Source organism: Heloderma suspectum, chromosome 7 (genome assembly GCF_057233095.1).
Source record: "Heloderma suspectum isolate Gila_16-S chromosome 7, 16-S_ref, whole genome shotgun sequence".
NCBI classification, from domain to species: Eukaryota; Metazoa; Chordata; class Lepidosauria; order Squamata; family Helodermatidae; genus Heloderma; species Heloderma suspectum.
In genome coordinates this window covers 31672137-31797802 of record NC_139464.1, presented here as the reverse complement: position 1 = coordinate 31797802, position 125666 = coordinate 31672137, and the positions used below count along the sequence as shown (strand labels likewise).

At 44.5% G+C, this 125666-nt stretch overlaps 2 protein-coding genes across 4 annotated transcripts; both read right to left on the bottom strand.

The window, feature by feature from the left end:
- Positions 1-9795: 9795 nt before the first annotated feature.
- BRAF (B-Raf proto-oncogene, serine/threonine kinase) lies at positions 9796-79293 on the bottom strand. Of its 2 annotated transcripts, XM_084809494.1 has the most exons (20): positions 78954-79181; positions 67112-67213; positions 59922-60185; positions 51284-51387; positions 50376-50478; positions 47538-47686; positions 45637-45756; positions 32066-32225; positions 30106-30142; positions 27853-27972; positions 24055-24191; positions 23662-23779; positions 22514-22598; positions 21152-21328; positions 18425-18471; positions 17580-17698; positions 16893-17024; positions 14898-15032; positions 14311-14464; positions 9796-9914 (listed from the first exon to the last, which is right to left on the bottom strand). In XM_084809494.1, exons 1-20 carry the CDS (start codon positions 79092-79094, stop codon positions 9892-9894), a joined length of 2427 nt encoding a protein of 808 aa, XP_084665620.1. In that variant the 5' UTR covers positions 79095-79181; the 3' UTR covers positions 9796-9891. The 2 variants fall into 2 exon arrangements, with proteins under 2 accessions (XP_084665620.1, XP_084665619.1); XM_084809493.1 differs by lacking the exon at positions 27853-27972 and having other exon boundaries at positions 78954-79293.
- Positions 79294-89814: 10521 nt separating this feature from the next.
- Positions 89815-102967, bottom strand: MRPS33 (mitochondrial ribosomal protein S33). 2 transcript variants are annotated; one of them, XM_084809485.1, is made up of 3 exons: positions 102897-102967; positions 100580-100867; positions 89815-91350 (listed from the first exon to the last, which is right to left on the bottom strand). In XM_084809485.1, exons 2-3 carry the CDS (start codon positions 100849-100851, stop codon positions 91245-91247), a joined length of 378 nt encoding a protein of 125 aa, XP_084665611.1. In that variant the 5' UTR covers positions 100852-100867; positions 102897-102967; the 3' UTR covers positions 89815-91244. The 2 variants fall into 2 exon arrangements, with proteins under 2 accessions (XP_084665611.1, XP_084665610.1); XM_084809484.1 differs by having other exon boundaries at positions 100580-100843; positions 102901-102967.
- Between the last annotated feature and the right edge of the window lie 22699 nt (positions 102968-125666).

Sequence of the window (125666 nt, the reverse complement as noted above, 5' to 3'; positions counted from 1 at the left end):
GGCACTGGGGAACATTTTGGGACAAGCCCACTTGATCCACTTGAACCAAAATGGAGCCAGACTGCTGGTGCTTAACACAAAAAAAGGTGGCAGAACAGCTCTTAAACTGAACTCTGGGGCAAAGCTGATGGGAGCCTGGAAGCATCCAGTTCAGGCTGAATCATCCCTAGGGGATGAAGACGAAAATGCTTCCGATTGCCCAAATGGGGACAGGAAAGGAATAGGCCAGGAGCATATGATGAAACATGATAGCCAAAGAGGCCTAAGGGCCATAGCAGAAGCTGCATACATAAGAGACATCTGGGGAGGGATACAGTGTATACGTGTTTCTATGCTAATGTAAGAAGCCTCCAAGCCAAAATGGGAGAGTTGGGATGCCTGGTTTTAAAGGAGAACTTAGATATAGTGGGCATAATGGAAATCTGGTGAAACCGAGAGAACCAGTGGGCTATGATCCTGTCTGGATATAAACTCTACAGGGAGGACAGGGAAGGGCATACAGGCTGAGGTGTTGCTCTGTACATCAAAGAAGTATAGTGTCAAGCAGACTAGAAAACCTAAAAGGGGCAGACTCCTTTACAGAAGCACTGTGGGTGACAACACTGGGCTACAAAAGTAATTTAGTACTAGAGGCATTCTATCGTCCCCGAGACCAGAATGCTCAGGGTGGTCTTGAGATGGAAAATGAAATCAGGGAGACATCCAAATGAGGAAGATCTGTAATAATGGGTGACTTCAATTACCCCACATTGACTGGATAAATTCATGTTCCAGTCATAACAAAGCAATTAAATATCTCAATGCCCAAATAACTGTGCCCTAGAACAGTTGATCATGAGGTGACCCTGGATTTAATCTTAAGTGATGCCACCCAGGACATCATAGAAGATGTCAAACTAATTGGAAACAGTGACCAAAGTGCTATCAGATTTAATATAGATTTAAGTGGGAAATAGCCAAGCAAGTCCAACACAGGCACATTTGAGTTCAAAAGTGGAAACTTCTCTAAAATGAGGGAACTGGTAAAAGAAGTTGAAAGGGAAAGTCAAGGGCTTCCCTCCTTCAAAATGCTTGTAGGTTACTCAAAACCACAATAATAGATGCTCAGCTAGAATGTATACTACAGACAAGGAAAGGTAGCACCAAGTCCAAGAGGTCACCAGGATGGTTAACGAGCAGCATCAAGGAAGCTATTAGAGAAAAGGCGTCTTCCTTTAGAAAATGGAAGTCTTGCCCAAATGAGAACAAAAGGGAGCACAAACTTGTGCAAAGGAGATGCAAACAGACAATATGAGATGCAAAAAAGCACTTTGAGGAGCATATCACTAGGAACATGAAGGCCAATAATAAAGAATTATTTAAATATATCAGAAGCAGGAAACCAGCTAGGGAGTCAGTTGGGCTGCTGGATGACAGCAAAGTTAAAGGAGGATAGGGAGATTGCAGAGAAGTTAAATTAATTCTTTTCATCTGTCTCACTGAAGAAGATGTAGGGCAGATACTGTGCCTGAACTGCTATTTTCAGGAAGGGAGTCTGAGGAACTGAGACAAATAGTGGTGACAAAAGATAATGTACTTGACCTCGATGACAAACTGAAAGTTAATAAATCACTGAGCTCAGATGCTATCCATCCTAGAGTTCTAAAAAACAACAACACTCAAATGTGAAATTACTTATCTTCTAACAAAAATATGTAGCATGTCCCTAAGATCAGCCTGTGTGCCACAGGACTGGAGAATGGCCAATGTAATGCCAATTTTTAAAAAGGAATCCGGGGGGGATGCAGGAAATTATAGGCTGATTAGCTTAACGTCTGTTCCAGGCAAATTGGTTGAAAGCATGATTAAAGATTCAATATGCATACAGAAAGCATATAGAAAGACAAGCCCTACTGAAAAAGAATAAACATGGCTTCCAGAAAGGTAAGTGATGTCTCACAGAGAATTCTTTGAGAGTGTCATAAACATGTGGATAGGGGTGTCAGGAAGACATCGTTTACATGGACTTCTGAAAGGCTATTGACAAAGCCCCTCATCAGAGACTCCTTGAGCAAACTTAGCAATCATGGAATAAGAGAAGAGGTCCTCATGGATCAGTAACTGGTTAAAGAACAGAAAGGAGAGACTAAGACTAAATTGTAACTCCTCACGATACAGGGCTGTAAACAGTGCAGTCCCACAGGGTTCTGTACTGGGACCAATGCTTTAAAACTTGTACAGAAAATATCTGTAATTAGGAGGTAGCCAAGTCTGCAGATGACATCAAATTATTTAGGCTGGTTATAACAAAAAGGGATTGTGAAGAGCTCCGAAACGATCTCTCCAAACTGGGAGAATGAGCATCAAAATCCCAAATTCGCATATAAGCTAATGGAATCTGAGTTAGGAGTGACTGACCAAGAAAGAGATTGTGGGGATGTGGTGGAAAACTCAAATCAATGAAAATGTTGACCCAGTGTGTAGCTGCTGTGAATAAGGCGAATTCCATATTAGGCATAATTAGGAAAAGAATCAAAAGTAAAATTACCAATATTATTTGGAATACTGGGTACAATTCTGGTCACTGCACCTAAAAATGATATTGTAGAGCTGGAAAAAAAATGCAGAAAAGAGCAACTAAAATGATCAAGAGGCTGGAGCAGCTTCCCTAGAGGAACGTTTATAACATCTGGGACTGTTTAGCTTAGAAAAAAGGCAAGTGAGGGGAGACATGATAGCGGTGTACAAAATTATGCATGGCGTGGAGAAAGAGGACAGGGAGATATTCTTCTTGCTTATAATACTAGAACCCAGGGTCAGCCCATGGTGGGAGATTCAGGACAGATAAAAGGACATAATTCTTCAAACAGCACATAATTAAACAATGGAATTTGCTACCACAAGATGTAGTGATGGCCACCAACTTGGATGGCTTTAAAAAGGGCTTGCACATGTTAATGGACGTTAAGACGATCAATGGCTGCTAGTCCTAATGGCTATATGCTACCTCCTGTATGGGCACAATCTACTTCGAACATTCCCAGAAAAAGCCCCACTGAGATCAATGACAATTATGCTGGAAATTCAGTGCCATTCATTTCACTGAGGTTTGTCCTGGAGATCCTACTCTGTGGATGGCTCCCTATGTTTCCACCCAAGTTTGAAAATGTAGTGTGTATTGGAGTCAAAGCAAAGCCACTGTTCCAGTTACTTAAGCACCTAGGTATGTTTAGGAGTTTTCTTTTTCTTTTAAGGCACAGGTCATTTAGCAAATTGCAAAGGAAATGTTTTAGGGAGCATACATTTCCAGTTTAAATGTGAAGGATTGATAATGTATGCACTAGGCTCTCCCTAACTTTGTATGCTCACCATCTCCCCTCTCTTGTGTGTCAGCACAGACAGGCTCATACCATGGTGCCAAAATAAGCTCGAAGGCAGGCAAAATGTTTTGCTCACTGCCTCTTTCTCTGAGTAATTTCACAGATGAAGCCTACCGGAGAGACCAAGAGGATCATTTTATAGGAGGAATACGTACCCACATTTAGAAAGCTGAATCAACCCTAAAAAAAACTAGTCTGTCCCACTACCCCACACTCCTCATGGAAGTGGTACGAACCACTTGGTGGCTCTATGGGTGGTTTCTTTCTTTCTTTCTTTCTTTCTTTCTTTCTTTCTTTCTTTCTTTCTTTCGCTAGCCAACATTTATTTTGTGTAGGTTTACATTACAGTGACATACAATGTGTGAGTAAGGTTTGCTGCTGGATGTGGGTGGGCAGGACAATGACATCCCAGAGCATGAAGGGCTACAGTTAGGCTGGCTTGGTGTAGCTTAACTGGAAAGCTCTGGTGCCTTTCCCCTCCACTTGCAAACAGTGAGTTATACCTAACCTAGGTGAAATGCTTTCTGAAGATGGAAGGGCGGACACCACTGAATAATTAATTCTAACATGTTCGTATCCAAGCTAATATAGCTGAAGTGGATTCAGACTGAATCCAGAATGTATTCGGGCAAATCCCCCCCCCTTCTCTTTGCCAATGGACGGAAAGTACTACAGTATTATGAACTGTTTGTGCTACATATGCTGCACTTATGTATGGTATAAAAAGTGATAGAATACACCTGCAAAATATGCTCCATACCTGAATTTTCACTAAGCCCTCTTCTACAAAAAAAAAAACAAGAAGTCTGAAACTGCCCCAATCCCCCCCAAAAGCAATCAATGATCAAAACATAATGAAGTTTCACAGTGGAAATTACAGTACAAGAATGTGAAGGGAAATGTCTTCCATAAACCGTACCAGGTACTTAGAGCAGGTGTGGGCAAGATGGACAGCAGACTAGTTTTGGGTGAAGTGCTGCCTATACTGGCCCCCAGCACTGGAAAATCCTTCCACCAAGGCCAACAGCGAAGCAACACAGCACCGGCAACATCTATGCATAAGCATCCCCCGAAGCTAATGAAAGGATGGTGTCAACACTGCGTGTGCATCATGCCAACACAAAGATGAGGCATATGTATGCACATCACCACCACATTTGCTGAGGAATTCTCAACAGGGAAGGCCTCTAGTGGTGGAAGCAGTGCATCTGGGACCATTGGGCAGTGTGCCCACCCCGACATACCATATTAGGAAAAAAATAATTTCTGGCAATAGGTAGCCATCCATTTGTGTTTTTACTCAATCACAGGAATATTTGCATAAAGACAAGAGTACTATAAAGAGCAGACACCTTCCCTTTGAGTTCCTAAGGGTGCAATCCTATGCACATTTAGGCAGAAAAAGACAGACACGTTCCAGCATTGGGAGTTGTAGGACTTCTCTTCCATCTAAACATGCACAGGACTGTACCAAAAGAGGCTAAAAAATGCCTTACAATAGTCCTCCCAACAGTTTCTTTTTTTTTACAAAATGGAAGCCACATTTATTTTCAAAATTTGTTTTTCCCCTGTCTTCACATGAGAGCCCAAGGTGGATTTCCTAAATTTAAAATTTAATTGCCCTATGGTGCAATCCTATACATGTCTACTCAGACTAAGTCTCATTATTTTCTTACTTCCCACATAAGACATTATACAAACAGCAGCCTTAAGGTCAATTTCAAGCAGGAAAGAGCACAAGATTAAAATGATCTGCAAAATGTTTTACGAATAAGGGCAGATTATGGTGAGTATCTCCACACCCAGTACTTAACCAAAGGAGTAACTGTCTTACTGGATGCAATATTCAGAGGGGATTGCAATTGTTCATCTGAAAAAAAAACCATATTGTGTAAGGAGACAACCAAAATTCTCTGACTTGAGTAAATCTTTCCCATCAGACACAGCTTTGTATAAGTATTTAATTTACAAGCTTTACTAAAGTTGCTCTATTTGTGAAGGAGGTTTTTTTGTAATGAAGAAACCTCCCCACATCCAACCTCATTTTGTCCAACCAGGAAAAGATCTTTGGGACTCAGGCGATGACAGCAGGAAAGAGGGGGAAAAGTGGAAAGTAATGAAGATTAACAGAAATGTCCAATTGAAACAGCAGCCAAATTACCTGCACTATGCTTAGGTGGAAGAAAGGAAACCAAAACATATGTTGCTCATGATAAAGTGCTTTGTGTGAACAAGAAGCTTTTCCTAGTGCTTTACCTACAGATTAAAACAAAACATACTTGCAGATTAATGAATAATGAAGCCTGCCTAATACAATTGAACCAGGATACAAATTCCTCATTCTTGTTAGTCTTAACAGAACTATACTATAAAGAAAACATGGATTTTCATTTAGTATTTCAAATGACCTAGACAGATAAGAATAGGGAACAGTGGAATTTGCTCTGAGTACATTCAACCCCCCTCCCCCCCCCCCCGATAGAAGCAGTGCTGGCCGTAGCATGGGTACACCCGAGAAGGGTGGCCTGTTTGGAGAATAGCAAAGGGGCTTTTTTCTTCCTCACCATGTTTTAGGGCACTTCCTGCTGACGTTCAGGAACAGCAATGGTGAAGGAAGAATTGGGGATCTGATACCGCAAGACATGCTGAGGTAACAAAGGTTCCAAATAGCAGCAGGAAGGGGTGGACCATCTGTGAGGTGCAGCGGAGCGACCCTCAGCAATCAGTACTCAAGAGCTAAGAGGTCATTCAGAAGGGCAAAGGGGAGGGACAGCTCAGAGACACCAAAGGAGTGGCTGGTTGCTGCTGCAGTAAAAGAGGTCACATGCTCAACAAGTTATCAGGCTAGGCAGGATGGGCAATGGCAGGCTGCAAGATCGTGAGAGGGTGCCAGTGGCGGAGGACGTTGCCTCGGCCAGGGCTGGAGTATTTCCACTCCCAAGCAGCAGCATCAAGAAGCCCAACTGAGCAGATGCCTGGGAGTTTTCCAACCCTGATCTAGGCTGCTTGTACACTGGTGGCAACAGAGAGTTATGCACAACGACCCAGCAGCTACTGCTCGTTTAGATGGCAACCTACATCCATCCCACATCCCAATACCTCTAAATGGGCCATTCTTCCATGATGAAGCTTGCCAGCACTCAAACCGTTCAAACCCAAATTATGCTTGTCTAATGAAGAAAAATTCTACAGCCAAAAGTATGTGGATTCAAGCCCTAGGCAGACATTCACTGTACGTGTACGTATGCCGAGTGTGATTGTGCCAGCTGGCCCCACCACTTGATGGCCACACACGGATCACAATGTCTGGTCAGGGGTTCTATGTATGTAGGCACAGCAATTTTGCCGTCTATGCATCAAATAATTGGAGCCTATGTGCACTGGGACATATGTGTGGGGCTCCTCCAATGTGTGGATGCTGGGTGTGCAGAACAGGCAGGGCCAGTCAGCAGAATCATTATTTCCCTGGGTACAGTGAATGTCTGCACAGGGCTTATGTCAGTTCCTAAAAACCTTCCTGCCCATTAGAATCTGTTTTCAAAAAGCCCAGTCTCCAGTGCTGGATTTGCAGACTATTGGGTAGAATCTCTGAAACCAACTACATAGAATCAAAGGTGAGGAGGACCAGAAAATCCAGAGCTTAGTTTCTTGGAACTAGTATTGTATCAAAATTAGAATTTTTACAAATTGCATATTAGCTCTATCAACAGACATAATCTGTATCTCTGCTGTTTTTAATTATGTCAATAACAGATAACAGCCCCTCTAACCCAACCCAATGGTTCGTAAACTGTGGGGTGGCATGGCACCTAGAGAAAGGAAGGGATGAATCCTGAAGCAGGTGGCACCTTCCTTCCATCTCCACCCCAGTCAGGATGCAGGTGGACTGAATACTCCCTGGCAGAGGATCCACACTGATCCTCTGGGGTTTAATGAGGATCCTTGGGCTTAATGAGGGTGATTGCACCCTCATTACTTTATCATCCCATAGTGACTTGAGAAAAAATGCTTTGTTTTTATAATTCCCTTGCATGGTTTTAAAAAAGTATCTGAGACCCCCTGCTCCCATCTTCATTTAATGCCAGCGTTGGGCGTAGTAGCCCAATCCATAAGCCTCTATGCATCACAGCACACTGAATGCATCTGAGCAAATGTGAAGATTTCCATATGCTCACCTCTGGAACAGATTACTGTTGCTGGGTTTCAGGGTGGTGGTGATGGTGTTAAGAAGACAGTGTAACTTTGGAAAGAGGGCCCATGTTCAGAAAGTTTAAGGAACACCGCTTTGGCCAAATCTGTGGACTACCATCAAGAATAGCAAGAGAAAGTTGTGCTTTTCTGGTTTAGATTTATAATGCATCTAGCACACTCTTTGTGTGCCAACACAAATTGCTTTGCTCTCATTACTGTGTGCAAATCCACTGGATTTTCTCCAAAGCAGTCCATCACCAAAGTGAAGAACTATCCAAGAATGCACCCAAAACTTTGCACATCTATTCATTTCAGTGGCATTTATGTAGAGAATACTCCTCCCATTAATTGTGTCCAACAACTTCACCACTAGTGGTACCCTGCTAATGCTTGAATATGCAGTATTTCAATTACATATCTTGCTCCAATTTCTGTAAGTACCCTGGTTCTATGACAAATATTTCAACTACATTTAACAATTCTTGTAAAATATACAATGAAGCATATATGATTTTAGAAAACATGGTCCATGGCAAGTTATGCTTCCTTTCCATTAAAAAAAACCCTTTTTTTTGCTAGAAAGACATCTCTTTTCCCTTAGCTCTCCTAGCAACAGAACTGCTGTATTTATCAACAACACTATGTAAACTTTGAATTCTGGCTGTCTCTCTTACTAGGTGACCTGTTCTTATCCTCTAGAAGCTGCTAGTGAAGGGGTGGGTTTTTCTAGCCTCAAAGGTAACAGAGCAGGGTAGAAATGCACTAAACCTCAAGGCTTCTGTGGACACCGAGTTTCCTTCCAGTAACATCTAACCTGCCTCTTTCCAAAAAGAAAACAAATCCATGTTATATTAGTCACCACAGTGGAGAGTTCTGCTGATAACATTATGATTCCACTAGAGCTAACCTATTTTTGTTCTGCTTTACTTTGACTGCGTAAAAATAAGAACTGGCAACCATTTTGTAAATTAGGATTATGGGCAAGGCAAAAAGAGAAAGCAAAATGCAATCACCACCATCTTTAAGCCACGAATACAAAGTATAGGGCAAGAAAAGGAGTTACATGGAAAAAGTTGAGGACAGGAAAATGGTGAGAAGAAACCAGTGTTGATCCAGCAAGTACCATTTCTTAACAAAAAACAAAAGCCAGTAAATTGCCACTTAAGACAAGTTACTGTGCACGCGCGCGCGCGCACACACACACGCGCACACACACACACGCTGAGTTAACATGATTAAAAGTTCTTTTTTAAAAAGTACCAAAGCACATTTTTGGAATGTCTAATTCTTAGCGGGGTTGTGGCTGGGTTTTCTTTTTAAAACATATTCAATTCAACCTGAGAGCTTCTGTTTATGAAACATTAGGTACCTGACATTATCTTGCACCTTTTAAAACAGGTACACTTGTTATTCATAGTCTGCATTAGACTTTCTGGGCATCCCCAAAAAGTTCACACACAAAACACACAGAATCAAATGATATCAACATAAAATGAAAAGAAGCCACACACTGAGAATTTTGCTACAATTTCATAAAAATGTTTGTCTTTTGCTGGACCGACGAAGAGAGCCTCCCAACCCTTTTGGAAAAGTGTACAAAAAAGGAAAGATGGGGGAAAGGGTGGCTCTGAAGAGGAAATAAAAAGTAATTCTGGAAAGAGAAGGTGCAGCATCCCCTTTTCCTTCAAACCCTTTTTCTCAAATTCCCTCTTCTAACTATCCTCAAATTTGGTCAAGGTTTTTCTTAACATTGAAAGAGCTGATGCTCACATTCAGTTGAAAAGGAGATACTGCATTTATCCCATTGATCAGTAAGCACACCAGGAAAAATACACACATACGCACATACACACAAAATAAAATCAGACCAGAGGATGATTGTTTTGATTAGCTCTGTCTCATCAGATGTTCAGCCTCTGATGATTCGTTGTTAGAGGGAGAAAGCCGACCAGCAGACCATCCCAAGCCTATGATGCAGCGGGAGTTCCAATTTCATCATGCCAGAGCACCAGAAAGTCAAAGCGTGGGCCCTCCTCTCTCCTGGGAATGATGCCAACGGAACAGGCAGCCACTGGGGGTCTCCGAATGCACATGGCGTTAAGGGTGGAGGTGAGCACACAGGCAGCAGAGAGATTCTGGTTCCTAACAAGAGACTTTTTCCTCCCACCAAAAGTTGGATTGGGAGCTCCATTCTGCTCTGCTCTTTTAAGTGTACATATCTCTTTTCTCTAAATTGCTTTGTTTGGAGGGACAGAACAGAGTCTGGATGTTATAAAAAGAAACTGTAGGAACACAAGACTTTAAAAATAAGAGAGTGGATTTGCTGCCAATGTTGCTGTGGCTACTTGAACGCTGCAAATTCGCCTGTAGAGGGAGGACAAGAGCCGAGTTTAAAAAGCTGGGTTTTATTCATCAGAAAGACAGAAACGTTATCCAGTATAAACTGGATGCTATATATGGGATGCAGAAGATGTTAGGGGAAAATGTATTTGTTAATGATTATAAATGTACAGAAAAATCTTTTTGGTGGAGACAGAACGCAAAGTTACTAACACAAAATCTCTTGCTAAACTAAGAGTTTTTAAAAAAGGAAACTTGGCCCATCTTGCAGAATATTAAGACTCCTCAGGAAGAAAAAATTTCCTATGAGGAGCTTGCAAATACAAAGTTTTATTATCATTTACATTTCTAAGATTTCTACTCACATGTATTTAGCTTACAAAGATTTAACACAATAGTAGCTGCTGCCTGAAGAGCTCAGGGTCAGATATTTACGAAGAGGCGAGCAGTAGGGGCTTCTTGTTATGTTTGTGTACTCTGCAAACCATCAACATTTCAGTTGTTGATTTAGGAGGCAGGGAATGGGTGAAGCCTTCCCATTTACTGTCCGCGATGAAGTTAGTAGAGTTTATCATGTGCCTGATCATCATGTGCCTGATCTTGTCTGATCTTGGAAGCTAAGCAAAGTTAGCCCTGGTTAGTACCTGGATGGGAGACCTCCTGGGAATCAGGCTTCCTGCATTGAGCAGGGTTTGGACTCGATGGTCTTGTAGGCCCCTTTCAACCCTATGATTCTATGGTTCTATGATCTAAAGAGGCTACATCCATGAAAGCCTAGAAGATACACTTCCCGGTGGCATAACTGTAAATGGTTTACTATGTTAATATCTTATTAAACATACTGATAAACGGAGCTTGTGTGAGGTAACAAGAATGTTTTACCCTGGCCTCTACTTTCTCCAGCAACACAGATCTCTGTTCTCCTTTATCTTAGCAAATCCTTACGTAAACTAACAGTATCACAAATTAAAGCTTTGGGGCAAATGTTAAAACATTCATGTTCTCCCACCCCTTTCAAAACATGTTCTTTGGTTACCTTCAGTCCCTTTACACAGACTGTTGGTTAAAGATTAATCTGTATCTAAGAAACTGCTCACCCATCTGGTTGTCTAGTCTTACTGTTTCTGCTAATTGTTCAAAGTGTTAATTGCATGAAGGGATTGTGAAGACAGAAATATATCAACATGGAGAAATGTAGGCAGGAAATTCCACTAAATATTTCATCTGGCCATGTTTAAGACAGGTCATATATGAAAAGCATTGTATGCAAGAAGAGCACTGCATTCAGCCCCCCCCCCCCCCCCAGCTTTGCAATGCATAAGGAGGCAGCAATCAGCAGCCCATCTTAAGTCTTGTTAGTGTTCAGAGCTGTCCTGGTCTTCGGTTCAAAGCTGGAACATTGGAAAGTTGAAGGGGATGTTAGTAAAACCCCCCAACAAACCAGAACCACTGTATTCTGAAATTTCCTGAGCGACACAAAAAGCCATTACTTGGAAGGACCTCTGAGAACACAGTACCTCCACAGAGCCACACTGCAAAAGTGACAAAACCTAATAATGTGACCACTGAGGTTCTTTGCATAGCAGCCTGCTATTAATAAGGAGGAAGAAACTGTCTCAGATTGACATCAGCGGCCCACTCAAAACTGCTAGCTATGGATAAGCCATGAGCATGCAGTGCTGAGACAGCGCCCCCTGTGCCTCGGCTGCCAACTCACAAAATCCTCCAGTAAGAGTGCCAGGCTCCCTCCCCTTAATGACTGCTCAGCACAGCTGCCTTTCACCGCCACACACACCTTCATTGCCCAAAACACCCAGAGGTAGAAGCGGACCCCTTTAGAGTGCGCAGTTGTAGGGTCTCCGCCTTAACTCCTGAGCTCCGCCTTAACTCCTATCATCCAGCTTTTATAAACTAGTCTGTCCTAATAAGGACGTGGGGCACTGATGCAACCCCAGCTGCCTCAGGCAGGTCGAGGTGTGGGCCTCCTCAGCACACAGGGTTTTTTCCCAGCCTCAAGCAATGGTTCAGCTTTTTCACCAAACCAAGCTTATACAAAAGGCAGCACATGCTCAGAAAGGAGTTTACAACTTCCACCCAGGCCAAAGGATGGCTGCACTGGACTGCCTTCAGCTGGCTCCAGACCTAAGAGGTTCTTGGCACAGGGCCCTCTGGTGGCCCCCTCCTATGCCAGTGCCCCCGCCCCAACCCCCAGCAAGCCTATCCAGTGGTGGTGCTACTTCAATCGGCATCAAGTGCCTGCTGTCTAAATCTCCCACAAAGTCCCAGATCAAAGCTACGCAAGGTGCACTGTGGGAAATTTAAATGGTGGCCACCTGGTGCTGAGCCCTGGAAACAAAAAATAAAGGGAGGGGCCAGGGTAGGATATGGACCCCTGGCAGCTGCTAATACTGGGCCTGACTTCCACTGCCATCCTACCAAGGGCTCACTGCCTCCTCAATGAGGCCTGATTTACTGTTCAAGAACCAGCTGGTTTATCTGCCGATCACTACTTTCAAAGGATGTGTGGTCACAAGATCAAACACTCCAATCTGTCAGTTTTGCACCAGCTTCTAGCAGAACTTTGCTACTTGCATGTATTTGACAACAAAATATAGCTACTACAGTTTTGCAAACTTCTTCATACAATAAGAAACAGTTAGGGTAGATATGACACACTGGCCATAGTGAATAGCTTATAATTGATCAGGAATCACAAAATAAGCAAAATCATAATGACAGAGGCAAAAATGTTTGACACTGCAGATACTGACGAAGGTTACTATTTAAATTCCTGTCACGAGAGGTCAATGTTATATGAAGCAATGAAGGCAACACTATAATTTACCTGCTCAAGGTAGGTACTCCATTAAACAACAAGAAATGGGGGTGGGGGGTGGAAAGAGTCGATTCTATCAGGGGCCCTGACGACCAGATTTCTTTACTAGAGATCTTTGCACCTAACTGGATAAATTCCATGCAAAAGCATAAAACATTTTCTCCACAGAAAGGAGACTTCAGAGAAGAAACATTAACCCACATAACATTGAGCAACAACAACATGCCACTGACTTTTGAAAAAGAATAGGTGGTGAAACTTTCATTTTCCACCTTTAAACAACTTTTAAAGTTTACCACTCTGCTTTTACAAGACTATTTCCCCCCATTATGGGCATCATTGTTTTAATGCATGGCAGCCATTTTAATGCATGGCCACACAGACAAAAGCAAGATTCACCTGTGTTTTTTTAAGGTCCTTTCTAGCCTATTTGGTCTAGTGATGCTCACTGACATGCCTAAGCTGGTCTAGTGCAAAGTATCCAGCAAGGATAATTCAAACAGATGAAGGAGATGTTAAGCAGATGGACCAGAATAGAGGCATTAACAAGAAATGACCCAACCCCCACCCTCAAAGAACAAAAACACAAAATAAAAGCCTTCTTCTAGTTCCAAGTAAACGATTTCCAGTGAGCAGGAAGTTCAAAAAAAAAGCTACTCCCTGCCAAAGTCTTTGGTCTGGCTCGCATGACTGCTGCAGCCCACTGTGCTTTATTTGGGTTTCGGGGCATGCCTGATGGGTTGCGTTGCATGCTGGAGGCCATTTTGAATATTCAAGCTGCTGCAGGTGGGGGCCGCAGCTTATCATATGTGTGAACCTGGTGAAGGTTGGTTGTTGCTGTGGTTGACAAACCACCCACAACCCATGGGCTGTTTCTGGGCTGGGGGTGGTTCGTTAACTGTGGTAACAACCCACTCTGTGCCAGGTTCAGACATCACAATCAGCTGCACTGACTGCCCGCTGCAGCTTGAATATTCACAATGGCCACTGGCACACACTGCAGCCCACTGTGGTTTAAATAAGCCACAGTGGGCTGTGGTGATTGTGCAAACCAGACCACTGTTTTGTGAAGCTTGCTGAGCTTTGCTCATTAAAATAAGTGTGGATGCAGCTGGCCTTTAATCTTTTCCTTTACCTTTAGGCATCATCAGCAATGTTGCTGACTTGAGAATCTAAAGTTATTGCTACTGCATAACAAAGACCAAAGGAACAAAAGCAGTTTAAGATGCAAATGTAAAACTCGATCAGCCACCTATAAACTAACTTATACAGCGAAGATGGCACAAAAAAGAAACTTGACCTATGACCCAAACATAAATGGGTACGTTAGCTTCTAACAACTTTTCCCTTTTCTACTGAGCAGCCTTTCATGAACCTTTTTGTGGTGGCAATTCCCAGGCTATCCATTGCCAGCAACAGATGCCATTCTGGGAATATAGGAGGCTCAGTGTTAGATAAGTCCTTATTCAGTCAAGCAATAAAAACAATAGCTTGCTGGAATTTAAGACACATGTGAACACATGGGCACACACCAAACACATGAGCACATGCTTTCAGCTCCTTTTCAGTTTACAGAAAACCCACCGTATCCCCCTGCCTGGATTGGTGTTTTTGGAGAAGCGCAAGCATACAGACTAAAATCCTCTGTCTGGAAACCAGCCCGGTTCAAGGAGGGCTCAGATGCACTGCGGTGAATTTTTGGCAACGACCGGGCCAGAAGCTCAATAGAGGCAAGGATCTGAAAACAAAGAGAAAACAAGAGAAAGCCTAATGTTGCAGAGTGGAAACAACGAAACCATCACAAACTGGAACAAATTAATTCTCAGCAAGATGCGATTCTGACACCATGCTGTCTGCAATGTTCTTTGAGAAACCTAGTAAATGAAGAAGAAGCTGCCATTTACGAATTAAAGGTACCCCTCAACAATTCTGGTGAAAGAGACAACGTGGCAGCTTGCTTTAGCTCTCCCTGTTTGTGAGGCAGCATCAAAATTAAAGGCTTTAGGAATGGCTTATTGCTTAAAGCACTATTGGAACACTACAAAGGGAAACTGCAATTCAAGCACTGGAATGATGATTTAAAAGTAAATTCAGAACAGCCATGAAGTTGTAATTGCTCATGGTGTTTTGTACCCCCCATCTTCTTACAAGGTTTTGGGAATGTTTCTTACCTGTGGGAAGAGGGGTCGTTCATCCCTCTTTTTCTTCAAGCATTCTGCCATTAGCCTCTTCATGGCTTTGGGACAATTACTCCGCACTTTGCTGAGATCTGGAGAGAGGTACCCTCGCCCCACCATAAAAATGATCTTTGTTTGGAGTGGGGAGGGAAGGAAGAGTAGAAAACAGAAAATTCAACAAAATTTCTACGTATTGCATATTAAATTCGGGGAGGGGAAGTATTCGGCTAAAAGAAAAGCTGGAAGTTGCAGGAAATACATCATCTGCACAGAATTTCAATTACGCTCATATTTCAAAGCTGACTGAGGTTTTTTTCTGCACTGGAAGGTAAAAATTTCACAGTAAGATGTGTGCAACGCACCTACCAATTGTAGTTTGTCATCCATTATATTGATATTTCCAATGTGGCATCAGCAATTGAATAAATTATGCAAGCTATAAGTTGACCTAAAGCAGCCTTCCCCAATCTGGCATCCTCCAGATATTATAGACTCCAATTTCCAACAGCCCCAGCCTGCATGGCCATTGTTCAGGGAAGATGGGAGTTGTAGTCTAAAGCAGCCAGAGGGCACCAGGTTGGGGAAGACTGACCAAAAGCCTCGATAACTCTAGAGAAGCAAAGAAGGCCACCAAATTTACCCCTGCTCTGCCCCCTGGCAAGTATATCAAGCAACAAATATTACACTATTAAGTACATATCTAAGTTAGTGCTACTGAACTTTAACAGGCATTTTAACCAAGTAGTCTGCCAGTCTCTTGGATGCTGTCACACAAAAGGAGCACATTATTCTGTAGCAATGGCCGGGATCCAAAGAGCCACTTTAGGTATGCCCATAGGGCTCAGCACACCCAGTGAGATTTCTGCATCTTTCTTAAAAAGTTGACTATGTGCCCACATCAAACTACTTTTGTAAGTCTTCCCAGTTTCAAAAGCTGTTTACCATCTGGCACAGGGTTGAGGCTGCTGTTCGAGAAAACTGCCCCCCACTCCACCCTACCCCTCGGGGGGCACTGAAGTAGGGATGCTTCCAGATGGTGGGTTCCTAGCAGTACCAATGAGAAGACATTGTGCAGGTATTTCATCTTTTCTTCCTTTTTCTTGTAAATAAAACAAATGGAAGAAGCAGTGGGAACACAGGAGGGATACAAATTGAAGAAGTTGTCATCTCAACCCCCATCTCAACTTTCCATGAATGAGGCAGGGCAATTGCACAATAAAAGCCTCCTCTGCATGCAGTGCACCCTAGTTGTGCTGCTCACTGAATCCCAACCACTATGTTGCTCATTTGCCAGTTGTTCAGAGAAAAGGGATCTCTAACTGTGAATGCCCAGATTTCAAAGATGACACAACTATCTCAAGTACTGAAACACTCAAGCATGAGGCAAGGATCAGAGAAAAGTTAATTAAGTGGTGGGCATTCCATCTTCTGGTTTCTTTTCCTAGACCATTTCCCTAAGCTAACATCATCTCAAAGTGGTATTTATTGACTGCATCTGTCTCCCACCCTTCCTCCAAGGAGTTCAGATCAACATACATGAGGGTTACCCCATTTTATCCTCACAGCCTTGCCAGATAGGCAAGGCTGAGAATGTAAGACTAAGCCCAAGGTCAGAGGGATTCAAATTTGGGTCCCTCTGGGCTACAGTCAACACTATCAACTAAGTAACACTAAGTCACAAGTGAGGGGTGGAAAGCAAGACAGCACAAATGCATGTTTAAAAGAAGGATCATCCAGTGGAGCGAGTATTACGGTCTCTTACATTATTCTATAAGTGAGAACAAACTTTTTAGTCCCCTGATATACAACCCAAAAGGTAGTAACTTTTTTAAAGGTTTCGACACAAAGCAGAATATGAAAATTATACCATATATATAAGAACATATTACAGATTTATATCACTCATTTATGCCACAGGTTGAAAACACAATAGCACAAACTAAACGTCATTAGAAAATCCAAGCCTCCCCAGTGCCATGCTTGCCTTACCTGGTCCCTGTTGTTGATGTTAGAATACGGTAGCTGCCCAGTCATCAGCTCATAAAGAACAATCCCAAATGCATACACGTCTGACTGAAAGCTATATGGGTTTTTATCCTGCATCCTAATTACCTCTGATGCCTGCGATGTAGAAGAGAAGACAATTGCTTTTATTCTGTTGCAATGACAGGATATTTTCTTATACCTTACATCACCAAACCTGAAGCCTGTTTCTGAAAAGGCAACATAAAAGATCCCAGTCTATAACAGCCGATCACCTATTTAGCCCACATTTCGAATACTCATCAATACATAGTACATAATCATTTCCCCACTTATTGAGATTGACAAACTGTTTTAAGTTGAGATATCGCTTTTGAGTTATTACACTAGTTGAGGGAGTTCTACCAGGCCAATATTTAGGATAAACACCAAGTCGATTGTAAGAGAGCTCATATGGGACGAGACACAAGGACTCTACACTGGGATAGCATGGAGATCTCCAGGAAGAGGAGAAAGGAGTACCACAGAAAAGCAAGAGAGACACTATTCTGTTAAGTTGAATGATAAGAGTTAGGGCTCAGCTAAACCAAAACTGTATCTCCATCCTAGAGAGGTGATGGAGATGTGTCTGCATAGGAGATGATGCTGCCCAGGTACAGTAAAAACAGTTTGGTGAATACCCCCTCTACTTACCATCCAGAGAATTGATCCAGACAACTGTTCAAACTGATGGGACCCGCTCCATCGTGATTTCACTGTTGCTAGACCAAAGTCACCTATTTTTACTGTGAGGTCTTCATGAAGAAATATATCTGAACAGGAGATGTAAAGAACAAGGAACAGAAAAAGTGGAACTCCCAATTTCCCATAAGAGTATGTATTGTGGCCACTCAACAGCTGTAAAAGCCCACATCATCAGTCCATATTATAACCCAATCTGACCTCAAGCTGACATCTGAACAGTGTTCCTATCTTCTGATAGTAAGCACAATGAATAAACTGAGGTAGAGTGGCTACAACTGGGATGTTTGTACGAAGTCTTCAAAATTAGAAAAAGCTAGGAGATGTTTCAGATGTTTATGAGAGGGAGCTGACATACTTCCAAGGTGACATACAATGAAGTACATGTGCATGACAGTTCTGCAATCAAGTCCTGATCTATTTTTGCTTAATTGTTGCCACTGCACTCCAAAGGACAATTCACCAAAGGAGATCCATGTGCATATCACTTGCTGGATTAGGAATCAAAAGCATAAACCAAAACCAGCATCAGAATGCAGAAGCTGTTTATTCATGTTTCATTGAGGTATGACTTTGGATTCATATCCCCAGTTATGTTCTGATGCAACTAAAGGCCTTTAGTTTTCTTTACAACTAAAGTTGAACCGGGGCAAATAAATGACTGTTAATCTTCTTGCACTGAGATCATCAACTGATTCCAGCTAACCGTACTTCTCCATCTCATGTTTTCAAAGGAGATACTTACTTTGAGCAACGAGGAAGAGCGATAAAGGTCAGGCTTTTTAGAAAAAGGATACTATTACTCTTGAGGTCTCTGTGGATGATAGACTTGGCATGCAAATAACTGGAAAGCAACAAAACATAAGACAAGTGAGTTGACTGTACATATTGCTTATGATATGATCAAGAGGTCATGTGAAACTGAATGGTCTTAAAGATGTTAAAGACATGGTGGGAGGCATTGTACAACCCTCTTAAGTTGTATAGGGTCCAGGCCATTTCGAGCTTGCTGCGTCAAAATGTCAGCATTTTCGTGCCCCAGCATTTTTAGACACTTGAGCTGAAATCCTATGCACATGTACGATGCACATATCTGCAGCTCCTTCTGCCCACTTCCCTCTGGAATGAAGAGCCTGGAATAAGAACTGTCACCAACTGCCAGGGCCCAAACAGACTGCCACAAACACCTCCACATTTCTCTAACATACTGTACCTTTTAATTGTGAAATGGAGGATTTTATGTGTAAGCTGCTTTTGGGTGTCAATCTTAGCTGAAAAGAAGGGTAAAAACACATACAACCAAACAACATAGCTAGGAAGTAAATTACCTAGAAAACTATGTAATTGACAGTTGAGTAGACATGCTTAGGATGGGGTTACTAGCCTGAACTGCAGTCACACCAGCTTTAATGAAGCTTCATATTTATTAGCTTAAATGGCATTTATGTATCCAGCATATTTTAATTTATTTAAAATTATTTTTAAACTGTCTTTAAGGGAAGAACCCTCCCAAGGTGGTGCATAAGTTACACAAACAATACAAGAGAAAAAATAAATACAAAACAATAAAATTAAATAAAAGCAGTGCTTATAAAATAAAACCAGCTGCCCAGAAATGTTAAAAACTGAAAAGAGGTGAGTCTTCAGAGTTTTCCTCAAGGTCTGCAAAGATAGGGCCTGACGAATCCCCTGGAAGCACATTCTAGTCGTGTGGGGCCATTACTGAAAAGGCCCTCACTCACCAACCGAACTGCCTTTGGTGATGGCTGATGACCTTGAGTATGGGCAGGCTGGTACAGGTGAAGGCAGTCCTTCGAGTAACTTGGGCCCAAACTGTTTCAGGCTTTAGAGAAGAGGTGGGCAACATGTGGCCCACAGGCTGCATGCTGGCCTTACCACCTCCCTGGTGCGGTTCCTTGCCACTCCTCGCAACTGACATCTGTGGAGGCGGCAAGCAATTGCCAGTTTGCTGGTAAACTAAGATATCATTGCTGGCAAACTGGCAGGGATTTTTTCTGACACCCCACAAGGGGGGGAGGGGGAAAATGGACCCCAGGCCCCCCAAAGTTGCCCACCCCTACTCTAGAGGATAAATCTGCATATCCTATCCTGTTTTCAGCATGATGCACTGCAGCTGAACCACAATTTCTTGCACAACCACTTCAAATGTTTCAGAAGAGAGAACATGAGAATTCTTTAAGTCAGAACACTGCAGACAACCACACAAATACTATTGTCATGACTGTGGACTGCTAATCACGTTGATGTTATAATTATAAAAATCTGTAGCAGGGCTTGACTCAGGGAACAGTACAGATTATGCAGGCCATATGCAGGCTGGAGGATGTCTGATGGGGATGCATCTCTATGACTTGTGTCAGGAGGTGGCACTAGAAGAATTGTGAATTTCCCTCTATGTCTTTCTGTCCCCATTTGTCTGTGTTATATTTATCAGGAATGGGAACTAAAACACTAAAACCTATCACTACTTTTACTTTCAGAAAAAAAATGGTTTGGGTCTAAACTCTCCTAGCATTGTTACAAGAGGTTTACAAAGCATAAATAAGGCTATATAAAAATGCTTTTGATTTTGTAAAGAGTGCCGTTGCTATTATAGTCACCCAAATACAGCTACTGATCAGTCATTTAAGCTAGTCATGTTTTTATTACAAGATGTTGGATGGCTTGGTGCCAGTCCTTGTAAAACATCATGATCTACTATTGGCTGGAGAAAGAAGATAAGAATAGGTTTTATTCTAGTTGTCTTCAATAAAAAGTAAAAGTGATGTGGATCTTTGAACAAAATAATGTGCAAAGTTTGAAAAAACCCTAGTAAGGAAAACAAATGCTTGCTCTGGGAAAGAAGCAAGCCTATTAAGAAAGGTTCTTAGAGGAGTTATTGATCACACCTAGCACATTTTAGTGGAAGGTTCCAAGAGGTTTGCATGGACTTCTCCATTAAGGATGAAAATTAAAAACACTGAAGATACGGAATTTTTCCACTTTGCCTGAAGGCTCCTGCAACCCAGGGCTGCAGAGGGCAGGAACTGCCTGGTCCTTTGGGATCTCGGGGTAAATGACAGGAGCTGGAAAAAGTGTAGACACCTTTGCTGCCTCAAGAGCTAAAACTGAACTGTTAAAGAGGTGCTTGAGGCTTCTGAGTTACTGTTTGGCCACCCCTGTTAAATGAAGATGCTGTTGTCCTTGTTTCTTGACTGAAAACAGGCTTACACTATTTAATGGATAATTTCCCAAGTTGCTGATTGTTTTGCTAGAAGCAAATGTTTTAAAAAAGTTTTTATCTATCAATTTTCTTAAACTGAACAACAAATTGTCAACAGCCTACAAATCAAAATTGCTATTTCCTTTTTCAAAAGTTCAAAGTTGAACAGACATCTTCTCCACTGACTGAGGCTTCCTATGAAGCTGCTGAGTTAATCCCATATGTGGTGGAAAACTCAATGTGTGGACAACCATCATGGTTTCCCCACTCCATTCTAATCAGCAAGCGATACTATACTTACTCCATTCCTTGCGCTGTCTGCCGTGCAATATCAATCAGCTTGATCATTTCAAATTTGGTCTCAATGATGTGTAGATGGTGGTAAAGGCTGGAGCCCTCGCACCACTGTGTAACTATAGCCAGCTGTGGCTTTGTTGAATAGCCCATGAAAAGTAATATATTCACATGTCGTGTTTTCCTGTAGAAACAAACAGATGCTTAAAATCACTGGAAGAATTTGATGATCACATGCAGTCTTAGAGGTGAAGAGTTCTACTATGCCTTATTTACATAAGATGAGCCTTGCTGGATCAGACCAAAAGTTTATGTAATGCAGCATCCTGTTTCTCATTATGGTCAACCAGATCCCTCCAGGAAGCCCACAAGAAGGCAACAGCCCTCTCCAGCTGTTGCTCTCAAGGTACGGTATTCACCAGCAGGCTGTCTCTGAACATGGAGGTTCTATAAAGCCATCATGGATATTAGCCATGGAGAGATGCATCTTATTGAATTGGTCTAATCCCCTTTTAAAGTAATCTTAAATTAATGGCCATCCTTTGGCAGATAATTCAATAAATTAATTATGTGTTATGTGAAGCAAGTAGTTCCTTCTGCCTGCCCTGAATCTCTTGCCAGTTTCACTGAATGACCCAAGTTCTGGTATTCTGAAAGAGGGGGTAAAACTTATCACTATCCATTGTGCCAGACACTGGTATAATCCCTGCTTAGGCAGCTCACAATTTGTATTAGAGAAGACAAGCGGAACATGCAATGCTGCAGTATATCCTCGCCTCCAGGACATGCCACCCCATCTCCCCGCTCCCATGGTTTGCCTTTTTTCTTTTCCAACTAACACTCAACATTCCGTGCCTACTGAGCATGCTCATTACTCATTGGGCTGGGTTTTTTCTTGGGATTTTAAAAAAAATCATATATTTCTGGAAACCTGATACTTCCCCTGTTGTTTCTCTGTGGCTCCATTTTGACTACATAGCTGTTGGCACTCACCACTTGCGTTATCAGAGAAAGCAATGGAGCTGAAGGGCAAGGTAAATGAATAGCGAGGGCAGGGCAGGGGAGAATCAGGGAAGGCAAAGGCACAGGCAAGGTAAAGGTAGTGCAGAAAAGGCTCTGCTTTTACTCTGTCAAAAGACACTGCTTGACAAAATGGAGTTATCTAATGCTCTGTCATTGTGTGAGATTAAAAAAAAACCCAGACAGGAACTTCAGCAGAGAGCAAACTATATCAGGAAAACATGAACTGCTTTTCAGTAGAATGACTGGGAGAAGCACAGTGTTCTGGACAAACAGCTCAAGATCACTAGCTTCTCTAGGTCAATTTGCGCCAGTTATTATCATCAAAATATAATTCACACAATCTTACCTGAGCACTCCTACTTCATTTTTAAAGGCCTGTAACTGCTGAGGGGTGGGGGCTGTAACATTCAACATTTTCACTGCAACATCACCTTGAAAAGCAATTTTTAAACATCAGCAGTATACACGCTGCTTAAGAAGGAATGGAAACTCAAAGCTCAACTACTGACATGTACTCCACCCATAAAATGGTTATGCCATTCTGTTCATATACAGAGTAACATCATGTGCCCCATAAAGTCTCATTATGCAAAATGCACTAGCCAAGGTCCAGAGAATCTGGGAATGCCCAGTGGGATGCTGACTTCTTTTTTTTTACTAGCATTCGTGTGCCATATCACAAACTGTTTTTTGACGTCTCCTTCATTTCAAAAGTGATTTCCTGTGCAGCTTAATTTATTTAAAGTATTTTTATCCCACTTCTCAACCAAAAAGGCTCCCAGAGCAATTTACATAGAATCAGTAAAACAAGACAGTTCCTGGCCGCAGGCTTACAGTCTAAAAAAGACATGACACACAAAAAAGGGAGGGGGAGGAAAGAATTGATTAATCTTTCAGCAGGGCTGGTGGGATGGCCCTGTTTCCCCTTGCTTGCATAGAAAATTGCTACACACAAGACCGAAGTCCCAGTATTTATTTATTTATTTATTTATTACATTTATATCCCACCTTTTTTCCTCCTTAAGGAACCCAAGGCAGCGTACATAATCATCCTCCTCCTCTCCATTTTATACTCACAACAACAACCCTGTGAGGTAGGTTGGGCTGAGAGTCTGTGACTGGCCCAAAGTTACCCAGTGAGCTTCATGGCTGAGTGGGGAGTAGAACCCGGGTCTCTCGACTCCTAGTCCAACGCTCTAGCCACCACACTACACCAGACCCAGTAGGCACACAGAACTTTTTGCAGTGTCTTTGGTTCCTGACCGGTGCATTTTACTGTGAAAGGTGCTCTATCACTGTGATATGCACACACTTTTACAATAGCTTTTACATTACTAAAGGCCTCAAAGTCACTAGCAACAGAGATATCTTCTAAATTTTCAATATCACACACTTTGTCTATACTTCCATTTAAAAATGAAAAAAAGTTTTTAACTCTTAAATAGCCCTTCTCATACTTAGGGTGAAAAGCAGTGTGGTGCAGTAGTTACATACCATGCCACTTTCCCTTAAAGACTGTCCCAAATGATCCAGAGCCTATTCTTTGTCCAACTGTGATCTGGCCATCTGGTATCTCCCAGTCATCACTTGAGTCTCGTCGACCAAGAGTTTTCTGCATGAAAAGCAACCACAGTAATATATCCATAAGTGCCATCTTTTCTTAACAAGGTGTGTGTGTGTGTGTGTGTGTACTGGCATTTTTGCTAGCCATGATTAGTTCCAACCCACAGTTTGCAACCATGGTGAGAGAAGAAAGAAGTACTGAAGCCTGTGCAATGTTCCTGATCTTCTAACCATGATTAGGAGATCAGGCAGCATTACATCCACACTGGCACTCTAATATGGTAAAGAGTGGACACCAATTCAATAAACTAATTTTGACCTCACCATTCTGGTCCGATCTTCTGAAGATGACGAGGACTTCCTCTCTCGCTGAGGCCCTGGGGATTTCTGTAATGCTTTCACATTGGTGAGGGACCCAGGTAAGGAGGCAGGTGGTGTGGCAGACAAACCCGTGGTTGAGCCTATATTTGAGATTAAAAGTCAGAAAATACTTCTGGGTTTTTAAAGCCTTAAATATGCCCAGGTGGATTTACTTCACACAATAGTAAGTGCAGAAATTGTGCTTAAGATGCAATATTTCCAAACATAAAAGGCATTTAAATGTAAGTGTCAAGACTTACAAAACAAGTGCATTTAACACACACATTTCAGGGTGCAGTCTTAGCTTACTTAATTCAACTGTGAAACATCTACTGATTTCTGTGGGATTAGAATTGTGATTTAAATTTACAAGAGGAAAAAGGAAAGAGCAAGCTTGATCAACAGCAATCACTGCACCCTACAAAATTTATTAGTTGCTGAATTGCTAAAAAGAAATTGGGCACAGTATAAAAAGGAGTTAAGTGGGCTCAAGCCCCACTGAAATCAATGAACCTGAAGCACACTTAAGATATGTATGGATTGTACCCACTGTCTCTTTAAGCAGGAAAAATGCTAATCAAAACAAATGCACGGCATTCGAGTTTGCCTATTAAAAAAAAAAGAAGGAAAATTCAGACTATTTTATATAATTTAGCTGGCTTTCCAGGCTTGCTGCCACTAACCCTTTAGCAATCTGACAACAGCTCGGCATGCAACCAACTTGGACTCAAATGGAAAGAAGATTAAAACTGAGGCCAGGACCCAAAGAACTGTAAAGCTAGGTCGGTGAGCCTTCCCCAAAACAGTAGCTTCTCAATGCTGCATGGCAAACAGCTCTTGAAGCTGAAGGGAAATATCATGAATGTATCATTCATGTAAACAGATGAACACAAACAGCCCGGAATCTACCTAGCTCTACAATGCTACTTAAAGCTGCTGATTTTTTTTTTTTTTAAACCTATCCTATAACTAACTGGGCAAAGAATTGTATTGATAATATTAAAAGGACATGGAACTAAACCGACTACACACACTGCTGTATTTTGGGCTGAGGCCTCTAGGTATTTCAGAGATTCTGTGCACTGCCATGGAGACAAGATCACGGTGCTTTTTGCTCCTTTGAAGGACTTCTGTCAAAGTAGTAGTATCCAAGCAGAAGATGCCTTCTGCTGCATTACCTCATTTACCTTACCCAGCCAGAAAAGTCAGAGTTAAATAGGAGTACTATTTACATAACACTAACATAAGACTATAGGAGTAAACATTTAATTGGGTACTAGAATAACAGAAGCCTAGACAGTGTGTGTGTGTGTGTGTGTGATCAACTATAGTACAATTTGAGCTTACAACCGTTTATTTGTTTTCCCAAATAGACCCACTTATAGCACAATCCTGTGCAAGTTTACTTGGAAATAAATCTGACTGTGTTCAGTGAGGCTTACTAAGCATGTTTGGGATTATCAACTTAGAAGGCTAAAGGCTTTTCATCTCTCCCATAGCCTGTGGAAGGATAGGGGACCCTTAGAGCTTTGTCCCTAGCCCCTCTACTTTTCTTGCTTTACCCAAGCCTTGTGTCCATTTATTTCTTCAAAGTGTTTCTAAGTCACTTTTTAGGGCCATGCACTCACAAAGCAACGTACAAAGAGGAATTGTACAAGATCAGATAGGTGCACAGTTACTAAGAACTGTTGTGAATCATACAAGTCACTCACAGTTTCAAGGAAAGGCTGCAGGGAAGAGAGCCTTTTCAAGGTCTTCTTAAAAACCTGTACTGAAGGGGCTAAGCTGGAAGGGAGTTCTGTAACTCCAGAGCCATCAATGAGAAGGTTCTGTCTCTTATGCTAGCCAACCTAATTCCATCTCTCCCACTGTCTGACAGTTCCTTACAGATGTCCTCCATCTGGCTCTGACTGAGCAGCTCTTCATTTCTGTAATGATGCCCTTGCCTTCCCTCCTTTGTGCCACATACAAGTCTGTCCTCCCAAGCTCCATGCAACAAAGAAGCTTCTTCCTTTTCAGTATTTTGAGAACACATTGCTTTCATTCAACATCTATTGGGGCTTCCAACATTATAGGAAGAGCTCTATGTGAAAAAGAAATGAATGTGTATAACCACCATTGGAAAGATGTAGCTTATACAAACTAGGCTGAAAACTTGTCTAATGAGGGCTAGCTTTTCCTCTTAAAATTTTAATTATTTCTTCCTCCTTTCCAAATCACCCAGGCGATATTTAGTAGGGTAAACATAGTTTCCCTAAGCTGCCATCTTGGCTCTTCCAGGGGGAAATGATGAACTAAATTACAGAAGATTATACCAGGCCATCAACACAATGCTAATGCTACAAAAATAGGATGACTATGGCACTGGAGGGGGCTGCTCTTATCAATTTGTTAGAAGTTATGTTTTATAAATTGTCACAGTTTAAACCTGAATCTTTTCACTCTGAAAACTTGCCCTCACTATAACAAAGAATGAAACTATATTTAAATATTTTTTTATTCTCGTTTAGTTGATGAAGTTACTTTGTTCTAAAGGTGATTTATTTTCAGAATTATTTAACTGATGAGGTGAAATGCCCTTTGCTGGGGAATAAAAGCCTTCAGAGCAGCCAAAATGGAAGCACTGAAATTCACAAGGCTATCCATTTTTGTACAAGTTGTACTGTGGTGCATCACCATATCAGCATTTCATACTCCAGTTCAATACCTGGGCCACAATCTAGTTGAGAAAAAAATGTGTCTAAGTATGTCCAATTCTGTGCTGGATTGCAGCCCTGTTTTTGCCTAGGATTCTTTTTTTGTAGTAAACCAGCCACAAATCTAAATGAAAATTTCTTATGTTTAGTAAAAAAGAAACTGTTCATGACTTCAGTTGATGTCTGCAGTGTACTGCATCACGTTCCATTAGTATCCAGATTAGTCACAGCCTCAATGTACCATTGAGATAAACCATAGACCAGAGAATTAATTAAGTTGTCAGCAGAAGTGTTAGTATTTTGCAACAGTATTCTGAAAGACAGTGTTAAATAAAGAGATCTATCTCAGGCATTAGATTAAACCTGACAGTGAAGGAAATTATGATTATCTATCTACTTCTTAATCCTGCAAAGCCTTAAAACCATGCACAACAGAATAGTTCTGTAGGAATCCAGGGTAGGGCTGTCAACTTTTGTACAGACTTTCACTCCTGAGACTAACAGCAGGTTGATCTGCTGGCCCCGCAACAGGATATCATGCTTATCTCCATGCCAGGAAAAGTTTCACCTGCTGTTTTTGGCAGATCAGCCTACTGTTAAATGTACAGGAGCCGGCCAGACTATCCCCCCACCCCCACCCCATCGGTTGGCAGCCATAATCAGGGAAATCCCTTGGAACACCTAATGTTCTGCACAGATGTTAAGTATATGCAGGACTTGTCCTATCCTTAGTTACACAGTAAGTGGAGACCCTTGCAACAGGCAACACTTTTCTTATGGCAGCATGGAAACCTCATCTCTACAATGTATTGCTCTAGTAGCCTTATGTCAGATGCCCAATACAGAGTAATTTGTGAGTTTAATAAGGGTGAGTGAAAATGGGAGAAAAAGCACATTCAAAGCATTCCAGCCAGGCCAAGCCAAAAAGAAAAAAAAGGGAAAAAAATACAGTGTTTTGATAAACTCACACACTTACATACACACGCTGTGAGGGTGAGGCACAAACAGCATCTGTGGTTTTATTTAGTTTGATTTGGGTGAAAACGAGAAAGAAGAGCCCAACTACCTCTGAACACTGGGCCAGGCTCAAAATCAAACACTATCTCACTGGGGACAGAATGGAGGAGGGGACTGGGAGTCCGGGATTGGTATTTCCGAAGGCAGCGCATCAGCTGGTTCATAGGGGCTGTTAGAGAGAAAGAGACGGGCAGGCAGAGACAGGAAGACAGACACACAGAAGAAATGAAAGTCATGGGACATAACTAAGGTGCTTTGACTCCTAGGCATAGATCGTTTATGACTTTGCAGGGGAGAACCCCCATTTCCACTTTAAAAGAAAATGAACAGCATGCTTTCAAAAGATTGGGAATTGCCACATATTATCAGATGCCCAGCAGAGAGCTGATTGATCAGAGTTTTAAACATAATAGTACATAACAGTACACAACATTTAACTGTTGGACAGAATGGGCAAAACTGTTCAAAAGCCACAGCTATCCGAACATACACGATAGTCAAAATGGGCAATGTATTCATTGGCAGGGTTCATGGTTTTAGGTCACACCTTTGATCTCAAATTTGCAAAGTAGTAGCCAGCTTTGTTAGATGTAACCGAGTGAAGTGAGAGGAAACAAACTCCTAACTGAAACATGGTTTGTCTTAAATACTGAAGTGAAGTCACAGGTTGCAAATGGGTTAAAAAGGAAACACAAAACAAAGGAAGCCATGGAAAGCAAAAAAGGCCAGCTGATTAAGGACACATGCTTTCCCGCATTACATGGCAAAGCTCAAATGATGAAGAGCCATGTCAAAGCTTTAATTAAGCCTGCCAGCCAGTGAGCATTTGGAGCTCTACTCTAAACACGTGTTGCAGCAGTAGTAGCATCCACCAAAGGCATCTATGTCTCTTGGTAGAAAAAATATACGTATTTACAGTACTGGCTTTTGCTACTGAAGCTTCTCTCTGCTAAGAGCTAGACCCAGGCACAAGAAGTCAATTCAAATTTGCTTTACATTTTCACTGCATGGGAGCATCCTACTACACATCACATGTTACAACTATCACCTGATTAAAGACATCTTAGTCAATTAACTGATTAACCATTCAATTATATCTGTACAAATTTGCATGAGAGAACAAAACCAACCACCCTTTTTAGACAAAATCATACTTCACTTTTAAGAGATGCACACATACATGGCAAAAGGCACAGACCCAGTTCACATGATCAACACAGTGGCCTGCATTGCATGCCGGGCAGGATCTGAATATCCAACACCCGGCCGCAGCTTGTCATGTCATGCGAACTTGGGCCGTGGGGGTTGTGCGAGGGTTAAACAACCCTCGCATAAATCATGGTCTGTTGTTGGGTTATGTTAGGGTTGTTTAACCTTCGCACAACCCCCACCACTCGGGTTCGCATGACATGATAAGCCATGGCTGGGCATTCAATATTCAAAATCGCTGCCTGCAAGCACCAGCACACACTGTAGTCCAAGCCACGGTGGGCTGATAGTACGAACTGGCCCGCAGTCTTAGAAGAGTCTTTCCCCACTCCTTCTCTCACACGAGTGCAGGAGGAAAAGCCTCTTCTGAGATGGCACTTGTCACCTGCAATGTTTGTAAGTTCTTGCATCAAAAATGTACTTTTTAAAAAATTAAAGTTTGCTGCCCTATTCAGTGGGGAGCATCTTTTAAAAGCTGATCAAAATGTTTTAACTGATTAATCTGACTGATGAGTTGACTCCCCTATTACTATCAAGAAAGTTATGGATGCGCCAAGGATCTGTGAGTGGCAGGGCAGTACCCATTTCTTTCTTAGCATTAATGCATACGAACCCTATATCTCATGTTTATGAAGACCAGAGGGATTTTCCTAAGACACTGCCATGGTTTAAAAACAGCGAAGAATGACCTTCAGTAGTCCGCTCACAAACTGTGCTGGCTGACAGGCCCCTAAAAGGGATCCTTCTTGTGAATCAAGATAGGAGAATAATAAGTTTGGGTTTTTTAGGGCAAAAGGAAGGCCAAGGAGGATAAATTAAAGGTCTGACCTCCTAGAATCATATTTGATTATCTATGAAAAAACCACTGGCTACCACTTTGCATGTTATTCTCCCCTCCCCTTCACCCACGATGAAATGTGAACCACTGAAACTTTTATCAGACAAATGCTAAATGTCATGGACAAGCAAGTGCAGCTAAATTTCATTGCTCTGTTCACATTTCTCTCTGTGTCTGTATTTTGCAAAAGGAGGTAGCATAAAGGTGAGGAGGCAAAGCAATGCATTTTGTATGCAAGAGAACAAAGTCACTTACCTCCCTCTCCTCGCAACCCTTGATCTCTAATCAAGTCCTACAAACCAAAAACAAAACTGTATGCACCTTATTCATACATTACTTACATTGCTTGTCACTATGAGGACAGGGGATATAGCACAAATATGATTTTGTTTAGCTTAGAAATGCATACTGACAGCAGCTGCACAGATAGAGCATACTTTACTACCAACCCAAAAAATGGCCACTTGCCTGCCAATACCTGTGCACCCACAATAAGGTTGCTTGAGCTTTGTTGGGTCTGGCAAGCTAATTGTCAAGAAGCAGCTTGGAGAATGATGCCAGGATCATGATCTGCTCTAATAGATACTCTTAAAGCATTGTTCTAAAGAGCAAGGAGGAAAAATAAAGACTACTGACTGGAGGTGCAGGGAAACAATGATCATCAATTAGCAGTGTTAAATAGGCAAGGTGTTAGCTTATGGACCAACTTCCATTAATGGACAGGTAGCAAGCTTCTGAGTAACACAGAACTATTAGGCAAAATAGAAATGACACACTTAGTTAACTCTGTTTTGGGGGATGCTGTAGGAGTAACATCTGATAATGCCAATCTACTGCTGGTCCCTGTATTCACACTTAAAACGAAGACAGTAATTTTTAGCTTCTGGGGACTACACACAATGGTTCTCACTAGCTACTTTGGACTTTGCATTAGAGAAACTGCAATAATGAGGTAGAAAATGCTGAAGTCAAAAACATGTTCATGTTATGGGCTTGCATACAGCAGGTCTAATGTATCAAAATACATTCTCCTGTTTCATTAAGTACACTTGCAGTCACCAAGCATACAATCAGTGAATGAAATAGCCGGAATCACCACATTATCATTACTTTCACTCAACCATGGCAGCCAAGCTGGGAGAGGACTAGTCTTTCTTCATGTATCTCTCCCCTTTCCGAAGGGTCTAAAGGTAAAGGTGTCCCCAACCAGTTGTGTCCGACTCTAGGGTGTGGTGCTCATCTCCATTTCTAAGCCGAAGAGCCAGCGCTGTCCAAGGACGCTTCCGTGGTCATGTGGCCAGCATGACTGAACACCGAGGTGCACGGAACGCTGTTACCTTTCCCGCCGAAGCGGTACCTATTTATCTACTTGCAATTTCTTGCTTTCGAACTGTCTAAGTAGGTAGCAAGCCTTACTTAGTCATGGTGACCATCTGCCAGCCTATCACAGGGCTGGCTATAACTTAAAACAGAATATGTGAACTTGCACTTAAGCACCAATTTCTGATTTTATACACAGGTGCTGAATACTCTGGTAGCATGATCTATTAAGATCAGGGATAGATAAATTTGCAGGGATGGATACAGCCAAATTTGCTGTACAGCAGCCCCAAAGAGCTGATTTTTCCTTAAGTTAAGGAAAATGTTGCTTGTTTGCCACCAATATTCAGCGGCACTGTGGCAAAAAAGGGAAAAATCGGCACTTCTTTGTTGCTGCACCACTGCTGAATTTCAGTGGCAAATTTGGCAGGCTGTGCAGGGGTGTAGACCCTGGTGGGTTCTAGGATGGAAATGAGCCCCTGGATGTTGCCCGCCCCTGATTAAAATCAACACTGCATATGTGAGTTTGCCCATAGGCAACGCATGGCCCAGAAACAGCATCCGGTCGGTGTAACACATATCCTTCTCTTCCTCCAACGAGCTCAGAATGGTTATATACAGTTTCCAAGATGGTCTCAGGCCATGGTAGCTTATAGGACCACATCTGTTAGGTTCAGCATCAGAGCAGACTCCTATGCCTTCAGGCCATTCCCTGGACGAGATACGTCTCGCTCCAGCCTCTCACACCAGCTACCCCGCCACCTTTGAAGGAATGGGAATCAGGAAAGCCAAGTAGGCTCTTGCTGCCCATTTGTTGCCTACCCCTGCCTTGACTGGCAAAGGAAAAGAAAGCAGACATTTCAGTTACAAAGACAAAGGTTGGACTGGAACTTACATCAATGTTGACAGGCTCTATTGTATTGATGTGCACATTGGGGGCAGATGAGGAACGATCTCGTTGACCAAACTGATTCCGATGGTCTTCGTCTGCTGGTCGGAAAGGCTGGGGTATTGGAATGGATTTTGAAGGAGAAGGACTAGGGAGAATTGGTGGGCTGAGGAAGTCAAGGCATAAAAAAAGGGGATTAAGGTTTATCTGCAGGAGACTCTAGTTAGTCTACAGAAGATACAACAAGGACCATCACCACTCACATGAATTGCCTGTCCACTGAGATCAGCTGGAGAGGTCCTTGTGTGCATCCTGCTACCTTCTGAGCAGGACTGGCATCAGCCCCCAGCATCCTCAAGCAGCTGCCAAGGTCCCCCAGGTGCTGACACCGGTGTTAGATTGAGCCACCCGTCCACCAGTTCTCCCCACTCTGTTTGGTGGGAGGTTACAAGGCACTGACATGCTCCACAATCCCCCAGAGTGACCCTACACCAAAGCATTGTGGGAAATTTAAAATGGTAAGTGAAATGCTTTCACCGCTGATAAACCCACTGAGCTCCCGCCAACTGACAGATGATGAGCAGCAAATGGAATTCTCCCCAAGAGTCCTCAAAACTGGAGGAAAAAGGAAAGCTGCCTTCCGCCAAGTCAGTTCATTGGTCCGTCTAGCTTAGTACTGTCTGCACTGACTGGCAGTGGCTCCCCAGTGTTTCAGACGGGAATCATTCCTCCCTGGAGATGACAGGGATTGAACCTGAGACCTTTGGAATGCAAGGCATGTGCTCTACCACTGAGGTATGGCCCTTTGCCAAACAGGAACTAACCCTCTGCTGCAGTATGATTGATGGGAACATGTGAAGGGCCTTTTCTGTTGCAGCAACAAGAATGTGGAACTCCCTGCCTTTGGAAGTTTGGCTGGCTCCCTCTTTACTGGTTCTTCACCATCAGCTGAACACCCGGGTGTTTCAACAGGCCTTCAGCCTGTTTGCTGTTTGAATTTCTTAGCTCACAATGCTTTTAAGTGTTTTAGTAGCTGCTTCTGTTTTGTTGTTGGTTTTCATGCTTCAGTATTTTTATTGATTTACTGAGTATTGACATGAACCACTTTGAACGCTTCCTTGGAACTGGAAAGGCAGGATAGACGTTTCCCCACACATAAAAAATAAAAAATACCCTGTTGTTGAAAATGATCTTAAGAGTTTTCATATAATGACTTAATGAAGCACAAGACAGCATTTGGCATCAATGTCCTGCATCCCAAATATGGCACTAATTGAGGTACACAGAATGGTAAGATTACTGTGCAGTAAAGACACAGTGCAGTGAGCAGTGATTTGAAACAACAACTGTAGCTGGAATTACTGCTCTCTTAATGCCAATATTATGTTTTTTACTGCAAAGCTCTCTCCCACACCAAGTGCTGTATAAATAATCATGATGGTACACAAGCAACAAAAGGATGACAGATCATCTTGTGCTTCAAAATGCAAATATTGAAAACAGTTTAATTAAAAAGACAAAAAAGCACAAGAGTTGTGAAGCTATGTTGATTACAGTACTGTTTACTGTACCAAATTAGAAGAGTCAGTAAAGATTTAGGCCACAATACAAGGTTGCATTTTCATGCACAGGGGACAGAACTACATGTGGAACTGAACACTTGCTTGCCATTTCTGCAGCAGCAATACCTCTGCCACTGAAGAGTCAAGCCATTTTTAAAATGGAATAGCTCCTTGTTTCATTGGTACTTGAAATTGCTGCATTATAGACAGCAAGCAAATGAATCTCCAGCTGCACATGGTTCTTGCCCCACATGTGTACATTTCTTTGTATTAGGGTTGGGGCTCAACCTTGAGATAGATATCTCTCTGTAAGGCAAGCCTGTAAATAGCCACTTGCCTACTCATCTAATGATAAAGGCCTGGTCTACAAGTGTGGCAGAATGAGGTTCCAGAATGGACTGTCCCCGGTTCAGATTGCGGGGGGGGGGGGGGGGGTGTCACACGTTTGAATACTCCACACATTTTAAAAAACCCTCCTGCAAGTTTAAGAAAACAAAAACTATAGCATATGGGGGAAAGATTCTAGCCCAGCACACTCCCTTCATTCCTACTTTCCACCTGTAGAGAGGAGTTTTTTTTTGTTTAAAATAAGGAGCATTAAAAAATGTGATCCCAAGAAGCAACCTGAAATAGTCCAGTCCATTCTACTACCTCATCCGGCACATGCATAGTCTGGGCCTAAAACTCGCCTCCAAACAAGAAGGTACGGTAGTTTTTGTCAAGTGGATAAAAGGGGATTCCCCCCACTCATCAAGATTAAGACATGCCATAAGCCTGAGGACAAGGACTGTCTTGTTATTGATCTCAGGTAAACTGTTCTGAGAACCTTTGAAAGATGCAGAGGAAAAATGCTTTAAGAAAAACAAACCAATAAATAAATGCGCCACAAAACTACTTCCACTGGCATGCATGACCAGGTTGGCTAGTAACTTTTGTGGATTTATGTGCAAGGCTGGTAGATGTGTGCGCACTGCCCCCCCCCCCCCCCCGTCCCTTAATGGGTATCCTAGTTGTGGCAAAATTTATTTGGGAGTATTTCACTGTGTAACTCCCACCAATCTTGTTCCATGCACTGGGTTATTTTAACACCAAGTATAAAGTGCAACACTGGCGTGACTGCACAAATGTTCCTTGCACTGCATCAAGTGTGTGGGGCTGGAAACACACTTTGACCCGTTTCACATGTAACAACCACCTATGGTTGGTCGGGCCCCTGCAGGAGTGAGCTGCTTGCCACTTCTGCTTTGAATCCTGCGGTGGAGGAAGTTGGAGCCGCTAGAGATGTAGTGCTGGGCAGAGGATGTTATGGCAGTGGAAGGCGATGACACCGAGTGAGGGGAAGGCAGTTGAGAAATCTGTATGCTTTATCGCCTTCCAGTTCACCTTCCAACCTCAGTAATTTTGGTGACTTGCCTGGAATCCCTTCTAGCCTGAAGGTGCTGCGGATGAATGCCAGGTCAGCTAATGGGAAAGGCTGCACCATCGCAGGCTTGATAGCTGAAGAGCGTGCCAACCTGGCCTGTGTCACCAAAACCTAGTTGGATGATGGGGGAGGGGTTATCCTCTCCCAAATGTGTCCATCAGGGTTTTTTGTGCAGTACCAAGCTCGACTGGAAGGGTGGAGAGGAGGTAGCCTTGGTCTATAGGGATTCCATCTCCCTGGTCAGATACCTCATCCAATTGTCAGCCAGCTTTGAGTGTCTGCACCTAGTGTTAGACACCGAGACATGATTGGGATTCTGTTGGTGTACTGCCCACCCTGCAGCCTAACAGTCTCCCTGCCCGAGCTGACTGAGGTGGTCTTGAGTGTAGTATTGAGAACCTGAAGACCTGTGATCTTGGGGGATTTTAATACGCATGCTGAGACTACCTTGTCAGGAGCCGTGCAAGATTTCATGGCTGTCATGTCAGCCATGGGCCTGACTCAGATAACATCTGGTCTAACACATGTCATAGAATCATAGAATAGTAGGGTTGGAAGGGGCCTATAAGACCACTGAGTCCAACCCCCTGCTCAATGCAGGACTCTAAGTCAAAGCATCCCTGACAGATGGCTGTCCAGCCTCCTCTTGAATGCCTCCAGTGTGGGAGAGCCCACCACCTCCTTAGGTAATTGGTTCCACTGACGTGTTGCTCTAACACTCAGGATGTTTTTCCTAATGTTCAGCTGAAATCCGACTTCCTGTAACTTGAGCCCATTATTCCATGTCCTGCACTCTGGGATGATCGAGAAGAGATCCTGGCCTTCCTGTCTGTGACAACCTTTCAAGGACTTGAAGAGCGCAATCATATCTCCCCTCAGTCTTCTCTTCTCAAGGCTAAATATGCCCAGTTCCTTCAGTCTCTCCTCATAGGGCTTTGTTTCCAGTCCCCTGATCATCTTTGCTGCCCTCCTCTGAACCCTCTCCAGTTTGTCTGCATCCTTCTTAATGTGTGGCGCCCAGAACTGGACACAGTATTCAAGATGAGGCCTGATCAGTGCTGAGTAGAGAGGAACTAGCACTTCATGGGATTTGGAAGCTTCTATGAATGCAGCCCAAAATAGCATTGGCCTTTTTTGCAGCCACATCACATTGTTGGCTCATATTCAGCTTGTGATGGACAACAATTCCAAGATCCTTCTCACTTGTAGTATTTTTGAGGCAAGTATCGCCCATCTTGTAACTGTGCATTTCGTTTCTTTTTCCTAGGTGCAGAACTTGGCATTTCTCCCTATGAAATGTCATACTGTTGTTTTCTGCCCAGCGCTCCAGTCTATCCAGGTCACTTTGAATTTTGTTTCTGTCTTCCAAAGTATTACCTATCCCGCCCAATTTTGTGTCATCTGCAAATTTGATCAGCATTCCCTGCACCTCCTCCTCCAAGACATTAATAAAAATGTTGAAGAGCACTGGGCCCAGGACTGAGCCCTGCAGTACCCCACTCGTTACCTCTCCCCAGTTTGAGAAGATCCCATTGATAAGCACTCTTTGAGTCCAATCCTGTAGCCAACTGTGGATCCACCGGATTGTTGTTTCATCTAGCCCACTTTGAGCTGGTTTGCTAGTCAGGATATCACAGGGCACTTTGTCGAAAGCTTTGCTGAAGGTGAGGTATATTATGTCCACAGCATTCCCACAGTCCACAAGGGAGGTGACCTGATCCAAAAATGAGATCAGATTAGTCTGGCAGGATTTGTTCTTGACAAATCCATTTTGGCTTCGAGTAATCACTGCATTGTTTTCAAGGTGCTTACAGATGGATTGCTTTATCATCTGCTCCCAGAATTTTCCCAGTTCCTCCTTTTAGCCCTTTTTGAAGATATGGACAACATCAGCCCCCCTGCAGTCATCAGGCACTTCACCCGTCCGCCCTGATTTCTCAAAGATAATAGACAGTGGTTCTGAGAGTTCTTCTGCCAGTTCCTTTATTACTCTAGGATGCAGTTCATCTGGCCCTGGAGATTTGAACTCATTCAAAGTAATTAGGTGTTCCTTGACCATATGCCTATCGATCTCAAGCTGCAATCCTGCCCCTTCAGCCCGTACTTTGCCTTTGCCGGGGGGGGGGGGGGGTGTCATAGCCCCTCTTTTGGGAGAAGACTGAGCCAAAGTAGGAATTGAGCACCTCTGCCTTTTCTTTGTCATCTGTTATCATTTTGCCATCCTTATTTAATAGCTGAACCACCATTTTTTTCCTCTGTCTTTTACTATGCACGTAGCTGAAGAAAGCCTTTTTGTTGCTTTTTGCATCCCTTGCTAACCTCAGCTCGTTCTCAGCTTTAGCCTTCCTGACGCCACCCCTGCAATTCTGTGCTACCTGCCTGTACTCTTCCTTTGTAGCTTGGCCTTCCTTCCACTTCCTATATGTGTGCTTTTTTGTTTTCAGGTCATCTCTAAGCTTTTTGTGAAGCCACACTGGCTTCTTCTGTTGTGTTCCACCTTTTTTTCTTGTTGGAATTGTTTGTGATTGTGCCTTGAGAATTTCCTTTTTTAAAAACTCCCACCCATCTTGGACTCCTTTTCTCATTAGAATCGCTTGCCATGGGACCTTACTGATCATTGTTCTGAGTTTATTAAAATCAGCTTTCCTAAAATCCAGGGTACGCGTTTGGGTACACTCAGCGTTGCTTCCTTTAGAAGCAAGAACTCAAGTATAACATGGTCACTTTCCCCCAGAGTTCCCATAACTGCTACTTTATCCACTAAGTCATCCCTGTTGGTTAGGATGAAGTCAAGGATAGCCAATCCTCTAGTTCCTTCCTCCACTTTCTGTAGGAGGAAGTTATCAGCAACACAAGGCAGGAATCTCTTGGAGAGGTCATGTTTTGCAGAACAAATATCAGGGAAATTGAAGTCCCTCATTACTACTACATCTTGCTTCCTTGAAACGTTGGAAATTTGCTTTTCAAAAGTTTCATCCTCGTCTTCTCTTTGATTGGGTGGCCGGTAGTAGACTCTGACCACCATGTTCCTTTTATTCTCTGCTCCATTTATTTTAACCCAGATGCTCTCAATGGGCCTACTAAGCTCATCCTCCTGTATTTCTGTGGAGAGATATGTATTTTTAACATATAGTGCAACTCCACCTTCTTTTCTGTTCTTCCTGTTCTTTTTGAACAAATTATATCCTTCAATTGCTGTCACGGGAGTCATCCCACCAAGTTTCAGTTACACCTATCAAGCCATAATTTCCCTCCTGTACTAAGAGTTCAAGTTCATTCTGTTTGTTTCCCATACTCTGGGCATTAGTGTAAAGACATTGAAGACCATGTGCTTTATAGTCTGGCTTTCTTCCTACATGTGTCTGAAGACTATTATTGGGTGCTATTAGAGCTGTTCTCTCTGTTGTGGTACATGAGCCTTCATCCGTTGTTACCCCCAATTTTACGTCTCCCTCCCCAGTAGGCTTCAGTTTAAAGCCCCCCTGACAAAGTTCTTCATGCTGTGGTCAAACACATTCCTCCCAGCCTTTGTGAGGTGCAACCCATCCCTTGCCAACAGTCCATCTTCCAGGAAGTATAGCCCGTGGTCCCAGAATCCAAATCTCTCATGCAAGCACTATCTTTGTAGCTAGTTGTTCACTTGGAGTATTTTTCTTTCCCTTTCTGTCCCTCTTCTAAATACTTGAAGGATGGATGAGAAAACTATCTGGGCCCCAAAATTCTTGAGTTTCCTTCCCAAAGCTTCAAAGTGTGATGTGATTTCATCGTAGCTCTGCTTGGTGGTATCTTTTGTATGCACATGGATGAGAAGAAAGGGATACCTGTCAGTGGGTTTTATGAGTGTAGACAACCCTTCAGTCAAGTCTCTAATCCATCCTGCCAGGAGACAGCATACCTGGTGAGTCCATGGGTCTTCATGACATACTTGGGTTTCGATCCCACGCAGCAAGGGATCTCCCACTACTACTACTCTTCTCTTCTTGTGGTTGTAGGCCTTGGTTTCATCGCCTCTGCTTGACTGACCTACATCCTCTTGCTTGCTCTCATGCAAGAATTCCCCTGTAATTCTTCCTCTGCAGGCTGCCCTCCAGTCTCATCTTCAAGTACCTGGAAATGGTTCCCTAGTTCCACTGCTTCCACTGGTGCAGAGTGGCTTCTAGCTCTTCTGCTCCTAACTGTCACCCTTTTCCAAGGAGTATCCTCTACTTTTTTCCTCACCTCAGCATTTTCCTCTTCTGCCTCAGCTTGCTCTTCTAGCTTCTGTTCTTCACTTTGCTGCTGTAGTTGCACCATTCTGTCCAAGAACTCTTTGTGTTCTCTTATTCCCTGGAGAATAACACTCACCGCTCCAGTCCTCTTACTTTTTCTTCCAACAGCATCTTCAACTTGCACTTGTTGCACATGTAGGCCATGTTGATCTCAGGCAAGAAAACAATCATGGAACAGACATTGCAGGTCACCACCACTAGTCTTTTCCTTCCATAGTCTCTATTCCCTTTATGTTTCTAGCTTTCTGATTGTACTGTGCTTTGTCTCTATTCACTGGAGGTTAAAAACACCAGCCCACTGGTATGGAAGTGTGTGTTACAAGAAAAAGAAATTTGAGAAAAATGAAAAAACAAACGAAAACAAAGAAAATGGAAAAAAAAACATATTAGGGGCCTCCGCCTTGACCTCCCCTGCCGAACTCCCCTGGCCAACTCCTGTTTGCTCTCCCTGTTCACTCTCTATAGTCCCTAGACCAGCTGGAGCAGCTTCCTCTGCTCTGCTCAGCTGGGAGGTGGGAAACAGACTGAATATAGCAGGACATACTTTAGACCTGGTTTTCTCTGCTGGATTGGGAGAAAATGATCTGTGGATGGGGGAGCCAGTAGTGACTCCACTGACATGGACAGATCATGATCTGAACAGTGTTGGCCTTCAGGTTACCTGTAACCTCTGCAAAGGTGGGGGACCAAGTTTGATTATCTGCCCCCAAGGGGCTGATGAATCCAGATGGATTTCTGAGGTCTCTTGGGGATTTTCCTGCAGGCTTAGCTGGTGGTCCTGCCAAGATCCTAATCACCACTTGGAATGAGGAGATGAACCGGGCTATTGATACAATTGCTCCCAAATGTTGTTGAGCCAATTGTAGAACTGTGTCAGCTCCTCGGTATTCTGAAGAGCTGCAGGGAATGAAATGACTGTGTTGATGATTACAGCGCAAATGACAGAAGACTCGTAATGAATACGATCAAACAGGAATCCATTTGTGATCTTATTCTTTGGTGATGATGGCAGCGAAGAAATCTTACTTCACCACAATCAGTGCATCTGCTCAGTGTTGTCTAGCGGAGCTCGTTTGGGTGGTTAAAGGCCTCTTGGGTGTAGGCTCTAACACACAACAACTCAAACCCTCAAAGGCCCACTGTGAGCAATCTGCTAGACATTTTTGCAGCTAAAGTTGCTCATATTCATGCTGACTTGGATGCCATTGTTTTGACAGTCTGAGATGGACTGGGCTAGTGCACCACCTAGTCATGTTACCATACCTTTTGGCTTGTGCAACCTGAGGATGTGGACAAACTGCTTGGAGGCCTGAGGCCTGCTACTTGCTCTTTAGATCCTTGTCCATCCTGGCTTGAGAAATCTGCCCAAGGTAGGCTGGGTCCCTGGACCTCAGAGGTGGTTAATGCGTCCTTGAGGGGCGGTGAGGTTCCCGCAGGTTTGAAAGAAGCAGTCTTGAGGGCCTTGTTGAAGAAATAAAATCTAGATCCTATGGCTTCAGATAACTACCGCCTTGTGTCAAATTTGCCATTCTTGGGCAAGGTGCTAGAGCGTGTTGCAGTCTTACAACTCCAACCAGTGTTGGATGATACTGATTATTTAGATCCATTCCAATCAGGTTTCAGACCTGGTTATGGGATGGAAACAGCTTTGGCCATCCTGGTTGATGTCTTATACCAGGGAATGGATGGGGGAATATAACCCTGCTGGTTCTTCTGGACCTCTCAGTGGTTTTCGATACCATCGATCATGGTTTCCTTCGGGATCATTTATCTGGGTTGGGAGGCATGGTCCTGGAGGAGTGGTCTCAGAAGGTGATGCTAGGGGACTTTTGTTTCACTCCATGGTCATTAGCCTGTGGGGTGCACAAAGGTTCCATCCTGTCCCCCAAGCTTTTTAACATCTACATGAAACCACTGGGAAAAGTCATCAGGAGGTTTGGGCTAAAGTGTCATCAGTATGCGGATGATACTCAGCTCTACCTCTCATTTCCATCTACACATCCCAAGGAGGCTGTGGAACTCATGAACCAGTGTCTGGAGGCTGTTTTGGGGTGGATGAGGGTAAACAAGCTGAAACTTAATCCAGATATGATGGTGGAACTGTGAGCTGGGAAATCAGCTACTCTGGATGGAGGTTTACAATTGGTCTTAGATGGCGCTGCACCCCCCGCTAAAAGACCAAGTGTTCATTCTGGGAGTCCTCCTGTACTCTGCGCTAACTGGGGAAGCTCAGGTCTCTGCTGTGTCTAGGAATGTGTTTTACAAGCTTAGGCTGTTACGCCAGTTGCAGCCCTGTCTGGAGGGGATGGACCTTGCCTCAGTTATCCATGCACTAGTGACATCCAGGACTACTGTAATGCATTGTACTTGGGGCTGCCTTTGAAAATGGTCTGAACACTTCAGCTGTTGGTTTGGCTGAGGTGATTAGATTATATAACACCTATACTGCACCAGCTGTACTGGTTACTGGTGTGCTTCCAAGCTTAATTTAAAGTGCTGGTTTTGATCTTTAAAGCCATAAATGGTTTGGGACCAAATTACTTGAAGGAGCTCCTTCACCCATATCACCCTGTCTGTACTTTAAGATCAGCAAGAGAAGCCCTTCTCATTTGCCCACCTGTGAGGGCACTTAGGTGGATGACTACACAAGAGACTATCTTTTCTACAGTGGCCCTACACCTCTGGAATATGCTGCCATTAGGGGTCTGCCAGACCCCGTCATTGCAGGCTTTTAGAAAGGCCCTGAAAACTTATTACTTTACTCTTGCTTTTCCCTGATTATCTTTTATCTGATGGACTTGTAGCTGCAGTTGTATGGTGTAGGTTTTGTTTTATGCTTCTGTTTGTTGTTTTTTAGAATGTTTGCTGTTGTTGCTGTTTTATTGTTATTATTACTGCATCAGTTTTTATTATGTGAATTTTATTGTCCTATGCTGCCTTGGGAGGGCTCCTGCCCTGAAAGCAGGCCAAGAAATATTTTAGATATAGTAAATAAAGCAGCTTGAAAGCTACATAGCCAATCCAATTCACTTGGAAACATATTTCACTGAAGTCAAGAGAGACACATTTCAAGCAAATGCCTGCAGGACCAGAAGTACTTCTCTAAATGGGGAAGCTTTTCTCTCATTGGGACTTCAGAAGGTTTTATACTATCCTGACTGCAGAAGTTCACTAGAAGGGAGGGGGAAAACTCTTAACTTTGCTTTGCGTTGTTTTATGTCACTTAATAGGATTTTTAAAAGCATTTGTATGTGGTTTGTTTTACTATTGGGCAGGTATGTCTCTTAGTCCAATAGTCTAAATCAACATACGTTTTATATAAGTATTTATATCCTGCCCTTCTAATGGTTACACACCACTCAGAGTAGCTTACAACAATTCAAACCAATTCTAAAATAAGATAACATTCCATAGAAACAACAACATGATAAAACAAGGACAGGTTCAGCAGGGAAGCAAAGACATTGGACAGGAACATTTTCTAACTGGTTAAACAAAGTCCTGCTGGAAAAAGAAGTTTTTACCATCCAGCAGAACACAGCAAGAGAGGCAGCCAACCAGACCTGATGGGTCAAAAAATTACATAATTTGGGTATGATCGCTGAGAAGGCTCTTTCAGTTGTTCCCATCAACCAAGCTTCCATCATAGTCAGGACATAGAGAAGGCCCTTTCTGCCAGATTTTAGGGCATGGGCAGGCTGGTACAGGAGTTGGTGATCCCTAAGGTATCTTAGACCTAAGCCATTCAGGGCCTTAAAAGGTAATCACAGTACTCAATCATACCTCAACACTATGGACTGTGGTGAGAAACAGCCTGGTAACCAGTGCTGCTGTTACAGGTCAGGTGTGATATGAGCACATGAGCAAATGCCTGGTCACATCCTCACTGCTGCATTCTGGACCACTTGAGGTTTCCAAAGACTCTTCAGGAAGGTTTCTCCACATTGAGTGCATTGCAATAATCCAGTCTAGATATAACTAAGGCAAGCGCCGCAGCGGTTATGGCTGACATCAGCAGAAATGGATGCAGCTGGTGCAGCCTAATCTGGGCAAAGGTGCTCCTGGGTACAGCCACCACCTGAGCATTCAGGTGCAAAGCTGAATCCAGCAGCATCTCCAAACCTCTATAAAATGGTTCCTCTCAAATCCACCTTTGCTAGGTGGTCCAGAAGGATACCATGGCCGATGGTATTAAACACTGCTGAGAAGTCCAGCAGAACCAACAGGGATGTATGTATTCCTTGTCTAATTCCTGGTGTAAACTGTCAATCAATCTCTTTAGTAAGTTCCCACTAGGTCTGGTATAAGGCAAGATGTTAATGAGGAATGTCTGAATGGCAGGGCAAGGCTTAAGTTGACCTTCCCCAACCCCCAACACAAGGAAAATAGTTATATGCAATGGAAACCCATTATATGAATTGGAACAAATTCAATTTCCCATAATTTCTTCTGACTAATCTTTGTGTTTGCATATTGGGAAGATCTCGAAGCTGTCTGAATCAACACAGACCAATGGGAGCATCACATATTGGTGGCTGCAGCTTAGAATCCTGAGGGGAGGTGGTGGAGGGAACAGGACAAAGGCGTACAGTCCAAGTTGTGATGCATCACTTGATCCTAGTACAACCTCAAAACACACCGGATCACAGCAGGTGGCAGATACTGGATTTTCGATGTATTCACGGCATGTTCTGGAACTACATCAATGTGGCTGCCAAATTTCAAGTATAACAGCTGCTCTTAAGCCTTGACAGCTATAGTTAAGTCTATCTACACGCTTCTGTTTGTGCAAGATGAAGGGTGCCTTTGCTGGCACAAGGGGGACACCTAATTGTTACTCAGACTAGTCTGCACAGGATATTTCCTTCTCAGCATTTAACAAATGTTTCCCTGTTTTCTGGGCTAAGGGTAAGACCAGCTGGCCCAGTCTCTGCTGCTGTGTGATGGCTGTTGCAATTGTTTTTGTACTGGTGAATGCTACATGGAATAGACTCTGGAAGAGCCCAACTTTTAAAAGATGCCACAGTTTTATCAACAATTATCCCAGCTTGCTGAAAAACACAGCGACTCAGAGTTCAATGTATGCTGTACCGGACCTTGCCAGGCAATTTCAGGGAGTTCCCACCAAGTAGCGAATGTTGAAACCTACTAAACAGCAGGAAGAAACTGGGTCATATCTGAATCCACACCCAACATCAAACTGCCTGTGTGTGGAGGGGGGTGGGGAGAAGCTGGCACAGTCCTAATGAGAAGGAAGCAAGTTAACCCTTTGTACTGCTTCTTAGCAGAGGTGATTCTACTCTGTATCTTACAATTCTTAGAAATAATTTCCATCCAAGAACAAATTCAATGTGTCAAGGAGGCAATCATCCTACAAACAAGACTTAGGAAACAAGTCTTCACATTGGGCCAAATGTGGAATACTACAAAAATGATGTGGAATACTACAAAAGTCCAAACTTTTCATTTCAAAACAGGCTCCCTTTAAAGAAAGGGAGGTTTCCTCTGCCAAAGCTGAGCATGGTCAAGTCACTTAGCAGCGTCTAGCATAAGTGGTAAGCAACAGTAGCACTACAGTAACTGAGTCCAGAGCAGACAGATTAGGAAGGATGGGCAGATGTTCTACAAATGTTATATAGTAGAACAATTCCAGGTCTTTTTTTTTTGGCCTGAAAAGCATACTGGGCAGATTCCAGTGGTGACTGGCTACACATGACTGGTCCAACTGTGGTGTGCAAATGGCCCCATTACTTGTGCAATGGCGATTTAGCACTTCCTGGGGCAACCCGAAATGCGTGGAAATGCTCGTTTCTGGAAGGGGGCAGGTCGGCAGAGCTCACGTAAGGGAGCTCTGCCGACATGCCCCCTTCCAGAAAAAGGTGTTACTGGTTGTTTGGGGGCTTGCCTCTGGAAGCGCTAAACTGCCATTTTGCAAGCAGTGGGGGTCATGTGCGCAATGGGTGGGGCTGGCTACTCATAAAACAAAAATGATGGTGGGCCCCATGCGCAGACAGGCAGTATCAGATACTGCTAACTATTAAAAAAAACCCCTCATCCTGCACCCCCTTTTTAAAGCACTTTTAATTTTTAGAAAATCAACCTCCATTAAGGAACACATGCACCCAATTCCCCCCTCCCTTCCCCCTCAGCAAACCCCCAAATCTATGCTCCAGTTCTGCATCAGTTATGGAGAGGCCAAAAAAGTTTCAGTAACAAACCACAGCTCAGCCAGACCAAGCTGTAAAGCGTTATTTTGAGCCACCAAGGCAACCTCTAATTTTAAAAAATACAATGTTATCAGAACAGCAGGATTTAAGAGCATACCCAGGTGAATCTGAAGGGGCCACTGAAGGGTATGATCCAGATGCTGTGGTTGTCTCGCCTAAGGAGGCTTCCTCCTGTGGTATTGGGTGGTGTTCAAAGAACTTGGAAACAAACAGCAAACTGTAAGGCAAGAACAAAAAGAAACCTAATTTGGGCAAAACCCAGAAGTTTCCTATCATAATACTTAGAGGAAGAAAAAAGCAGAAGACAAATAGCATTGTCTCAAAAAGAAAAAGCTCTGGAAGATGACACCGTAGTTTTGGTCTCAGTTAACTGGGAGAGGTAAATGTCAGTGGCTTGGATCAGTTATCCAAATAAAGGCTTTTTGTACTTTGGTCAAAGTGGTACAGCTCTGGTTTCTGCTGGGGCTAAGTGGTGGTCTGCTTTTCTAGGTACTAGGAGAGAAATTAAACTGTTACAGCTGCGATGGGGCTACTGCCAAAAACAGGTAGCCTTTCACACTTTCCCCACAGCATTTAGGCTAGCATGGCTGACTTGGGGATGCTGGGAGTTACAGTCCAACACACCTGGAAGACACCAAATTGGGGAAGGCTGATTTAGGCCCATTTACCCATGTCATGATGTTAAGTTGAGTGTTTTCCCACCTGCTCTCCCCAATATTGGCTGTTACTGGCAGAGGACACACAGCATGACATCACTATAATCTGGCTAAGTATTCCAGAACACTATTGGGAGTGGTTGGTGATGGGCACGCTCAACACAGGGTTGCCATTTTTGGCAGAAGCCTCATGTCAAGAATGACATGGATGTTCCACGTTAAAATACAGCCAATTATTTGAAAGGCTGTTGGGAAAGGAATGTTTTTTAAAAGCAGCTTCTAAATGCAGACAAGCAATTTGGAAGTCATTTTTAAAATAGAAACAAAAAGTAATCTGTTTGGAAATTGTACATTTTGAAAGTTCTCTTCCCTACATAAGTAAGTCTTTAAAATGGTTTCAGCTGAAGTAGAACAGGGCTAGAATACATAGGAATTGCCTCTGGACAATAACAACCATGAGACGACATGAAGGAAAATATTATGGACTCAGCCCATCGAGGTATTCTGCCATATGCTTATACTTATTAAGGCACAGAAAAGCTATCAGTGAGAGTTTGTTTTCCTACGCTACAGCTTTCAGCTAAAAACATCTACCTGAGAAAAGGATGGTTCTTTGATGAACTTAATTTGATTGAGTTTTCCATTTCTGAGTATGAGACAGCTACATAGGAACATGAGGCACTATCCTTCTCCTAATAAGGAACCTTTGGGACCAAAATGTGGCAACTGAACTGGTTTTCAATGCTGCTATTAAAATACATATTTTTAATTTAAAAAAACCAGCTGTGTCTCACACAACAGCTTAACTATTTTTACTTCCTTAGAGTCCTTCCCTGCAATTTAGAAACACTTTTGTCAATATAATCCTAGTTTACACAGAGAGCCTCTAAAGTCAACTGAGGGGCCAATCCTAGTGTGCCAACAAACAAATGCATTAGATAGGATGCAAAGACTTGTGGGTTTGTCATACCACCACATAACTTGGTGGTGTTGTATGTGAAGCATAGGCACAAAGTACTACACAGTGTGGCAGTAGCCACCATGATCAGATGGGGGGTGGGGGAGGTCATGCATAAAGCTTTCCTGTGGTACCAAGAGGCAGAGATGGGCTCCCTTGACCACCAATGCATATCAGCTACATTTGTGCAACGCTGTACACTTCATATACTGCTGGTACCTGTCCTTATGAGGGAGGCAGCATAGGAGGACCGACTTCCCCCTTTGCATTGCAGAGGATAATACCATAGCTGTCTCAGTGCATGATGTTCACTGTGCTATGGCAGCTGCAAACATCTGCATCTTCAGGTTCACAGTATTTAAATGCAGAGTTTTGGTTACTTACTCAAGCTGATCATAATTCACACACATCAGTGGCACCTCCGTACTACAACGCTGGTGAAATTTGTACCCACAAGTCTGACAACGGAATCCCTGGAAAAGCAGCTTTCGACAGAAGTCGCAGAATGCTAAAGTGAAGAATGTTTTCCGTACCTATGTAATAAAAAAAGAAGTCATGAGAAACCAAGGCCTCTTGTGCCCTCACCTTCCTAGAGGAGATGTTTCGAGCTCCTTCTAGTTACAATTAAACCAAAAATATTTCTCTAAAAACAATGTGACTGTTAAGATTACAGCTTTCTTTTAAACATTTAGAGGTGCAGAAGAACACCTCACTGTGCTATTGTGGGTAATAAGAATTTAGTGTAAGTGCCTAAATACACACATATGTTGACGAAGCAGCAACTCAATTTTCAACCACCTCAGGAGAATTAAGATCTCTTAACCCTCTAGTTGGGCGCCTGCCTTCAGGCACTTAGGCTAACAACTTCACGTCTCAAGTTTCAATTAGGATCGTCTCAAGTTTCAATTAGGATCATACTTCATGAAAGAAAATCGCTTCAGGCCTTAGAAACAAACAACAACCACACATAAAAGGTAGCCCAGTTAGAAAAAATTTCAAGGGCAGTTAAGCCCTACATTGGCATTAAAGCACTCATGTGAAGAGCGGAATTTGAGGACATGCTTATAGGCCCTGCCCCTTAGTCATACCCCTATGCCTGGCTCTACCACCCTCCACATGTTGGATGGTGGGTGTCTGCAGTGGAAGAGTCTGCTTTATGCATACAGGATCCCTTGTGGGATTAAGAACCCTGTACTCCCCTCATGCAATTCTAGTAGTCTAATGGCTTTAACACCTGAATAGGGCTTTATTTCATAAAGGTTAAGGTCTATAAGACAGAAAGATCAAAGACATTTAAGCTGCGATCTTAGACATATTTGTTCAGAATTAAACTGTAATCCTGAAGTCAATGGGACTTACTTCTCAGTGAGCATAGTGAGAATGGGGTTGTTAGAAACTTAACTCTCCAAATACATCTGAATAGTTTGAGAAGATGGCCCTGATGCAGCAAGGTATGACCTCAACACATATACAAGCAGAGCTTCCCTAATTCTGGCTACATAAGGAAAAAAGGAGCTCCATGGTCTTGCAGAGTTCCACTGGCTATGGCTAGCAATGAAGACCTTGCAGACATGGAGTTCTGGACTGTAATCAATTTCAGCCTAAGCTTTGGGCCCTGGGCCATTCATTTTTACAAAGAACAAACTGTTCACTCAATAATGTGTCTCTTTCATTAATCAGTATAGCTGAAGAACTCAAACAGTAATTCAGCACAACTTTTAAGTTATGGCTAAATACATTAGAAGAGTTAAATCAAAGGTTGAGAGATTTTCAAATTTATTTAGCAGAATCTGAGAAGATTTAACATTTGTAGAAGGTGAAAGCAAAAGTCTTATCATTTTTGTTTGTCAAAGATACAGGGAAAGGGAGGAAAATGATCATGCAGTCAGACAGAGTCATCTGCTTTATATCTAAAACATGGTTCCAAGCTAGGAGGCTAAATGTTATGTAGGCAGGGTCTCCTAAAACAAATAGTCAAATGTTTAAAAAGACACAGCCCAGAGACTGAAGGTTTATTTTTATGAGACTATTCTCAAGTTCCTGTAAATACAGCAAACATGAAGAAGCTAAGTTGAACATAGAGGCTATATTTTAGAAGTCTTCTCCATATGAGTCACAGAATATGGGGTAAAAACCATCCAGATAATTTGCCTCCACCAGATTCCACTTACATTGTGCTTTCTTGGGTCAGGTTGTATCTGAGTGCAAGGATCACTGATGCCACCAACACAACTTTGGACAAAGGGCTTATTAGTTACCTGCTGCTGCACAGCCAGCAGGAGACCATCAACCACATCCTTTTATAACACAGCAACATATAACAAGTGAATTATCTTTGCCCTGTCATGTAACGGTATAGTTAACAATCTCATACACATAGGCATTTTATTAAATTCCCCAGGAGAATGTTGCTATTTCTAAAGAGGTAGACTTTAATGACAAGCAAATTGCTCTCAATCATGGACAATTCACATAATTCTTCGTGCAATTATGGCTTCAGCCTTGAGATTACAATAATGTAAAAGCAGACTACATGACTGCAACAAGCACGCAAAAGGCACTGAAGATCATCTAGTCCAGCTCCTTAAAACAGGATTCTAAACACATCTGGCCTACTGATAACCCCCATATCAACCAGATTACACTAATAGTTCCAATTGTTATTCGTCTATAGGTAAAACCTCCACTTAACAACAAGTACAATGTTGTTGGTCATAATGTATCCCCATCAAGCATCTCACAATGTGGCTTAACCAGACTTGTAAGCAGTCCCTTGCCTGCTTCCTTATGGTGAGCAAGAATTGTCTGCAGGTGAACAGGAAGACAAGCATATGGGAAAACAGTCTTTTTTTCAAATAGCCTGTTGATGTGCAACGTGAGATTATTGCGCACGCACACATGCACGCACACACACACGTGTGTGTGTGTGTGTGTGTAGGAATGGATATAAGTGTACCCAGGTGGCTTATTAGTTTTTGTGCGCTTACTTGCAAGGCTGTGCTTAACACATACTTGGGCCCCACGGGCTGACAGGCAACAAGGCTAAGACTCCATGCCTGTGGCTGCTGTGGCAGACAGGTTTCATTCAGAACATATATATTCTGCTCAAAAGTCCACCGCTGTCTGCATCCAAGGTACAGCTGCCAATTTGTTCAATGAAAAAGTTTCAAAAGCTACAAAGGCAGATGAGACACCAGCAGGCATTATAAAAAATATACGTACAAAGTTGTGTGTGGTAAGAGGCACGTTCTCCAAAACTTCCACATGCAGCTCTTCTCCCGTCAGCCAAGAAATGTCAGTGTCCCAGCCAATCGGCTTCTTCTCCCTACGGAGCAAATAAGCTCTTGGTGGTTAAATGCAGTTGCCAAACCCAGGCAGGTTCTTAATGGTGAAGATATTAAAGAAGCAGTTACTAGGGAGACATTGGTACTGAGTGGAGGCTTCCTTCCCAGCCTAACACTTTTAGGGTGCAATCCTATGCGTGTTCAGACAGAAAAAAGTCCTACAAATCCCAGGAATCCCTAGCCCACATGGCTGTTAGGGGAATGATGGAAGCTGTAGGACTTTGTTCTGTCTAAACACGCATAGAACTGCACCTTTAGCAGCTTAAAATGGCAAGATATTAGCATGGACTGAGCTGTCTTGTGAAATTCAGCTGCAGCAAACATCTACAGCAGTGAAGAAGGGATGGCTCTTGGGGTCCAAAAACCAGAGGAAGCTTCATTCCACTGAAAGGAAAAGAATATTTCTCAACTATTTGCCTCCGAAATTAAACTCTGACTAGTTTAGTGTCAGAGCAGTTTTCAATGAAAGATGGGAACAATTTGGAAGCCGCTACTGCATAGTACACATCAGAGATCACTCTGGGCCTCGCTCTAGAAAATCTATTAGCAGGGCAAGGGCGAGGAATCTCTCCCATCCTCCACCCTCCTGCAATGCCACAGCCACTGCTAAAAGGCACCTCGTGAGGTTTTGCCTGTTGCTCTGCTCTGAAAAATAATTTATTTAAAACATGAGGAGATTCATTTTTATCTTCACCGAAGGCTCACACTCTTAAACACCTGGAAATAACCCCTCTAGCAATCTTTCTCCCATTCCCTTCCCCAAACCATACTTCATACAAACCATACCCATCCTGTATTCGGTAAACAGCACAACACTCCGGGATAAGACCTCGCATCATCAAAGCTTTCTTTAAACTCTCCCGGACTGTTACCCCACATCTTGCTGGAACCTGCAAAACCAAAAAACAAACCAACCCCAAAGGGCTTAAATTTCAGCTTAATGTTATTGGGGCGGGGGGGGGCGCATTTCCCTACCAACCTGCCCAGTCACTGAGGTCATCAGAGGGCATGTTCCTGGTGGTTCCGCAAGGACCTATGGCCTGGTTGGAGTCCACCAGGAGAAGAGCCTTCAGTGTGGTGGCCCCCTTCCTGTGGAATTCCCTGCCTTTAGAGGTCAGGCAGGCGCCAACATTGTGTTCCTTCCGGTGCCTCCTGAAGACGTTGTTCTTTCAAGAGGCCTTCCTTGCATGACTAGCCATGGGATGTTGAATTCCACTTCGTTGGGATTTGTCTTTTTAAAAATGTTTTAACTTTTTAAACTCTTTTAACCATTGTTTTATTCTTATCATGTTGTTCACTGCCCCTAATCTTCTGATGAGGAGCGGTATATAAATATTGTAAATAAATTAAATAAATAAATAAACCAGGGGTGCAGACTCTTTCAGCCCGAGAGCCGAATTCCATTTCAGGGAACCTCTCGGGGGCCTCATTCCAGTGGTGAGAGGGGGGCGAAGACAAAAGGGATGGGCCCAAAAATTCAGCATATTTTTGCTGAAAGCTCTTACTGACAGTAAATAAGCTTAAGGAATTTCAAGCTTTTAGAATGCGGAAAAAATTGCACAAAACCAAGGAAACTGCCAGACAATCTTTGGCTGGGGGAGGGGGGGTGGGGCAAAGAGAAGGTGGCATGGCCTTCTGAGGAAGCCTGGAAGGCTGGCCTTGGACCCCCAGAGGACCAGATTTGCCCTGCTGGGCCTGAGGTTTTGCACTCCCATTGTAAGCCCTTAAAAAGCAGGATGCTGTCTCAAACTTGACACATTTGTGTCTTCATAGAACTTAACGGCCTGGCTGAATCAGACCATACTGCCTGTGAACATGGAGGTTCCATCTAGCTATCATGGCTAATTGATAAGAGTCTCCACGCATTCGTTTAAACCAGCCTTCTCCAACCTGGTGCCTTCTGAATAGACAACAATTCCCAGCATTCCTGCCCATTGGCCTTACTGTCTTGGACTAACAGGACACGAAGTCCAAAATATCTGCAGGGCACCAGGTTAGAGAAAGCTGGTCTAAACCCCTTCAAAGCCATTTAAGGCCGTAGCCATCAGCACATTCTGTAGGAGTGCATTCCATGTGTTATGTAATTTGTGAAGTAATACTGTGCGTGCGCACGGAATCTACCTGCTGCTTGAAAACTGCCAACAAGAGAAAGCAGCTTCCATCACGGATTGAGCAAGTTCCAGCTGCTCATGTCGCAGAGGTTCTTGATTTGAGCTGCTCTCTGGGACAACACCAAGGAAGACCAGACGATAGCAACAGGCAATGCTACCTGAAAAATCTTGGCTCCATATGTCACCATGTAATTTCTGTTCCTGTACTAGATCTGAGTGCAATTTTATTTTGAGAAACTTTTGAAAGCTGCTTTGAGGCTATAAAGCAGGATATAAAGTATCCTAAATAAAATGCCAATCAATTGTAATGCCAATCAATCAAATGCCAATTAATCAAATTTTCCAAAGTTTTTTGCATTTCCTGCCACACATACAATTAGGGAAGTTAGAGTGACACTTAAAACTAATCAATATTAAAATTGCTGAGGTGCCCCCTCCTTTTCTTTCTATTGAGATGTGAACAACTTAAAAAAAACCTCACACTGCCCTCCCTTTTTCTTAAGTCATGGTGGGATGGAAAAACAGTTTATAACGGAACATTGGCATTAACGCAGGCTTGTTGCTCAGAGTGCCCAGTCATCATGATAACTAGAAACTGTCCCAAGGTAACCAGAACCTCTGATTTGTATCATATTCCCCAGAAGCACACATTTAACTTTTTTTTTTTTTTTAAACAGCTAAACACAGTTAGCTCAGCATAGACTGAACTCTCTTCAATCTGAGTTGGTACCCTCTGCCTCAGAAGCCTCATGTAAAGCTTTTGGCAAAAGAGCACTGTTGTTTGTACCCTTTTCATGCCTAAGAAAGATGCAATAAATTAAAGACAGAGCCAGCAGATTGCACTTTGCACATGCATCTCTGGAAGGAGCTATCTCTTTCTGTTTATATTTTCCTTTCCCCGAGATTGAATCATAGCAAAAGGTGTGAAATGAACTCTAACTGGATAGTTGCATTTGCTGAAGCTGGGGCCTGACTCTGAAGCTAGCTTAGTAAGAGAAAACAAGCCCGGCAACTGACTCTGGACGGAGTCTGAGGACTATGCAAGACGGCTTATACTTACTCCATGAGAAAAAGAGGAACTCTACTAAAACTCATTGACTGTCTATTACTCCGCATATTCTTGGGCTTTTGGCCCAAGTTCTAGAAAATCCTGGCTCAAAATAAAGGAAGGAGGGAAGAGGTATGTTCACTTGCAAAGCTCTGCACAGCTTTGCTGCAAACAGGTCTTGGCCGGTTTAGGCAAAAAGAAAATTTGTTTTGTCTCTGGTCAATTAAAATCTGTGAACAGGATACGAGCAAGGAAAAACTACTATGCAGCTGTGGCAATGCTTTTTCTATGGGCCAGTGTGCACAATCAAACAGCTCACCACAGCTTATTTAAGCCATGGTGGGCTGTAGTGTGGGTGGCCATTCTGAATATTCAAACCACTTGCTGTCTGAACCCAGCGGAGGTGGGTTATGTGAGGGTTAAATCACCCTTGCATAACGCAAGGCCTGTTTTAGGGTTAGGACGACACAGGTTTGAACAACACGACAAGCCGTGGTTGAGGTTTGAATATTTAAAAACTGCCTGTCATGTGCCGCAACCCAACATCACTTAATTATGTTCCTTGGCACTCCTTCAAAAAGTTACATGATTTTTTAAAATTGCCAAATATTTTCCCCTCCATTCATGTTTTTTTAATGTTATTTTATATTCCCAGAACAGGTGTTTTTCTGTTTGTTTAAACACAGAAATATATTTTCTAATGTCCGAGGCTAGTTTCCCCCTCACCAAAATGGTTTTAAAACTTTAATATGGCAGGATAGCAAACTGCAAACTTATTTGCAAGGCTGACTTAACATCATCATGCCATTCATATGCTATGAATAACCAAGCATAGTTATGTGTGGGCATAGAATATGGATCAACTTTGACTCAAGTTCTGGTGCAAGGTTCTTTTCTGCTTTCTCTGGTAGGAGGGGCTCACTGTTACAACCTCCTATGAGAACGCAGAATAAAAATCCATGAGCAACATGACTTCCTCTCCCAGCCATCTCACATGTGGTGAAAGGCCTTCTTCAGCCATGGGCAAATTGCCAAGATCATGGGGAGAAGTTCCTGGGCTGCAAATTCAGTAGTCAGAGCAGATCTTCTAATTAAGGCAGCAGCCCTATGCATACTTACGAGGGAGTAAGCCCCACTGAAATTAGTGGAACTTTCTTCGAAGCAAATGAGTACAGGAAGGGGCTGCAGGTTCATTTAAGATACACACTGAGAGTTCAAGACAGCATAAAATAGGCATAAAAATGCTTTCCTATGCTGCCTATACATCTGGAAATTCTCAACTGACTAAAACAGCTTTTTACTCACATATCCTATCTGAAGGAAAGCAGTCTTTAATTCCAAAACTGGGGTATAAAGATTTCCTATTCAACCACGTGTGCTTAGCACAGGGAGGGCAGGGAGCTTTCGGTAGACCAACCAGTTCCTAGGCAGTAGAGCTGGGGTTCCCAATTACAAGGGTCCAATGTAAAAGGAATTTCTTCACTGCCGGGAGGGTTTCAAAAATCAACCTCTGGGAGGGGACTTTATGTATACAGGGCAAAGCAAGTGAAGGGCAGGGCACATGTCGCACACATCACTTCTACCTGATCTTTAAGCAGTGCTAGACAGGTCAGTTAACAGATACAAAGGAACCAAAGGGAGGTGGGTGGAGAGAAGGTGGAAGTCTTCCACATTGCTGTGAAAATTTCAGCCACTTGAGTCAGACAAGACGTTCTCTCTGCAGCTGTTTTGGCTATTTACATCCCAGACCCTTTGACTATACAAGTCCAAATCAGGTCCTTATGGAGCCAGAAAGGCCCTTTATTTTAAGTCAACTAAGGAGCCAAAAATGGGTTATTAAAGAGATTCTTGTATCAAAACAGGACTTCTCTTCACAGGCTTGTAAACATTATCGTGGGCTCATAAATTCTGTGGAATCAGTTGCAAGGACTACTCAGAGGCTTATCTATAATACATTTATACTGTTCCACTTGCATTGTTCTTACCAACTGCCCTGAAAATTCAAGGTTCTGCTGCTACCACCACTGCCGGCTAGACTTCCTTGTGGGGGCGGGGAGAAGGGAAAGAATCCTGGCTTGGGACCAGCAGCAGTAAAGCTACATGCACAATGTTAAAGAGAGTAGCAATATAGGCAAAGCTGCATGTGTGCTTTTCCTGTTCCTGATGCTGAATTGTATTCCCAAAAGTATTTTTTATGCTGGCACAGTGCGATTACACAACAAGCTGAGCTTATCACATGTATCCAGTTGTAATTCCTTCGGGCATGTGTGTGGTTAAATTAAAATTAAGTAGGAGGCGGCCAGTTTCCTCCATGGCCTTAATTTTTTCTCTCTTCCAGTTATAAGAGCATGCTTCAGAACCCACCGAGAAGCATCTAGAATTAGAATTTCGGGTGGGGTGGGGGACAGACTTAAACCATAAGAAACAGACATGAAGTTACAAAGAACTGAGGAGGGCTGGAATAATATTTCAGATTCTCAGGCAGTGACATAGCACTTTGGGGAGCTGCCATGGCCAGGAGTTCTAAAGCTGCCAGGGGAATCTCATCTTTCATTTGTAAGAAGCAAGATGACAGCTCTTAAGGCATGGGTGGGGAACCCCCAGCCCACAGGACAGATTCTACCCATGAGGCCTCCCCACAGTCTGCCTGGCCCACAGAGGCCCCTCCCCCTCCTTGAAGTCACTTCAGGCTTCAAATGACAGAATTTGAGGCATGGGGGGAGATGCCTGGTCAAATCTCAGAAGTCAGGAAGATCTGGGCAGGATTCCCAGGGACTGGAGAACAAGACTTCAGTTCCTTGTATAGCCCTTGGCCACTTCCCATGACAAGCAAAATACATTACGCTACTCATGCAGGATAAGAAGAACCACACAGGCTCTTTGGGTGTGTAAATTCACTTCTGCAAACAAATCTTTGTACAGCTGTATGCATCCCTCCATATTAATGCACTAGGTGCTTAGCATTTTCCAACAGTCCATCTTTAAATGCAGGTTAGGTTATTAAGAAAGCCCCCAAACACCTTTGCCATAAAATTTGGGGTTGCAGTAATAACCTAACTTCCCCATTGTGTGTGGGGGGAGCAGCATGCAGGGGAATCTCCCATTATCTCCAACTGCTAACATGCATCCCTCTCTCCACTAGCTTCCAGGGGGCGGGGGCTTGGGGAACCTCTGCAGGCTGGATTAGGCCCATGGGCTGCAGGTACTCCATCCCTGCCATAAAGTATCTATTCAAAAATGAAACCTGAAAAGAAAAAAACTGAGCATACTGCTACCAAGGACAGTGAGCACCTACCTAATTTAAATGAGAAATATTTATTAAAACCTAATATATAGGATTACACAATTGATATTAAACCCAACAGGTGGAAATCTAGTCAAAATGAAGTTGCGATCCTATACACGGCTCAGGACCAAAATTCTTGATGGAGTGCCTCTCCCAGCATGAACCGAACCGAATACTATGCTTAACATCTAAGGCTCTCCTCCAGGTGCCTCCTCTAAGGGAGGCTTGGAACGTGGCAACAAGGGGGGCTGTCTTGGTGGTGCCCCCCTGATTATGGAACAATCTCCTCAGCAAGGCCTGCCTGGTGCCAACATTGTTGTCTTTTCAGCACCAGCTTAAGACCTTCCTCTACTCTCAGGCATTTGGCAGCATATGATAAGGTTTTTAATCGGGTCCTGGAACTTCTTATTGTTGATGGTTAAAATTGTTTGTGTGTGTGTGCATGCGCGTGCGTGCATGCTGTCTGTTTATATGTTTGTATATAAATGTTTTTAATATTCTGTACAATATTGTATTTTTAAGGTTTTTAATCTTTGTAAACTGTCCAGAAAGCTTTGGCTATTAGGCAGCATAGAAATGTAATAAATTTATTTATTTATTTATTGCATTTATACCCCGCCTTTCTCCCTCTCGCAAGGAACTCAAGGCGGCTTACATTATCCTCCTCCTCACCATTGTATCCTCACAACAACAACCCTGTGAGGTAGGTTGGGCTGAGTCTGTGACTGGCCCAAAGTCACCCAGTGAGCTTCCATGGCCAAGTGGGGACTAGAACCCGGAAATGAAATAATGCCATACCTGGGAGTAAGTCCCATTGAACTCAAGGAGCTTACTTCTCAGCTGACACTGTTAAGCATTGCTAACTTGCACTGAGAGAGTTAAGTACATTCTTAAATCTCTCCAACTGAAATCAACCAAAAGTAAAAATCCTTCACTTTCACTGGATTTTGTCCTATATCTGAAATTCAAACTCTTAACTGCCTTTCCATTTAATTCCTTTGACAATCTCCCTTTTATTTAGTTCTCTCATGCTCAATCTGTGTCCTCCCTAAAACAGCACTGTTTCCCCCCTGATCTATCTTTGCAACTGGAAATTCCAGTTTCAGCTTCTGTCATCTCATATCTTTTATGCAGCCCAACCCCACCCTCCACAACCCCCAAAGAGAGCACATTCTCTCACTCTTCTCCCTTGTTCCTAGCCTTCATGGTCTCCTTGGCAACAATAAGCCTTAAATGTGTGCTAGAAATTGCTAGAAAGTGGGATGGATTACCAATGTACATTCTGCCATCCCTGTGTACCAAAAGCAGATCCCAGTACATAGTTTCAGAGATTTCATTTTTAAAAAAATGAAAAATACATTTTGATTGTCTCGCAGCCCCCCCAAAGATATCATCCCGCTCAATTCGTTTTATTATACCCTTCTCACTCGCCTGCTCTTTGTTTTACCTACTCCCTTGTACCAGTCTGTGCTCTGTATCTAAAGCAGACTCCCCCACCCCACTCTATACAGCAAGTCATCTCCTCCGAACTTTCAATCCCATCCTCAAAATCTCTGATGACAGTGAGCCCTCCCCGATCCAGTTCTTACTGCTGTTTTATCAAGCCCCTTTCTATGCCCCATCTCCATTTGACTCTCTTGGATTATTTCGGGAGAAGCAGAGAATGCAAAGCTGTTCTCTGTTTGCAGAGGGCAAGGCACAGAGGTTCCATGTGCTGGCGAGAGGGAGGAGCTGGGCTAGCATTCTCCTCTTTCCTCATCGCTTGCTTGCCATTCAGCAATGACTTATTTCACCTCCTGGCAGGCACAGCACACATGGGCTGGGACACTTCATGATCTTATGTAGGGATGAGAAGCCTCATAAGGCCTGCATGTGGTTTCCCAGGCAGTCCAGCAGCTTCCGCCCCAGGCCCCGACCACTCTGCCGCAGAGCAAAAAGCTCTTATCGCTGATCAGTTTTTGATGGGAGATAAAAGCTTTTTGCTCTGTGGCAGAGGAGTCAGGAGGAAGCTGCTAAGTGAGTCAATCCTGCTTCCTTCTAAGCCTTGTCCTGCAAGGGCTTATCCTGCTTACTTCTGAGTAGACATGCACAGGCCTGGAGTTTGGAGTGCTATCTGAAAGTGCTGCTGAGTCTCTCTCTCTTACTTCTTCCTGAGTAGACACGCAGAAACTTGTCTTGCTAACCTGTGAGTAGTATGCTTCCTACTATAAATTGGTAAAAATTGAATTGGGAGTGGGAGGGTGGGATTTTAAGCTCCACCCACTTTTGCCTTTGGCTCCACTCACCACTGGAAGTTTCTCCAAAATAGAATTCAGCCCCGGGGCCGAAAAAGGTTCTCCAGTCCTCCTCTAATGGGAGGAGCAGACAGCCTCAGGTTGTTCTGATGTGGTGTACTGCTGCGCACCCAGCATGGCCAGGTCCCAGTTATCTAGACCTTTGTATACAGACAGCAGGATCCCAAGTTATTTCTGCATTCTGTACAGCATGTGGCACAAAGCTAATGCTAAAAAAAACCTGAACAGGAGTAACTTAATTTCTACTCTCACCAAAAAACCCTACTCTCACAAAAATTTGCAAAAACATATGTTGCACTCCTTTCATCACATTCTAGATCAGCACAGTATTCTACATTTCTCAAGGACATCACTTTGCTTACTCCACTATCCAAGGGAGACACTGTAGCTCAGTGGTAGAGCACCTGCTTTGCATGCAGAAGGTCCCAGATTCAATCCTTGGCATCTCCAGGTAGGGCTAGGAAAGAATCCCACCTGAAACCCTGGAGAGCTGCTGCCTGTCAGTGTCAACAATACTAGACTAGACGGACCCATGGTCTGACTTGGTATAAGGTAGTTCCCTATGTTCCAATGTATCATACAGTGACAAAGTACAAGAATTACACCATATCTGTTCTTTGACTTTGCATTGCATTGAATCAACATGCTTCTTTGGCAAGGAGACAAAAAAATGTACAGGCCTTACCACTGTCCTCTGTTTGTTGGGTAGGAAGACTCTAACAGTAGGCTTCTGTGGAGATTTAGGGTTATTCCGTGACAAATCTGAAGGGTTCTGATAAACTGAGAGGGATGAAGGTGCAACAGAGATACTAGAAGATGATGATGATGTAACCGTGTCAGTTGAAGCAGAACTGGAGACAGAGAAATCAGTTCCATTCCCCATGGATTCCAATAACTGCTGCTCCCTCTGCTGCAGTGCATCTAACTTGCTGGTGTATTCCTCATAGGCCTGTAGGAGGGAAAAGGTTATTTTAAAAAGTTATTTAATACTGGATGTACACTTCTGAGATACGTATAGCCTCTTAAGCACTCTGAGCTGCAATCACTGGAACAGTCCCTGCAATGGAAGGAATTCAGGCATGACTTATAATAAAGCAGGAAATGATGGCGTCCAAGTAATTAATTCAATGGCCCTCTTAGCCATTCTAGTTTTAAACCTGTACCCTTATACAGTTCACACACATGCCACAATAACACCTCAAGAGCATTTCAACCCAGATGGACTGTTCTCCTTTGGGGAAGACCTACATGTTACACAACATCATAAAACTAATTCAGGGGTGGGGGAGGATTTGCAAGGGAGAATTGACAGCTTAATCCTTCCCTATCTGCCAAGTCTTCCTTACATCCCATACTCCCTTGCCCAGTTCCCCACTCTCATGCCTGCAATGGCCTCTGAGACTGGAAATTGGCCAGCTGAAGAAATAAGAATCTGGGGGAGAATCAGTGGTAGGGGAAGGGTTAAAGCAATCCCCTCTCCCACCTGCTGATTTTCCCCTGCAAACTGTATTAGCATTACCTGGGAAATACATATATATATACAGTAAGTGTACATTATGTTAGAATTCAAGCATACAAGCCATAGCAGAAATAGTTACAATTTGGTTTTTGCCTCCTATTAAATAAGAACTTCTCCATCAGTGTTGGTTTTGTAGAACCCGAGCCACCCACTCCAACTGTATGGTACAGTGTTTTCAGCTTTCTGGGAAATCACTGGCAGATACAGGGACTGCTCAGATGTAATGCCATGATTTGGGCATTACAACAAGCCTCAGACTTGCATGCTCTGCCCTCTCTTTGGACACCCAGATTGGTAACTTCTGTTCTCAGCTTGACATTTTGTTCAAATCCAGAAACTATGGTGTGCACAACCTGTAATTTGCCAGGGCCAGACAAAATGGCAAGTTATAGTTTGGAAGCTTCCAATCTTTGTTTGCAGCAATCTTGGTGCATAAGTGGAAGAGACAGCATGCAAGCCCAAGGATCATGCCTGCTCATAATGCCAACAGCCCCATATACATGAAGTCTACCAAAATGGCACAGCCAGGATCAAGATGTTAATGTGCAACCTAGAGAAGAACCATATATGCCCGGAAAACTGCTCTGAACTTCAGTGCTAAATATAGAATCTAGAAGCATGGGGAAAATGGATAACATGTATAACACTCCAACAAATAAAATAAAAGCAAGAACATAGAAATCTAAGACAGACATTTTTGTGAACTGCCCAGAGAGCTTCAGCTATTGGGCAGTATAGAAAAAAAGAAAGAAAGAAAGAAAGAAAGAAAGAAAGAAAGAAAGAAAGAAAGAAAGAAGATAGAGTTGCTTACATTCAGATTAGCCCAAGGCAGTATTTGACTTTGCATGTACATTTTAAACACAGTATTTTAAATCCCCCATGTGGGGATTCTCTTCCCATTCTTCTTTTATGAAAATGCTGGCTGTCATCCTGAACCTAGGTATGCATCCTCAAATTTCTGAAATAGATACAACCTAAGAATGCATAAGCAAGTACAGAACTGAAGCAATAATTAAACAAGACAACTACATCAGAAGGAGAGTGGCAAGCTCTTGTGGCAATCTCCCCTTTTTGCATTCTTCCTTCCTTTTCCTAAAAGGTAGCTCAATATATATTTTTGCAAGATTTATGCACAATGTCTCTTTAATCTTCTTCATTAAGTTCCAAGATCAAGTTAGATACTTTCTACGATACTCAAATTCTAAAAATTGGAGGGGCCATTTCTGTGGGCTGGCACATTTACTGTCAGCCAGCCTGAGTCCATATGCAGCTCCTTCTATTTCTTCCCTCTGGTGTGAAGAGCCTGGAACCTGGACTATGTCACCAACTGTCAAGAACCAAAAGAGACTGTCATAAACAAAAGGGATATGTGGAGATGTTTATGGCAGTCTCTTCTGGTCCCTGGCAGTTGATTATTACTGCAAACCCCATGGCTTATGTAGAATACAGGTGGGACAGGCATAAAGAGTTGTAAACCTATTCTGATTTAGAGAAGAAAACAATCTAGCTTTCATGGGAGTATAATGTTAGACAACATGAGAACACAAAAGCAACATCTCAGACAGAAATGCAAAAAAAAGTGCATGCCTGAATTTCATATAATGGAATTGTTGAACTAAGCATAGAGGTTTTCATCCTATTTTTCTAACAGATGAAGCGTCAAACAAATTTTAAGTATTGCTTGTGCAGACAAACCAACATTTAAAAGTTGAATGAATAAATGAATGACAGTTTCCAACATCCTGCAACTTGACATTGCAATGGCTCAAGTCAGACTATCCTCCAAGCCATGCTTTGAAGGATCACAAATGAGCCACTGACTTGCATGCACCCTTTCCTACATAATGTCACTCCCTTTTGGCTTTTCAAAATTAGCCATAGTTTGCTGGAATGTCCATAACAGTAAACTTGTCCTCAAAGCCAGAATCAGAAACCATGGTTTGGGAAGCAAGTGCTAACCATAGTTTGCAGATTCAGATCTCAGGGCAAACTATGGCTAGCACAAAATGGAACACTCAGAAGAGCAAAACCACACATGAATGGGTAGGAGAGAACATGCAGCTCATTTCCAATCTTTCAAACCACAATTTGGAAGACTGTCTGGATGGAGTACGTATACTATTAGCTCCTTCAAGTTCTTCCCTTCTGGAAATATGATCCAATTGGATCTGTTTTCTTTCATGATTGGAAAGTAAGAAAATTAACATTATTTGAAATGCTTTCATCAATTCTAAACAACAGAAATTTAAGTTGCTACTGTGGCCTGACCGACTGCTATGAATAACTCAGTTCTGTATCTAGTTAAGAACTCTTCTCCATTGACATGGCAGATAGTGCTGTATAGTTGGCTACTGTAGACATAAAATATAGAATAGTCTAGCAGATAGGTGGAACAATTGTGCCTTTGATGATAAAAGATGAAATTTGGCACACTTTTAGACCATACCATAATGAATATTTTTTGCTATAAGGCCATCTCAGATTTGCCTTGCAACAAAATTGGCAGCCATTTTGAAATATGGCCACCAATTGCATTATGATTTCTCATTTTGGGGAGAATCATGCATATTTTAGGGTTTATGAGAGCTGATTTATTTGCATTATAACTTCAGAAGTATACAAAAAGCCAAATGGGAGTTAACAAAAAAAATCTTAAGGTTCTGTAATAGAATATAGAACTATGTTGTTACTTTTTCCATGCCTAGCTTTAAAAACAACTTAAAAAAGAACAGAATGATTGCTGTTTATTTCATGTAAATACAACATTGCCATTACTAGGTCTACCACACTAAATTATTATTTTTAAGTCAAATACACTTCGATACTGTTGGAAACCCCCCCTCCATCTTATTAGTCAGTACAAAGCGTGCCACAAAGACAAATAGCAGTACAATGTAGAGCAGCCTTGTGACACTTGCAATATACTCTACAGTCTTTCTTGCAGCCACATCATATAAGTTCCCTACAAGCTCGTGTAGCCTCTGGTAGGTTTGTCCAGCATATTTCCCATCCACCCCCATCCTTCTTCTTCCACCCCCAATTACTCGGCGAGGGAAGTTGTGGTGCTGCGATCATCATTTGGGCCCAGCATTGACCAGCCTGGTAGACAGCCCTTTTGATATGCTGAATGAGCGCATCCTGTGTAGGAGGTAGACCATCGACTGCTCTACCTTTCTGCATGAACAGCTGCTTCCTTCCATCATTATCATGCTTTTTGCTGCTGGCACGGTCATAAAAACGTGCATTAAAAACGTGGTTGTTCAGGCAGGCATTTGGGGTGGGTTAGGGTATTTTAGAAAAAGTTTTTATTGTAGAATTTTATTGTTTTAAACTGTTTTATTGTATGCTGTACATCACCCAGAGTGGCTGGGTGACCAGCCAGATGGGCGATTAATAAATTTAATAAATAATAAATAATAAATAAAGCAAAGCTACAAATCTCTCCAGGGGCTTCAGCCATTATTCTACTGCCTGCTGTTTTGGCCTATCAGCCAAGGTATAGAACGCTGAGGTAACATCTCCGTATGCATTCCAGGTGTCCTGTGCAGTCCTTTTGCACCTACCTCCAAAAAAGGACACAGCCTCACCCAGTAATTGCATGGAACACTGGCAAAGTGATACACTGATCAGGACCCAGAGCTTTTGCTAACTCATGAGCAGCAAGGAACTGGAAGTTCTTCCCAACTCCAAATGCCACCTGTAGTTCATTAATGTTCAGGCACTGTGCCAATGTTATGGCCAGAACTACAATGCCGGTGTCAACATTGTACATTAGGGTTTTATGATACCCTTGCTGCACAGCATCACTTAAGTGGAGTAGGATGAAAGTGTATGCCTCTTCATGTGAGCATAGAGCCAGTCCCAAGACATCTTGATGATTTACATAAAGCACATTGGTCTTGTTTGTAGTAATCACCTGTTTGTTAGTGTCAGTACCTGCTAGCATCATTGCCCAGAAGGAGAACTCAGTCTTGTTGTCATCAACGTGGAGTAACTCTTGCCAGGTTTTTGGGACTGGACTTGACAGCTCGACACATTTCCAAACACCTTTTCCCCTTCTGCTGCATGTGTCACTCTTCAAGCGCTCAGGCCTATACACATCCTAGATGATGTCTAATCTTGCTACTTACTGAAGCTGTGATTTGATATAGGGAAGGAAAACATCAGTGGCATAATCCCAGAATGTTTTTGCAAGCCCTAGTCACAGCATGTTGACGATGGCAGCACCATCAAGAGTGGTCTATATGGCACTATAGGATTGGAGAAATTTTCTTTCACAGGTGTGAGCTTGTCCAAACAGTGCAACAAATCAGACATGTTCCTGTTCTCAGACTCCCCATCTTTGACAGTGCTGGGGGATAGGCTTGATTCTCGTGGCAAAAGAAGTCATCTAGATCACCACTGCATATCTGGGATACAATGTAAAGTCTAGAGAAGAACAAGCAGTCATTCTTTAGGAATATCAGTTGCAGCTATTTATGTGACTTTTCTCTGACTGGGGGATAGCTGAAGATATGGAGGTTGTTCCATTTGATAGGATTCGTGATAGGTTTGTCTTGGTTGACAAGCTTCTCACTGACATATGTTTTATATTGGGCAACTCCAAGTTTCTCAATCCTGAGTAGTGTGTCTGCCAGTGCTGGATCTACAATGTTTCTACTGTCAAGTACAATAAGATCACAGCTGTTTTCACTAAATGGGTTTCCCATATCTTCTATAGCTTGAGTGAGAGACTTAACAGATTTTGCAAATGCCATCTGTGAATGCTTTTTGGCCTCATGGTGATGCTTATCTGTGTCCCATCTCTTATTACTTGAATTCTCAAATTCTTCAGTTAAGCAGGCCATCTCAGGATGAGATATCATCCACTGACCCAGAGCTGCTGGGTTTTCTGTTAGGCCAACAGCCCCACCATCACCGTTTACAGATGCATTATTCTGCTCGTAGGTCTGGTCAATGGCAATAGCAGAGAAGGCACGTTTTGACTTTTTTGTGACAAATTTCCCTTTCATGAATTCTTCATAGATGTTACAATGGCGCTCTTTAAGTGAAACCGTATCACCTAAATGGACAGGGATCCATCTTGAATAGTGGGTATGGTCCAAAGCAAAGAACCAGGGAATCATCTTGGACAGGGCCTCAATATAGAGCTGGATGTCTTCCTCTCGGATCGCTCTCACATAAGTCATCAAAACAAGCTCCAAATGTGGAATGATGTACCAGAATTGGAACTGGGGACATACACTACTTCTTTCATTACACCAGTCTTTTAGCGACAAGAGGCTTCTAAGTCTTGGTTGTCCTTATTATAGGCCTGCTGTAGAAGTACACAGAGACTCTTGGCTGTGATTTGATGAGCCCTACGGGTGTGTGTCACATGGGACACCTGTATATATGAATCAGCTTTTCCTGCTGTGATAACACCAGCCTGAACAAATGCTCCAGTCCATCCACTTTCATCCAGAAGATCTCCAAGTACCCTGAGAATTGTCATCTCAATATGAAACCCGCCAAACATTACAAATTATAAGCAATTATTTCTAATGTTATAATAACATTATAAATAAGGTTATACTTATTTTTCTTAACTTCATTTTGCACGTAAGTGTGTGTGGTCCTATGCATGAGTGTGTATGGCAGATGTCTGCACATGTATTTGCACACCAAATTCAAGCAAAATCGCATTCATTTTGACCCACAGAGCATCAAACATACAATACAGCAGACTGAAAATGTTTCTTAGGAGGCCATTTTGAAAAACATCCACCACTGCTGTTAGGGGGGAAATCTGCGATGGCCCTATAGCCTAAAATCTTCCTGAAAATATGTCCTACCTGTGCCAGAAATCTCATGCTTTTATCATCAAAGCACATTTGGCCAAATATTGCACCTATCTGCTGGACTAGAACAGGCTTTTGGATGTTTAAACAGATTAAGTGTACTTCTTCACCCTTGTCAGCTTTCGTTGTCACTTGCTTAAAGGAGGTAATCTGATTTGTTAAGCATGACCTCCCCTTTACAAAGCTAGGCTAACTGCTTTTGACCAGACAGTGCCTGTACAACGGTGTTCTTCAGATACAACCCAAAATGTTAAATGTGACAATGGGTTTAATTTTTATACCTCCGCCACCCATGATGTTCTTACAGCAATGTTTGGCTATTTCTTATAGAGCAGTTTAATGTTACCCTTGTTTACATCAAAAACGATACTCTGACTTTTAAGATACCAGCTTACATTTTCAACTCCAGGGCATTATGAAACTAGAGGCATTTCGTACTCCCTTAACCAACAGGCACATTATTTTATACTCACACAAGACATGGAAAGTATTAGTCATCTGCAACTCAACACTTACCTCCAAGTATATGGATGGTGGATTGTGCTCTCCCCCAAACTTGTCCAGCAGGGCCTCTATGTGTTCTTGTGTTAACTTAATCATTTGTTTGATATTCCATACCTAAAAATAAGCATTCATATGTTTTAATAGGCGTGATCAAGTGTATTATAAAGTTTTAAACTCATAAATTATGGGTGGGCAACCTGTGGCCCAAGAGCCATATGCTGTCCATATGCTTCATTTCAAGAGTGCTCTGCCTGTGATTGCCTCAGACCTCTGGCAAGAGCGATCTGTCCCTTCCCTGGCAGCCTGCTGGGCAGGAAAGAAGAGGGAGGGAGAGAGAGAAGGGGGTGGCAGCAAGAGAGATAAAAGGGGTGACCTTTTGGTTCTGGCTCTTGCCCACTGCCAACATGTGACCCCTGACGGATTACCCACGAGGGAATGTGGCCCTTGACAAAAAAAAAGGTTGCTCACCCCTGCCATAGATGATATACTTCAGGCATATACTGACAGCTAATTCACCTTCTGAAACATTCAGCAGTCACCTCTGTGTGCATGGGTGCATTTCCACCTGTCATTTGATGTACAAAACATCACACACACACCCAATTCACAGAATCTTTGAAGCCTTGGGGTGGCTTGCACAATGAATCCAGCAAATATCTACAGGCAGTGGGGCAAGGGCCCATGCACACCCACCATAGAGCACACAATGTAAAGAGTGATGCAGGCTACCATCTGCATGCAGGTCATTGCTGCATTCACCTGTATGTAAATCAGTTCAAAGAATGCATGAATCTGTGAACATATCCCAGATATTTCCAGAAGAAAAAATGTTAAAGAGTTTCTATCATACCTACTTCTATCCCCCTGTCAATGCCAGTATGATAGCTACTCTGGTACTCAGCATAACACTATTTAAAGAAAACATACAAGAAGAACAGTAACAATTAACCAAAGAACAACACCTAAGAGTTTAAATACTTCCTCCTGTTAAAAATCTGCAGCACATTTAATGTTCAGGCTATCGCCGCGGAGACTCAGCCATCTGTCAAACTATGGAGAACAGAGCTAGTCAGCTTCACCCAGGAACTAGCATAGTTTTTTGAAAATATTATTTCCCCCATTCACCTATAACCAATTAACAAATGTTGTTGTTTTGTAAACTTCTACATTGAGTTTACATTACTAAATTCAATGAAATTATGAAGACCTAGGTTCTTTAGTAAGAGCATTAAGGAACCCCCCTAATCACTGTCCTCACAAATCAGATGATCCAAAGTGAGCTCAGCTACTTTCACCTCTCAAGCTACAATTCAAAAATATCTAGATCTTTATACTGCACACTGCCATACATTCATTACTGAACTTCATGGTGAAAATGTTGGCAAGACGTAAGGGAGGCTCAATAAAATAGTGCTAAAACTACAGCAGGATTGGGGAACCAGTGCCCCCCCAGGTGTTGTTGAATTCCTATCAGCCCCAGCCAGCATGGCCAATGGTCAGGGATGATGGGAGCTGTAGTCTGACAACATCTGGAGGGGCACATATTCCCCACCCCTGAGCCATAGAAATAAGTGTCTTTTAAAATACTCACATCAAAGAGGTAAAATTAAAATCTATACAGAAAACAATAACCTGCGCTAACAGGCATTTTGTTAAAGACCAAACACTACAGCAAATTTTACAAAGTGGGGCCTGTTTAATTCCAGTGGATCTCTCCATACAGCTTGAAAATCAAACATCTACCTTTTATCTCAGGAACTAGTGTTGCTCAATTCTGTTACAGGATTTGAGATATATCAGCCTACCAGAGCTTTCTTAATAGGTAGTTATTAGCAATTACTTATGTCAAATAAATGAAGGTTTCGGTTACAAGGAACTGTGTGCATTTGGGAAAAGGGGGAGCAAATATTATGGGAAAAGAAAATTATTTGAGCCATCAGTGATGTTAGACAAGACAACTTGCTCATCATGGTTCACATGTAGTTTTGATTACTTTTTTCAGATGCTGATGTCTACGCAATTAAGGAAGCAAGGAATCACTAAACAGAGCTGCATAAATATGGTACAAATGATTTGGTCAGAAATCCAACATTTTTAGGTGAATTGCACTTATTTCAAACTGGTGCAACTGATTCCAATATCAGTCTTATATTATTTTCTAAGCATATTTCTGTGAATTTAGCTTGAGTTCTATCTTAACCTTCACTCTAATTCATTTACATTAGAAAGCATTTAAAGAAAAGCCAGAATTGATTTCCCCTATGATAGTTAAAGCATTCACTAGCCACTTAGGGTGCAATCCTATGTGTGTTTAGACAGAAAAAAGTCCTACAACTCTCAGCAGTCCCCAGCCAGCTGGCTGGGGAATGCTGGGAGTTGTAGGGCTTTTTTCTGTCTAAACACACATAGGATTGCACCCTTCGTGACTTCATGTTATTTACTCCAGAGATGAATTCTCAAACCTGGATGTTTAGTTCAACTAGAAGCAGGAGAATAAAACCTTGGATCTGAGGTAGATGCAAATGTATTGCCTCCATCTTAATCATCATCTTGAGCTAAGGGTCCTTTTCAATATATAAAGAATAAAGAAAGAAAAGTTTTGTGGTACCTTAAAGTCTAAAGATATTTTGTGGCACAAGACTGGCTTTGTTCAACAAACTAATACAGCTACCTCTCAAGAACTGGAAATACAGGTTGAATGTTCCTAAAAGGTGATGGGACTATTTCTCCACTTTAAAGAACCAGACTCTTGGATCCAGTAGTTCAGGATTTAAAGCCATCTCCATGATTAATCTGAATCTGCTGTGAAATAACTAGTTGCAGAGGTAATTGGACAATGAGCAATTTACACTGCACTCTTCACTAAGATCAGTACCATGTGTTATTTTCAAGAAACAAGATCGCTCAACTGCTGTGTATCAATTTTTCCTCAGTAAAAACTCTCCAATGCCTACAGCACTTTGTATTTTTTTAAAGTGCTCTCTTTGAATTTTTGATAGACCACACCAGTCATTGGTATTTTACATCTCATCAGATCTGTGAACTATGGTCAGAATCACATCTGGCTTTTTTCACAGGGGAACAGCACATGCACACACACAAATACACCCTTCTACCACATACCTAAATGTCAGATGTGAGAAGAGGCCTCCATACAATGTGCCAGACTCACATGTTACTTTAGGTCACCAGTAGGCAATCCAATGCCCTCCAGATGTTTTGAACAACTCCCGTAATCTCTGATCATTGGTCATGCTGGCTTGGGCTGATGGAAGTTGTAGTCCAAAACATCTGGAGGGCATCAAGTTACACAGCACATGGAGGGGGCATCCACTCCTCCTCCATGTAAAGCTGAATATTGGCCAAGTAAATGTATGAAAAGGTCCTAAGTCTGCTGCAAACTGAGAAATGTCAGCACCACCTCGATAAGTTCTCAGTCTAAAATTACTTGGGCAATGAGATGTGTCAATGAACATATCTGGATCTTATGCTAGCTGCTCCATATTATTGTTTAAAATGTATAGTTTCCACTAGCCAAAAGGTGAGGATACATTTCAATATTTTGTTTCAGGTCCCACTAAACTAATCCCTCTTCCCTTCCCCACAAACAGGTCTTATAATGGTTCTGGGAGATGCTCAAATTCACAACCTCCAAAGTGAGGGAACAGCCACAAAGAATGAGCCTCTACGCATCCTTGCTCTTTGAACCTGGCATAAGGAGGGGTCTTTGCACGGACCTCAGAAATCATGACAGGGCATCACTTATAGCTTTGTGGGTCAAACCCAGCAACCTAAAATATGCTTGGAACACAACAGGGAGCCAATAGAGATGTTTGACCACCAGCACAATGTTTTCCCAGCAAGTCAACCTGCATTAGGATACAGACCATCACTGTTCGTCACCAGCTCAAGCTTTCAAAGAGTGTTCAAGGAAAAATGGCAAGCTGGGCATACAAGTACTCATGCACGTGGTGGAGTTGCCTGCAGGAGCTGTGTCCTTTTGGTCAAAATTAAACTGGTACTCTTTCAACTATTTGTGTATACACATTTACAGTTCACCCTTGAAAGTCATAGCTGGCTTTGTCTTTATTAAAATATTTATATCCCACCTTTCCATCTTGTTTCAGAGATGACTAAGGCAGTTAATATCAAAACTTTACAAAAGTCAGGGGAATAAAAATCAGGACCAGAAAGCCCTCAAGCCTTTCAGAACAAAGAAGTCCCCACTTGTTATCAAAACAGTATTAGGAAAGTCGCCAGATGGATCCCCCAGGACAGAAAGTTTCATAACCTGGGTACTACCACAGAGAAAGCCCTTTCCCAGTGTTCCTGCCAGCCATATCTCTCACAGTGGTGAGATACAGAACAAGGTCTCCCCAGGCCAGAACACCCAAACAGGCATGTTCATATGGGAAGAGACAGTCCTTTAACTGTCCTGGTTCTAAGCCATTCAGAACCTTAAATGTGGTAATTGGATAAGGACTAACAAACTGAAGCTCAATCCCAACAAGACAGAGATGCTGTTTGACTGGTGGTTCATCTTGTGAGGGAAGTTGTATTCAACCTATTCTGGATGAGACTGTGTACCCCCTAAGAGACCAAGCTCACAGTGTGGGGCTGCTCACTGATCTAGTGTTGTCACTGGAGGTTCAAGTGGTCTTGGTGGCATGGAGTGCCTTTTATCAGCTGAGGCTGGTGGTCCAGCTGTGACCCTGCCTGGATAGAGATAACCTGGCCACAGTTATCCATGCTGGGGTAACCTTCAGATTAGACTACCACGATGCACCATATGTGTGGCTGCTTTTGAAGACTGCTCGGAAACTGAGGTTAGTTCAAAATACAGCCACTAAGTTGCTAGCTGGGGCCAGTCATTAGGAATGCATCTCATCAGTGCATAAAGCAGAGATTTCCAAACTGTGTGCCGCGACACATTAGTGTGTTGGCGGCAGCATGTAGGTGTGTCGCTCAAAATGCAGAAAACTGTACGGAAGGGCACCGCGGAGCTCCCTTACTCATGTTTGCTTCCCTTGGCCCCTCCCCAGGAACTCCCTAAAGCAGCTAATGTTAAAGCAGCTAAGGCTTTAGGATCATGTGGTGTCTTGACGTAGGACACACGTGATTGGCGGTGTTGGAGCAGTACAGCGAGGTAGAGGCACGGGGCGAAGAGAGGGGACGGGAGGCACCACCCTGGGAGCAGAGCTTGGCCGAAGCCAGCACGGAGAAGTGGCAGCGGCCAGCCCTGAGATGCACCCTTCGCGGACTTCTGCACCGTGCTGCTGCGTGGCCAGGCCAGAGTAGCGCGCGGGTGGAAATGCCACCTGGGACTGCACCAAGCGGGCCGTCCGCCATCTTAGCCAGTCGGAACAGAGCTCAGTGGAGGCCAGAAGCCTCAGAATCAGCGTGCTCCCAATCACCCGGGCGAGCACAGCTGCAGGCTGTCACCCAGTCAACCCACCTGCTGCTGGCTGAAGGGAGGCCACCCCCCCAAACCCAATGTGCAAACAGCAAGCCACCCACCACGTGGCACTTATGATTTGATTTCTGCCATTTATTTTTATTTTTACTCTGCTGTAACTGTGGATTAACCACCCACCGGCAGTGTACCACCGGAGAGTGCTGGAACTGGACTCTGGACATAGGCATTGCAAATATTTACAGCAATATAGCCTTGTAGTGAGACATATATATTTACACCATTTTTGTTAGACTTTTGCTTCTCTACTTCATGTGTTTTTGCAGCTGAGCTCCTACCTGGGCCTATGTGTTCTAATATGTATTGTAAATACTTTAGTTAATTTTGTTTATTTTTCACATTTTCTTGCACATATTTACATACTGTTACTCATAAATGACAACAATGTATGTTATTACCTTACAAATCATCTATTTTTAAAAATATAAATGAAAGGTTTTCATGAGATATGTTCTATCCCCATACAGTTCGTTATTACAATTTATGTATGTGTCCGTATCTCTTATAACGGGTTAGTTTAACCTCTGGTTTGCTAGTAAAACTGAATTACCGTGTCACGAAATGATGCATGTCTAAAAAGTGTCACCAACATGAAAAGTTTGGAAAGCTCTGGCTTAAAGAGCTCCCCTGGTTTCTGGTCAATTTCAAGCACATTCTGGTCCATTTTCCAAGCACAATTCAGTGACCCATAATGGTTCCCACCATTAAGGCCTTGCACAGCTTGGAAATCTGTGACACAAATCTCAGAGGGAATGTCTTCTCCCACACCAATCTGCCCATGCTTCAGAAGCCCTCCTCAGGGTGCCTTCAACATCTGAGGTGAGGTGGGTGGTGATTGGAGAGGATTCTCTCTCAGTTGTGGCACCTCGCTTGTGGAATATGCTCCCCTGAGAGGCTTGCCTGGTGCCAACACTGTTATCTTGTAGGGACCAAGTGAAGACCTGATTACTTTCCCAAGCTTTTAAATCACTGCTTTGTCTCTGCTGGATTGTTTTTCATGCTGCCTGTAATTTCCTGGTTTTAATTCTATGATGTCCCTGTTGTTATTTTATTCTGCTGTAGTACTGAGCCCTGAGAAGTTCTTTTTAACTGAGGGACCGTATATAGAAACCTTTTAAATAAAGAAAGAACCAGCACTTTGAACTGAGCCCAGAAATGGACCTGAAGCCAGTGGTATTGGCACAGTCAGTCACTGAGTCACAAGCTTCAGAAAACCAGCTCCAGTCAGAATTTTCTGCCTGCTGTGTTTTGTACCAGCTGAAGTTTTTGAACAATTTTCAAAAACAGTCCCTTGTAGAAGATGAGTGTGACCATGCCAGGGCCACCCTTTCTAGGAAGGGGCACAGTTGGCACAACAGCATAAGCTGCACAAAGGCACTCCTGGCCATTGCTGCCACCTAGTCGTGCAGGAGCACCTAACTTTTCAAAGGGAGCAAAACCTCTTTGAAAAGCAGGCTAAACTCCTTTCCCTGGATCAGCAGTTCTTCTGCTCAAGAGCTCTTCTGTCTTATCTGGATTAAGTCTCAATTCAGTTATAATCCTTCTAGTTTGACAACTACCTAAATGTTACTAACAATACTTTTTGTACAACAAATTATTGCTCATTCAAGCAAAGTAAGAGCTATAAATGATGAATACAAGTATTTCAAGTACAATAATTGGACCGGGGGGGGGGGGGGGAGTCCCAGAGAAAGCTACCATAAAAATGTAAATATTTCTTATAGTATTTCCTTACAGGATTATAATAGTATTCACTTTCAAGAGATCTGTTAGACAATCTGAAAGGGACCAAAAGCGTTTGTACTTATTTTTTGTTCTATATCTTGTTGAGAATTAAAATGCCTGGCCAGTAAGTGAAACATCTCATTTATTTTCTATTGCTGTGAGCTAGGTTATTTTTAATTGACAAAACTGTTTTCAATCCTGGACAAAATTCAATTGTTTAGAGTCTGCAAACAGAGAGAGAGAGAGAGAGAGAGACTGACTTGAATTGTGTATTAAGTACTGTCCATTTATTTTAATGGAAAATATCCATTATGGTTGCATAAACTGTACATAACAGTACAACTGCAGTAGAAAAGTTGCTATAATACGGGGAAAAAACCAGGGACCTCTTTTCCCCATAATCTACCTGGCTTGCCTGCCAGGTTGATTATGAAACAGTCACCTTGCATTTCTTCCCTGAAGAATCCTACATTATCTCTTTCAAGCTAAGTTGGCAAACTATGTCATGTACAATTAACAACACTACTAGAGTGCTCAGACATTCTTCAGGTTGTGTCAACTGCAGGGAATTCTTTCTAGTAGAGAGTTTACCAAGCACTCTTGGCCCCTTTACAGCTGCCTCTCTACACCCACAACTTCATTTCAGGTATGCTTTTTTTAGGAATCAAAAGTGACTGCAACACCAATAGGAGGCCTATGGAATTTATAACCCACCAAGCCAAATGCAGCCCCACTAGTCATGTTCAACAGCCTACTGGGGGATTGCTAAACCTCCTGATTTTGCTGCCAACTTGGGGCTACAGAATGAGGGGGTTGTCTACCACCAGGCAGGTCACATTACATGGCTGGTGCAGTCAGCCTGGAGGGTCATTCGTTACGCAGGTTTGTTGTAGGACACACAAAAAGTATTCTTGACCTTTATAGGCCTCAACCAAGACACCAGATTAAAATTATACATTTCATGTTGTCCAGTGCTAGTCACCCTATTGATTAAGCAAGCCAAATACCAGACACATAACATAACCCTTAATTTGCAGTGAGAGAACAAAATTGACTGGAATCATATGCATGATGAAAATCAAGGCGCTGCATCCCTCTCCACTGTCCAAACAATCCTCCCACAGCTTCACAACGAAAGCTTAGCTGAACTTTCTTGAAAGCAAAAAAAGGAGAGAGAACTCAATGATCCTTAACTCAGAACTTCAAAAGAACAAAAAATGTTAGCTGCAGCTAGACTACAACAGATATATACAAAGCTATTTTCTTGATGCCTGCTAACAGCAAAATGCACAAGACTGAGGCAGATAGCAACAAAAGTCAAAAGCGCTAGTCGTACACTGCAGTTGAAAGGATGGAGGCACAAAGTTAATTTCTGGACACAAAGACCCAGTTCGCACATTACAACAACCCAGGGTTTTTTAAAAAGCAGTTAAACAACCCAGGGACACTCTGTCCCTAGCTTGTTTAGCATGACATGTGAACCAGGAACCCTAGCTTTGTCTGGGGAGAGACAAGCCAGAGTTGGAAAATAACACAACAGAAGCCAAGGAAATTTCAATGGATATTGAATTGCCATCCCCACCAAAGATACTCATAGTTCACTGTCCAAACCCCAAAAGGTATCCTGTTCACTATGGTTCTCCTTGCTTGTCTTGGGTTCAAACACCAAAAGAAAATTATGAACAATGTGGAGAGAACAGAGAGAGAAAAATTATCTCAAAACACTAGAATTCAGTCTCATCCAATAAAACTGATTTGTGGTAGATCCAGGACAAACGGAAGTATATATTCATGAAATGCATAATTTAAAGGATTCACACAGGTTGAGGCAGTGAACTTCAGCTTACACAGCTTTTAAAAAAAGGATTAGACAAATTCATAGAAGATGCCATGCGGACAGACATCATTATGTCCATTAACAATGACAGCAAACCCTGATTTTCAGAGGCAGTATACCTGATTGCCCCAAGATCTGGCAAACAACTGGGTCCTGTTTATGAGATTCCCACAGCATCTGGGTGGCCACTGTCAGAGAGAGAACATTACTGGACTAGAAGGCCCTTTGATCTGATCTAATTCTACATAGAGTGCCCATTACTTAAACAGCAGTGGCAGAGCATCTGTCCCTCAGCATGAATACATTGCTGTGGTCAAGTGCTTGCTTGCATACATGCATACTTTAAATCACAGATTACTGTGTCTACTCTTGAGGAGCCAGTCACCTGTTTTCAGTCTAGAATATAGGAAACTCTCTTATACCAAATGAGACCATTAATTAATCCAGCTCACTATTGTCTATACTGCCTGGCAGCAGCTCTCTAGGGTTTCAAACGGAAGTCTTTCCCAACACTACTTGGTGATGCCAGGGATTGAACCTGGGCCTTTTTGTATATAAAGCATGTGCTCTATGACTGAGCCACAGCTCTTCCCTTTGGAAGGCCTGCCTAGCTTCAGATCTCTTTCCATAGCCTAGTAAACAAATAATAATACTAGGCATTTAAATAGTATTTCAGAATTTAAAGCATTTCTCATGCATTATCTTGTTGTAATCCTTACAAATAACAGTGAAAGTTAAGTCATCATTATTACTACCATACTGCAGCAGAGTAGGGAGATTCAGGCTGAGAGATAGGGGCTAGCCTAATGCAGAAGCAAGATTCAAATGGGAGATCCTAATGCATAGCTCTGTCACTTAGTCACTCCACTACACGATCTTTTCCTATCCTATCTGAAGGCAGATTCAGATGTTGCTTAGAAATACACTGCAATCAATGATAGAAAAAGGTTCGGAAAACGCAGTACTAATTACAGTCTATTGATATGGTGGTCAACTGGAGAAATGTTGATGGCTGCTATCATAAATCAACTTACCAGGGAATGTCTCATTGAACATAGCAAGTCCTGTACCTGTCATGAGAAGATGCACTTTCTAAATGCAAGGTGTATGGGCAACTTCCCTAAGCAACACTCCTTAAAATAATGTAATATATGACAAAACTGCAAACTGTAGCAATACCTAACAAACTGTACTATGTCTAAGGAAATATTATGTTGTCCTATAGCATCATATTGGGTATTTCTGTTTTGTTTTTTAATTTAAGGGAGTGAGTTTATAGCTATAATAGGTGTGGAGAAATAATAATCCATGCAAACTCGTACTTAACCCATATTTCTTCCCAACATTCTACATGTAACACAGAAGCTACGCTGGCCCTCCCTAGAGGGCTTTCAATCTGCAACACAACACAAAAATACCTGATGCCGCTCTGAACATGGAAATTCACACTAAGTAGCTATGGAAAAAGCAGGTAGTACCTAGGGATCATTCACCAAGCCATGTTTGCATGTCTCTCCTAATCATGTGTTCCTAACAAATATATCCCTCCCCCATCCCTGCCCCTGTAAGCTATTTTAGGAGTACTTACTTATGGAAGACAGTCACATGAATAAGGCCTTTAAACTCTGTTTAAGAAAGGCAACATCATAGAGCAATGCATTTTTCTGTACTGGCGTCTGAATTGGCTTCTGAAAATTATATGCTGCCTCCTCCCCCAGTAAGGAGCCAAATGCCAAGAGGCTAGCAAAGCCCACAGGGCATACCCTATTCGTGCCAAGGTACTGTTCCCAGAGCACATGTGATCATGTTTGTTTTTAATAATATTGATGCAATCTACTGGGAGCTTTTAATTCCTCTGACTTAGAAGGGTAGCAATCCAACTCTCATATTCAACTTCATAAATTGGCCCTGTCAAAACATCCAACTTCTCTCTCCCTCCCCTCTCTTTGTAATAGGCATGGATAGCTATATAAAAACGAACCGAGATGCTCCGTTTTCCCCTTGCACTGGTTGAATTCTGTTAGCCTCACGGGGCCACACAGAGTCACTATCACACTTGTGGGGAGGAGTGTGTGTGTGGGGTGGGGGGAAGCTGATGGAGTGTTGCTCCGGTTACATTAACCCTTTGCCGACAACTGCTGTTTACGAACACGCAGAGAGGAAAAACAGAGAAAGAAGGAGAAGCTGTGAGGGGGGGACAGGACCCAGGTAGCGACAGAGGCGACTCGACAGGGGAGACGAGGCCTCACTATGCCAGGGGAACTGGTGGCCGGAAGACAGTGAAGCATGCTGCTGCAGGGGGTCTCCCCATCGCCCTCTGCCCCCGACGACGACGGCCAGCTTCGCCACGGGCCGCTGTAGCTGCGCCTGCACCGGCGGCTCCACGGGGAAGGCATGAGCCAGTGGCCGCGTTCGCCTCGGCCCGAGGAACGCTTCCGCTGCACCTGACGCTCTGCCAAGCGAGCTGCTCTCGGAGGAGCCGCAGCAGGCCGGGGCGGCCTCTTACCCCTGGCCGGCGGCAACGCCGACCTCGAGCCCCCATGGCTGCCCCTCATCCGCCGCCTTTCGCTTCTCGCCCCGTCCCCTCCACAGAGCCAGCCCGGGGGCCCTGCCTGCCTGGCCATCCTCTCGCAGGGCCGCTGGTTGCCGTTCGCCGGCCTAAGCCGCTCCCGACACCGCACGGACCAGCAGCAGCCCCCTGGCCCCATCCCAAGCAGGCAAGCGGGAGGAGAGCGAGAAGGAAGGCGAAAGGGTGCCCCGCGATGCCAGGCCGGCCCTCCTCCTCCTTCCTCCCGCCGCGCCACACGGCCGGCCCTCACCTCCTCGGGAATGGCGGAGTCTCCCGCGGCGCTGCCGCTGCCCCCCGCGTAGCAGGCCCCGGGCGGAGGCGGCTCGGGCTCCATGTCCCCGTTGAAGAGCGAGGCCCCCTCGGCGCTGCCGCCGCTGCTCAGCGCCGCCATCTTGGACCGAAGCGCGGAGGAGGGGGAGGAGGGGGCCAGGCGGGGGGACGAGGGGGGGGACGGGGAGGGGGAGCCGTGTCGCCCCGGACGCCCCCAACCGCGACCCGTAGCGGGAAAAGGGGTGGGGCGAGCGGAAGAAGGAATCGGGGGGACGAGAGCCGCGAAACGCGCCGAGAAAGGCTTCCAGGCGCCAGCAGCGGCCGTACGTCACCCCCCCCGAGTGTGACGTCACCCAGAATCGCCGCGTCGCTGGCGCGCATGCCCCGGGAACGTCACCGGGAAACACCCTGACGTCACGACGCGACCCCCTTCTTTCTACGTCACCTAGGGAACCCGGAGGGCGCGGAACTGCTTCGCCACGCCCCCTTTCAGGCCTCCTCCTCCTCCCCGGCTCTGTTTTGTTTTTATTGGTAGTCTTCCTCCGTGTGTTTTGTCGCTCGTCAGCTACACGTTTGAATTGTGTGTTGAAATGCAAGCTGGCAATGATCCTCTGCTATTATTATTAATAATAATATTAACAACAATAATATAAAGTAAACGAAAAAAAAAACAGGCTATCCAACAATAAAAATAGAAGTAAAAATGGCTCTCAAACACTAAGCTCACACCTCCTCTCCCACACCCTGAAATCGGAATATTTCTCATACTAAGGGAAAGGAGAGCTTTTATATTTATATACACGCATACACCCCCTTCATGGATCACTGCTTTGTTGTGGCGAAGGGGCTTGCGTAACTCAGTGAAGCCATAAGCTATGCCGTGCAGGGCCACCCAAGACAGACAGGTCATGGCGGAGAGTTCTGACAAAATGTGGTCCACTGGAGAAGGAAATGGCAACCCACTCCAGTATCCTTGCCAAGAAAACCCCATGGAACGTATCACAAGGCTAAAAGATATGACGCCGGAAGATGAGCCCCTCAGGTCGGAAGGTGTCCAATATGCTACTGGGGAAGAGCAGAGGGTATTTCCAAGTAGCGCCAGAAAGAGTGAAGCGGCTGGGCCAAACCCGAAAGGACACTCAGCTGTGGATGTGTCTGGCGGTGAAAAGAAAATCCGATGCTGTAAAGAACAATATTGTTTAGGAACCTGGAATGTCAGATCAATGAATCAAGGTAAGCTGGAGGTGGTCAAACATGAGATGGCAAGATTGAACATCGACATCTTGGGAATCAGCGAACTAAAATGGACAGGCATGGGCGAATTTAATTCAGGTGACCATCATATCTACTATTGTGGGCAAGAATCCCTTAGAAGAAATGGAGTAGCACTCATAGTCAACAAAAGGGTGGGAAAAGCAGTACTGGGGTACAATCTTAAAAATGATAGAATGATCTCAGTACAAATCCAAGGCAAACCATTCAGCATCACAGTAATTCAAGTCTATGCCCCAACCACTGAGGCCGAAGAAGCTGAGGTTGATCGGTTCTATGAAGACCTACAACACCTTCTAGAACTAACACCCAAAAAAGATGTCCTCTTCATCATAGGGGATTGGAATGCTAAAGTAGGAAGTCAAGAAATCACCGGGATAACAGGCAGGCATGGCCTTGGTGTACAAAATGAAGCAGGACAAAAGCTAATAGAGTTTTGCCAAGAGAACATGCTGATCATAGCAAACACTCTTTTCCAACAGCACAAGAGGCGACTCTACACATGGACGTCACCAGATGGTCAATATCGAAATCAGATTGATTATGTCCTTTGCAGCCAAAGATGGAGAAGCTCCATACAGTCAGTAAAAACAAGACCTGGAGCTGACTGTGGCTCAGGATCATGAGCTGCTTCTTGCAAAATTTCGGCTTAAATTGAAGAACGTCGGGAAAACCACTAAACCGTTCAGGTATGACCTCAGTCATATCCCTTCTGAATATACAGTGGAGGTGAGGAATAGATTTCAGGGATTAGACCTGATAGACAGAGTGCCTGAGGAACTATGGACGGAGGTCCGTAACATTGTTCAGGAGGCAGCAACAAAATCCGTCCCAAAGAAAAAGAAATGCAAGAAAGCCAAGTGGCTGTCTGATGAGGCTTTACAAGTAGCTCACGAAAGAAGGGAAGCGAAAAGCAAGGGAGAAAGGGGAAGATATACCCAACTGAATGCAGAGTTCCAGAGAATAGCAAGGAGAGACAAGAAGGCCTTCTTAAATGAACAATGCAAAGAAATTGAGGAAAACAACTGAATGGGAAAGACTAGATATCTCTACAAGAAAATGGGAGATCTGAAGGGAACGTTTTGTGCAAAGACGGGCATGATAAAGGACAAAGAAGGCAGGGACCTAACAGAAGCAGATGAGATTAAGAAGAGGTGGCAAGAATACACAGAAGAACTATACAGGAAAGATCTGAATGTCCCTGATAGGCATGATAGTGCGGTCACTGAACTGGAGCCGGACATCCTAGAGAGTGAAGTCAAGTGGGCCTTAGGAAGCATTAGTAACAACAAAGCTAGCGGAGATGACAGTATTCCAGCCGAGCTATTTAAAATCCTAAAAGATGATGCTGTTAAAGTGCTGCATTCAATATGCCAACAAATCTGGAACACTCAGCAGTGGCCACAAGACTGGAAAAGGTCAGTTTACATTCCAATTCCAAAGAAGGGCAACGCCAAAGAGTGTTCAAACTACCGCACAATTGCGCTCATTTCACATGCCAGCAAGGTGATGCTCAAAATCCTACAAGCTAGGCTTCAGCAGTATGCGAACCGAGAACTACCGGAAGTACATGCTGGGTTTCGAAGAGGCAGAGGAATTAGAGATCAAATCGCCAACATTCGCTGCATCATGGAGAAAGCAAGAGAATTCCAGAAAAACGTCTATTTCTGCTTCATTGACTATGCTAAAGCCTTTGATTGTGTGGATCACAACAAACTGTGGCAAATTCTGAAAGTGATGGGAGTACCAGACCACCTTACCCGTCTCCTGAGAAACCTGTACGAGGGTCAAGAAGCAACAGTAAGAACCAGACATGGAACAACCGATTGGTTCAAAATTGGGAAAGGAGTACGACAAGGCTGCATATTGTCACCCTGCTTATTTAACTTATATGCAGAGTACATCATGAGAAATGCCGGGTTGGATGAATCACAGGTCGGAATTAAGATTGCCGGGAGAATTATCAACAACCTCCGATATGCAGACGATACCACCCTAATGGCAGAAAGCGAAGAGGATCTCAAGAGCCTCTCGTTGAGGGTGAAAGAGGAGAGTGCAAAAGGTGGTTTGAAACTCAACATTAAAAAAACGAAGATCATGTCATCACTTCCTGGCATATAGAAGGGGAAGAAATGGAAGCAGTGACAGATTTTACTTTCTTGGGCTCCAAGATCACCGCAGACGGTGACTGTAGCCATGAAATTAAAAGACGCTTGCTCCTTGGGAGGAAAGCTATGGCCAACCTAGACAGCATAGTAAGAAGCAGAGACATCACCTTGCCGACAAAGGTCCGTCTAATCAAAGCTATGGTTTTCCCAGTAGTAATGTATGGCTGTGAGAGCTGGACTATAAGGAAGGCTGAGCGCTGAAGAATTGATGCTTTCGAACTGTGGTGCTGGAGAAGACTCTTACGAGTCCCCTGGACTGCAAGGAGGTCAAATCAGTCCATCCTAAAGGAAATCAACCCTGAGTGCTCATTGGAAGGACAGATAATGAAGCTGAAGCTCCAATATTTTGGCCACCTAATGCGAAGAGAAAACTCCCTGGAAAAGACCCTGATGCTGGGAAAGACTGAAAGCAAAAGGAGAAGGGGACGGCAGAGGATGAGATGGCTAGATAGCATCACGGATGCAATGAATATGAACTTGAGCACGCTCCGGGAGAGAGCGCAGGACAGGAAGGCCTGGCGTGCTATGGTCTATGGGGTCACGAAGAGTCGGACACGACTGAACGACTGAACAACAACACACGCATACACACACAACGCATACACCCAACCTGAGGACCTCCAAATGTATCAGGCTATGGTTCCCATCATTCTCAACTGCTTGAGGTTGATTGGAGTTGTAGTCTGACAGTTCTGGAGGACACCAGTGTGGGGAATGCATATACTTTTTCATTCTTCAAATATTTTCAATGCTCGTGTGTGCATTCCATGATGAGGTGGCTTCCTGATTCTATTAGAAGTGGAGCTAAAGGGGTTTGTTTGTTTGATTTCTATGCTACCCAATAGCCGAAGCTCTCTGGGCAATTCGCTAAATTAAAACCACAGAGAGCAGCATAAAACAATATAAAATATGAAAGCTTAAAACCACAATATACCAATACAACCAGAAAAAAAACCTAGCAGCAATGCAGAGATTTAAAATACAGATTTAAAACACCAGAGCTAAAAGATTACAAAGCTAAAATGCTAAACTACTGGGAGAATAAAAAGGGTTTGTGATCTTCATCCATGTTTCTATTTATTTGTTTCCAACATTTATATCCCACCCTTAAGTTCCAAGGAGGTCAGAGCGGAGTTTTAGGATCGTAACAACAATGAAGTAGTTTAGCCCGGGAGACTGATGTGGTCACATGGATATGTATCTCACTTAATTTCTGTAGGCTTGGTTATGGCACATTTAATGATAAGTATCTGAACATGTGACTTATTAGTTTTTAAAGTATTGTGTCTGAGGTGATGTTAGAACATTCTTCTCTTCTAGAATGGAGCCGATGCAGCATGGTGGCTGGGGTGCGTTGGGTGTGGAATGCAACATTGCGAAGAAGTTGATTGGGTGGCTCCTGGCAAGCCAATAGGGGCTGATTCACAAAGACATGCTTGTTCATCATGTGAGGACCACTTCACACAATGGGAACAAAGGGAGGTGCCTTTTTACCAAGTCAGACCACTGATCTACCCAGCCCAGTATTGTCTGTGCTGATTGGCAGCAGCTCTCCGGGGATTCAGGCAGGAGACTTTGCCAGCCCTACCTGGGAGATGCCAGGGATTGAACCTGGGACTTTCTGCATGCGAGGTGTGTGCTCTATAGCTCCTCCCCAGTTGCCTACATCCACTGTGCATCCTCAAGGACACAGTCATAGGAGGTGATCCAGTCAGTGATACCTATGTGTGTATTGAAAAAGTGCTGCCGTAACTGTGGAAAGTGCTACCAGATCCCTGCAGCTGTGTCTGTGGAAGGACTGAGTCACACATACATGATGTGTAACGCCGCATGTGCACCAAGGAGAATGGCTCAGGTCACATTGTATGGAGGGGATTTTAACCAGTGATCTCTTTGTGCAGCCTTTCCTAATCTGAGTGTCCTCAGATGTGTTGGAGCACAACTCCCAGTATCCTCCAGCCAGGATGCTTGGCTGGGGTAGAGCCAGCTCCAGGTTTTGGGAGTCCCTTTGGCAAGACACCCTCAATGAGCCCTCTCCCCCAGTGAGCCTATCTTCCTGCTGTCATTGTCACCAGCTGCTTTTGCTCCTCATCCTCTTTGTCACCATTGCTTTTTTGGAAATGTTCCATTGTGGCAGGAAAATGCTTGGCTGAATATCCAGCCTCCCCCTAACCAGTCCCCTCCAGATGTGTTGGACTACTACTTGTGTTAATCCCAGCCATTGGCTGAGCTGTCTGGGGATGATGGGAGTCATAATCCAACATAGCTGGAGGGTGCCAGGTTGGTGAAGGCTGAATTCTATTCCAGGGTGTCCTGTTTATTTTGTGTGTTGCCTGTTGCAGAGTTTACTGGCTGAAAAACCAAATAAAAACAACAATAACCAGCCATGATAACACTGAAACAAACCCATCAACTATTTACAGCTGGTTTTAAGAGTAGTGAGACTGAGTAAAGTACAAAGGAAACACCCTAATGGATTTAAATCCCACTTCTCAGTCCACAGAGCAATTCATTTTAGTGGCTTCAAAAAGAAAAAAGGGGGGAAAGGTAGCTATGGAATGCTGCTATCACTTCATTGGTTTATCCCCCCCGCCCACTCCAATATAGTGCTTTTACACTATATGTTCTACTGCTTTCTCTAGTATAGTTTTGAGTGTTTCAAACAATAAGGGAATAACCTACGACTCTCAAGAGAACACTCCATAAAGAGTCTATCAGATCAATCCACACATTAAGACATTTTCCTTCACATTCAACCTAATCTGTCCTCCGCTTAGTGTTATGATTCACTAGTGAGTGGTAACATGACTTCTTGAGAGCCAGAAAAGTGGTGTTTTAAAACTAAGCACTTTCATATGTCCATTATGTGGCAAGCTTGTTTACCACAGATACACTAGTGTTTCCTGCAGTAAACATGTAAGATGGAAAGGTGGGCAGGTGGCAAACACTCGTGGGCAGGTGTACCAGACAACCTTTGTCGGCTACGATGACTTGGCATCTGCTCTGTGTTTCGGAATGGATGCCTGCTCAACATGCTTCACATGTTTCCTTCCAGGAAAATGCTGTTACGAGACAGTGCAGCCACGGCAAACTCATTCTCACGACAAACATGAGAAACACAATAATGTGAAGTGACCCTAACTTTTTAAAACTGGGTGTTAGCAGGAGGATCACATCTGCAGGTTTCAGAACCTTAGGCCAAACATTAAAATAGCAAGCCAGTGGTGCAGTGAGGTCTGGATGTTCAGGCCAAAGTCCAGAAGCCCCCGGCCCAGCGGCACCCCAAATGAGAGCAGCAAGTGATAATGGAATCAGGGCAGCAGAAGCAAAGTCCATTTTATTCCTGGAGTCATGATGGTGCTATGAATTGTTGTGAACCACCCAGAGAGCTTCGGCTATTGGGCAGTATGGAACTGTTAAATAATAAATAAATAAATAAATAAATAAATAAATAAGTTTGAAGTGTTAATGCCTGGTTTTTAAATTTTTAAATATATATAATTTATTCATTTGCTGCAAGCCTTCATGTGAGAGTTCTCCCTAAAAATAGGGTATCATTTCATTTAATTAATGCATCAATCCATCCAAAACAACTTTGCCCTCACTTTTTGAGGCAAGGGCTAGGGTGAAGTGGGGGCATGGAAGTTCTTTGGCCTATCCGAATGTAATTGCCCATTAGAATCCTGTTTATCTTGGACCAATAGAACCAGTTTGGCTTTGCCTACTAGCCTTACTGTGGAATGCCCCTGTGAAAAACATCAACATCCCATACAAAGATAATCATAAGGTACAACTATATTCTCTATGGATGACTAAGTGTGTGGAGTAGTGGACAGAGTGCTAGACCTGGATTAGTGTTCAAATGCCCACACAGCGATGAGTCCAAATTCCCACACTGCCATGAAACACATGGATCATAGCACTGGAAGCGATCTCAAAGGTCATCTCGTCCAACCCCTTGCCAATGCGGTAAATCCACTACAACAGCACTTTTTGATTTTGGGTCAAACACTATGTCTCAGCCTCACCTACCTCACATGTTTGTTGTAAAGATAACTATAGAATAACTTTGTGACCTTCTTGAGGAAAGAGTGGGATAAAAATGTAATTGATAGAAAAGAGATTAGATAGATCAGACAAACAGACAGACAGAGCCAGCCAGCCAGGGCATTTATAGGATCAGTAAATAAGGAATAATGGGTTGGAGCTAGGCTTAGTTATGCATAGAGTAGACCCATTCAAATCAATGTGGCTTAAGTTAGTCATGACTAACTTCTCCCATTGATTCTCATGGGTCTGCTCCAAGTCTGACTAAATCTAGATCCAATCCATTGTCTTAGGGCTTCTTCACACATTGTATGTTTTAGATGTACAACTAAAACTGTATGAAAGAGGTGACTGAAAAGACATGTATCATACAGCTATACTTGGAGAGCCATGATTTGCTGCAGCTTGCTGTCAATCAGTTTACATCCAGTGGAAAAATGTTGGCCTAACTTGTGCTCTATGTGTCATAAAAAAATATTTTTTGATAGAATGTAAAAAACAACCATTTAAAAACTCTGCATTACAGACTTCCTTATATGTGAAAACACTGTTATACAGATGTTAAAATCCATCCTGATTAAACAGTGCATTTAGACACGTTTACCTTTAAGCAAGGTAAATATTCCCTGAAGTCCCTTCCTCAATAGCAATAACCCCTTAGAGCTTTGGAATCAGAGCATTTAGATGCACATTTCAGGATTACAATCCTAGCTGACCGAAACAAAAACTCCAAGGACTTATGGATGACCCCTTTCCTGATCATCATGGGTCATTCACCAGTCAATATTTCTCTGTGGAACTATGAACTGTTCCATTCAGAGATAACTCTGCCAATGTTAGACATGATCACATCGCCTAGGATGAAACACAAAAGAAGCAAGAGCTCTTGGCTTTATTTTACTTATTATTTATAAAATATGTAATAGATGATATACAAAGATTAAAATACAATCCCTCTTGACAGGTTTCCAAGCAACTACAGGGATTGGATAGATTAGGATCTACTGGTTGATCTCTGGGTGATTTGCAGACAATCTGCAAGGGGTTCTGGCTCCCAACAGTTGAATAACAGCAAGTAAACCTGCATGTTAAAATCAAGGTGCAATCCTATGCATGTTTAGACAGAAAAAAGGCCTCCACCTCCCAGCATGCCCCAGCCAGCTATGTTAGCTGGGGCACGCTGGAAGTTGTAGGACTTTTTTCCCCCATTTAAACATGCATAGGATTGTGCCCTAGGCCAACAACTCTGCCAAGGCTGGCCTAGTACTAACCACTTATCTCTCAGCCCTACTGTCTTCACCTGACCAATAGTATTAACTTGTTCAGAGGTGCCGTCATTTATGTAGCCAACACACAAGACAGCAGGCTCAGGGAAACCCCAAGATTTGCCAAAGTTTGAAAATCATCATGGGGAGGCCCCCAAAACTGCCCAGTGACAACTGTAATGTGCTCAGCAGGCATGGAGTACTGGCTGGGGTGGTGGTGGTGTTAAAAATGGGAAAGTGGGTGGGAGTGGGAATGCAGTTGTGTATCCTAAACAGGAGTATAAGAACATAAGAAGAGCCCTGCTAGATCAGACCAAGGGTCCATCGAGTCCCGCATGCTGTTCACACAGTGGCCAACCAGCTGTCAACTGGGAACCCACAAGCAGGACATGAGTGCAACAGCACCCTCCCTCCCACGTTCCCCAGCAACTGGTGTACATAGGCATACTGCCTCTGATAGTGGAGGTAGCACATAGCCATCAGGACTAGTATCCACTGATAGCCTTCTCCTCCAAGAATTTGTCTAACCCCCTTTTAAAGCCATCCAAATTGGTGGACATTACCACATCTTGTGGTAGCAAAGTCCACAGTTCTAGAGCACTCTACCCTGCAACATTTTGTTACATATCTCATCTGCAGCAGCTAAAAGTATGAACTCAAAAGCTGTAGTTCAGTGTTCAGCTTAGTCATGAACACACTGGCAGGTTTTGGGCAAGACCCTTTCTAAGTACTCCCCTCTGCTATATGTAATGGGGGAGGGACTTAATACGGGCCTTCCTTACAGGGCTGTTATGAGGGTTTCTGAGTAAAGCACTTTGATCACTTGAGAGCTTTTGACCTGGCTTGCACAATCAAACAGCTCACCATGGATTGTTTAAACCACGGTGAGCTGCAGTGTGTGCCGGCCAGCATTTTGCATATTCACCCCCCAACCATGGGTTATCGCATTGTGCAAACCCAGCTGGCAGGAGTTCTATGAGGGTTAAACAACATTTGCATAACTCTATAACAAACCATGGGTTGTGCAGGGGTTGTTTAACCCTCACATAACACATGGTGGCTGGGTTCGCATGACACAACCCAGTTGGGTGTTGAATATGCAAAATACACACCCATCCCAGCTCACCGTGGCTTAAATAACCCACAATGGGCTGTCTGATTGTGCAAACTGGTCCGTAGTGACTGGGTTCGCACAATCAGAGGGGGAAAAGAAGCCACTGTGGCTTCTTCCCCCGCCTGTGCCACTTGCACGCCCGCCATTTGCCCTATTACCCACGTGACGCTGGTTATCCGTCCAAATCTGGCACAGCATGCAGCAGGGGTGGCTTCTAAACCACCCCATAACCCCTACAAGAAACCACGGGTTGTGGGGTGGTTTAGAAGCCACCCCTGCTGTGCACCATGCCAGATTCAGATAACACAATAACCGCCGCATCGCAGGTAATTAGACAAATGGCAGGCACGTGAGCGGGACACTCTGGGGCAGGGGAAGAAGCCACAGTGGCTTCTTTCCCCCCACTGATCATGGGAACCTGACCAGTAGAGATACTAAGAACAGTGCTGTTTCAGTAGACGTGGAGCTTTCGTTGCTATTCACCTTCTGTCAAGAGATACGTTTTGTAACGGTTTCCAATGTATTTTTTTTTTTAGCAATATCCTTCCTTTCCTCATGCCAACGTTCTTAGGAAGGGGAAGCTAGATGACTGTGTGTAGGTAGATAGGTAGGACGGGGTGGGAGGGAAGTGAAATTCAAAATGGTAAGCATGTACCTGTAAAAGCAGGAAGAGGATCAGGGAGGTGAGAAATAGAGGAAGCAGTAAGAGAAAGGTGTTGACATTTCTTTTGTTATTGTGCTGCCACCCCTATAAAAACAAACACACACCGGCTCAGGCTGACAGAGAGAAAAGAAACCTAAGCAGAGAGATAGGTAGTTGCAAGTACTCCCAACAATAGAGAAGTCAGAGGCTAAAAAAAGGTGCTCCTCATGCCTGTGACACAGTACGTTAATGCACACTTTTATGAGAAATGCATATTGAAGTGAACCTCTTGCTCTTAGGTGAAGAACAATTAAGAAGCCATGTATGATTTTGCAGAGCATATTCATTTCATTATGTAACAAATGACAAACATTTCAATAAAAAAAGGGGGTGCCAGGAAGCGTTCTCCAGCCTATAATGCAATTAAGCCCTTTTTAAGAGCATGACCTTGGCAGCTGCTTTGATCTAAAGGGCAGGCTGGATGAAACTGCAAGCGTTTCAACGGGGATCCGGACGAAGCAGGGCTGAAATGAGAGCAACTTCTCATTCTTGTTCATGAACAAGAACTAGAGGGCACAGCCCCGATTCAGCAGGAGTCACACTCAAGTAGTTGCATGCAGAAACTAGCGGCCATAGCTGGAGATGTCCACCCCCATCAAAAGGCATGCCCAGCTGGTTTAACAAGCCAGATATGAGCACTGCAGCATGGATGAACAGCAAGATATACACCAACGGAAGTATACCTTTTTACAGTCATCTCTCTTATGACTTTGGGGATATGAATGTTGTTTATCACTAGTGTGTGACTAATCCATAGGATACATGTACTTATTTTCTTATTTAAAACAGGAGAGTTGAACTTTAGGCCCAGGGACCAAATCCTGCCCACCCGCTCTCCCCTTCTACTCCCAACTATTTGGTAGTTTCCTAGCTTCTGTGCAGTCCCCCCCCCCCCCACTGTGAAATGTTTAAATGCTTCTCCTAAGGCTTTGTCACTGGCAGTAGGGGCTTTAAATTAAAATATGCTGACATTTGTTGGCCCACCCCTTCAGCCTTTAGCACCTCCCACCAGTAGAATGCAGCCCTCAAAAGCTTCTCTGAAATTTAATTTAGCCCTTGGGCTGAAAGAGGCTCAACATCTCTGATTTAGAACCATGTTCTTTCCTATTTAGAAGGGCCCTACAGATAATAGCGACCTTCTATCATCCTCCAGGAAGAATTCTTTGACAATTGGACATCAATAAGGGGGGGGGGGGGACACACCAAACAGTTCTCTAAGTAGTTCCTTTCTGCACATTACTTGGTTATTCATGCTCTAGTCACCTCCAGACTGGGCTACTGTATTGCATCTATGTGGGACTCCCTTTGAAAACAGTCTAGAAGCTTCAATTGATTCAAACTATGGCTGCCAGAATGTTGACTGGAGCCAGTTGAGCATATGGCTGCTGTCTGGGAATGATGGGAGCTGCAGTCCAGCACATCTGGAGGGCACCAGGTTGGGGAAGGCGGACCTTAATGGCTTAGGACCAGAACATCTCAAGGATCACTTTTCTCCCATGTGAAGGGGCCCAACAACCTCCTATCGTCTTTCAAGAGCCTGCTTGGTAGGGTCTGCATCATGGGACAGAAGCTCCCATGCTGATGTGCACGCATATGAAGGAGGTCTCAGTTTGTTACATGTTTCCCTTCAAACTGTAAGGCAAGTGGAAGCCCACCATTTGTTCCAAGATGTTTTATTAAATGTTTTATTTATACGACGGCACTATTTCTTCTTCAAAGCTCTCTTTCCTTCTCCTTTCTTGGGGGCTCCTTTTCCACGGAGCTTTTTCAGTCGTTTCATCTCATCTCTGAAATCTTCATGTTCATCTCTGGAACAAAAGGAGGGACGCAGACAGCAGGTGAAGGCGCCGTAAAGGTACGCGTTTCCATTCCCAAATCAGAGCCACCTTGATCAAGAAGTCAATGTGCCCCATAATGAGATGAAGAAATATATGACAGGTACAATGTCTGCTAGGGTAGATCTATGCTAAATCACATCACACGTGTATATCGCTGCATGTACCCATAATGCTTACATACAATGGGAAGCCGCAGTCAGATCACTGCTTCCCAGTTCTTTCTATGTGCTTCCCATGTCAATGAGAAGCGGTCATTCAGTGCACTAAAGGTGCCATCCTGTGCATGCTTAGACAGAAAAAGGGCCTACAACTCCCAGTATGCCCCAGCCAGCACTGCTGGTTGGGGCATGCTGGGAATTGTAGGCCTTTTTTTCTGTCTAAACATGCACAGGATTGTGCCGCAGGCCAATAACTCTGCTATGGTTGGCCTAATGCCGATCACTTACCTCACAGCCTTAGTGTTCCCCACCTGACAAAGGGTATTAATTTGTTCAGAGGTGCCGTCATTTATGTAGCTAAAATAGTCCCACTCCCACATAAGAGGGAGCAGGCTCAGGGAAACGCCAAAATTTGCAGAAGTACAAAGAACAACTTTAGAGGGGGGAAAAACCTTAAATGGGGGACCCCCCCCCAAGACAGCCCAGTGAGGACTGTAATGTGCTCAGTGGGCATGGAGTACTGACTATTGTGGGGAGGGGTGAAAAATGGGAAAGTGGGTGGGAGTAGGAATGGAGGTGCATAAGTCCTGAACAGGAACACTCCACCCTGCAACATTTTGTTATAGATTGCATTTGTAGTTGCTAAAAGCATGAGCTCAAAAGCTTCATTTCAACCCTCAGCTTAGCCATGATCACACTGGCTGGTCTTGGGCAAGACTATTCTCAGTACTTCCCTCCACTATCTGTAATGGGGAAGGGCCTTAATACTGGCCTTCCTTACAGGGCTGTTGTAAGGGTTCTATGGGTAAAATTCTTTGATCATTTCAGAGCTTTTGACCTGGCTGGGGATGATGGGAGTTCTAGTCCTACACACTTGGGGGGGGGCACCAGCTTGGGGGAAGACTGGTCGACCCTGACTGGCAGCAGCAATCCAGGGTTTCAGACAGGGGTCAAAGAGGCAAGTAAGTGGGTAGGTGGAAGAAAAAGACATTCTTCCTGTCCATCTCCCAGTAAAGCCAGTTTCCTAGTTTCCTAGGGAATGAATTTTACAGTTAAAGCCTTGTTATATATACTGCTAGTAAGGGTACTGACTATTGCCCATAATTTTCAAAAATTCTGAAAGGCTTCCTTTTCTTCTTGAAAAGGAGCAAGCTTATTTATGAAATTCCAGAGCACACGCACAATTCAGAAATTGCTGAATCTCTGTGCTCCAATCTGAAATCAAATGTCAACCCAATCCCATCCCCCGTTAAACACTCCCCATCCCAAAAAGGTACACAGCGGGGTATCCTGCATTGTTCTGGTGCAGCCTTCCCCAACCTGGTGCCCCTCAGATATTTTGAACTACAATTCCCAGAATTCCTAACCATTAGCCATGTTAGTTGGGGCCAACTGGAGGTGAAGTCCCAAAGATCTGGAGGCCACTAGGTTGGAGGAAGCTATTCCGGGACATACCATGAGTGCACATGTTTCTGCAGGACTGTCTTTCCTTTTAGGTTCTCACACCAATCTGAATTTTAACTCAGGGGAGAAGAAATCAGCAGACAGGGATAGGTGCAAAGTATTGTTGTGTACAAATGCGATTGGATCACGCCCAAAATGATGAACTGGATTTGCAGTATACAGAAATAGGCCCCAAATCAAGCACACAAGAATGCTCGATTTGGATAGAAAGAACCGCAAGCCCAAAGCCTGCCACATATGAACTGTTCAGCTTTCTGATTTTCTTGCTGCTTTGCACAGGACTGCTGCCCACCAGATCTCATGTAGGTGGATAAAATCCGTGTTATGCAAAGCAACCTCAGAGTTTTTGCAGAACTCGGAATTTTGGCAGGTGGCCCAGGAAGGGAGGTCACCTGCCAAAGTAGGCAGAGGGGGCAGGAAGGGATTATTAGCAGGACAATATCATTGGAGGTCATGAGACAGGGGAAGGGCAATAGCTCGGTGGTTCAGCACATGTTCCGTTCAATCCCTGGCACTTTCAATTAAAAAGGGTCTCAGGTAGCACATGATGGGAAAGACCCCTGCCTCAAACCTTAGCCCAGGGGTGCTGAGCCTCTTTCAGTCCAAGGGCCAAATTCCAGTTTGGAGAAGCTTGCGAAGCCCTCAGTCCAGTCTTGGGTGGGGTCGAAGGCAAAAGGAGTGGGACCCAAACCACCAGCTTACTGTAGCTTAAAGCCTTTGGAGAGGCTTTTCAACCTTGTAGAACGGGGGAAAAACTGCACAAAAGCTGGGAAACCACCAAATTATTGGTGGTTGGGCGAAGAGGAGTGGGGCCAGGGGAAGGGGACATGGCCATCTGGGGAACCCTCAAGGGCCGGAATGTGAGCCCAGGTGGGCCTGATTTGGCCCCTAGGCCTGAGGTTCTCCACCCCTTAGCCACTGTCAGACAGAGAAGACAGCACTGGCTAGATGAAAACCTGCCCATCCATTTATCTTCTCCAGAAGCTGTTTTTTCCAGGTGCTCTCCCACCCTGATCAGACATTCCATAGGTAGCTGCTGGAGACAGGGCCTTGTCTGCAATGGCACTACTGTTTTGGGATTCTCCACCCCTACATCTCCCTGGGAGATTCACCTGCTTTCTTCAATGGGCCGAAATCCTATGGTTCACGTTTGATTTCAGACTGGACCACTGAAATTCAGCAATTAATACTACAAAGGATTTTTTGAAAGCCTTGTTCTCAACTCAGAGGCTTATGGGCATCCTATGCAGAGTGGGAGGAGCGGCTGAGGCCATCCTCGCCTCCACGCTCCTCCCACTCTGCATTTTGGGTAGACAGGCTTTTCCGCCGTCTAGCAGGGGTGAGTCGGAGTGGGAGGGAAGGAGGCTGGGGAGGCCTCAGGAAATCTTGTATCCTGGCTTCCCCAGTCCTCTTCCTGCCTACCAGCATGTTGCCTTTGCGACCTTGGAGAGGCAGCTAGCACAGTTCTCTCTGAGCCAACTGCGAGGGGGAGGGCCAGAAAGCACGAATTCGCGGATCTGCAGTTGGAGCGCTGTCTCTGACTTCGGATCCAGTAACCTCAATTATCCTATGCCCCCCCGCCCGACTGCCTAGTGGCCATAGGATTGCTCCCTCTGACACCAGACTATGCCCGTCCTGTTCATCCACATTTTTCACGATAGTTCATATTAGTTGTAATTGACACTGCCTGTCTTTTTTTTGGTATCTATGCTGCTAAATTCTTGTATTATCCATTTTGCTTTTAGGATTCTTCATTCTTAACTGTTGCTAATGTTGTCCCTATCTTCAAAAAGGGCAAAAAGGAGGAACCGGGCAACTACAGACCAGTCAGTCTGACATCAATCCCTGGGAAAATTCTGGAGCAGATTAGAAAGCAATCAGTAAGTAAACAACTTGAAAACAACGCAGTGATTACTCAAAGCCAACATGGATATATCAAGAACAAGCTCACTCCCCCTCCGACGGAGCCTGGGTTCCCACAAGGAGGGGAGAAGAGGGTCTCTGAGCCTGGCCCTCCTCCTTGACTACCCCCTGGGAAGGTTCTTTGCTGGCTCTTGAGGAGTCTTGGGGAATTTCCTCCCCCAAACCCTGTCTATGCTGGGCTTATTCTAACTCCATCTCCAAATAAGCTGCCGAAATCAAAACAGAAGGCTTGGGCTCAATCCTGACACTACAGCCTGCTCGGTACAAAGCATGTGCTCCACCATTAGGCTACGGTTCTTTCCCAAGAAGGGTTCCTGGCACTGTCATGCCGCTTCTAGTGCCCAAAGGTTCATGTTGGAGACACGGTTCATTAATTGCTTGCTCTCCTATTACTTTATGGTGTGCCTCTGTGGGCAAGCAGAGTAACCACTACTATGACTGATAAAGCAACAGCTGTACTGTTGGGGTGGGGGGCTGAAGTGCACATATTCAGCACACCCAATCTCCACATGCTGCATGGCATTTGTGGACAGCACAGATCGATCTCTTGGCTATCCATCGGGCAACCTTAGGGAATGACGAATGGTGACGTTCACATAAGCATTCGTGCTGCCATCTCACTCTCTCCTGTAATCTCATCCTCATCACTAACAGTGCTGCAGATCCCATGAGAGAATGCCAGCTCGATCAAGACACGTGCTCAACAATGCTTCAGTATTTTTATATTCTTAGGTACTGTAAATCGCATGCTGCTGTATGAACTTCATATGCAAAATAGGCATGCTCAGCAAAACGTTCAGTAAGCCTGAGGTCTCCAGTGTGGCACCCGTGGGTGCCTCTCTTGGTCCTGCCAGGCTCCCTGCCCTCCAGCGCCACCTGTATGCGGGTTCAAAATAGTGGGTTTGTGATTTCACAAAGAATAATAAAGGAACTGGCAGAAGAACTCTCAGAACCACTGTCTATTACCTTTGAGAAATCATGGAGGACGGGTGAAATGCCTGATGACTGCAGGGGGGCTAATGTTGTCCCTATCTTCAGAAAGGGCATAAAAAGAGGAACCCTGGGAACCACAGACCAGTCAGTCTGACAGCAATCCCTGGGAAAATTCTGGAGCAGATTATAAAGCAATCAATCTGTAAGCACCTTGAAAACAATGCAGTGATTACTCGAAGCCAACATGGGTATGTCAAGAACAAATCCTGCCAGACTAATCCGATCTCATTTTTTGATCTGGTAACCTCCCTTTCGGACTGTGGGAATGCTGTGAGCATAATATTCCTTGACTTCAGCAAAGCTTTCGACGAAGTGCCCCATGATATCCTGTTTAGCATACTAGCTCAAAGTGGGCTAGGTGAAACAACTATCAGGTGGATCCACAGCTGGCTACAGGATCAGATTCAAAGAGTGCTTATCAGTAAGATCTTATCAAACTAGGGAGAGGTAACGAGTGGGGTACCGCAGGGCTCAATCCTGGGCCCAGTGCTGTTCAACATTTTTATTAATGACTTCAAGGAGGAGGTGCAGGGAATGCTGATCAAATTTGCAGATGACACAAAATTGGGAGGGATAGCTAATACCCTGGAAGACAGAAACAAAATTCAAAGTGATCTTGACAGGCTGAAGTGCTGAGCAGAAAACTACAGAATGAAATTTAATAGGGATAAATGCCAAGTTCTGCAGTTACAAGATGGGGATACATGGCGCAACAACACTACAAGCGAGAAGGATCTTGGAATTGTTGTAGATCATAAGCTGAATATGAGCCAACAATGTGATGTGGCTGCAAAAAAGGCCAATGCTATTTTGGGCTGCATTCATAGAAACATAGCTTACAAATCCCGGGAAGTACTAGTTCCTCTCTACTCAGCACTGGTTAGGCCTCATCTGGAGTACTGTGTCCAGTTCTGGGCACCACACTTTAAGAAGGATGCAGACAAGCTGGAGAGGGTTTGGAGGAGGGCAACAAGGATGATCAGGGGACTGGAAACAGAGCCCTATGAAGGCTGAAATAACTGGGCATATTTAGCCTTGAGAAGAGAAGACTGAGGAGAGATAGGGTAGTGCTCTTCAAGTACTTGAAAGGTTGTCACAGAGAGGAAGGCCAGGATGTCTTCTCGATCATCCCAGAGTGCAGGACATGGAATAATGGGCTCAAGTTACAAGAAGCCAGTTTCCAGCTGAACATCAGGAAAAACGTCCTGACTGTTAGCACAATATGACAATGGAACCAATTACCTAAGGAGGTGGTGGGCTCTCCCACACTGGAAGCATTCAAGATGAGTCTGGACAGCCATCTGTCTGGGATGCTTTAACCTGGATTCCTGCATTGAGCAGGGGATTGGACTCGATGGTCTTATAGGCCCCTTCCAACCTTACTATTCTATGATTCTATGATTTAATTGGAATTTGTAAACTGCCATGAAGGCTATTTCAGTGGAAAGACTGAGTATAAAGCTTTGGAATTAATGAAGGAAATAAACGGTCTGACTTGGTATAACACAGATGTGTGCATTTAAGCAAGAAAAAGAAGCCACTTGCCTGAACTCCTATGTGTAAACACACCCTGTACTTTTTCAAAATGTATTTCCACAATCATGAGGGCTAGAAACTTAGTTCCAGAAAAAAGGAAGCTGAGAACAAGTCTTTTTAAGAATCCAGGTACTTGATCCAATAAAACTGAGAATGTGCCTGTGAAGGCTCACAGATAAAAAAAGCCTCCACTTAATATAAATAGAACTTCCCCATGCAGCTAAGAAAATTCACCATATTTTTCTTCTCTGGACTTTTTGTGAAGTCCTCTTTGCCCTTCACTATCTACCCTGTAGGTTTTTCTCCACCACACTTTACTGAAACTTGTAGCCTTCTTTGAATGGCATATTATTAAGCCTTCTAGCGATCACAGAAATGTTTGTGGGGGGGCTTTAATGAGACCCCAAGGGAGAAGCCCCTTCACATGTCTTGTTTGGCTGCAGTAAGCATTCTGCTTACACTAACAGCATCAAAGTATGCCTTTTAATAAAGCCAACTTTGATTGAAGAGTCCTGCACTGAATTAGCTTTAATTTTGATTTACCATTCCCAGTTGCTCCACTTGTCCATTAGCGGGATAATATCATTTGCCTGATGATATCATTTGCCTAAGGCTGTTGAACTGCTAATATTGTTAAACGTTCATGAAGTACCTCTCAGGCCTTGATTTTGTTCCACCCCCATAAAATGTCTACTGCCTGCAGCCAAATGCACTTCTGAGAAGCGACTGTGATCCCTTGCAGGCTTTTCTAAGCAAGAAACCAGCTAAAAAGAGATGCTTGCAAGAGCTAAGCATGTAATTTACATCTTCCTGTGTCAAAGGGAAGCCCCTCTGTGAAATGGGCGGCTTTGCCATTTTCTTCCCAGCAGCACAAAGAACACCTGGATGGCCATTATACAGGATTTAAAAATAGCAGCAGGCACGGTCTATTAGAAGGAAGCATTTTAAAGTCAGTACCATGTCAAAAAGGCTAGATGCCATAGCTTAAAGCACTCTTTGTAAGAACCTAAACAGATATTACTTTAAATCCATTATCTAGCTGTTTTATCTTTTTACCCATTTTTATTCTAGAGTAGGTGCAGGGGGCCTGATCTGGATTGGGACCCTAGCATGGGGGCTTTTAAGATCTGGGCATAGTTTTTAAGCTAAGACTTGGGCAAAGGTCTCTTTAACCCCATGTTCTTCAGTGTGAAAAACAGAGACTCATTCAGAGTTCCATCATCTCCTGTTTGTCTCTTCTTTGTTGCAGGGGAGTTCGCAGCCGAGGTGTGAACACTGACAAGAGATTCAGTGAGGCTGTTCACCCAACATGCTAACCCATACTCAGAGGTTGAGTGTGGGTTGTTTTGAATTGTGGGTTATTGGTTGAACCATGGGTCAGTGTGTTGTCTGAACACAGCATGTTTTCCGCAGGGTCGGTTATTGTGTTGTCTGAATGCAGCCAGGGTGGCTTGTTAACCATGCGGTATGGCTTGTTAACCACCCTGAACAACCCCCCAAGAAACCATGGGTTCTCAAGGTGGCTTGTTTGAGAAAATAAGCCACACTGCTTGGTTAACAAGCCACCCTGGCTGCATTCAGACAACATGCTAACCCATGGTTCAACAAAAAACCCACAGTTCAAAACAACCCACACTCAACCACTGAGTGTGGGTTAGCATGTTATGTGAACAGCCCCAGTGGTTGCTAATGCTGTGTGCATATATAGAGCAGGGGTGGGCCACCTGTGGCCTGCCAGTTGTTTTCTCCTACAACTCCCATCATCCCTCATCATTGGCTATGTTGTCTAGGACTGATACGAGTTATAGGCCACAAGTGGCCCACATCTGGTGTGGAGAGACTTAAAGAGCCCTTTTCCTGCATCTGGGACTGAGCAGCAGAGGAGACAACTTCTGAAGGAGCCTCTGTTATTCACCCTGGAGAGGAGGCTGGCAAAGAGCCCTTTGTCGGAGTTGGAGTTCCTGCAGGGGTAGGTCAGTAGGAGCAGCTAGTTTTGCTGACCCTTAAGAGTTTGGTCTTTTCAAAATATGACACTGTTAAAGCATCAGTTGTTGACCAGAGGTTAGCTCAGACTGGCAGCAGTTTCCCAAGATCTCAAGCCAAGATCTCAAATCCTTTAACTTGGGTTGGAGGAAGATGCACTCCATCGAGGGCTGCATTTCTTTCAGGGTAATCTCTTGGTGGCCACATGCCAGATGTGGGAGGGGCTTGAAGCCAGTGGGCAAGTTCAGACCCACAAGTGAGCAGGGCCACCCCATCTCTCTTTTTCTCTTTCTCCCCCCTACACACCCCCTTCTCTCTCTCTCTCTCTCTCTCCAACACACATGCACACTCTCACACACACTTGTCTGTCTCTCTCTCACACACATATGCACCCTTCTCCCCTCTCTCACACCCCCCATCCCCCTCTTTCTCTCACGCACACCCTCCTCTCTCGCACCCCTTCTCTCTCTGACACCCCTTCTCTCTCTCACTGACACACCCTTTCCTCCTCTCTCACAACCCCTTCTCTCTCTCTCTCTCTCTCTCACACACACACACACCTCTCTTTCTCTCACACCCCCTTTCTCTCTCACACCCCTTCTCTCTCTCTCTCATACACACCCTTCTCTCTCACCGCCTTCTCTCTCTTTCTCACACACACTTCTCTCTCTGACACCCCTTCTCTCTCTGTTTCTTTCTCACACACGTCTCTGTCTCTCTCACACACACCCTTCTCTCTCTCCCCTTCTCTCTCTCTCCCCTTCTCTCTCTCTCACACACACCCTTCTCTCTCTCTCTTTCTCTCACCCCCTTCCCTCTCATACACATACACCTCCTTCTCTCTCTCTGACACCCTCTTCTTCCTCCCCACCCAGCGGTCTGCTGAGGAAGGGGTGGATTGTTCTTGCTAAGAGGTCTGAACTGATCGCTGGCAGAGGGCTTTTAAAATTAGGCAGGGAGCCACATGAAATTAGGCCCCAGGTTGCTCAGCCCTGCTTGAACTGAAAAGGCCTGAATTTGGGATCCTGGACATACAAAGCACACGGTTCCTTCCCCAGTGTCTGAAGCAAAGCAAGAGCTCCATTCCGCCTGCCCCAATTGTAGAGCTCAAGAATTCAGCTCCTCCCTTCAGCCTGGATTACCTGTAAAGGCCATAGAAGCGAAGCTTCCTCATGAGGCCGTAGTAGGTGTTGTGGGGAGGATACCAGTCATAAACTTCCTTCCGCTTTGCGTAGGGCGGCTCGCTTAGCAGCTTCACGACTTTCATGGAGGACGAGTCAGTCGGACGAGCAACATCTCCAAAGATCCGTGCACTCAGACGGGCCATCCGTAAAGCATAGTTGGAAAGGGTGGATGACATCACCAAGCACAATCTGGGCGTGTGGACATATATGCACGTCTCCTTACTAAACATGGGAGAAAATTGCAGCACTGAGACATTCCAGTGTGCCGAGAGCCATTTCAACCAAACAGCTATCATCCCCTCTTTCACAAAGTCTCCCTTCCTTCAGATGTCTCAAACCCAACCTTTCCCATTAAGCACTGGCTTCTATTTCTCCCATTATTACCCTTGCCTCTCTCCTCTCCTGCCTCTCATCTCCCTCACTGATTAGAATGTTAACTATAAGCTCCTTGGGGCAGTGGTTTATCTTTTTGCCTATGTTACTGTACATCAGGCTTCCCCAACCTGACGCCCTCCAGATGTGTTGGACTACAACCCCCATCACCCCAGCTACCTGGGGTGGTGGCTAGGAATGATGGGAGTTGTAGTCCAGCTGGCCTGGAGGACCCCAGACTGGGGAAGGCAGGTGTACATCATCAGGGATAGTCAACTTCTATATTCTTGGGGCCACTCTATTCTCCAGTCAGTGCACTTTGCCACATGGTGGTCACGCTCTATAATACAGTCAGCACCCTATCAATAATATCTGATGCTGGGAAAGACTGAAGGCAAAAGGAGAAGGGGACGGCAGAGGATGAGATGGCTAGATAGCATCACCGATGCCATGAATATGAACTTGAGCACACTCTGGGAGAGAGCGGAGGACAGGAAGGCCTGGCGTGCTATGGTCCATGGGGTCACGAAGAGTCAGACACGACTTAACGACTGAACAACAACAAGCCTCTCTCAGTCCTGAAACGTCACTTGCTTTAGAGTGCAATCCTATGCAGGTTTAAGATGGAAAATGTCCTAGAGCTCCCAGCATTCCACAGCCAGACCAGTTTAAAATTCTTTCCCTTTCGAAGAGCATCACACAGAGACTTCCCAAAACTCATGACGACATGTGAAACCAAACATAAACATTAAACAAAGTATCAAGCGGGTGACACGGGCACAGGTGGGTCAGAGAGAGGATTAGCTATGTGGGGTCTTGAGTTCTGCTCCCTCCTCCCCCTCAAACCTTCCTGACATTTAGCCAGACATTGCTTGCGCATTAAAGCACTGCTAGTTGTAAGTGTTGGAAGGACAGATACTGAAGCTGAAGCTCAAATATTTTGGCCACCTAATGCGAAGAGAAAACTCTCTGGAAAAGACCCTGATGCTGGGAAAGACTGAAGGCAAAAGGAGAAGGGAACGACAGAGGATAAGATGGCTAGACAGCATCACCGATGCAATGAATATGAACTTGAGCACGCTCCGGGAGAGAGCGCAGGACAGGAAGGCCTGGCGTGCTATGGTCCATGGGGTCACGAAGAGTCGGACACGACTGAACGACTGAACAACAACAAGTTGTAATTGTACATGGTTAACTGTACATTATGGCACTGTTAACTGACGTTTCGCCAAGCATTGCTTGTACATGAAGGGCGCAAACCTATGCATGTTTGGACAGAAAAAAGCCGTGCAACTCCCAGCATTCCCCAGCCAGCCACGGGGAATGGCTTTTTTCTATCTGAACATGCACAGGATTACGCCCTAAGCCAATTGCTTTAGGGCAGGGAGAGGCAACACGCAGCCCACCGGATGCATGCACCAGCGGAGGCTGGTGGCTCTGATGTCAGTGCGGCTGTGGATCCGCTCCGGGCTTCAGCCACAACCAGCCAGAACTCTAAAGGAGCTATCCGAGGTGCCGAACCCATTTTGGGGGTGGGGCTCGGCGCCTGGAACAGCTCCTTTAGCGTTCTGACTGCAACCCAGACTGGCTTCGCAGCCCCACGGACATCGGAGCCACCAGCCTCCACCGGCATGCGCCCCGCATGGCCATGCCGGCTGGGTGGCGGCGGTGCTGGGACTTGCAGTCCCAACACTTCTGGGGGGCGCACGGTCAGGGACGGCTGCCCCCGGGCAGCATGGGAGCCAGCGGACCGCCAGACGGAGCTACCCGGCTCTGAGGAAATAAAACGCCGCGCGCACGCGCCGCAGTCTCACAAAGCGCGCTTTCGTGCGGCGCAACCCGCCCGCGGAGATAAAGGCGCTCCGAACGGCCCCCGGCAAAAAGCGCCCCCACCCCCCAAGCCTCACCTCTCGCCCCCACGCAGCTCTCCGCCCGCAGGAAGCGTGCTCCCTTCTAAACGCTCCGGCTAAGTCTGTGGGCAAAATCTGAACGGGAAACCTTCATCGCAGGAATGGAAAAGGTAGCTCCGCGCATGCGCCTGACTCCCAGTGGACGCCGCCATCTTGACCGGCGCTGGGCGTGACGTCAGCGTACGGCATCAAGAGCTCAGGCCGCTTCTTTTCCCAGTCGCGCGGAGCTGGTTGGGTGGGTGGCTGCTTTTTTTTGGTTTTGTTGTTGTTTGTTGTTGTTGTTGTTGTTAAGGAAAACAGATGCTGGGTTTTCTGTAGTGTAGCTCGATCCTCTTACGCAGAGTGAGGTATGCCTACGCTTATTGAAGTCAAGGGGCTCACACTGCAGTTGTCTACGTTCTCAGAATTAAGCCCCTTGGAGTTCAATAGTAAGCGCTACAGGATTTCAGGCTTACACGCGGCCAGCTCTGCTCAGGATGGGGGTTGTGCAAAGTGGTTGCAGTTTACACAAACTATATACACCTTTGGACATTTGGATAGACCAGAAAGCTGATTTAGGCAAAGGCCCTCTTACTTGGGAGTAAGTATCGTTGAACTCAGTGGAAATGACTTCCGAGTAAACGTGCACAGAACCAGGTGTTCCATTCATTCCAGCAAGGTTTATGGCGCAACCCTATGCATGTTTAGACAGAAAAAAAGCTCTACAACTCCCAACATGCTTCAGCCAGCCATGCTGTCTAAACGTGCATAGGATTGCACCCTTAATCATGTTAACACTGCAATCCAGTACAGGTCTATGCAGAAGTAAGTCCCATTGAGTGCACTGGTGTTTAAGTAGAGGCTGGATTTCCATCTGTCAAGGATGCTGTAGTTGAAATATTCCTTCACTTGTCAGTGGGGTGGACTAGATCACCTCCAAGGTCATAAGAACATCAGAAGAGTCATGCTGGATCAGACCAAGGGTCAATCTAGTCCGGCGTTCTGTTCACACAGTGGCCAATCAGCAGCCCAATGGAAACCCACAAATAGGACCTGAGTGCAACAGCACCCTCCCACTTGTTTTCTCCAGCAACTGCTGTACAGAGGCATACTGCCTCTGATACCGGAGATGGTGTGTAGTCATCAGGACTAGTAGCCATTGATAGCCTTCTCCTCCGTGAAGGTCCCTTCCAGCTCTAGAATTCTATGATTCCATGAAAGGAACAGCTCCTGGGAGTCTAATCAGGGCTGACAGTGGGTGGGGTGGAGAGATGCTGGAGTGGTTCACATTCTTCCCCAAGTCGTGGTTTTAAGAGTGGCAGAAGGAGGTGGGTAGTGCCACTGCTGGCCCCCAAAGATGCATACACTTCCCCCCACCCTGTCCTAGGGTGGAAAAAAAAAGGTTTGCCAAATTTTCAGCACAGTCAGGTTGAACTGGGGGAAAGTCAGCAACGGTGGGCCACCCATTGGGTTTTGTCTCTGACAAATCCCAAGAGCAGTTTAAAAACAAAAACATGTTTTTCTTCTTTGTAATGTCATTTGCCTCTGTCATCGCTTTGGGGTGTATTATAGCTCGGCTGCATTATAGATGGATAGCTTTAGTTCTTTGCGTTCTTGTCGCTCTGCTAAAATATCCATATATTTTTTAATTGCCACAACCTCCCTGCTCTCCATCCCAGAAATGCCATATAGCTTTTAATAATGAGACAGATTTTTCTGATTCAGAATATAAACACCTTTAAAAAGAAGACATGCATCTTCTGTTCAAGAGCTCATCCCACTCGCCTTGATGCTTCTGCAAGCTGTAAGTATATTCTTCACATAGAAAGTCCCTCTGGATGTTAATGTGACATCCCCCTCCCTAATAAAACCAGCATGGATGAAAAAGTGTAGAATCAGCGCCCAACTTGACATGTTTTTACATGGACACAAAAAAAATGCACATCAAAAAATTGGTTCAATGGGATCAAAGGAAAGCCCCTTCTCACTGGAGCACATTTTGTATTAACAGCATTATTTGTTGCGTTTGATTATATTCGGCGTTGCAGAGCTCACAAAGGCAGCAGCCTGTTGGGCGCAGTACAAGCATGGCCAATAAAGCCACCCCGGTCCATGAAGTGCTAACATAATTTGTGCAAGGTGCTTGTTTCTTTCTTGGAGGAATGGGGGATGTCTTGTATAATTTATAAAGCCATAAATGGTTTGGAGCCCATTTGCTCTCACTTCTGTTTCCTCCCTTCAGTCAGGAAATTGAAGACCCACTGCTTCCCAGAATGACTGTATAAAGCTACAGTGATCTGCAGGTCTGATGGAGTTGTGTCCTCCTGCTGTGTATTCATAGTGTAGCTGATCTTGATTGCCTGGGCTCTGCATCTGTGGAAGGCACTTGGCCAGAGTTGGCTAGGCATGGGAGGATCAGAGGGACTTCATCTTGCCGGGGTTCGTCAGGTTCCACCCCAAAGCCCAGTCCACCTCATTCCCGTTCCTAATTGCGAGCTGCCCACTCCACTTATTCGAACGGGAAAAGAATGCAGTTGGGTGCAAATTTTTAAAAAGTGTGCATCCAAATGTGGGCTTTTCCCACATGGACTGAAGCATGAAAATGCATATTTCCCCCCAAAGACACATTTTAAAAGTGCACATTTTCCTAAAGTGTGCATTTTGTGAACACAATCGCAAGCTCAGGGCTTTGTGAGCTTGGCCCTCAAAATGCGTTCAAGTTTCGGGGAGCAGATGGAGTAAGTTCTGATGGAAATGAAATTCTCAAACAAGCCTAGAGCTGGCTCAAGACGTTTTGCTGCTTGAGGTGGAACAGCCCTCGACACCCACATCCCAAGTCAAAATGCATAGAATCCCAGGCTGGCCATGTCATTTTGGTACCTAGAGTAATAATACAAAATAAGTAAGTAAGTAAGTAAATAAATAACAATTAGCTGACCTTTCATGACACCTCAGATCAGGTTACCTACAGCCTTATACTGGATCAAACTATTGGTCCATCTGTCTCAGTCACGTAGACAGTAGCCAGCAGCAGTTCTCCAAGGTTTCAGATGGGGAGTTTTTTCCAGCCCTTCCTGGAGATGCCAGAGAACAAACTGGATGTCATGGATGCTAAGCCCCCCCACTGAGTAATGAGGCAGCAGAGACTTGCCGTGCAATCCACAAACTCTTTATTCAGCTAATAGCACCTCTTCACCTCTGAAGTGACGACAAAAGCTTAGAGCAGTCCTCTAGGCCTAATTTGCAAAGTAAATCTTTTGATAAGAGAGTTACTGAAAGCACGTTAGTTGCCTTTCATCTCCGGACAGGTCTCCCACTGTACTTGGCTGGCTTTTTCTGAGCTCCTGCCTTCAGGGAGAATCTTTCCGACCCAACTTCTGATGGGCAGCCAATCTAGTGTGACACCTCCCACCTCCTCCTCTCAACTCCGCCCACTTAACTCGGTAGCAGATTCTGGAATCTGTCAGTCCCGAAGCTCGCTCTCCCTCCGATGAAGCCTGGGTTCCCACAAGGAGGGGAGAAGAGGGTCTCTGAGCCTGGCCCTCCTCCTTGACTACCCGCTGTCCTTGGAGGCCTCTCTCAGTCTAATCCAGTAGCCAAGTCCAGAAACAGACAAAGGGATTCTTTTCAAAGCTTTATTCCTCTTTTACAACTTAACAACTCTACCGTTAGCAACTAGATCTGAGCAGCAGAGTACCTATGCCCTAAGTTGGAACCGTTGGTCCCCATTTGAAAGGGAATTACTGGCAGACCCCTGAACTTAAGGACTAGGGAGAGTCCCTCCCCTTTTCCCTTGGATCCTCTGGGCGCAGCCGTTGTTTGCGCGCCAACCGGGCACTACACCTCCTTTCTGCGCTCTCCCTTTGGCACCGCTCTCTGCGTCGGCGTCGCACGTCCATCAAGTCTGCTTTCCACGCTCTGTCACTCCCTGGACTGCTATCTAAGCTAGGAATGCTGGTGGGAGGAATCTCCATCAGCTGTTGGCCCTGGGAAAAAGGAGTGCGCTCCTCTCCCAGGAGCGACTGCTCTTCCTCAGAATCAGAACTACTCTGGGATTCTATGGGCTCAGTGTCCACCCTGACAACCCCTGGGAAGGTTCTTTGCTGGCTCTTGAGGAGTCTTGGGGAATTTCCTCCCCCAAACCCTGTCTATGCTGGGCTTATTCTAACTCTGTCTCCAAATAAGCTGCCGAAACCAAAACAGAAGGCCTGGGCTCAATCCTGACACTAGAGCCTGCTCTGTACAAAGCATGTGCTCCACCATTAGGCTACGGTCCTTCCCCAAGAAGGGTTCCTGGCACTGTCGTGCCGCTTCTAGTGCCCAAAGGTTCATGTTGGAGACACGGTTCATGAATTGCTTGCTCTCATATTACTTTATGGTGTGCCTCTGTGGGCAAGCAGAGTAACCACTACTATGACTGATAAAGCAACAGCTGTACTGTTGGGGTGGGGGTGGGGGTCCCAAGTGCACATATTCAGCACACCCAATCCCCACATGCTGCATGGCACTTGTTGACAGCACAGATCGATCTCTTGGCTGTCCATTGGGTAAGCGTAGGGAATGACGAATGGTGACGTTCACATAAGCATTCGTGCTGCCATCTCACTCTCTCCTGTAATCTCATCCTCATCACTAACAGTGCTGCAGATCCCATGAGAGAATGCCAGCTCGATCAAGACACATGCTCAGCAATGCTTCAGTGTTTTTATATTCTTAGGTACTGTAAATTGCATGCTGCTGTATGAACGTCATATGCAAAATAGGCATGCTCAGCAAAGCATTCAGTAAGCCTGAGGTCTCCAGTGTGGCACCACCAGTGGGTGCCTCTCTTGGTCCTGCCAGGCTCCCTACCCTCCAGCGCCACCTGTATGTGGGTTCAAGATGGTGGCTTTGTGTTTTCAAACACAGACACTACCTCTGTCTTGTCCTTAGGTTCTTGGGCAAGTTATTTTTCTTTTTAATTATTTATTACATTTACATCCTGCCTTTTTTCCTCCTTAAGGAACCCAATGCGGCATACATAATCCTCCTCCTCTCCATTGTAGCCTCACAACAACAACCTTGTGAGGTAGGTGGGGCTGCGAGTCTGTGACTGGCCCCAAAGTCACCCAGTGAGCTTCCATGAGTGAGTGAGGACTAGAACCCAGATCTCCCGACTACCATTCCAACACTCTAGCCACTACATCACACTGGCTCTCAGTTTTTGTCTCAGTTTGCCTTCTAGAAAAGAATTGTTTTGTGATTGACCATGGCAGCCATTTTATGAATGGGCAATCCCCCCTTACACAACATGGCAACATTTTGTGAGAGTGCCCATGACACACTTGAAATTCCAAACATGCTCACTGACCCAAAAAGGTTGGGGACCCCTGCAGTAAGCATTCTTCCCAGCCATTCTAAGGGAAACCTGTTTCTTGATTCTAAGTGGTCGGAGGAACTCACACCAGGTTTCTCCAGCAGCAGGTGGGGTGCGGATTCAAAATAGCATTAGATGACATAAAACCCATTATACATCATATACTCTTTTCTCCACGTAGTACTTTCAAAGCTTCCGGTTCTGGTAGTGAACTACATTCTTAGGTGGACATGCCCTTATTCAAAGCTGAGACTATGCAATGCAGTGTGCATAATACAGACGCCAAAGTGCTCACAAATTTATTTGGAAGAGCTGCAAGCCATGGCTTGACGTATGCTTGGAACTTAGAGATCCCTGAACAGAAGGGATTCAGTGCAGTTATTTTTCTAAATCTGCAGTCCTATATCCACTTACCTGGAGGGAGAGAGGCAGGCAAAGAAGACCTCAAGGCCTGCCTTACCTGGTGTCAGGGTGGACACTGAGCCCATAGAATCCCAGAGTAGTTCTGATTCTGAGGAAGAGCAGTCGCTCCTGGGAGAGGAGCGCGCTCCTCTTTCCCAGGGCCAACAGCTGACGGAGATTCCTCCCACCAGCATTCCTAGCTTAGATAGCAGTCCAGGGAGTGACAGAGCGCGGGTAGCAGACTTGGTCGATGTGTGCAGAGAGCAGCGCCAAAGGGAGGGCGCAGAAAGGAGGTGTAGTGCCCGGTTGGCGCGCAAACAACGGCTGCGCCCAGAGGATCCAAGGGAAAAGGGGAGGGACTCTCCCTAGTCCTTAAGTTCAGGGGTCTGCCAGTAATTCCCTTTCAAATGGGGACCAACTGTTCCAACTTAGGGCATAGGTACTCTGCTGCTCAGATCTAGTTGCTAACGGTAGAGTTGTTAAGTTGTAAAAGAAGAATAAAGCTTTGAAAGGAATCCCTTTGTCTGTGTCTGGACTTGGCTACTGGATTAGACTGAGAGAGGCCTCCAAGGAGCCCTTGACACCTGGGCTCCCCCAAACCCCAGAGGGCCATCTTCCACCAACTGCCCTATGGCAAAGATCCTGGTGATTGATTGATTTTAATTTGTTAATATTGTTTATTATTATGTTATTATTTTTTACAGTATATGTAAGCTGCCTTGGTAGGATTTCCATCCTGAAAGGCAGCATATAAATAATTGTAATCAATAAATAATAAACAAACTCCACGAGAGTTACTGCTAAGTTAATAGGCCTAAGATTGCGTTGTAAATTTTAGTATCAGACACATACATCTCTTCCTCCACTTTTTATATCTAAAAAAAATAAGCGTGGTGGTGGGGAAATCAAAAGCTTCTGCTACTTTCAATCAGAGTGGGCTGTTGCAAAGCGGAATTCAAAGGCAGGATGTGTGGAAAAGGAAAAGCATAATGGAAGCATCTGGCGAGGTGCTGCTAACGCTCTTGCAGCATTTAGCCTTTGCAGAGTTCCCCCTGGAAACGCATCCATTCATCAAAGGCCTCTGAACTGAACCAACACAGTTGTCTGTGTCTAACCGCATGTGTCCATGTGTAATAAAATAACATCTAAAAAAATCCAGAGCTAACCCCCTTTGGAAAATAACAGTCTCTCAAAATTATTAGCAGCCTCTGAAACATTAGTGGTGTTGACTGGTATGTTCAGCTTAGCGCTTGCTGGGAAACCTGCAAGTACAGCCAGGGTGCTTTTCTCACTTCTGACTGTGCTATATGCGATCACCTCTTCGTGTTTGTGAAAGTGTTTTCCACAGTGCTACTCCGGGCGTGAGATAAGGCTAGCTGGCTCAAAGGGATCACTGACAGTGGTGTAGCTAGGTCAGGAGTAGGCAAACTTGTTAGGCTGTGGGCACATTTGACAGTTTCAGAAGCTGTCCGGGGCACCACCACAAAATGGCTGCCAAAGGAGGCATGGCAAAGGACAAGTAATCTGCCCCAAACACTGAATTTATTTATTGCATTTATATTCTACCTTTTCCTCTTGCAAGGAACCCAAGGCTACATACATGATCCTGCTCCTCTCCATTTTATTCTTCCAACAACTCTGTGAGGTAGGTTAGGCTGAGAGTCAGTGACCCAAAGTCACCCAGTCAGCTTCATGATGAGTGACTTGAACCCAGGACTCTCCAGTCCAACACTCTAACCGCTACACTGTACTGGCTCACCAGACATGGCAGAGGTGGGGGCTGAGCCCCAACACACTAAACAACTCCTTTGAACTTCAACAGAAACCTATTTCACAACAATCCCAGCTGCAGGTAAGAAATGTGTTAATTAAAAAAAAATATTGGGAGGGGTAGGACACCTTGGTGGTCACCAAGAACAGTCTCCGGAGGTATGTTGGCGCCCACAGGTGCCATGTTGTGTGCCCCTGAGCTAGGTCATTTTGGGTGCAATCCTATCGAGATAGACATCAGCCTCCAAACTTGGAGGCTGACGCCTATCCCATGCAGGTCAGGTGGAGCATAGAAGGGAATACTCTCCTCCATGCTCCACCTGCCCTGAATTCTTGGCTAGATGCGTGATTTCGCATGTCTAGCCAGGGCTTCAGAGAGGGGGCAGGAACGGGCCTGGAGACCCCATAGGAAGCAGTGTAAAGGGGCTTCCATGGTCCCCTCCCTGCCCCTGGGAATGATCTCCTTTTGCCATCTCCATACTTTGTTTTAAAAGCACAGAGTGGCAGTCTCCGTGGTTCTTCCTGCGCAGGCTGGGAGGGGGCAGGGAGCGCTGTTCCCTGTCTCCGAGCTTGGTGCCAGTAATCTGAAAAATCCTATGGCCCTCTAGACAGTGTCCAGTGACCGTAGGATTGCTCTCTTAGACCCTGGACTTAACGGTCTTCTGAGCCACCCACTTTATACCACCATGTATATTACTAACATTTCTCTTCTCTTCACCCAGTTGCCACCCCCTGCTTTACAACTGGCCAACAAGCTCATGTTATGCCAGTACTTTTCCAGCTGCACTGGCTGCCAGTCCATTTCCGGGCCTGATTCAAAGTGCTGGTATTAACATTCAAAGCCCTAAATGGCTTGGGGCCAGGTTATCTGAAGGATCTCCTCCTCCCTTATGTGCCTGCCCAGACCTTAAGATCTTCAGGGGGCCTTCTTCGTGAGCCCCTGCCAAAGGAAGTGAGGCGGGTGGCTACTAGAAGGAGGGCCTTTTCTGCTGTGGCACCCTGGCTGTGGAGTGAGCTCCCTAGTGAGGTTCACCTGGCACCTACATTGTATTCCTTCCAGCACCAGGTGAAGACCTTTTTATTTTCCCAGGCATTTTAGCATTTTAGCTTCCTAGACTATTAGCTTTGCTGTTTTAAATCTGTATTTTAAATCTCTGCATTGCTGATAGGTTTTATTCCGGTTGTATTGCTATATTGTGGTTTTAATGCTTTTATATTTTATATCGTTTTACCATGTGCTTTTTGGTTTTAATTTTTGTGAACCGCCCAGAGAGCTTCGGCTATTGGGCGGTATAGAAATGAAATAAACAAATAAACAAATAAAATACAACTGCTTTGACATTCCTAATATATTAGAGCAAAAAGGCGGGGGGAATCTTCTTGCCAACCCTGATTTAAAAGGAAGACAGACAGAAATGCTCTCAGCATGCGCAGCCATGTCTGCCCCAGGATTTTGAGGGCCCTTGAGCAAGCCGCCCTCCACGGGCCCTCTCCCTGTCTCCACTACTGCTGCCAGCTGCTCTTGCTCCGCATCCTCTTTCTCATCGTTGCTACCGCTTGCTTGAGAGGCAGTGAGCAGGCAGGTTGTGGCGCCTGCTGATCCTCCACCTTGCCACTGTCGTTGTCTGGGCCAGAGCAAGAGCAGGTGAACAAGCAGGCTGAGGATGAGGAGCGACTCCAGGGGATGCTTGTGAGTCGGGCCCTCCTGGGGTGTGGGCGCTTGGCATGTCTAACCAAGGATGCAGGGCGGGCGGAACATGGAGGAGAGGATCCCCTCTGTGCTTTGCCTGACCTGCATTGGATAGGCACCAGCCTCCAAGTTTGCAGGCTGATGTCTATCTTGATAGGATGGCGCCCAAGGGGACCTAGCTTTTAACCCATGTCTGTCTTTGACGCCAGCCTTGATGTGCAGTTTCACATTATAAACTCACATAAACCACTGCATCACTGTGACTACAGGAATAAATCCCCCCAAACCACAGGATTGCTCCGCCTGATATCTTTAAATCAGGTGACATCGCTAGCATTTAAATAGCCGTTTTGAGTGTTCAAAGCTCTTAATATATATCATGTCATATAAAAGCAGCAAGGAACCATTGCTCAGTTACATAACTTGCTTTGCATGCAGAGGGTGTCTGGTTCAATTCCTGGCATTGGCAGCGGAAAGGACCAGGTAGCAGGTGATGTGAAAAACCTACACGAGGCTCTGAAGAGCCACTGCCAGTCAGAGTAAACAATACTGGGCTAAGTGGACAAATAGCCTGATACGGTATAAAGCAGCTTCCTAAGGGAAGAGCCATGGCTCAGTGGTAGAGCTCATGCTTTGCATGCAGAAGGTTCCAGGTTCAATCCCTGGCATCTCCTGGTAGGGCTGGAAAAACTTGTGCCTGAAAAACCTGGAGAGGCATTGCCAGTTGGTGCCCACAATACTGGGCTAGATGGATCAATGGTCTGGCTCAGTTTAAGGCAGATTCCTATGTAGGTGGCTGGCGGTATTATTGCCACACTGGAGATGGGTGAGTGGCTGAGAGATTACAGCATGCCTACTGTCTCCAGAGGAGTTTATGGCTTGTGAGATTTCAGCCAGGCACTTCCTTGCTCCCATTCTTAGCTGCTACTCTGTACCAATTCATACGTTGCTTTTTGAACTCAAGAACAAAAAGTACCTCCATTTAAGTAGCCAAGCAACCATGCAGCACTGCTAATAGTCTGCACTGCATTTAAATAGCTAGGTTCCCGTTATAGCATGGTTGCTGAACCTCTTTCAGACAGAGGGCCAAATTCCATTTAGGAGAAGCTCGGGGGACGGGAGGATGCATTCCAGTGTTGGGTGGGACCAAAGGCAGAAGGGGCAGGGCCCCCAAAATCAGCATATTTTTGGCCCTATCCACCAGAGACTATGCCGCATATCAGCATAGATTGAAACTCTTACTGCCTGTAACTAAGCCAGAAGTGGGCAACTTGCAGCCCTCCAGATGTTTTGGCTTACAGCCCCCATCAGCCCTATCCAGCAAAGCCAATGGTGCAGGAGCATGGGCCTTGTAAGTGTAGCAAAGAGCTATCTCCCTCTGCCTGATTTCTTCTGACAAGTCTCCTTTAAATAATAGAACACGGCCCAATATTTCTCCTGTTAATTAACAGCTGACCCCTTTATCAATCCAGCCTAATTAGGAACAAGTGTGTCCCTCTTTGCCCTTCCTCCTTTGGCTAGTCCAGATAAAAGGCTGTAGAGGTTTTGCGCCTTTCAGGTTAGAGGGTTGTTGGTAGCTGTGTGTACTGTTATTTTATTATTTGTTACAATTATATGCCACCTTTTTTCCTCCTCAAGGAACCCAAGGCAGCATACGTGCTCCTCCTCTCTATTTTGCCCTCACAATGACAACCCTGTGAGGTGGGTTGGGCTGAGAGTCTGTGACTGGCCCAGAGTCACCCAGTGAAATTCCGTGGTCGAGTGGGGACTAGAACCCAGATCTCCTGACTCCCGGTCTGATGCTCTAGCCACTACACCACACTGGCTCAAGGGGGTGGTGTATTTTGGATCTTGACTCCCCTTCTAACTAAGAAGTTGGAGAACTGAGAGATATCCCATGGAGGCTAATGTGAGGGAGTAAATGTGGCATTCAAGCGGGATATATAGAGTAAAAGTGTACATTTGTTTCTTTTTAGCTGTGTCCTCTGTTCCCCTTCTGTTTTTGTACAAACTCTTCGATGAAGTACTTGCTTTTCTTCTAATTTGTTTGGGAAGTGTTTGAGGGTTCTGACCCAGACCCCAGGGAGAGAGTTACATCTCCCTGTGTGGCCTAACCACTCTGGCATACTACCAAAGTTACTTGGTCTGGACTCTGAACAGAGGGTTGCTACATAAAGGAGTGTGTGTAATCTTCCAGCTCTGTCACAGTACGCCAGCACATCTGGAAGGTGCCTGTCTGTGAACTAAGCCTTAGGGAGCTAGAGCAACCTTTTAGAATGAGTGGAGAAAAAAAGCTGGAAAACCACCAAATCTGTGTTTAAGGGAAAGGGGGTGGGGTCAGTGGTGTGATAATCTGGAGGAGCCTGGAGGGTTGGATTGGGGGTTGGGCCAGGCCTGAGGTGTGATAAGCCTGCCTTGTATAAAGGTGAAGTGGAAAAATAGAAGAGCTTTGGCTATTGGGTGGTACAGAAATGTAAATAAATAAACAAACAAACCAACAAACCACTTGCATCGTTAGCATGGGAATGTGTTGCTGAGATGCTGAGAATTACATAGGCAAAAGGACGTAGTGATTGAATTAGTGCTAGAGGACAGTGACTGATTAACTTACTGGCCATGAGTCACAATACCTAGCAAGGCCCTTGTCCCTGGAAACCGGAAAGCTTCCTCTGAGGGAAGTTTGTAGGCCCTTGACGCGGTGCTGAGCACTGACCAAAGCTTACCTCATGTGCCTTGTTTACTTGTTTGTTTGTTTGTATAAATACCAAAGTTGCCTATTCTGGGTCCAGTCCTGAGGGGCCACGTTGGCATCTCTTGACTGTACCACACTTTTGTGTTCTGGTAATAAACATCCATTCAAACAAAAGTCGGTGTTTGTTCTCTGGCTGAGCCTGGCAGAAGGGTAAAATTCTGCAACAGAGATGGCAGAGGTAGTTGGAAGGACTGAGCCCACAAATTGATGTCACTTTCAGGGAAGGCCAGTCATTTCAGCCTTCATTAGACTTTGTTTAGGAATGGCTGAAGGACTGGTGGGCAATGGAGAAGTGTGGGAAACAAAAGAAAAAGAGCCCCATCATTGTTATACTGAATTGAACATGTATTACTGGGGTCCCCAAAATTGTGTCTGTGGGCACCAGTGTTCTCATGGACACTTCTCTTGGTATCTGCCAGGCTCCCTACCACTCCTAATTTTCATTATTATTTTTTAACTGGGGCCTGCAAAGCAAAGAGCTCCAGTGCCATCTTTATTTGGGTTCAAAAGAGTGGTTTTGTGTCTTGGAGGTCAGACCTCATCACTATCTTATACTTAGGTTCTTGTACAGGTTACTTTTCCTTTAGGACTTCTTCACATGGAGCTTTTATCCTGCTGCTGAGATTGCTCACTCACAGAAGTCTGTGGGCCCTTTAGATGATGCCATGAACCTCCAGGGCATCTCCCGCACTAAACGTCCTTTCTTCCATTTTTAAATAGATTGGAGATAATGAGGTATCAAATTACCTGCTTGTGTTCTGCTTGCGTTCCCTCCATGAAAAAGGAAAACCTGCAAGAAGAAGAGCGAGATCAATGAAAAGTATGGAAGACTCAGCTGAGGGGGGAAGGAGAGCATGTGGAAAGGGCGTCTGTTGTGATCCTGCATTTAGAACGGAAGCAGAAAGTCCCATTTTAAATGTGGGATATTAGGCTGGCTTAGAGATGCTCTTAGTCTCACCAAACCAGCTTCTGGGTAATGAGTGGCCATTCCCACCACCATGGTAGCCATTTTAGGAATGGGCAAGGTGCTTCGTGGCAGCCATACTGTGAGACCACCCATATAACTCCCTCAAAATTCCTTATGTCCCCACTGACCTGAAAAGGTTAGGGACCCCTGCTGTATTGAACTCAAAGTCCTGCATTTGTTCTGCTGCAGACCTGTGTTTCATGTTTACACTGTGATGGGGGTTGGGATATTTGGGTACAAGGTATAACTGATTTATTTCAATAAAACATTAACAGTGTAATTGATGGTGCCATTTGAAGGTGAAAGCTTTTTATACCGAGGTTCAGAAAGTAAACAACTTGGGCTGGATCTACACTTACCACCTTTTTTCTCTTCCAATGAGGTTTTACCACCTGCCTTTCACACTATGCAGTACCCGCCTCGAATTGGAACCGGAATTTCCCACTTCCGTGCTCCCGCTTTCAGTACCCTAATATCCTGGTATTTCCCCTTAATGTGCTCTGATTTTCTACCTCTGCTACCATATCCGGTCATAGTCCCCTCCTCCGCCTGTCCATATACGGCGGTGTTTGTATTTCCCTCCTGTCCGATCACAGCTCTCAACGGCCCCATGTCTTCTGGCTACTGATCGCATAGCTTCCTCAGCAGCCCCCATTTCCTCAGCAGCAAGCAAAGGGCTGCATGTGCACATGCTTGTCTGATCTTGGAAACTAAGCAGGGTTGGCCCTGGTCAGTAGTTGGATGGGTGACTGCCTGGGAATCAGGCTTCCTGCACTGAGCAGGGGGTTATTCTATCCCTTCAAATGAGACTAAGTTTTACCCCCTCCTATCCCCTGCTCCTGTTTTTTTTTTTTAATTAAGGTGTTATCCTCGCAGAATCGGGGCTTCTCTGCAATGTTTTTTTTCTAATTCAGGCATGATCTTCGAAGATTGGAAGTTGTGAAGCTAACTACTGTGCAGAGGTGGGGAGCAGGAGGGGAGACTTCAGGCTGGTTGAGGAGGCCACACGACTTCAACCTACCTGCTGGCCACCTGTTCCCCATCCATGCTGTTCAGCAGGGGTGTTAAACCTCTTTCAGCCCAATGGCCAAATTCCATTTTGGAGAAGCTCTTGGGGGCTACATTCCAGAGGTGGGTGGGGCCAAAAATACCAGCCTAGTTTAGCTTAATGTTCTTACTGTTAATAATTTGGGCCCAGTGCTCTTCAACATTTTTATTAATGACTTGGAAGAGGAAGTGCAGGGGACGCTGATCAAATTTGCAGATGACACAAAATTGGGTGGGATAGCTAATACCCTGGAAGATGGAAACAATTCAAAGTGATCTTGATAGGCTGGAGCACTGAGCAGAAAACTACAGAATGAAATTTAACAGGGATAAATGCCAAGTTCTGCACCTAGGAAAAAGAAACCAAATGCACAGTTACAAGATGGGAGATATGTGGCTCAACAACACTAGAAGCGAGAAGGATCTTGGAATTGTTGTAGATCACAAGCTGAATATGAGCCAACAAAGTGATGTGGCTGCAAAAAAGGCCAATGCTATTTTGGGCTGCATTCATAGAAGCATAGCTTACAAATCCCGGGAAGTACTAGTTCCCTTCTACTCAGCACTGGTTAGGCCTCATCTGGAGTACTGTGTCCAGTTCTGGGCACTGCACTTTAAGAAGGATGCAGACAAACTGGAGAGGGTTCAGAGGAGGGCAACAAAGATGATCAGGGGACTGGAAACAAAGCCGTATGAAGAGAGACTGAAGGAACTGGGCATGTTTAGCCTTGAGACGAGAAGACTGAGGGGAGATCGGATAGCGCTCTTCAAGTACTTGAAAGGTTGTCACAGAGATGAAGGCCAGGATGTCTTCTCAATCATCCCAGAGTGCAGGACATGGAATAATGGGCTGAAGTTACAGGAAGCCAGATTCCGGCTGAACATCAGGAAAAACGTCCTAACTGTTAGCACAATATAACAATGGAACCAATTACCTAGGGAGGTAGTGGGCTCTCCCGCACTGGAGGCATTCAAGAGGAGGCTGGACAGCCATCTGTCAGGGATGGTCTGACCTGGATTCCTGCATTGAGCAGGGGGTTGGACTCGATGGCCTTGTAGGCCCGCTCCAACCCTACTATTCTATGATTCTATGAACTAAGCTTTAGGAGAGGCATTTCAGCCTTTTGAAATGGAGGGGGGGGGGGAGAAATGTGCAAAAGCCAGGAAACCACCAAACAACCAGTGGTTGAAAGAAAGGGGTGGGGCCAGCAGAATGGGGTCAGGTTACCTAGGGACCACAGGGGGTCCAGATTTGAGCCCTGGGCTGTAGGCTCTGTCTCACTGCTGTACAGTCTGAGAACCTCCACTTCTGAATTAACACATGACTTTTACACATGAAAAGATTGATTTTTAAAGTATGAAAAAATTAGGAATTGCCCACTCTTGGGGAGGCCCACCTCCTTGTTTCAGTATGAGTCACTGTTCTGAGCATGACTGTATAGTTGCAATGTGCTCCGTATGGGGCTGCTTTTGAAAAACATCTGAAAATTTCAGCCGGTTGTTCATAGGGATGGGGGAGAATTTCTCCCCGAAACTTCGGGGGGCCGAGTGCCAACGCATTCGGCCCCCCAAAATCGGCGGTGAAATTCTCCGCCCCCCGCCCCCCCCCCCCCGGGATGGGACTTACCTTTCACGAATGTCCCTCCCGGCGGCAGGTCCCGGCGGCGGTTCGGCGGGTTTTCGTCAGGGGCGGGGGTGGCAGCCGGTCTTTCAACCAGCCGCCGCCACTGCCATTACAAGTGAAGTAAAAAAACCCCAAAACCCTGTGATAGGCTATGTAACGATTAACGTAGCCTGTCATGGCTAGATCTCCCAAGTCAGCCGTGATAGGCTATGTTAATCGTTACGTAGCCTATCACGGGTGACTTTGAAGAAAAAAAAAAAAGTGCGTACGCAAATGGCGGCCCCCATGGGGCACCATTTGCGTTCCTTATTTGGTCCCTGTAGTCTACGTAAATCTTTACGTAGACTACAGGGACCAAATAAGGAACGCAAATGGCGGCGCCCTATGCGGGCCGCCATTTGTGTACGTGCTTTATTTTTTTTTCCCCCCCAAAGTCACCCGTGATAGGCTATGTGACGATTTATGTAGCCTATCACGGCTGACTTTGGAAATCTAGCCGTGATAGGCTATGTAAATCGTTACGTAGCCTATCACGGGGGTGTTTGTTTTTTTTTTAACTTTTTTTTCGCGGCCGGGTAGACGGGGCGCTTCTACCCGGCCTGAATTTCACCGGCGAGGGATGAGGCGCCTCCCCCCCGGCCTGAATTTCGGCTGGGCAAGGCGGGGCGCCTCCCCCCCCTCGCATGAACTTCGGGGGGAGAAGCGAAGCGCCTCCCCCTCACCGTGAAGCAAGCTTCGAGGACAGGTAAGGGACTTTCGCCCATCCCTAGTCGTTCAGAATGTGGAGGCCAGGCCGTTAACATGAGTGGAATACAAGGGGCCTATTACTCCTGTGCTAAAACAGAGACACTGCATTTCTGGGCCCAGTTCAAATATTTGGTTATGTCTTGAACACCCCAAACAGCTTGGATCCAGAATATTGTATCCTTCTTAGGCCTGATGTCACTATGCAGCAATCCATTGGAGGCTGTTGGCTCTGAAGTCAGTGGCGCAGTGAATCCGCTCTGCGTTTCAGTTAGAACTTTAAAGGAGCTATCCAAGGTGCTTCACTGCCCCACTGACATTGGAGCCACCCACCTCCGCTGGCAGCATCTTCAGGTAACTGTTGGGGGGTACTGTCCCAGCAAAGCCCACTGCTGACAACTGCATTAGCCCCCATCTTAATTATTTTCCCCTGGCACTCAGCATTGGGCAGCTGAATGGCCGCCATTAAAATTTCCCACAATAATCTTGACATAGCATTGCCCTGGGGGGATTGTGGGACATTAAAATAGCAACTGACTGCTGCCAACTGTAGTAGTGGCACTACTGCTAGGTAAGCCTGTTGGGAGGCACTGGGTCCACTAGTGGGGAAGGGGCTGGTGCCCTCTTCTACAGTCCTCTGTTTGAAGGTGTCCTCTATTTGAAACTCCAGTTTATACATAAAGAACCTGTTGCCCATCGCCAGTTAGCACCTTGACAGCAGACTAAACAGGAAAGCACACAGGTCACCTGCTCACAGTCTTCCACTGGATGGTGAGATGTCGTACGTTTCTATTTAAAGGGCCGCGGTGGCTTAGTGGTTAAGACGCTGAACTGCAGACTGGAAGGTCAGCAGGTCAGCAGTTCGAGACCCAAGTGCTGCGTGACGGAGTGAGCTCCCGTCTTCAGTCCCAGCTTCTGCCAACCTAGCAGTTCGAAAGCAAGAAATTGCAAGTAGATAAATAGGTACCGCCTCGGCGGGAAAGGTAACAGTGTTCCGTGCACCTCGGTGTTCAGTCATGCCGGCCACATGACCATGGAAGCGTCTTCGGACAGCGCTGGCTCTTCGGCTTAGAAACGGGGATGAGCACCGCACCCTAGAGTCGGACACGACTGGTTGGGGACACCTTTACCTTTTTAATTACTCCTACATTTGCATCTATACAGCTAAACTAGCATTTGCAAATGTATGTCTTCTATTGTCCTCTTTTTTTTAGTATTTCCTCTTTTTTTTATTATTCATAAGTATTATTCCTAGTCCATTAGCATAAGATGGTACCCACTAGAGAGACTATGCCAAGAGGCCCCTGAAGCCAGTCCTTGTTCATGTTTGTAATCTGTATTGGATAAGTCTTATATTATTTATTCATTATTAGCATTTATGTACTGCCTTATCTGCTAAAAAGCCATCAAGTTGGTGTACAACAATGTATAACAAGAAAAACTTATAACAATAAAACCTTGCAACAATAAAAACAAGAGCATTAAAAACAGTAAAAACATTAGAAACTACAGGTTTTTAAAAAGGCTGAATTGAAAATAGGCATCTTTACACCCTCTCTCAAGGCTAAGAGAGCGGGGACCAATTGTAGTTCTTGAAGGAGCTCATTACATATTTTGAGGGCAATGCAGGACAAAGCCCTTTCATGCTTGCCCAGCAAATGAGCCTCTGTGGGTAATGGTGCCCTCAAAAGGGCATCTCCTTCAGACCTTAGTACTTGGGCAGGTTCATAGTGAGACAAGTGGTCTCTTAGATTTGTTGTTGTTGTTGTTGTTCAGTCGTGTCCGTGACCCCATGGACCATAGCACGCCAGGCCTTCCTGTCCTGCTCTCTCTCCCGGAGCATGCTCAAGTCCATATTCATTGCATCAGTGATGCTAGGTCTCTTAGATAGCCAGATCCTAAACTGTTAAGGATTTTAACGGTTAAGACCAATACCTTGAATTGAGCCCAGAAAGCAATTGGCAACCAGTGCAGATCATTTCGGACAGGTGTAATATGGTCCCAATACTGTGTACCAGTTAGCAGCCTGGGTGCTGCATTTTTCACCAATTGAAGCTTCTGGACACTCTTCAGGCATAGCCCCACATAGAGTGCATTGCAATAGTCTAAATATGATGTATATGACTTCTGCTCTGTTACGGTTCCAAGACAAGGATAAATTAACCCACATGTGTCCATTTATTGTTTTGGTTAAAGCTACTGTGTAACGTTGTAAAAGATTGGGAACCCAGGAAAGGGGTGGAGGGTTAGACCCCGGTGCTAAGTCAAGGTGTGTCATTGGGAATAATTACTCCCCTTTGTCATCCAGTCCCCTAACAGCCAGAAAGTAAAATAAATGTTAAGTGGAGGCAGCTTCAGATCTATAGTGGGTTTATATTTTAACCATACAATGTATGTGAAGCATGTTGAACATTGTGAATGTGTTATATAAAGGCTAAGTATTATTTTGGGACTGGTAGTATAGCTGAAGAAACTTTAACTCTCATTCTAATTTAAATATCAATCACACCTCAGATGCCAAGATAAAGAGATGCATAGCTGCCCTCGAAGAACCTCTCAACACCCCAATTCATAACATGACACCTTCTAATATATAAAATCAAAGTTATTTACACCAATAAGATGGAGGCAAGTATTGTTGTTCAGTCGTTAAGTCGTGTCCGACTCTTCGTGACCCCATGGACCATTGCACGCCAGGCCTTCCTGTCCTCCGCTCTGTCCCGGAGTGTGCTCAAATTCATATTCATCGCATCGGTGATGCTATCTAGCCATCTCATCCTCTGCCGTCCCCTTCTCCTTTTGCCTTCAATCTTTCCCAGCATCAGGGTCTTTTCTAGGGAGTTTTCTCTTCGCATTAGGTGGCCAAAATATTTGAGCTTCAGCTTCAGTATCTGTCCTTCCAATGAGCACTCAGGGTTGATTTCCTTTAGGATCAACTGATTTGACCTCCATGCAGTCCAGGGGACTCGTAAGAGTCTTCTCCAGCACCACAGTTCAAAGGCATCAATTCTTCGGTGCTCAGCCTTCCTTATAGTCCAACTCTCACAGCCACATGTTGCTACTGGGAAAACCATAGCTTTGATTATACGAATCTTTGTCAGCAAGGTGATGTCTCTGCTTTTTACTATGCTGTCTAGGTTTGCCATAGCTTTCCTCCCAAGGAGCAAGTGTCTTTTAATTTCATGGCTACAGTCACTGTCTGTGGTGATCTTGGAGCCCAAGAAAATAAAATCTGTCACTGCTTCCATTTCTTCCCCTTCTATATGCCAGGAAGTGATGGGGCCAGATGCCATGATCTTCGTTTTTTTAATGTTGAGTTTCAAACCAGCTTTTGCACTCTCCACTGTCACCCTCAACAAGAGGCTCTTTAGATCCTCTTCGCTTTCTGCCATTAGGGTAGCATCATCTGCGTATCTGAGGTTGTTGATAATTCTCCCGGCAATCTTAATTCTGACCTGTGATTCATCCAACCCGGCGTTTCTCATGATGGACTCTGCATATAAATTAAATAAGCAGGGCGACAATATACAGCCTTGTCATACTCCTGTCCCAATTTTGGACCAATCGGTTGTTCCATGTCCGGTTCTTACTGTTGCTTCTTGACCCTCGTATAGGTTTCTCAGGAGACAGGTAAGGTGGTCTGGTACTCCCCTCTCTTTAAGAATTTGCCACAATTTGTTGTGATCCACACAATCAAAGGCTTTAGCATAGTCAATGAAGCAGAAATAGATGTTTTTCTGGAATTCTCTTGCTTTCTCCATAATCCAGCGAATGTTGGCGATTTGATCTCTAGTTCCTCTGCCTCTTCGAAACCCCGCTTGTACTTCCGGTAGTTCTCTGTTCACATGCTGCTGAAGCCTAGCTTGTAGGATTTTGAGCATCACCTTGCTGGCATGTGAAATGAGCGCAATTGTACGGTAGTTTGAACACTCTTTGGCATCGCCCTTCTTTGGAATTGGAATGTAAACTGACCTTTTCCAGCCTTGTGGTCACTGTTGAGTGTTCCAAATTTGTTGGCATATTGAGAGCAGCACTTATCTAACAGCATCATCTTCTAAGATCTTAAATAGCTCAGTGGAATACTGTCATCTGCGCTAGCTTTGTTGTTAGTAATGCTTCCTAAGACCCACTTGACTTCACTCTCGAGGATGTCCGGCTCAAGTTCAGTGACCACACTATCATGGCTATCAGGGACATGAAGATCTTTCCTATATAGTTCTTCTGTGTATTCTTTCCACCTCTTCTTAATCTCATCTGCTTCTGTGAGGTCCCTGCCTTCTTTGTCCTTGATCATGCCCGTCTTTGCACAAAACGTTCCCTTGAGATCTCCAATTTTCTTGAAAAGATCTCTAGTCTTTCCCATTCTGTTGTTTTCCTCGATTTCTTTGCATTGTTCATTTAAGAAGGCCTTCTTGTCTCTCCTTGCTATTCTCTGGAACTCTGCATTCAGTTGGATAGATCTTCCCCTTTCTCCCTTGCTTTTCACTTCCCTTCTTTCCTCAGCTACTTGTAAAGCCTCATCAGACAGCCACTTGGCTTTCTTGCATTTCTTTTTCTTTGGGATGGATTGAGTTGCTACCTCCTGAACAATGTTACAGACCTCCGTCCATAGTTCCTCAGGCACTCTGTCTATCAGGTCTAATCCCTGAAATCTATTCCTCACCTCCATTGTATATTCATAAGGGATATGATTTAGGTCATACCTGAACGGTTTAGTGGTTTTCCCTACTTTCTTCAATTTAAGCCGACATTTTGCAAGAAGCAGCTCATGATCTGAGCCACAGTCAGCTCCAGGTCTTGTTTTTACTGACTGTATAGAGCTTCTCCATCTTTGGCTGCAAAGGACATAATCAATCTGATTTCGATACTGACCATCTGGTGATGTCCATGTGTAGAGTCGTCTCTTGTGCTGTTGGAAAAGCGAGTTTGCTATGATCAGCATGTTCTCTTGGCAAAACTCTGTTAGCCTTTGTCCTGCTTCATTTTGTACACCAAGGCCATGCTTGCCTGTTATCCCGGTGATTTCTTGACTTCCTACTTTAGCATTCCAATCCCCTATGATGAAGAGGACATGTTTTTTTGGTGTTAGTTCTAGAAGGTGTTGTAGGTCTTCATAGAACCGATCAACCTCAGCTTCTTTGGCCTCAGTGGTTGGGGCATAGACCTGAATTACTGTGATGTTGAGTTGTTTGCCTTGGATTCGTATTGAGATCATTCTGTCGTTTCTGAGATTGTACCCCAGTACTGCTTTTTCCACCCTTTTGTTGACTATGAGTGCGACTCCATTTCTTCTAAGGGATTCTTGCCCAGAGTAGTAGATATGATGGTCACCTGAATTAAATTTGCCCATGCTTGTCCATTTTAGTTCGCTGATTCCCAAACGTTGATGTTCAATCTTGCCGTCTCATGTTTGACCACCTCCAGCTTACCTTGATTCATTGATCTTCCATTCCAGGTTCCTAAACAATATTGTTCTTTACAGCATCAGGCTTTCTTTTCACCCCCAGACACATCCACAGCTGAGTGTCCTTTTGGCTTTGGCCCAGCTGCTTCACTGTTTCTGTGCTACTTGGAAATTCCCTCTGCTCTTCCTCAGTAGTATATTGGACACCTTCCGAGCTGAGGGGCTCATCTTCCGGCGTCATCTCTTTTAGCCTTGTGATACATTCCATGGGGTTTTCTTGGCAAGAATCCTGGAGTGGGTTGCCATTTCCTTCTCCAGTGGACCACATTTTGTCACATTTTTGTCATATTTTTGGAAGCAAGTATACCTTTGGAAGTATATCTTCCTGCATGGATCTGACTATTCTTTAAGATTTAGGGAAGAAAACTTGCTCAGTCTCCCATTGTTTTGGATGTTAGATTGGTTTGGACAACATGGCAGTCAACCATGGGTTATTCAACCCTTGGGGTGCTGCAGTGCATCCCCTCCACCATTATGAATATGCAAGCCCCAGCTGGGACTTGCTGTGCTCATTGTGGTGTTTGAACCCGGCTGGTGGGTGTATTTGAGGGTTAAACAATCCTCGCATACCCATGGTCTGTTTTAGGGTGATTGTTGGGTTAACTCTGGGTTGTTCAGCCCCTAAACAAAGCAGAGTTCCTGGGTTCAGCTGTCTTGATAGTTCCTGGGTTGCTGATTGAAAGCAGAAGCGAAAAGTGCGTACGAGGCAGCATAATTGCTTGCTCCCACTCAGCCATGCAAACTGGGTCTGTGTTAAATATGCATCTGTGGATTCATCATGTATAGACTCCACTTCTTTAAAATAAAATTTAAAAATCCACATGATGTTGAATGTTTATAGTAAAGCTGACAGGGGGGAGGGCGATTGGTGGTGGGACATCAGTCTCAATATATTGTAGCTACCACTTCTTTCCGAGAGCATGCCCACTGTTGCATGGAGGAGGCTAGAGTTTTGTAAGTCACAGATG

Bases quoted from the DNA above. Each gene is read 5' to 3' on its own strand.
- MRPS33 (XM_084809485.1), bottom strand. From the start codon at position 100,851: ATGTTTAGTAAGGAGACGTGCATATATGTCCACACGCCCAGATTGTGC. The intron at 91,351-100,579 runs GTAATCCAGGCT...CTTTTGTTCCAG, and splicing joins CGCTTCTATGGCCTTTACAG to AGATGAACATGAAGATTTCA.
- BRAF (XM_084809494.1), bottom strand. From the start codon at position 79,094: ATGGCGGCGCTGAGCAGCGGCGGCAGCGCCGAGGGGGCCTCGCTCTTC. The intron at 32,226-45,636 runs GTATGCTCTTAA...TGACTTCCTCAG, and splicing joins GCCCCTTCAGATTCACCTGG to CCCACCAATTCTCCCTAGTC. The intron at 23,780-24,054 runs GTGAGGTCAAAA...CTTTTCATGCAG, and splicing joins CAGAAGATCGGACCAGAATG to AAAACTCTTGGTCGACGAGA.